The sequence below is a fragment of the Microtus pennsylvanicus genome, chromosome 5, assembly GCF_037038515.1.
Source record: "Microtus pennsylvanicus isolate mMicPen1 chromosome 5, mMicPen1.hap1, whole genome shotgun sequence".
In the NCBI taxonomy this organism is placed as follows: Eukaryota; Metazoa; Chordata; class Mammalia; order Rodentia; family Cricetidae; genus Microtus; species Microtus pennsylvanicus.
This window is the reverse complement of record NC_134583.1, coordinates 8,094,843-8,239,021: the sequence shown is the minus strand read 5'-3', so window position 1 is coordinate 8,239,021 and position 144,179 is coordinate 8,094,843.

The window sequence follows — 144,179 nt, the reverse complement described above, 5'->3', positions numbered from 1 at the left end:
GATTTCTTCTTCTGTCTCCTTCCACTTTGTTTTTGTGACAAGGTTTCTCATTGAATCTGAAGCTCAGCAGTTTGGCAAGGCTAGCTAGTGAATCCAGGAATGGCATGTCTCTGCCTCCCCAGCTGTAGGATTATAAGTACATGCCACCACCCCTGGCTTCCTAAAGAGGTGATAGCAATCCAAGCTCAGGTCCTCACACATTTGCAGTAAGCACTTTACTAAGGGAGACACCTCCCTAGCCCGTGACATAGTCTTAGTGGGCTATGAAACGGTGTGGACTGCTTAGAAAACAGTTTGGCATTTGTTTTGAAGCAGTAACTGTGCGCTTACTCCAGGATTCTGTGTTTTCCCAACAAAAATTAAAGATTTGCCCTCAGATATTCACCTCTGTCTCATGATAAAATACCCCAACAAAGCAACTTAAGGGAGGGAAAGGTTTGTTCCAGAGAATGCAGTCCACCATGGTGGGGAAGATGTGGCAGGAAAGGACTGGTATCAGGAGCAGGTGCTGTCTGATCACATTGCACCCACACTCAGGACACAGGGCAACAGCAGAAAGTAGTGACCGACTATGGTACCTCAAGGCCCATCCATGATGACTCTCTTCCTCCTGCAAAGCCCCAGAGAAAGGTTCCACTACCTTTCCAAATAGCAGAACCAACTGTCAATGAGGTGGTCATACAGATGAAACCACAGGGGACATTTCAAGGTCAGACCACGGACACTGTGTAATGTCATTGTCATCCTGTGAAATACTACTCAGCAATTAAAGTATGAGCTACTGACACGACAACCTGCATGGACCTCAAACTAACCATGCTGAGTTTAAAAAGTCAAAGATTAAATATCATTTGATCGTATTTACATAAAATCTATAATCATGTAAGCTATTGCTAGCGAAAGAAGAAGCCTTGAGAGCTACCTAGAAAAGCAAAGCAGGCTGAAGGGCTGCAGGGAGGATTACAAAAGGCCTGAGGCAGCTTTGGAGAAGGTTTATTGTCTTAATTGTGCTGGTGATCTCTTAGCATGCATTAGCATCAATCTATAACTACCCTAGCTCGGTAGCTTGTTTTCTGTTGCTGTGGCAAACACCATGACGAAAAGAATCTTGGAGAGAAAAAGGGTTATTTCAGCATAGAGTTTCCAGTCCATTGTGCAGAAGGGAAGTTCACAACAGAACTCCAGGCATCAACCTGGAAGCAAGAACCCAGAGGCAGAACCCCCTGCCTGAAGCAAAGCCATGGAGGAATGCTGCTTACTGGCTTTGTTCCTAAGACTTGCTTTTTGCTTTCACATAGAATTTAGGGACATCTGCCCAGGGGTGGCATCATCCACAGTGATCTGGGCCCTCCTGCATCAATAATTAATCAAGAAAATCCCCCAATAGACTTGCCCACATGCCAATCTGCTGGAGTTATGCTCCATCAAGACCAGGTTGGCCTTGAACTCATAGAGATCTGCCTGCCTCTGCTCCCGAGTATTGGGATTAAGGATGTGTGCCACCACTGCCCAACCCTGGTGGAGATACTCTCAGTTGAGTTTTCCTCTTTCCAGATGACCCCTGTGTCAAACTAGGAGAAAAACAAAACAGCACAATAATATTATTAGTTTATGGATAATTTATACATAATAAATAAAAAAGCATCAAAAAGGCTGTTATAAATGCTTTGACTCTGGCAATGTTCTCCCTTTCCTTTTCTCTATCAATTCTTCAAAGTCTTAGGCAATGGGCAACACCAAACAAATGAGGCAAAGTCCAAGTCTGAGAGGGGAGTCACAGGGAGGCAAAGCCAAGTCATATTCCTTTTGAATAGCTTGGGACCTAACTTTCTGTTACTCTCCTTCATCTCCAATCTTTGCTTCAGTAAGGACTCATTGCTATGAAGCTTCCGCTAGCCCCTTGCATCCTGAAGACACTGGTAAGTCTCATAATAAGTATAACCTGACTCAGACATTAGTAACTCAATATAAATTATCCTGCATGGAATAGACAAAGGAGCCAAGTTTCCTGGTCAAATCTCAGTTCCATTGCTTAGTAGCTGCATGACCTTGGATGCCTCAGATGCTCCGAACCTCATTTGTTTGGTCTGTAACACAATCATTACTTTAGCTGCTTTACAAATTAGTTACAAGGATTAAATAAGTTAATGTCTATAAGTTCGGGCATTATTTGACACATAGCACATGGCACATGCTTCTTTGAAATAACTTCAATACTGCTGCCTAAGGACTAGTTTTGCAAAATTAAAGAACCTAATTATTAACAACCCATCAGGGAGCAGTTAAAAACACCTTTCTGGTTCATCTCGTCACCCCGACTCAGTACCCATCACCTTCTCTCTCTGTATCCACGTTCTGGAGTATTCCATAACCCATTATAGACACATGGATGTGTAGCATCACCCTCCCTAAAAGGGCCCACCAGGGATGCCCACTCAATTCTGTGATCTTCACAACCAGCTAGGACTCCAAGCTGGTGCTACCTGCCTCCTCAAGACACAAGAAGACTAGAGAAGACCACAGCAGGAGCAAGAACCTGTACCAGGGCAGCTCCATAGCCCACAGATGAAGTTTTAACCTCTTGGTCAATGGAGACTTTAAATGTTGTAATAGGAGCGGTGGGGCTGCATCCCCAGAACCCTGGCCGCCTGCTAGCTTATGCCCCGAAATAATTACACGGACACTGCATTCTTTTAAACACTGCTTGGCCCATTATATCTAGCCTCTTCTCGGCTAACTCTCACACCTGGACTAGCCCATTTCTAATAATGTGTGTAGCACCCCAAGGTGTGCTTACCGGGAAGATTCTAGCCTACGTCCATCCTGGGTCGGAGCTCATTGCATCTGCCCGGGAGAGGGGAGCATGGCTTCTGCTCCAGAGAGCAGAGCTGTCCAGTCTGAGCTCACTTCCTCTTCCTCCCAGCATTCTGTTCTGCCTACTCCACCCACCTAAGGGATGGCCTATCAAAAATAGGCCAAGGCAGTTTGTTTATTACCAATGACCTTCATCATTTAAAAGGCAGAGAAATTTCAGGATGCATTGAATGGACCCAAACTATCCCCAGGCCTTATTTATTCTTAAAGGGCTTAAACTCCCCCTTGAGAAAGAAACTGCTTGGAAGGACTAGATTAATTCTTCAAAAATCTACTATCCCAGCATCCTAGTTCTTCTTAGTAGCTGTGACAAAACATCATGAACTGGCAGGAAAGGGTGTTTCAGCTGCCAAATTAGTCTATCACGCAGGGAAGCCCAGGCAGGAAACCAAGGCAGGGACCTGGAGGCAGGAAGGGAAGAAGCCATGGAGTAACACTGCTCACAGGCTTGTTTTTCAGGCTCACAATCAGCTTTCTTGTTTATACAGCCTAGGACCACTTGACAAGAGGTGGGCACCACTTACAGTGGGCAGCACCCTCCCATCAATCAAGAGAATGCCCCGTAGACTTGCCTATACATCAGTCTGATGGAGGCATTTTCCCAGAGGAGATTTTCTCTTCCCAGATGAGCCTATCTTCTGTCAAGCTGACAATACAAAATAAAACGAAACAAAACAAGCAAGCAAAAACTAAGCATCAGCATGAGGCTATGATACCTCACAGTCATTTTAGTGCCCTAGCTTAGTGGTGCGTTGTGGCACTTGAAGACAGCAGGCTTGGTTTACAACAGTCAATTTCCACCTGGCTTTTGGAGTTTGAGCTTTCACTCAGCTTCTTCCTCTGTCCTCCATGAGCTTTGGGCAAGACACAAAAGGAGATCTGAAGAAATGTGTTGTCTGATCTCTGCCCTTACAAAGTCCAGTAACCATATTAGGGGTACCGTCTCCTGGCATCCACCTTCTCAAAACTTCCTATTAGAAGACATAAACCATGTTTGTAACATAGAAAACCCATGGACTACGGATTCCAACATGGTAGACTTAATCCTAATCCAAACCAACCCTTGTGATGGTCAGCTGGTATTTCATCCACTTTCCCCATAAGAATAAATAATTGCTTTTTAACTAGAAAGCACACTTGGAAAGCATATTGACCTAGACTGATGACCACTATGGCCTATGTGTAAGTAGGGATAAGGAGAGGCAGAGAGCAGACGGCCTGTAAGAGAAAACAGCTGCTGGTCCCTGAAGCTGCCACATTGTTTCTCTGAGCTCTCTCAGCCTTTGTGCCCATGTGACGACATCAATATCTGTTGGCAAGCATGAGTGCGCCTCTGTTCCTATTAAACAACTTACCATGAAAACTCACAGACCTGTTGTTGATATGTTAATTTACACCATGGCCAGGAACAAAACATGTATAGATGGATCCCTTCTATGACAAATGTCTCGGCTCACAGCAAAGCCCTCTTCTCTGAAGAGATGGCTCAGCACATGACCCATAAATGTAAATGAACCATCCCAGAAACCCTCAGCGCTGAGGGAATGTGGAAAAGGGAATCCTTTTAAAAGTCTTAAAAATGTGGTACTGCTGGCGGGTGCCAGAGGCAGAAGGATGTGTTGTGCTGCAGTCATGGCAACCCTCCTTCATCTCCCCACTTAAATATTCTCAGTTGTGCGGCCACAAAGCAGGGGCCATCTGTGGGAAGCACTTTTCTGTTCGCAGACTTGATGAGCCAGGCCATCAAGCTGGATCGTATTAGCTTCGCCATCTTTCAATAGTCATTGTGTTTTCTCTTTAAGGATTAAGATCGCCCGTATCTTTTCATCTTTGCTACCAACACACATCAACAAAGCTACTATAAAATTGGGTTTTCGTAGCACTGCGAAAGTATCTTTACCTTGCTGGGAGTGATGGCTCAGGCCTAAAATCTAGAATCTCAGCACTTAGGAGGTTGTGATAGGATTGACGTGAGTGCGAGGCCCAGCTGGGCTACTTAATGAGTTCCAGGTCAGCCTTCGCCACAAATTAGGCCCTGTCTCAAAAAAGAAAATACGTTAAAGATCTCCTTTTCTGAACAGACATGTATCTCTCATAGCAAAGCAACATGGCAGACAGAAAAGTTTCAATTAAACTGCAGAGTTAAAACCAAACTGAATAATGAACTAAAACACATCTTTCAGCGTCGTATCTATTAGAGTTGCAACCTCATTCAGCACAGTTCCGACTTGCTATGTTAGCACAGCAAGCACAGATGGGAGCTAATGTGAAATCAGCACAGTGCTCTGAAGGAGTGAAGCCTTTGGCAGACCAGGAATTCTTTAATTCGCAACCATCCTCTGCCGGCAGGAGACAGGAAATAGTCACTCTGAAATTCTGCCTCCATTAGTATTAAATCACTTGTATATTTATGAAATACATAGAATCCCCCTACCCCAGAAATGAGCACAGCGGAAGGAGGACTGTGGAAGACCAAGAATGAGATTAGCCATCCCCAGGGTCAGGTGAGGGCCAGTGCAGGGCACTGCCCAAGTCAGGACCGCAAGGCTGAAGAGGAACAAGCATGGGTGTCCTTTCTGAACAGACAGAATGTTCGGCATGGCTAGGACTACGGGGCAGTGTGGAGAAATAGCTCAACATGATGGACTAGAAGGAAAGGGGTGAGGACCGCAGTGGAGACAACACAAACGCAGTGGCAGCATGGGAAAGGCAGGGAAAACCAGAGGCCGAAGGGCTCTGCGCATCCTTATAAACAAAGAGTGAGCTTAGTCGGCAAACCACTGGAAGAGTTGAACATCTTAGAAAGAGGTGTTGAAAAGTCTTAATTAATCTTGGGGAAAGCAACCTGTAAGGACTGGAGAGATGGCTCAGTGGGTAGTGTCTGATAGCATGAGGATCTGAACTCAGATCTTCAGCACCCATGGGAAAGCTAGGAGTGGTCTGTTACCCCGGTGTCATGGGGAAGCAAAGACAAATGTAGCCCAGACAGCAAGCTCCAGGCTAGAGACGCAAATGCTTACACATAGGGCAAGTTTAACTAACCACACACACACACACACACACACACACACACACACACACACACACACACACAATTATTTTTAAATAAAATAACCTGGAAACAGTAATAGAAAGCCTAAAGAGAGAAAGAGAGCAGGGGGATAATAAAGACAGAGTGAAGAACTAACTGGGCTTTGAACTTAAAAATCGTATCTTCTGATTTTCCTATTGTTACACTGTCTTCCCCCCGACCCCAAACACCTCCAGAGGCACTGATGGTTCTGAAGCTTTAGTGTAAGTGACTCTACAAGGCAAAAAAAAAAGTGTGCAGGACAAGGATTGGAACTATTTCTGTGTATTTAAAGCCTGTAGCACACTGATAGCTCAAACTGAGCTGCCTTGGGTGGCTAATCCAGGTCCCCGGAGATTAGGTACTCCCTGGATGACCGATTCTAGGAAACCTGCAGCTCAATTTTCTGCCCTGCCCTTAAATTTCTCACTTGTTATTTTGGGGTGTTTTGGAAAATTTAATGTAGTTTATGGGGAGATGAGTTCTTATTGTAAAGCCCAACGCTACTCTTGAGTCCTAAATCCTGGCTCAGCCTCTTGCATTCTGGGATTGCAGACAAGCACCACTATGGCTGACTCCTTAAATCTCTCGGCATCACTTTTTTTGTATCAATGAATTAGCTGAGTCACTTTCCTGATATAGATGTCATAGCCCAAATAATCCTATTTAGTTTAGCAAATATTTGCATAGTACTACATGCCAGGCATGGTGTTACAAGCAGGTTACAGTACAGAGAGGCTCTAATGCTTTACCTTGCTCATTCCAGGTGTGTGGACTTGGTATATCCCATAGGACTCCACTATGCAGTCCAACTTTTTTTTTTAAGATTTATTTTTTTTATTTTTTTTTAAAAATATGTATTTATTTATTTATTATGTATACAATGTTCTGTCTGTGTACATGCCTGCAGGCCAGAAGAGGGCACCAGACCTCATTCCAGATGGTTGTGAGCCACCATGTGGTTGCTGGGAATTGAACTCAAGACCTTTGGAAGAGCAGGCAATGCTCTTAACCGCTGAGCCATCTCTCCAGCCCCAAGATTTATTTATTTTTACTTTATGTAACTGGAGATTTCTCTCCCACCTGCCAGTTTCCAAATAACCACTCTGAGGCTTAAGATTAATTACAAACTGTTTGGCCTATTGTCTTAGGCTTATTATTAACTAGCTCTTACAACTTAAATTGACCCATTTTTATTATTCCATATTTACCACAAGACTCATGGGTTGTCATCTCCCATCTTGCTTCTCCAGAGGCTGTTGGCGTCTGCCTTCACTCTGCCTGCTTTCACTTTGTCTGCCTATGTTCACTTTGTCTTTCCTGCCTAGCTATACTCTGCCCTGCCATAGGCCATAGTAGCTTTGTTTATCAACCAATAAAAGCAACACACATTCCCAGCATACAGAAGGGCACTTCACATCACTTTATGTGTACGAAAGCTTTGTCTATACATATGTACTTGTACCATGTGTATGCCTGGTATTGAGGAGGTTGAAGAGGATGTCAGATCCCCTGAAACTGGAATATTTCAGTGTAACATGGAGGGACTGCTTGTTGGGGTTTCTGTCCTGCCAGATACCCCACAGCCAGCAAGCCCCAAAGAAAATCACACAGAGGTCTACATAGGTTATAAACTAATTGGCCCATTAGCTCACTCTTCTTATTAGCTCTTGTAGCTTATATTAATCCATTGTTCTTATCTATGTTAGCCATACAGCATGGTATCTTTCTCAGCCGGGTAGATTACATCCTGCTTCTTTGGTGATCTACGCAGGAGTGGGAGGAATGGGCTTCCTCCTTCCTAGCATTCTCCTGTTCTCATCGCCCCACCTCTACTTCCTGTCTGGTTGACCTGCCTATACTTTATGCCTGGCCAATCAGCGTTTATTCAAAATATGATTGACAAAATACAGACAATTCTCCTACACCATTTCCGGTGTTTCTGAGCAGCCATATGCGTGCTGCAAATCAAATCTGGGTCTTCTACAAGAACAGCAAATGCCGGACGGTGGTGGCACATGCCTTTAATCTCAGCACTCGGGAGGCAGAGGCAGGCAGATCTCTGTGAGTTCCAGACCAGCCTGGTCTACAAGAGCTAGATCCAGGACAGGCTCCAAAACCACAGAGAAACCCTGTCTCAAAAAAACAAAAACAAAACAAAAAGAACAGCAAATGCTCTTAACAACTGAGCCATTTCTCTAGGCCCCTGTTGGACTTTCTCAACACAGGAGATCTCATTCAGCAAACCTGGACAGGCTGTACTCAACATAAGCCTGAGTCTCTTTTCTTGTTTTACATTTTAGAGAGAGCTGTCCTTTACCCTGTAGGGCACTTAGTGTTCTTCATCTTTACCTAACCATGCTGGTAGCAAACTCCCTGCCTCAGTCATCATAACCAAAAATGTCTCCAGACATTGCCAAATGTCCCCTGGGGGGAAAAGTTGCCCGAGATAGAGAACCATGAGAAGGAAGTAAGCTTTATGTCTATAGCAACAGTTTCTGTGGGCTTCCTAGCCATGTGAGCAAGTTGAGGTACAAGGAACTCTCTACTACATAAATGATGCTGCTTGCTCTCCACGCCCTGATAAATGAAGATCTTGGGATGAACAGGATTTCTTGAAAAGGGACACAATACTGATGTCTTGGCCCACACCAGGCCTTGAAGACTTGGGGAATGATGGCTTCATTAGAAGCCAGTCAGTCAGAAATATCTACCTTCCTCTCCTCTTGGCTTGACACCAACACTCAAGGCTCTATTTTCCCTCACTATCATCACAATAAGTGTAGGAAGCCTCCCTCTCAAAGGAGCTGCTGACTTCTGTTACTGCTTCTGTGAGATGGAGGAGGTATCAGGTTTGAGTTATTCTTCTCCACTGGAGATTTTGTGGTGGCCCAGGAGAGTCCAGTGTTTCCAATTACTGGACTCCGAGGCAGAGGTGACGTGATGCTGGTGAAGAGAGAAGGTCCTGAGAATTAACTGCCCTCTTCCTCTGCATGAAAAGATGTGCATACTGAAGCCAGAGCAAGAAATGTGAATTCTTTGCTTCCTCAGAGACTCACAGAGGAACCAAAGCACATGATTTCTGCTCATTTCTCAGACTGGAAAAATATATCAGTGCTTCTGAAATGAATGCAGTTCAGGAGGACCAGCTCAAACAAATCAAACCCACCAGAGACAGACGTGTGAACCAGAACAACACATTTATTCATATTCAGATCAAATAAGCCACCAGGGCCTGGAGTGTCTGTTCAGCCGGCTCTCCATATTGCCTCCTTCTTAACCTCAAATTTCCTAGGAGTCTTTAAATATACAAATTTATTTGACAAGGTTTGATCAAGTGTCATCTGCGTGGCAGGATCTATGCTAGCAAATAAGATGGGAGTAAATAACAATCGTGGCCTGCCAGCCTCTTGGCAGCCATCTGACTCAGCCGCTATCATTACTAAGGTTAAAGAAAGGGCATGCCATCCTTTCCCACCATCTTGATTAAGGTGAGCATGTGGTATAAATCAACCATGGCAGCACCCATAAAACAAGAGGATGCACTGTGCCCCCTGCTTATCACAGTATCTCCCTCTTATTAGACTGGAGGAGGTAACACTGGTCTCCAGGATGATTCATTTTCTTTTCCTTGAATTAAGAAGGTAACAGCAGGTCTCTAGGATATTTTGGATTAGGGTGGGTTTTTGCCTGATGATTTTTGTCCTGAGAATGAAAACTCACAAATGAGGACAAGGTCTATGCAAAATATGTTGGATGATTAAGGTTTATACATTCCTAAAGCTATAATGGTCTATTCAAGTTAACAGAGTGACTTAATGATGTATGTCTAATCACTTACGTCTTTGCTAATTTTGTTAAACTTTCATTATTTGGTGAAACAGAATCATATAAAAACTGGCATTTCACAAAAAGTACACTATAAAAAGATCAGGAAAATAAGATTCCCAATCTCTGTGCCCTGCATTTATGATTTAAACTTTATTCTGATACTAAAGGATCTCTTATTCAAGAATTATAATTTTTAATGTTCAAACTTAACGGGTATAAAATTGTAAAATCCTAATCTTATACAAGATACCAACATATCTATATGAGGGGTCCCTGGCAGTGGTACCAGGATCTTTCCCTGGTGTATGAGCTGTCTCTCTTTGGAGCCCATTCCCTATGGCTGGATGCCATGCTCATCCCTTATGCAGGGGGAAGGGGCTTTGTCCTGCCTTAACTTAATGTGCCAGCTTTGTTGACTCCCCATGGAAAGCCTTACCCTATGGGGGAAGTGGGGGAGTGGGCTGGGAGAGAGACAAGGGGGTGTGGGAGGGAAAACTGTGGTTGGAATGAAAAATGAAATTTTAAAAAACAAAATGAACAAAAGCCGTCATCTTGTTGTAATCTGTTAAGGATAACTAAGATAATCAAGTGAACGATGAGTCGTTCTCAGAACAAATGGATTCATTTACAGAGACAGGCTTTGGCAGAGAGATCAGTTTCTTTCTCCCGTCTTATAGTATCCTGCATGTGTTGTCAAAACCAAGCCTAAGGCAAGTAAAGCAAAATAAAATAAAATAAAAGTTAACTTAAAGCTTGTTTAATGTGAAATAATATTCAAAATCAGGCATATATAACTTGGCTCTGAAATAGTGACTGCTTGAGTAAAAGAGGCTAAATTTATAATAGACTTACATGGTAGGAAGCCCCCTAGCTCAAGTCATTCCCTTTGATGGAGCACCATCACATCAGAGTAAGCTGCAAGACAAGCATGCATGGGAGAGAGCGCCGAATCCTAACCACTAGACCACCAGGGAGCATGCATGGGAAATAAGACCTGCCAGAAGTCTGCTGCTTCTGCCCCTGGCTGTGTAGACCTGAGCACATCTGTCTGTGAAGGCGTAACCAGTTCTAGTCTTGCAGGCCTGACCAAAAAATAGCTTCCTTATCTATAGATAAATTACTCCTCATCTCTCACATGACAGGGGAATGGGTTCTCTTGCCCATTGGAGGATCTGAGAGTCTGTAACCACATCCTCAATGTCTCAAACAACAGAGAGGTAAATAGCAACTACTCTGCCTTCGATGTCTTGCTAACTGACCTATGAAGATGCTGAGACCTGGGAACCTCGTCCATAAGCTACCACCCATCTGGTATGGGATCTGCATGCTATTTCAATTCATCATGCCCTTTACCCTGACATTCAGTTCTTCTCTTAGCAAAAGCTGATTCCAGGGCCCACACCCTAACCACCCATGTTGCCTGACTAAGGGAGGCTGCCAGATACTCTGCCATTAAACTCACAGCTTTGGAAAGATATTCAGAACATCCAAGCTGTGTCTTTGACAGGTAATTTTGTATCTGTAGAGTCAACAAACAATTGTATTAGATGATATTCCAAGTACTCAGGTTCTTCAGGAGGAGATGACTTAGATAAAGGAGACTATGTCTAACCTGGGCTCACCTGTGGTGCTTTGAGAATATAATCTAGTCTCTGCACAGACAGCACCAGCACCAGTATGGTGTGGGATTCCCCTATGTATGTTATGAATATGTTTTATTAGTTATTAAAGAAGCTGTTTCAGCCAATGGCTTAGTAGAGTAAAGCCAGGCAGGAAGTCTGAACAGAGATATAGAGAGAAAGTAGGTGGACTCAATGAGACGCCATGTAGCTACTGAAGGAAAAAGATGTCAGCCACCAGCCAGAATCTTAGCAGTAGGCCACAGCCTCATTGTGACTCAGAGATTAAAAGAAATGCGTTAAGATGTAAGAGTTAGCTAGAAATATGCATAAGCTATTGACCAAACAGTGTATAGTTTCTGTGTCACTATTCAGATTTGGGCAGCTGGGAAATGAATGAGCAGTCTCCAACTAACTATTAAATGGTGCCCATACATTTGTGGCTAACCTGCATGGGAAGCCACACATTTTGGGTCTGGATGCTTGGTATTAGGAGGAAAGTAGCTGAGAGCATGCCTGACACTCAGCATCCACACCTGAGCAAGCAGCTGCATCGGGTCTGCTAGGCACGCACAAACAGGAAAGCATGTCAGAGTCCTGCTGCCATACATAGTTGATGTAGAAAGTCCTTTCTGTATATGTGTTGCTTTTATTGGTTAATGAATGAAGAAACTGCCTTGGCCTGTTGATAGGACAGAGGAGAACTAGGTGGAAAAACTATACTGAATCCTGGGAGAAAGAAGGCAGAGTCAAGAGAAGCCATGAAGCTCCACTAGAGACAGACACTGGAGGGAACCTTGCAGGTAAGCCACAGCCACGTGGTGATACACAGATTAATGGAGATGGGCTAATTTAAAATATAAGAGTTAGCCAAAATATGCTTAAGCTATTGGCCAAACCGTATTACAACTAATACAGTTTCTGTGTGGCTATTTGGGGAGTCTGGGCAGCCAGGAAATGAACAAGCAGCTACCTACAAGACATAGTGACATTTCCAGGCCACATAGCTCACTACATGGCAGATTTAGCTTTTATTCAGGCAAAAAGGGTTCATGTGCTCCATGGTGCTTCCCAGAGTTAAGGTGGTGAGCATGGCTCCTACCCAGAAGTCCCAGAGCTGGTAGTAAAGTTCCCCTGCCTATGGAAAGGCCAAGAGAGGTGGAGCCAGCATCCAGGGCTGCCGCAAACACGCTGCTTATCATTTAAAAATGCTCCTTGTCAGAAAAGGATTTCAGATACACAATAAGACAGATCCAGACATAAAAGACCTCTAAACGAGACACAGTGTGTTTTTAAAATGTGTGTAGGTTCGGGGGAGAGAGAGAAAAGAGAATCGGCAGTAATAATAAAAAGAGTGCAGACAGTCATAGATTAAAGGAGTAAAGAAAATAAGCCATGTAAAGATAGAATACACACAGAGTCTGGATTATGCATATTGTGGGATTTTTTTTGATTTTTTGACTGCAGAGAGACACTTGATTCTGAAGGCTTCTAAGCTAAACCAACATATTTATTTTAATGGTATTATTTTAATGGTATCTTGACTTTCAAACTTTGGAAAGGCAGTTCTGCTTTTGTTTCCACAGAAGATGAGAAGCTGTGGATTCCTTACAGGCTAATATGATTTGATGGAACAAGGCCACTGAAAGGTCTCCATGAACCCTAAAAAAGCAGGAAGCAGTTTGGAGAAAACTATACCCAAATTTCCAAATTAATTGTTTATAAATGTTTGTTTTTGTTTAAAGGGGGTTGGGTATAAATTGTTAATGGTCACAGTCAATCCCTTTTTTTAAAAAAAGATATGTAATATAGAAATATATACTTTGCATTGGTATAGATCTTGGTCCATTGATAGAAATTTAAGGTAAATTTTGTTATATGTATTTCCATTCTTGTTTAAGGTATTATGTTTAGACAGTTCATTTAAAATGTAATATATAATTAAAATTATAGACTAATAGATAGTCATCTATAACTTGTAGTCATGTAGGTTTTCTAGTTATATAGAGATAGATATATAAATAATCAATATTTCAAAGACCTGCAGAATATGGTATTTAAAATATTTTAAGAACTTAGACTTTTCTCAACAGTGAGACTTGTCTGCTTCTGGCAGCACCAATTACTTCAGAGAGGTTGATGGGCATTGAAGAAATCCCTTATGGAATTTGCCTTCAATGTGACAAGACTAGCCTTCTGGGCAAGAAACTGTGTTTGCCTGGACTGCTTGATGGTATTCTGTATAAACTGGACATGCAAGATCCACAGAAAAGTGACTGTTGAACATTTCAAAAGATGAGATGGTCCTTCAGGGTCCCTGCTTTACAGAAGAAGCTGCCAGACATTTCGCAGGATACAGAAGAAAGCTACTGACAAACTGCCAAGATAGGTGAAAAAGCCTTTCAAATTTCCTGCTTCATGGAAAAGTCGGCCAGATACTATGGGCCTGTAGGCTGAAAATGGATGCCCCAATGTTATAGAAGAACTTTGGATGACTGTCCAGGCAGCAAGATGTCTCTGTCAATTCTAAAGTTTTGGAAGTTGCTTACAATGCACTTCCTGTTTTCTTAAGTAATATTATATCCTTCTGGGGTCTTTGAAGAGTTGAACAGATAGTTATAGTTTTTCTTAGTTATGGTAAAAGATAAATTAGATATGAAACTTTAGACTCACAAAGATAGGATAGATGATATTTTCCTTAATTTGCCAAATGTAAATGAACTAAATAGTGTAACTAAAATTCTTTCTTGATACCTATTTTGCTATACGTACTTTTACTATATTAAATTAAACTTTCCTTTTCATTTAGACAGGAAAGGGGAGATGGGCAGAGGTGGAGAGGCACGGCATCCAGACGTGCAGAGGCAGAGAGGCACAGCGTCCAGACGCGGCAGAGAGGCACCGCAATCAGGAAGAGGCTTTAGGGGACCAGCGCAGCAGCTGCAGATGCAAGCGGCAGGGACGGGAGTGCGATAACTAGAGCAGATCACCCTACTACAATTAAATCAAAGAAGTAGGCCTTTTCTTGGCAAAGTCACTGGCAAACGGGGAGCGTGGTCCTGTCATGAAGACCCTTCGGAGGGGTGAGAGGGTTCTTGGCCTGCGGCAGGAACCAGGAAACAGAGCAAGGGCATTTTGGAAGTGGAGCCCTTGGCCAGCAGGGAAACCTGATCCAGTTTTTAAAAGACCCATTAGATAGGATAAATAGGAGGAGATGGGCAGGCACCAAGGCAAGAATTCACCCAATAATCTGAAAAACAACATGAAAACACCAGAACCCAATGATCTTACAACAAAAGTATTTGAACAACCTAACACAGAAGAAGTGGAAAAATTGACTTTATGAAAGCAATAGAGTCCCTTAAACAACATGTGAAAAACGCCCTTATAGAAATGGATGAGAAGTATAACAAAAAGTTTGAAGAAATGAGTAAATACATACATGATACCCTGGGAAACCAAGAAAAAAACGATCAAACAGGTAATGGAAACAATTCAAGAATTGAAAACTGAAATGACGGCAAGGAAGAAAATACGAACTGAGGACGAGATGGATATGGAAAATCTAGGTCAATGAGCAGAGTCTACAGAAACAAGCATAATCAATAGAATACAAGAGATAGAAGAAAGAATCTCAGATTCTGAGGACACCATAGAGAAAATGAACGAACAGATCAAAGAAAACAGCAAAGCCAAAAAATTCTCAACACAAAACATTCAGGAAATATGGGATACAATAAAAAGACCAAACCTAAGAATAATAGGAATAGAAGAAGGAGAAGAGTCACAGCTCAAAGGCCCAGAAAATACTTTTAACAAAATTATGGAAGAAAACTTTCCCAACATAAAGAAAGATATTCCTTTGAATATTCAAGAAGCATACAGAATACCAAACAAACTGGATCAAAGAAAAACATCTCCTCGCCATATAATAATCAAAACACAAAATATACAGGTTAAAGAAAGAATATTAAGAGCTGCAAAGGAAAAAGGGCACGTAACGGATAAAGGTAAACCCATCAGACTTACACCTGACTTTTCTATGGAAACCATGAAAGCCAGAAGGTCCTGGATAGATGTACTGCAGAAGGTAAGAGACCATGGATGCAAACCCAAACTACTATACCCAGGCAAGCTATTGTTCACTATCAATGGAAAAAACAAGACATTCCAGGATAAGAACAAATTTAAACAATACGTAGCCACAAATCCAGCCCTACAGAAAGTAATAGAAGGAAAATTGCAACCCAAGGAACCCAACACTGCCTACAATAACTCAGGCATCTAGTGACCCTTCACCAGCACACCTCAAAGAAGGGAGACACACAATCTCTACTACCAAAAACAATAAGAATAACTGGAGTAAACAACCACTGGTCATTATTATCACTTAATATTAATGGACTCAATTCATCTATAAAAAGGCACAGGCTAAGAGATTGGATACGAAAACAGGATCCAACATTCTGCTGTTTGCAAGAAACACATCTCAACCACAAAGACAGGCACCTACTCAGAGTAAAGCGTTGGGAAAAGGTGTTTCAAGCAAATGGTCCTAAGAAAAATGCAGGTGTGGCCATACTAATTTCTAAAAAAACTGACTTCAAACTAAAATCAATCAGAAGAGATCGAGATGGACACTTTATACTCATAACAGGAACAATTCATCAGGATGACGTCTCAATCATGAATATCTACGCCCCTAATATAAAAGCACCCACTTATGTAAAAGAAATATTAGTAGAACTCAAGGCAGACATCAAACCACACACACTAGTAGTAGGAGACTTCAACACACCTCTCTCCAAGGGACAGGTCAATCAGACAGAAACCTAATAGAGAATTAAGAGAATTATTGGAGGTAATGAAGCAATTGGACTTAACAGACATCTATAGAACATTCCACCCAAATAGGAAAGAATATACCTTCTTCTCTGCAGCTCATGGAACCTTCTCGAAAATTGACCACACACTTGGAAACAAAGGAAACCTCCACAGATAGAAAAAAATATCAGTGTCCACCTGTGTCCTATCTGATCACCACGGATTGAAGTTAGAAGGCAACAACAATGCTACCCACAGAAAGCCGACAAACTCATGAAAACTGAACAGTCAACTACTGAACCACACCTGGATTAAGGAAGAAATAAAGAAAGAAATTAAAGTCTTCCTTGAATTTAATGAAAATAAAGAGACAACATACTCAAACCTATGGGACACAATGAAATCAGTCCTAAGAGGAAAGTTCATAACACTAAGTGCCCACTTAAAGAAAACGGAGAATGCATACATTGGGGACTTAACAACACACGTGAAAGCTCTAGAAAAAAAAGAAGCAGACGAGCCCAGGAGAAGTAGAAGACTGGAAATAATAAAACTGAGGGTGGAAATCAACAAAATAGAAACACAGAAAACAGTCCAAAGAATCAATGAAACAAAAAGCTGGTTCTTGGAGAAAATTCAACAAGATCGACAAACCCCTATCCAAACTAATTAAACGACATAGAGAGAACATGCAAATAAATAAGATCAAAAATGAAAAGGGGGACAAACCCACAGACACAGAGGAAATTCAGAGAATCATTAGATCTTATAACAAAAGACTGTATGCCACAAAACTAGAAAATACAAAAGAAATTGACATTTTTTTAAATAAGTACCATATACCAAAGCTAAACCAAGACCAGGTGAATGATCTAAATAGACGTGTTACTCGCAAAGAATTAGAAACGGTTATCAAAAATCTCCCTTCCAAAAAAAAAGCCCGGGACAAGATGGTTTCAATGCAGAATTCTACCAGAATTTCCAAGAAGAACTAATACCTATACTCCTTAATGTATTTCACAATATAGAAATAGAAGAGTCATTGCCAAATTCCTTTTATGAAGCTACAGTTACCCTGATACCAAAACCACACAAAGACCCAACCAAAAAAGAGAATTACAGGCCTATCTCACTCATGAATATCAACGAAAAAATTCTCAATAAAATACTGGCAAACCAAATCCAAGAACATATTATAAAAATTATCCATTATGATCAAGTAGGCTTCATCCCAGAGTTGCAGGGCTGGTTCAACATACGCAAACGCAAATCTATCAAATATATATATATATATATATATATATATATATATATATATATGATAAAGGTCTTGGAGAGAATAGGGATACAAGGGTTTTACCTAAATATAATAAAAGCTATTTACAGCAAGCTGACAGCTAACATTAAATTGAACGGAGAAAAACTCAAAGCCATCCCACTAAAATCAGGAACACGACAAGGATGTCCACTCTCTCCATACCTCTTCAATATAGTGCTTGAAGTTCTAGCAATAGCAATAATACAACATAAGGAGATCAAGGGGATTCGTATTGGAAAGGAAGAAGTTAAGCTTTCGTTATTTGCAGATGATATGATAGTATACATAAGCGACCCCAAAAATTCTACCAAAGAACTCCTACAGCTGATAAACACCTTTAGTAATGTGGCAGGATACAAGATCAACTCCAAAAAATCAGTTGCCTTCCTATACACCAAGAATAAGGAAGCAGAGAGGGAAATCAGAGAAGCATCACCTTTCACGATAGCCACAAATAGCATAAATATCTTGGGGTAACTCTGACCAAGGAAGTGAAAGATCTATTTGACAAGAACTATAAGGCATTGGAGAAAGAAATTGAAGAGGACACCAGAAAATGGAAGGACCTCCCTTGCTCTTGGATTGCGAGGATTAACATAGTAAAAATGGCAATTCTACCAAAAGCAATCTATAGATTCAATGCAATCCCCATCAAAATTCTTCACAGATGTGGAGAAGACAATAATCAACTTTATATGGAAAAACAAAAAACTCAGGATAGCCAAAACAACCTTATACAATAAAGGATTGTCTGGAGGCATTACCATTCCTGACTTCAAACTCTACTACAGAGCTACAGTATTGAAAACAGCTTGGTATTGGCATAAAAACAGAGAAGTCGACCAATGGAATCCAATAGAAGACCCTGACTTTAACCCACAAACCTATGAACACCTGATTTTTGATAAAGGAGCTAAAAGTATACGATGAAAAAGAGAGAGCATCTTCAACAAATTGTGCTGGCAAAACTGGATGTCAATCTGTAGAAGAATGAAAATAGATCCATATCTATCACCATGCACAAAACTCAAGTCCAAATGGATTAAAGACCTCAATATCAGTCTGAACACACTGAACCTGATAGAAGAGAAAGTGGGAAGTACTCTACAGCACATGGGCACAGGAGACCACTTCCTACGTATAACCCCAGCAGCACAGACACTAAGGGCATCATTGACTAAATGGGACCTCCTGAGACTGAGAAGCTTCTGTAAAGCAAAGGACACTGTCACTAAGACAAAAAGGCAACCCACTTACTGGGAGAAGATCTTCACCAACCCCACAACTGACAAAGGTCTGATCTCCAAAATATATAAAGAACTCAAGAAACTAGACCGTAAAAGGCTAATCAACCCAATTATAAAATGGGGCACTGAGCTGAACAGCGAATTCTCAACAGAAGAACTTCAAATGGCCAAAAGACACTTAAGGTTATGCTCAACTTCCTTAGTGATCAGGGAAATGCAAATCAAGACAACTTTAAGATACCATCTTACACCTGTCAGAATGGCTAAAATAAAAAACACCAATGATAGCCTTTGCTGGAGAGGTTGTGGAGAAAGGGGTATACTCACCCACTGCTGGTGGGAATGCAAACTTGTGCAACCACTCTGGAAAGCAGTGTGGCGGTTTCTCAGGAAATTCGGGATCACCCTACCCCTGGATCCCACAATACCACTCTTGGGAATATACCCAAGACAGGCCCTATCATACCACAAAAGTATATGCTCAACTATGTTCATAGCAGCATTATTTGTAATAGCCAGAACCTGGAAACAACCTAGATGCCCTTCAACGGAAGAATGGATGAAGAAAGTATGGAATATATACATATTAGAGTATTACTTAGCAGTAAAAAACAAGGACTTCTTGAATTTTGCATGCAAACGGATGGAAATAGAAAACACTATCCTGAGTGAGGTAAGCTAGACCCAAAAAGAGGAACATGGGATGTACTCACTCATATTTGGTTTCTAGCCATAAATAAAGGACATTGAGCCTATAATTCATGTTCCTAGAGAAGCTAAATAAGAAGGTAAATCCAAAGACAAACACATAGGCATCCTCCTAAATATTAACCTTCATCAGGCGATGAAAGGAGACCAAGACAGAGACCCACATTGGAGCACCGGACAGAAATCTCAAGGTCCAAATCAGGAGCAGAAGGAGAGGGAGCACGAGCAAGGAACTCAGGACCGCGAGGGGTGCACCCACACACTGAGACAATGAGAATGTTCTATAGGGAACTCACAAAGACCAGCTGGCCTTGGTCTGAAAAAGCATGGGATAAATCTGGACTAGCTGAACATAACGGACAATGAGGAATACTGAGAACTCAAGAATAATCGCAGTGGGTTTTTGATCCTACTGCACGTACTGGCTTTGGGGGAGCCTAGGCAGTTTGGATGCTCACCTTACTAGACCTGGATAGAGGTGGGCGGTCCTTGGGCTTCCCACAGGTCAGGGTACCCTGATTGCTCTTCGAGGAGATGAGGGAGGGGGACTTGATCGGGGGAGGGGGATGGAAATGGGAGGCGGTGGCGGGGAGGAGGCAGAAATCCTTAATAAATAAATAAATTTAAAAAAAAGAAAGGGGAGATGATGTGTGATTCCCCTCTGTATGCTATGAATATGTTTCTTTATCATTGGTTATTAAAGGGGCTGTTTCAGCCAATGGCTTAGTAGAGTAAAGCCAGGTGGGAAATACAAACAGAGATAATAGAGAGAAAGTAGGCAGAGTCAATGAGAGGCCAAGTATCTGCCAAGGGAGAAAGATGCCAACTGCCAGCCTGAATCTTTTTCGTGGGTTACAGCTTCGTGGTGATTCACAGATTAATAGAAATGGGTTAATTTAAGATGTAAGAGTTAGCTAGAAATATGCATGAGCTATTTGTCAAACAGTGCTGTAGTTAATATAGTTTCTGTGTCATTATTTGTCTGGGCAGCTGGGAAATGAACGAGCAGTCTCCATCTATACCAGTACCTATATTCCTCTCTGGCCTTGAAGCCTATAAAGAGGATACAAGCTTTGGAAATGTATCTTTGGAGGTTTTCTTAGAAATTCCAAAAGCCGATGTTTGTTAACTCTCAAATTTGGTTATCTCGTTTTACAAATTATGGCTTGATGGAGGAAGGTCATTGGCTAATAAAGGAACTGCCTTGGCCCATTTTATTGGTTAGGACATAGGTAGGTGGAGTAAACAGAACAGAATGCCGGGAGGAAGAGGAAGTGAGGTCAGACTCGACAGCTCTCCTCTCCGGAGCAGGCGCCTCAGAGAGAGACGCCATGCTCCCAGCTCCCAGGCAGACGCACGCTATGAAGCTCCGACCCAGGATGGACAGAGGCTGGAATCTTCCCGGTAAGCGCACCTAGGGGCGCTACACAGATGATTAGAAATGGGCTAAATTAATATGTGAGAATTAGCCTAGATAGAAATGGGCCAAGCAGTGATTAAATGAATACAGTTTGTGTGTTGTTATTTTGGGGCAAAAGCTAGCCGAGCAGGCGGCTGGGGTGTTGGGGACGCAGCCCGGCCGCCGTTGCTCCCTATTACTACAATGGCTCTAGACAATCAATCGATTTTTAAATAGAATGATGTTAAGTAATATGCTTACTGATGTCTATGTGTAGTAACCTACAGTGTTGCCCATTGACAAAAGAACAAAAGAGTTGGCTTTAGACTTCTTGGCTACTTCAGTCCATGTTATGCATAAATTATGACAGATTTGACACGACTGACTGCTTTTATCCTTCACCTGAGTGTATGGAATGAGAATATATAGATTTTTTTAAAGGTCTGTTAATAGGGTAAATTTTAGAAAAACATTCTGGTTGTTCAGTGTAAAATTTGTAAAATGAATCATCTACTCTTGACCTGGGAGCTGTGGGCTTGGGTAATGACTTAGGGTATTCTAGAGTACTCTAGAGAAGTGCCCCTTGAGGAGAAAGCAAAGCAGTTGCTTTCTCTGGAAGTATTTTTAAATTAAAAATTAAAAGTAATTTCTTTGGGGGGAATATAACTTAGAATTAAATTATCTCTTTATATAATCTAGCAATGTAAAAATATTTACTATTTATAGATAAAATAATTCATGTTAAATATGTATAGTAAGTCATTTTTCAAATATTGAATATAGTCATTTAAATAATAGTCCCAGTTTTTAAAATTTCACCTTACCAAATTGTTTCTAACCAAAACAATTTTTACTTGAGATACTGTGCTTTTGTTCATTAGATAGTAGCTGATATTGTTAAGATTTTAAACAAACATAGAAAGTTCATCACATGTGAAAGCAAGAAATAGCACTTAGATACTTTCTGTTCAAATGCATTTCTTAGATGCTGACTTTAGCTGATGTCTTTTACAAAGCTTCTTGTCCTTGTTCCTTATGCAGGGGCCTGATGTAACAAACAGCTGATTATAAGTTCCGTATCTGTCTACAGAACTCTAGTGCATGGCCCAGGCAGTTGTACAGTTGCATTTAATTCAGGCTAATCGTGATGTAAAAGTTTTTCCTCATGCAACTTTGTCTCTTAATGTTCCCCACAAAGTTATATGGTTACTACATCCTAACTTATGTTCTGAATCTTTGCCAACTGTTTTATGATGGCCCTTTGGAGGGACCCTCTCCTAAGGCATTCTAATTATTTCTCCCTTCATTGCCCTTCTGCCAGCCAATAGTTAGAGAGATCAATGCCCCCGAAACCCCAGAAGCAGTTTAGGTGGCCTCTCAAAGGGGACTAATGGGCATGGGCCATCCAACTCTGGCCTCTTCTTGCCACTTTGGACATTGTTTTGGGGACTCAGAACTAAAACATCTGGCCTGAAGCATCAATTAATCAGCTCAGATGAGACTTAACATCAGTCAGGGCCAGCTCGACTCCTTGACCACTGCGGCACTCCACCGTTAGGAAGGACGAGCTCTGACTGCTGCCAAGGACGGGATGTGTGCCCTCCTCCCTCCAACAGCTCTGCTTCCACACCAACAAATGCTAACTGGCTTGAAATGAGGTCTAAAGCAAAGGAGCCAGACAGAAATCCTCCGGTGGCTGGGCTTCTGGCTGTTCCCCACTCTGGCTCCCTGCCTTGCTCCTGTTTTCCTCCTTATGATGCTCACATCTTTTAAACACTTTCCGTGATGATCTCCACCCTATACCCAAGCAGTATGTCCCACAGTAGCCCTCACCTGACAGCAGGTCCGTTTGTTTCTGCTATATCTGCAAAAGGGCCTTTTAGATGCAATGGAGAGAGAGCGAGAGTGGCTAAAAAGGCCCTGCATGTCCTTTGCCCCTGGCCAGATTCAATTCTTTATCTTAGTTGTCCATTTCCTCCTGTGTTCTTCCTTGGATGTTCTGTAACTCCTTACTACTTCCACCAGTACTTACTACTTCTTTCAGTGAAGCCGTCCTGGCAATGGAACTAGAACCTGAACCAACTCTATGCCCACCTCCTCCCACCAGTCCCCTCCGCTTCTCCCACCTCTGTTCTCCCCTATTCCTCAACCTTCCCAGGAAATCTCCCCGTGTTGCTCTCTCACCAAGTTGTCTGTCTACAACCCTCTAACAATTATTCCCAAGTCTCAGGAACACAGGGCAGCAATCACCTGATCCATTACAGCCAATCAAGTAAAGACTCCCTCCCGACATGACCAGAGGACCCCTCTTCAGCAGATCCTCCCAACAAAGACCCTCAATAGAAACAAACAAGCAAACAAACAAAACAGCTATAACTCCCTTTTCCTGCATTTTTATAACTTCTCGGAGTTAAAAATGAAAGTTTCCTCCTTATGGACTATGAAAGTTGCTTCTGCCCCTACAAGGGACTACATCCCATCTTCTTCTGTAGGCATTGTGACCACTTACAGTCGTCAGCAGTGGATGCCTGGGTATTAAAAGCCCCTCCCCCTCGGTGAAAAAGCACAGTGAAGCCCACGGCGAGACCATGCTTCTCTCTTCCCGCCTCCATTCTTCCGCAGCTGCCTTTTACAAACCTAACAGGGCCCAGTGTATGTGCTGCAGTCCGGCGGGGTGTCAAGAGTCTGTCACATAAACCAGAGGAAGAATTTTCCACAGAAATGAATATGTTACCCAAAAGAGCATCACTGTGCCAGGTCCGCACATCTGCCTGCAGTAGGGAAATTAGAATTGGGGTCATTTTCCCGGATTACATAACAAGCCTTTCTCTTGTTGGCTGTAGACTCAGTTGTTGGTTATGGTTGCTAAATGGCTAATGACGCACCACATTCTGTCGGTTATGGTTGCTGATGACGCACCACATTCTGTTGGTTATGGTTGCTAATGATGCACCACATTCTGTTGGAGCAGTCTTCTTTTGTCCTTCACCAAGAGTAACAGGGAAAACAAGCAAACAAAAAATAGAAAAAAGATTTAAATGAATAAAATTAAAACCCTTTTTCCTCTCAAATCTCCTTCTCAAATATTTTCAAGGGAATGTTATTAAACCTCAGAAAGTCTTATCCTCTATCGAATTTCAACAATCCACTAAGCACCACGCTGTTGCATTGAGAGGCAGTGAGGTAAACACTGATTCAAGGCCGACAAAACTTTCAGGCCCCACGGGGTAGATCTGTTCACCTTGACCAAAGGTCAGAGAGTTTGGGCCTATTCCTGCTCCTTCAAGAAGGTTTGACTCAGGGCCTGGCTGCCTACAGGATGCTTGGCCTAAGGTGTGGTCGTTACATGTCCCGCCTAAACAACAGAATACTTAACTCAGGATATAGCTGCTTGATGTTATCTCATGGTAAAGCAGTCATTTGCCCTCTTCCCCTGTTTTTAGATTAGGTATGTAAGCATATAGAAAACGAAAATGGATTCAGTATTCACTGGGCTGCCCTCCTGACTCTATTCTGTGTATTTTTTTTTTCTTGTATCTCTGTTTTGTCTGCCTGCAATTTCTAATCCACACACCCCTACCCTGGAATGTATGCATGCATCAAGGCTGAACCCCAAAACAAAACCTTGAGAGAGACGTTGTTTTTAAATGTTTCTCCCACAAGAGATAATGCTGTAGTCAATAGAGTCTAAGTGAGAAGACCTGGTTTGAGTTCATATCCCCAGGACAAACACAAAAAACAGCACTTCCTCTTTGCAAGCCCAGAGCTGGGGAGGCAAACCTAGTGGATTTCTAGAGCTCACCAGACAGCGAGCTAGCCCAGCTGATGAGCTCTGAATTCAGAAGAGCGCTGCCTCCAAGACTAAGGCAGACAGCAATCAAGGATAATACCTGGCATCAGCTTCTGGACTCTGCATTGCCACACACAGGTCCAACACACGCCACACACACACCACCCACACATAGATACATACCACACATACACATGCATACACCACAAACATACAAACACACAACACACATACATACACCACCCACACATAGACACATACCACACACATACATACACACACCATACACATACACACATATACACACATACATATACATACCACACATACACACATATACACACCACACACATACATACATATACCATACACGCACATGAATATACATACATGTACCACATACATATATATACCACATATACACACACCACACACATACAAACATACCTCATATACACACATATCCTACACACAAACACACATACTACACAAATATACACCACATCTATATACACCACATAGATAGAAGCTATTGCTGGGACTATACTATAGGAAGTTCACTTTCTGGAGTATTCAGAACCAAGGAAGACACCTTCATGTGAACAAAATGTAGTTAAGTCACAGCAATTTGGAAAAGATGTCACAGTGTGTGTTCTTCTACCTACTGTCATTAGGCTCACTTCTAAACATTGTTTTCTCCCTCCAAGTTCATAGGCTCCTGTCAAGTGGGTCACTTGGAAAGGACGGATATCAGACAAAGTGGGGCCGTGGACTGTTTGTGTGTTGTGCTGTAGTACATGAAGAATTTTTTAATGTTGGGTTGTCACAATTTGTGGGGAGGGTACATCCCACATCCACTTAGCAGAGGTCAGGGATTCTGCTAAATGACCTACAATGAATGCCGAAGACAGCTCCCTAAGCCAAGAGTTATCTGACCCCAAACAGACATCAAGCGGAGAGACAGAGAGGCCCGGTTGTACGCGGGTCACCTATTTTCCTCCTTCAAGCACTCCCTGTCGGCTAATGCACTCGTGCTGATGGTCTGCACAGTTCACTGAACTCAAGGTAGAGGTGTCAGACCCTTTCAAACAAGAGGGATTCTAATTGCCATTGTCTCTCCCCCACCCCCACCCTGGCTCATCCTTTATTCATCACGGGTGGAAGCACAAGAAAGAGCACAGGATGCCTTTGAGCCATCAGCTCACAGAAAGGGCGGAAACAGCGTTGCTATGATCGTGCTGTCTGGGCTGCAGTCCAGTCAAAGTTGAGTATTTTCTGCACGGCATTCTCAGTGCCTTCCTTTGCCAGGCGTCATAGAGTTGAAAAACGAAAATTGTCCCGATGGAATTTGCTTCAACAGATCTCTCCATGGAAAAAGAGTCACGAAGAGCTAGATGATGGAAATTGGCTGCCTGTTAGTAAAGAGAGTAAGAACGTCTGCCAGGAAAGGAAGCCGCAGAGCAGATGAGAAGGACGTGGTACAAGGGTGGCTATGACAAATGAAAGCGTCGAGACATGTGCTAGACCAAGGTGCTGCAGTGACATCTGGAGAGGGACCGTCATCATCCAGAACCGTCCACATTCTATCTCATAAAGCTGAATCCGTTCATCATACCCTCCCGTTGCTCATCATGTATCTATCTTTAGTTTGGCCTATCACCATGCACATGATTGGAATCAGGACAATAGCCTGCTGCCTTCTTCTAGATGAACGAGCAACTTGGTTGCAGCTCTGAGTTCCATCTAGCCAGACAAACGCTCTCGTTGTAGAACGAGTTTGTTGATGAAGAGAGGGACCTATACCATCCTCAGCCAGCCAGTTCGCTACTCTTGCAGTCTGTGGACTGGATACACAGCTGTTTCTAACAGCTTTTCCTCCAGGAAGCTCAGCTTCCAGGCAATTTCCAAATAAACAACAGGCGTCTTTCCTCTTCCGAACTTTCTGCCTGCATGGTGTCTTTCACCAGCCTACTTGTTGATACCTTCAGAGAGGGACAGAGCTGCACTGCCTGGGGCTACTTCCTGAGTAAATCTGAGCCTTGCAGGACTGAGTGTTGGAAGAGCATCCTCTGTGGTTCTGGCCATCCTCCCTGGACCAACCCTGCCTGTACCAATCCTCCCTTCTCACAACCAAATTAGGAACATACTTGTATTCATGGAGACTTCCTACTTGGGCCAAACTCTTTCTTACATTTCTCGTTAGCATTCTTCTCAGGACTAGGTGAACACCTGTGCATGAAGCCCACCTGCTGGTGCCCATCCTCCTAAATTCAGTCCATAGTAACATCCTGGAAGGAAGGCCTCCGGGGAACTATTTGCCCTTTATTTTCCTGGGACTTGGGGGTTTGGATCTCATCTGGAGAGCACTGATTTTGAGAAACAGCCTAGAGGGGTGGAAGCAGACCAAGCCTGGCTAGGTCTTAACTATGTACTTGACTACTGGGGATGTTGGGTAAGAGTGTTGATCTCTTTGGGAGATAGAGATGTCTTAAGCTTCTCTATTGCTCTCCTGAGCTGAGTGAGCTTCAGTGTGCATCTCAGATGTCTACCTCAGGACCAGGGTCTCAGGACAAAGCCGCTGAAACCTTTAACCTTCCTCTCCACCCTATGTGTGACTGAAGCTACCTTCTCTGAGAGGTGCATTTGTCTCTTGCTTTGGCCTTGTTTCTGCCTCCCTTACTCCTTCAGGTTCACCACGAGTTTACAGACCTGATTTACTCTAGACACAGGTGGTTGGTTGAAAGCTAATTAGCGAACGATAACAGAGTAAGGGGGTGAGCCCTAGGGTAGGGTGACTCACGCAAACACATCACAGGGTAACTGTCCACTTTGACAGGGTAGGTGTCACAGGTCCCTGTGTCATACTGAAGGGATTCTAGGTTCCCCTACAGATGTTCTAGGTTCCCCTGCAGTGAACTTTCTTGGCTGAGAGAAGAGTCTGGTTTTGAAATTCAACAAATAGAATTTTTTAAATTCTCAACAAGTAGAATCTTAGTATATATACCCTTTGTGTCAGGCCTTATTCTAGGTGATAACAACATAGGAATGAATTTGGTAAGGTCCCTTCTCCTATAGCACTTTCAGTCTGTGGAGAATTAAGTCAGTGAACAAATAAGAAAATGGTTCCAGAGAATTATTAAACCTTTTGAAGACAGCAAACAAGGAATGAGATACAGAGGGATGCAGTGATTTAAAGGTACTCTAAGTCAGTGTGCTGCTAACATGGCTAGGGAAGGCATTTCCGAGTAGGGGGTATTTCCGGTGAAAATTGGATGTAAGAAGATAGACTTTAAAAGACCCAGCAGAAAGTTTTCTGCAGAGAACACAGTCAATGTAAAGATACCGGGACAAAAGCAGACTGGAGCCTTCCAGAGCAGAAAAATAAGTATGGGTAAAATCTGGAAATCAAAGTAAAGAGGAGTATAAAATGCCATGGACCTGTAGGCAAAGACTAACAATAGTGCTTGGAGCCAAGATGACTCCATGGGTAGGAGAACGCTGGGAAATCAAGGGGGCCTGAGTCAGACCCTGACACATCCAGAAAGGCAGGGCGTGGCCTCATGTGCCTGTTACCCCAATAGTGCCGGGCAAGGCAGACAAAGGAACTTGCTGACCTTGAAGTAGAGCCCAAATAGTGAGCTTCGGGGTTAGTGAAAGACTCCATCTAAAACAAATTTAAAAAACAATCATTTGTGAAAGAAAAAGGAAGGTATGGGGCAATAGAAGACACTTAACATCCTCCTCTGACCTCCACATGTGCATATATGGGCTTATGCATCTGCACGTGCAATATGTGCGCTCATGTGCACACACACACATACATTAAAACAATAATAAAAAAATCACACTTTCCTTCCTGGCCTGACATTTATTCAAAAGCTCAAATCTGATTCAGCTACAGTTGGAAAATCCTCTGAGCAGTCACATCCTGAACAAAATCTGCACAGTGGAGTTCCGAGTCCTGTCTACCTGTTCCATGTTCCCTGTTTGTGGTGCTAATGTGTAGTTTTTATTCCATTACATTCACCCTGAGAAGTTTCTGAAAACGGGAATACTCAGTCAGGGAAATTTGGCCCATTCCTTGCCTGTTTTTTTAATATGGAGAGCGTGGGAGAAAGGACTGTCACACCCCAGTCCCCAGATCCATCGTAAGAAGTATAAGAGCAAAAGTAGGTGCCAATCGATTTATAAAAGGTATCAATCAATTTATTAAAAAGTGCCATGAGCTTCAGAGGGCTGCTTGCTGGAGTCAAGAGATAAACTATATATACCTATTCTGGGTGTTTTATCAACAGAATATTTGTGCTTAGTAATTTGGGTGAAATAAAAACATCTTTTGAGAGATGATAATGTTTCCATGTCCTGTCCGATGACGAAGTTGAAATATAGACATGAAAACAGATTGCCCCTTGCATCCGAAGAAGAACCTGGGCTATCAAAGAAAGGCAACAAAGCTCCGGGGACCGGATATTCATTAAAAATGCAAAATAAATGCAATAAATTGAATGTGATTGTCTTTGGGGCATTTCGCTTATAACCTCATATGTCTTGGAAAATAGTACTGCTAATGCTATAATTATTTTAAGATAGGAAATTATTTAAATTGGCTAATGAATGCAGCCCCTGACACAAGTCTGCATAAATCTGGATTGATTCCTGTGCTCTGCAGCAGGCGACGGGGGCTTGGATGCAGCTTTACTCATTAGCAGCATTAGCTGCATTTCACCCGAGCCCACTCTACGGCATGATGCCCTCCAACACTTGATCATCTAGAGGCCTCAGTATACCTTCCCATGCATTAGCGCAATTATTTCTGTAACTGACATGGGTGGCTGATATCTGTCCCTCCTTCCCACCCCAAGAGTAAGTGTCTTGCCTATAATCACCTGTCCTAAGAGAAATGCCATACTAACATGAACTGAGGTGTCCGGTGACAAGTCCTGCCTCTACCCTCTGACAGCTGTAGACTAAGGGCAGGTCCTGTTCCAAGAGAGGCTCGGAGCTTCCGTTGAATGTGGAACAGTTTGCAGATGAAAGGGGCATATGTAGAAGAGAAAGCTCCACGTGGGAAAGCCTTTGTTTATTCTTCAGTGCCTCCGCTGTTTCCTACTGGTAACTGAGCCTGCCTGGTCTTCCCGCTGTCTTCAGCATCCTCTTCAAAGGGCAGCTGCTTTCACAGAGCAAAGGGAATCCAGGAGCTGCAGGTCTCACTCAGACCCTTTCAGTTTGCAGCTTCCTGCCAGGGTGCTCTTGGCCACCTCTGCGTTCTCTCTAGGAATCTCTGGCTTCTTACCACCGCTGCTTTGCAAGCATCTGCTGGGGAAAGTGGCAAAGGCCGCCTTTTTCTCCATTTCATCATCATTAACCTTATCATGGCTATTTACAAAGCACTTTCTAAAGCCTGATGGTAAACAAACTGTGGATTCTTTTATATCTTCTGAATTGTAGCTCTGGCATCAATCTGAGTTAAAAGGATGGAAATATGGTAGCCAAGGGCAATGCTGAGATAATGTTAATTCCAGGAGCTAGCATGAGATTTCAATCCCGATTTCTGAACAAAGCAAGCCATGGTAAATTCTGATCATCCTGGTCACATCCAGTGAAATCTGGAAGACTAGACCCCCTTTGTTATTTGAGTTCAATTTGGAGAAGCCAAGATTGATGTCAATCCTGGTCACAGAGAGTGGACTGAAAACCAACAGGAAACTGATGCCTGGATTTCTGGAGGGGCTTCATAACTTTTATTTTCCCTGAGCAATGGTTTCTAGCAGCCTCTCCTGCTCTGCGGCTGCTAAGGACCTGCCACTTCTCTGGCACTGTCCCTTAAAGGAGGGAAGATCTGACACTTACTATATCCCTGTGAGGCTTGGACAAGATGCCAGGTATGAAGAGGACGAAAAAAACCCACTCATGCATGCACACACATGTGCACATACACAGGAAGAAAGACGAATGTCTCTATCTGAGCAGCCCATATAAAGGTGACGACTTCTGCTTGGTATTCACGTACAGCCTTGCAAGGCTGACTCTCATTCGTACTATTTAAATAGGGTTTAACTTCTAGCTCTCAGTTTCCATCTCTTTCTATACAGCTGCACAAAGGCCTGCAAAAGGTCAAGCTGACAGAAATCACAGCACGGATGGGTGAAGGGTTCTGAAGTCCCAACCAGAAGCCACAGCCAACGGATGGGTGAAGGGTTCTGAAGTCCCAACCAGAAGCCACAGCACGGATGGGTGAAGGGTTCTGAAGTCCCAACCAGAAGCCACAGCCAATGGATGGGTGCTAAGGGAAGGAGAGTCAGTTTTCTTGTAGATGGTCATACACCTCTACATTAAGTGAACTCAGGAGCTTTGAAGAAGAGCACGGGAAGCCAGGTGGTGGTGATGCACACCTTTAATGCCAGCACTCAGGAGGCAGAGGCAGGCAGATCTCTGAGTTTGATACTAAAAAAGAGATAAAAGATAAAATTAAGGGCCACATTGGAATTTTTGTCCACGTTTGCAAATATCTAAGACATTAGGTTTTAAAAGGCATACTTGACTACCTCAGTTCAATAGAGAAACAATAAATCTATATTATATTTTGAGCAATAGCTATCTTGCACTCTGACTGAACAATGCGCAAGGCTAATGAAGATAGCTAACTTGAGCTCACACTCCTCTGGAAGGTTAGACTGTCTTCGCCAGGAAGCAGGGAAAGTATATCCAGAAGTACAACATGCAGGATGGGGTGGTGGCCTTGAAGCCCCTCAGAAGGCATCCTGTATGCAATAGAGAGCCACTGTGGGGGATTCCAGTGGAGAGGAGAGCAGTGTAATTGGCATCTTAGATGGATTTCCTATTTCACCCTGACAAATGATTCCAAGAATGATAAAAAAAAACAAGGAAAAGTTAAGCTTGGAACCCACTACAGCAACAGTGCATATTAGAATCATCATTGAGATATATTAAACTAGGGATTTCCTCAATTCATTCGACACTTGTAAAAACAAAATTATCCCCACAGCACAGAGATTCTAATATATACTCTGCCAAAGATCACTTACTTGGGAGATAGCATCACAATAGTTCAGACATATATGAAGAAGGCCTGGGATAGGATCATGAAAGCAGGAAAGAAAGACGTGAGAACTAACAAAGAAGCCAATTCATATAACCTCGATCATCCACTCATTCGTCCATTCGCTACGTGATGGGAACTCAGTGATGAAAAGAACTCCTTGCCTTTAGAGACTCTGTTTTCTAAAATTAAGTATAGCAGTGTATGGTGTATACTCATACACATGCATAACCACAGCACCCAGGAGGCTGAGTCAACAGAATCAAGTTGAAAGTCACCCTGAGCTATTACAACAAGACCTTGTCTCAAAAGAAGAGGGAGAGAAAATAAGGGAAGGACTAGAGAGATGGTCCTGCAGTTAAGAGCACTGATTGCTCTCCAGGGGACCTGGTTTCAACTCCCAACACAACACACACAAGGTGGCTCAGAGCTGTAACTCCAGTACTAGGGGATCTAGCACCCTCTTCTGGCCTCAAGTACCAAGCACACAGTGGTGCACAGATGTACATGCAGGTAAAACACCCAGACAAACAAATTTAAATTAAAGAAAGGAAGGAAGGAAATGGTGGGAGAGAGGGAGGGAGAGGGGACAGAGAGGAAGACAGAGGGGGCAGGAGAGGGAACTGTCTGGTGTCTGGTGGAGAATTTCTTCAACTAAACACTAATCTCTATAGCAGCAGGAAAAACGGGAAAGACAAACACTGTGAGCTTGAGCTTTGACACGAATTTGCAGGTTCTGTGACCTGGGAAATCACAAGTGATTTTGTGTAGGCAGAACAAAAATAAGTTTTTGCTGAAGAAACTTATCTTTATCTCTATTTCAAAAGCCATGATCTGTATAAAGTTAATACAAATAAACACCAGAGGCTGAAGACATGGCTCAGGGTTATGTGCTGCTCTTTCAGTGAGACTGTATCTACCCAAGGTAGGTCACAACCGCCTGTTCTGGTTCCAGGCTCCAGAGGGATCTGATGCTTGTGCCTTTGCAAGGCAATGCACTCATGTGCATAAACCTACACATAGACACATAACTAAAAATAATAAAAGCAAATCTAATGGATAAAGAAATAGAAAGGAAGTAAGCACACAGAAAACTGTAGACCAGACCATAAAGAGAAGATACTACAGCAACGTGTCCACATCTCCTCGTTCTGGTAAAAAACCAAGAAGAATGGCAAAAGCCTGAATTTGGGGGTGGGGACCAAATCATGGAGGTATCCCGTACCTGTCTCAGGGGTGTTTTGTTTAGTGACTCATTACTTCTAGAACCAGTATTGTCTAGTCTTGTGGGTATCCGCCTTCAAACTCTCTTTTATATATTTGGGGTACTAGATCATAGTTATCTGTGTGAATCTATTATAAAAGTCACAGCATGCCTTGAATACCAGCTGCAGAGAAATCAAGCTGGACCTCGTCCAGAGGCTTCTCCCCTGGTCAGCTGCTCTCAACATGCTAGACGGTACTGTACGTGATGCTGAAGGAGCAAAGGCGTCACCAATCTTACCCAGGCGTGATCTCTACCGACTATGATACCAAACTGCCCGAGAAGATGGGTCCATTGGTGCAAAAGTAGTACAACTATTACTGAGGTAGCAAACCAAACCATGATGGTATTTGAGGTCCACTCCGCAAGTGGGAATTCATGACTACTCCGTAAACCCAGCCAAAAACCTGTAATTGAGGAAGTCACAGGCCCCAGTGGGAAATCCCGTATTGTTGCTCAGATAAATCAACAAAACAAAACTGCCTTCGAAATACCTAGGTTTATACCCACAGACAAAAATGACACCCAGCTTTAATCTGAGAAGCCTCTCCTTGCAGCAAACAGAGGTCAATGCAGAGACTCATGACTGGAGTGCAAATTCTAATTGGTCTTAAGAATAAAAACCCAGAGCTACATATTAGGGTAAATGATGAAAGATCAGAGAAGCAGAGTAGCCAGCCACTGGTTCTTATCTCTACTGAATGCTGAGACCAAACTGGCGATCCTGTCACTAGGAATCCTCAGACTGAATGTGGCCAGCTCCTGTCTCCTCCTGCCTTACATTCCTCTCTTCACCCAGTTACTTCACTTCCTATCTCCACCTCCATAGTGCTGGATAAAAAGTGTGTGACTCCCAAGTGCTGGAATTAAAGGTGCGAGTCAACACTGCCCGGCTCTGCTTCTCTTTTAGACTGGATCAATGTCGTGTAGCCCAGGGTGGCCTTGAGCTCATAGAGATCTGTCTGCCTCTGTCTCTTGGGTGCTGGGATTAAAGTGTTGTGCCACCACCAGGCTAACTAAGGTTGCTAACTCCATACTCTGATCTTAAGGCAAGCTTGATTTGTTACAGCTCAAACAAAATATCACCACACATGGCTGTATAAGACTCTGACAATAGGTGAGAGTTGAGTGTTCTGGCCTAAGCAAGCTATTTATACTATCCAATGAGGGCTTAGGGAACCTTGCAGAATGAGGAGAGTAAGACTGTAAGACACAGAGGAAAGGGGTTGTGAAATATTGTTCTAAACACAATATAGCCACGGCCATGATGAACTCAAAGCATCTGTATCTACAAAGTCAGGCCCACCCAACAGTGAGCTATGGATGAGGTATGGACTCATGGTGTGGGGGTTATCTTACTACTTACTTCTAACCAATTCTGGGAGAGGGGAGGCCTTGTATCCAGCTGTGTACCACTGGTGAGCCTACCTGTTGTGATTTCAGCCGAACCAACATGACTGGCACGTCCAGGTTCCAGGAAGTGCGGACAAGCTCTCAGGCACCTAGTTGTCTCGGGCCCTTAAAAGGCTCTGCATGACCCACATGCGGCATGGTTGCATCACCTACGTACGACGCAGCTTGTGAAACCTTGTGCGCATGCGTGAGCTCCGTCATCTGCGTATGACGTAGCCACGTCATTTTTCCTGTGTGCACGTGCTAGGCAGCCTCTAAAAGCTAGATGCTCCGTCTTCGTCTTCAGCTTGCTCTCTCTCTCTCTCTCTCTCTCTCTCTCTCTCTCTCTCTCTCTCTCTCTCCCTCTCTCCCCCCTCCCTCTCTCTCTCCCTCCCTCCTTCCCCAGCCCTCCCTCCTCTCTCTGTCTCTGTCTCTGCACACCAACTTAACCAAACCTGTACACGACTCCTCTAATAAACTCCTAAGCGGGTTTGTTGCTTGTTTCCTGCTTCCTTCTACTCAACGCCAGGTAATTTTACCACCAGTCTCTCATAGAGAGCTCCAAACCCCTAGTCACACAGAGGGCACACGGGGCAAAAATAAAATAAAAAGCCATGGATTTGGAAAACAGAGTTTGCGGGAGAAGAGTAAACTGATAGGGTGGAACCAAGAGGGAGTAGGGAGAGCAACCATAGATAGCCCTTCTTGTCCTATCCTCGCTCAAGGTTCTACAAAGCAGTTCTGTGCTCGGGGGAAACTTTTACTCCGTGTCTCCATCACGTGCCAGGGGCCAACAAATAAGTGAGGCCAGAAGTTCCGAACAAATGTCTAAAGCATATGTAAGTACGTGTTTGAACATCTCCGTGTGTGCCATCATTGTTCCTATGACACTTCTCATGTGAAAGACGTGTTTAAAAGCCTTCCCCCTTTAATGCGAAAAGAGAGTTTGTACGTGAAGAGGTAGTCGGTATTTTTCTCATTCCTCTTCCTTGCTCATCACCCATAGCGTTCAGATCTGTGGCTCTACTTTTACTGAGGCAGCACACCGCCACAAGCTAGCCTACGAGAGAGTCCCTCAACCATCTGAGGCAGGTGGCACGGGACAGAGCAATAAAGTCACGTACCAGTATGTTGTGATCCAGCCGCCCTCACTCCCCCTGACCGACAGGGGAACTTCCTTGTGGTCTATAATTGACCAGGATATTTGTGTTCTTTCTGACTGGTGGGTCTCTACAGAAGGAGTAGAGGTATAAAAGGTTGCTGGGCAAAATAAAGGTTGCTGTTCTTCCACCTGAAAAGAAGCCTCCTTGTCTCAATCCTGGCACACACACACCCCCCGCCAGTCTTGGCTATCCAGGCTGTGCTGGCTGCAGCACCAGTATGCTTCTCCTCTGGTTCAGAAGATGAGAGCATCTCCCTTGCCTCCCTTAGCCTGTATTCCTCAATGGTAAGCGCTGCTCCGAAACTCCAAAACAATGCATGCTTCCAGAAAATCCATGCCTGCTGCAATACTGTTACCATTGCTGCTGCTGACCCAGCCCCTACTCAAGCCATAGTGCAGTGTAGTCCCAGTAAGAGCAGCGAAGTTGCGGCCCTGCATGCGGTTGGCCCCAGAGGAGCACCCTATGCTACCTAGTGAATGGCCATTGCAGAGTCTGTAGTCACTCAGTGCCACTCACTCTGCACAGGACATCCTCTGCCCAAGCCCTATCCTGTGTTAGCCTCACAGCTAGCATCTTTGATGCGCCTAGATTTTCTATCCTGGAACAAGTTTGGGGTCTTTCAGGGCCAGGCAGAGTGGTCGCATCCACTTCCCATCTTCTTCGGAAGTTCTTTTCCTGGTTCCAGCCCTTTTATCTGAGAATCCAGTCCTTCCACCATCCAAAACCACGTGAGAGCAATCACTCAGCAAAGGTGGTGCTCATCTGAATGCCGGTCCTTGGGAGGCTGAGATCAAGGATCCAATGTAAGGCTACTTCGGGCTGTAATAACAAGACTTCATCTCAAGAAATGAGAAGGGAGATGGATATGATCATATTCATTGCATACATGTATGGAATTCTCAAAGAACAGAGTAAAGAAAACATGCCCCCCAGAAAAAAAATAAATTTATATTTTAAAAAAGAAAAATGCAATTTGTAAAGGGGCAAAGAGGAAATGCTTCATTGCTGGGTGGTTGCTGCACATTGGTTCCGTGCAGGCTTCACTCAGGGACCTGCTAGCATTCACTTCCCAGCTCCTCCAGCCAGCCCCGATGAACACATTCTTCCTTCCTTCTCTACCTCTTCCAGCTGCCTGTAGAAACCAGCTGCGGGGGACCTCACAGGCTCGCCTGTCTCTATGCAAGCTCCCGTCTCCCGCTTGAACTTCCTCATGTGGTTTCCCAACCCCCTCAACTTAGCCACCTCCACTTCATTCAACCCGTGTCCTTGGTCACCACTGGCCATGTTAGCCGGCCCTGCTTTCCTATTATTCCCGCAATATCCGATGCCCCTACTTGTGACGTGTGTTACTTTGTAACTGTACTTTTCAATGTTGGCTGGGGTTTTTTTTGTTATGGACATATTTGTGCCTTATTTTTAAAGGTACTTAATTCTGGAAGCTTCTGGGGCTTTGGAAGTTCCCAGGGTGACTCTCACATGCAGTCAAGGGTGAGAAACACTGCTCTAGAAGCATGCTGCCTTGTGATTTATTTAATGGTTCTCATCTAAGCCTTGTTTCCACAAATACTCTTAATTTTTTGAGTCCAGATAGTGTTCTGCTTTTTCTGTTTCTGTACCCTCTTCATAACTGTGTTTGCCCATTATAGAATTGATGCTCACTGATGGCTTGAGCGGTGGCTTAGCTGATTTCAAATGATGTTGGATGACCTCCCCCCTCAGATCGAAAGGAAGAAAACCGAAGTTTGTTCCTGGCTCTGTAGCTAGCAAGTCATGACCCTCCCTGCATTTCTGCCTCCTCATTTGTAAAATGAGTGTGATAATTAGGTTTCCAAGGGCCTGCGATCTCAAATAAAAGACTAGAATAAAATCTCATGAGTTATTTTCAATATATCAAAAGGCCACTGCAAATTCTCTAATTGCGTATCAATTTTCATATTATTAGTATATATTATATTATTAATTGTTGGAAGTGGGCAGAAATAGAAGGGAATCTTGGTAGTGAAGAGGTTAAACCATTTCAGATAAGATTCTATGGTTCCACTTGCTCCATGTCTAGAATCTAGTTGTCTTAAGAAGGAGTGGGTCAGAGAAAAGAGTTTGGAGTTAGGCTATCTTCACAACCTGCTAACTGCTACCCTGAGCAAAGTAGGCGCATTCTTTCATGTTTGAAATGGGTATGTTAAGGTATTCAGTTCATAGATTTGTAATAAGGATAAATAAATTGGTACGTGGGAAGCCTTTACCAGGTATGTTACAATTGTTCAGTCAGTGTTATGTTTGTAACATGGAGTGTGATGGTGAGGGAAACACGAGAGCTAACAGCAAGGTGAGAGAGGATAGTTCAAGATGCAAGTGGTATTTCTGTAAGGCCACAGTCAGCCTGTAGAGTGGGGGAGGCTCACCGCCAGCTCATGTTGGGGGAATAGCCTTGCAGCTTCAGAACAAGTGCTGCAGCCTGCCACAGAGTGTGGCTCTCTTCAGGGGCACACAGATACTCCCCAAGGTCACGTTGTTCCATGTCTGTGTGCATCTGGATCATCTAGAAGCCTTGCTGAGATAGATGCCAATTCCCAGGGCCAGCTGCCCGATATTCTGGCTGAGGAGTTCAGGAAGCTACATTTCTGCATTTTTAACAAGCCCACAGAATCACTGCTCTAGGGGAGTTAATCTAGAAGAAAAACGCAAAGCCCAGTAGACAGGCAGATGGTAAGCTGATGGGGACATTTATAATGGTTGTGGGGCCAAGTGTACTGAGGAATGTGTGTTTGTGTGTATGCTTTGTGTGAGAATATGTGTGCATGTGTGTGTGAGAGAGAGAGAGAGAGGGAGACAGACAAACAGAGGCAGAAAGACAGAGAGATCAGATAGTTCAACAGCAAGCAGATATCAGGCAAGACAAGTAGATCGTGAGTGCTTGTGGGGCCATATATATGGCCACACTGTGGAGTGGGAGGCAGGAAATGTGTGTGCCTGGCCTCAGAGGAAGTCAGCCTCCCATCCTACATGTGAGATAGTAAGCCCCCTTGACTTTCAGCGATCCTGGGATGTGGATGATAACACAACAGCTTATATACCCATCTGGACCATTCTGAGCTGAGAGAGCTGCCCCAGTGAGCCCCAGCTTTGGGTTCCTTGCAGGTTGCTTTGTTCCTGCACTAATATTTGTCTCATACTGTAAACCCAAGTGAGTCACTAACCCTTACTGGAACATTCGGGATACTGAGGGTTCTATTGATAAAGGTAGAGGCACTGTTCTAGCACCTACCACAGTGGTATCCGGCATCACAACAGCAAGAAGAGGAACCTCATCCAGTAAGAGGCAGCCACCACTGTCAACAATGCTGGCCTGGACTGCTTTCTCTTGTTTTCAATGTCGATCTGCTCCTGAACCCAACTCTCCTCTGACACGGAATGTCATGACCACAAACGAGACAAATACTGGATGGCTTACTTGATTGTGCTGTGTCTGCCATAAACCTTGTTTGCCTTCCTAAAACTTATATTTCTGCAATTATTATGTATGCAGTAATACTGAGAAAGAACAGAGCTTTTCCCTAGATACTAGACATTAGAGTTTCTATATTCTGCATATCTGCTTCTCAGGCACACTTGGGAAGGAAATGTCCCTGAATTGAAATAGAAAAAGAGTATTATGACTTCTTAACCTAGTCTCAGGCTGAGTCCTTATCTGAAATTGAATCCAACTTAAGAATCTTAAATATCAACAAAGAAAAGGCAGGATAAGTGTTACTAATTCTCCATCTGAAGTCCCATTTCCATTTGCAGCCACATTGAAATGAAGTTATTATCGGTTAATGGCCAGACGGACAGTGCTCTGCATGACGTAAAAGTTGCGGCAGACATGCCAAGGAGGGCAGCTTCTCAAAGCCCTTTTCCTCTCCGGTCTTCACATGCAGCCTCTGTTTTGTACCTTCTTGGTTTGCACATTAGGCAGGGCTGCTAACCGGCTTCCAAGAGCCTGACCTCCCTTGGGTAAGGTGACTTCTCTGGAAAGCCAAGAACAGCTGCAAACACCATGTCTTAACCTTGGACAGCTGAGGAGAGGCTGTCTGTCAGGGGCTGATCTGGGGCTCCTTCCCACTTCTTGCTCTTCCAAACTCAGGCAGGGATGAAGACAATCAGTACCTTGCCATTGGGAAGAAGCCGTTTGGCTCCCCTGTAGCCTTAGGCCTAACACAATGTTCCAATTCAATTTAACCAAAGGCACCTTGCACGAGGCAGAGGGGGTGGTAATGTTGCACCTGGGAACTTTCTCTGATATTAATAAATCTGGCTAGGATTCCCCACTTGGCTACTGATCTTCATAGGGATATAATTTTCTCAGAAAGAGTGGTAAGTTTTAGGATTCAGACAACAAATTCCCTACCTTGAATCTTTATTAAAATTCTCTCACAGTGTTTGAACATTTGCAAAGTTTCTTTGCAGTCTTTTCACGCAACACTGTCTGACTAAAACCCACTCTACATTATAAATAGTCTGAAATAGTTCCCATCACTTCATATTTAGGATTGGAAAAACGTAAGAAGAAAATGGTCCCTGTCCATTTAAGAATGTCACCTATGGCTAGCTACATCAGTAACCATTATTTCTGGGCATTTTGGTGCTACCCTGTGATGAGAGAGAAGAATCCGGTACATTCTGAAGACTTTATCTAGGATGTCACCGCCTTTGCCAATGTAGGGTTGGGATCTACCTTACCACGGAGAGGCATCCTATTGTTTCGCTCTCAGAATCTTGTCTGCACCCTGCCCAGCTCAGATCCCTGGGGATGACTTGCATCTGTGTGTCCTACCACAGAAGGGAGCAGACAGGTTGTCACTGGGGCTTGTGAATCTCTTAAGGAAAGAGTCTGAAGGAAATGAGCAAGATTCTTAAGAGAATTTATCTGGTGAGGAAGCAGCGACGTGAGACGCACTCATACAATCGTTCATGAATGAAACATTTTATAAGGAGAAAAAGATCTTGGTGACTAATTGCAGAAATAAAAACAGAATAAAACTAATTACTTTAGAATAAATTTAATTACCTCAAATTGAAGCTGTATAAGCACATATTGGAAGTTTCTCAGTATTTATTCCAAGCATATTTCATATTCTTTAGAGTCAGAACTGTCCTTTCCAAGTGCGTGTGTGTGCATGTGTGTGTTTATTCTCTTTTCTTCTACATAACAATTCTTTTCGAGCTCCCAAGCTTTCATGTACTTGAAAGTTGATAATTAAGTCATGTATTCTCTTCCTTTTCTTTGCTATAACCAATGCACAGTCTAGTAATTGTAACTTGTACAATGGATTTTAGCCTCAGTCTTGTCAGCCCTCTTCCATCAGAGACCCTTGTCTGAACTAGTCTGGATAGAGGGGATCTTTGCTTGCTGGATGGCTTGCTATGTGAGCATTAACTACTTACCTGTGGGTCACAACTACCTGAATGCCGGGATGAGAAAAACGTGGCAACAGTAAAAGACTTCTGGACTTAATTAGTCAAAAATTAATTCAGAATTAAGGTCATACTGAATCCAACATGTTTCATGCAGCATTTGCTCAGGCTGTGTTTATTGCACGGCTTCCTCACAGCTTTGCTTCTGGACCCACAGCCTGTACACTCCGCACTGCACAGGCCTTGGCATCACACAGTGCCCACGACCACCTCTGGAGCATGTGACTCAGACGCGAGGCTGCCACCTGTTATCAGTGCCACTGCCTTTACTGTGCAGATAAGGTGTTCTGCTCTTGTAGAAAAGTAGCAGCTTAATTATAGAAAACAAAGATGTAATAATTTGTATCCTCCTTTCTCAGAATGGAACTATCAAGTTGGTATATCTTGGATTGTACTGTTTGAATGTTTGATTTTCTAAATTACTGTGTTAGCTGCCATCTTGTGCTTCACCGCTGCCCTCCCCCCAAAAAACACTAAATTAATTTTAGTTTGGGATTAGGACAGAATTTCCATCCATTTCTAAAGTGGCTCTAAACATACTGTGTCGTTTTATACTGCATATTTATGTGGAGCAGTCTTGGCATTAATTATTATAAAACAAAACATTTATCAGCTGAAAAATGCTGAAGAAGCCCTGTGCTTTACAGTCAAGGTGTAATTCTTTATGCTAAAGAAAACAAAGAAATAAGCATGTCCATCTTGTTATCTGAAAGTTTTCTTTAGTCTCTAATAAATAATCAAATTATATCTAAGTCAAAGAACTGTTTTGAAATCAATTTGATTTATTATCAGTAAATGTTTGATTTGTGTACCTGTTCAGCAGCGTCTACAGACTTTGTGGAATAAAAAGAGCCAATAAAAAAAAGAAGAAGAAGAAAGAAAGAAAGAAAGAAAGAAGATTAAGAAGCCTTGAGCTAAACAACCCTGCCTTTTTCTGAGCATAACATATCAGATTAAGTGAATATACTGTATATATGGGTGAGGAGTATTTTGGCTTTTTGTTTGGGGGAGGGTGGCTAGAAGGGGCTGGAATGCTGCTCAGTAGATAAAGTGTTTGTCACGAAGGCATGAATGCCTGAATTCGATCCCCAGACTTGGCGGTACACTCTTAAAATCCCAGGGCTAGGGGAGCAGACGGCAGATTCCTTGGACTGGCCGCCCAGACTCTCTTACTGGGTGAGCTCCAGGCCACTGAGAAATCCTGTCTTAGAAGATGAGGTGAAAAACTCCAGAGTAATGCATCTGACCTCGTTCGTGCGCCCACACAAACACATACTCCTACATACACGAGAGGATATACACAGGCGCACAAACGACTAGGTTACCCTCCTAGGATTATCCTCTCTAAGGCGCATCCTCATAGTTGATTCTAGTAACAGGGGAGAATTGAGTACCACGTATGAACGCAACGATCATTTTAGCACTAAAAATGGTTCAAGTTTATAAACTCACTCCTGCTCTGGGTCTATCTTTCTCACCATTTCAACAACAAAGTACGACTTGGATTGTCTAAGAAATGCATCTCCCATCCTCCTACTGATCTTGCCCAAGTGGCTTGCTTTGTTTTTCTGCCTAGTAGACCCTACTACCACCATAATCAAGGAAGTCATACAACTCAGCCTGTGGGAATCCTCCTTCTGGGTCTTGGGCATGGGCGTGTGTATTCTGGTTCCCATGCGCCACCTGCTGGTCTCTTGTGTCACTGCTTCCAAAGTGTGGATATAGTGCCATGTTGTGGCTGAAGAAAAGGAAGGAGGAACCCTTCATGACAAAGCACAAAAGAGGCCCTAGAGTCTAGTTTGGCCATCGGTCAACTCATTCTTAATGTGCGTTAGTAGTGAAAACGGAGAGATAGGTCTGCCAAATGTGTAGCACTCTTAACCACGCATTTCTAATCCAGAAGCTGATGCTTAAGAAAGAGAAAGCAAGAACAGCTTCTGGAGTCATATCACAATTGATGCACGAATGGAAGGAATGGTCAGAGGAAATAACAATTGAGAGTATTTCTAAGAATATACCAGTCTCTAGAATGAACTAAAGAGAGGGTGGCAGTGGGAGAAGAAGGAAAGATGAGAAAACACACTTTCGCCAAAATCATTACTTAATATAAATTTAATAATTCCTACTTAAAATGTTGGGCTCTCTTTTTTTTTCAATTGTACTAACCTGTCTAGACTTTTACAGAGGAGAAAATAAACTAAAAAAAATTCATTGATTATAAGTTTATTAAGAGTCAAATGAAATGAAATCTCTAAGACATAAGGAAACTATCTAGCGAATCAAGTCAATGGCAACAACTCAGCTCATAGCCATAGTCGGATGAGGTTGCTCAGTGATCTGAGTGGGTTGCTGACCTCATCCACTCAGGTTCCTGGGCTAACCCTCGGCATGAGGGACTCCACACAGAAAGCCTGTGCTTCCTCCTGTATGTCCTTACCTTCATCATTCTTAAGTCCATTTCTTATTTCTAGCTGTGTATTTTTGTCTTAGTTTAAGAAGCATTTATTGCTTGCACAATGTGATAGATTCCAAACATTGTTTTACATAAAGCATCTTCTCTCCCAAAGGTATTTCTCTAGCTCTCTTTTTCTTGAGCCCCGGGTGCCAAGATTTGTACAAGCAAGCCATGTCAAAGACAAATGAATGAATATTTTGTCATTTTCTTCTTCAAAGGTCAAGATACTTGAGGAGACAATCTTTCCCAGCATCTTCCTGCCCAGACCTCTACCAAATCCTCCTGCTGAAACACCGGTCTCAGTAAGGTCTAAGACCATGGCCCTCAGGCAGCAACGCATCAGTACTAGTTTTAAAATTCTAAATAAGAAGTGATGATTTCAGCTTTTTTTCTTAGCACTGAACTGCTGGGTTATTCCAAGGACATTGGTAATTGGAAATTGGTATTTCCTCAGCATCCTAGTTTCTCTGCATTTAAAGTGGGGACACACATCAGTTCGTGGATAGAATTACATAACCGGGTTGTACAAACAATAAGAATGGGTTACCTCTCCTGAGATATGTGCTATTTCATCCTCATGTCAATGACAAGGGCAGATGTGCTCCGGTGAACTAGAGCACTTGTTTGTTGGTTCTTTAGCATCCATCCTTCCAGCATAAGAAAACACTGCGTGGCAAGCAATAAGCAGGATTGTAGGAGCTCAGGGTTAAATAAGCATATGATCCCTACCCTTGCCATTCCATGGGCTAGTCAGGACCAGAAAAAAACAAGCTACAAATTTTTGAAGTTACACAGCAGATGTCTAGAAAGAGTAGTGTATCGTATCCATGGCAACAGCTTTCTGCTCACAACTATGGTCCAAAGAGATCCATCCAAAGTGTGTGTATTCTAGTCTTAGTCTGAAAGAAGCATACAGCCAATCAAGTGAGATCTCCTAGAAGGGAGTGGAAAGTCGTGGGTGGAGGCAGGCATCGGAGAAGTTCTCAAGGTAAAAGATAGCTGAGGGGTGGTCTTTAGCAAAGGAAGAAAAGGAGTCACAGAATTCTGGTAATCTAAAGAGGTCTTAAAAAACAACATGCTCCAAATTGCCAGTAGCTGACTTCTTAGCTATGGGTGGAGTCTAATGGACCTCTCCCTTATCCATGATGATACTCTGACTGATTTGATCCTGTGTGGGTCACCATAGCTTCTGTGGATTCATAAGTGCAATGACCATGTTGTGTCCAGAAGACAGCACTCCACAGCATCTTCCCCATCTTCTGTCTCTTACTAGACTTTGTGCTCCCTGTTCTGGAACATTCTCTGGGCCTTGAGAGGGTTGATGTAGACATACTGTAGTGATATTTTGTTTGTGTTTTAACAAATAAAGCTTGCCTGTAAAAAAAAAAACAGTCCAGCTGGGTGTGGTGATACATGCATTTTTTTTTAAATCCCCGCACTGAGGAGACAAGAGCAAGCAGGTCTCTATGAGTTCAATGTCAACCTGGTCTGCATAGTGAGTTCCAAGCCACTCAGGGATACAAAGTGAGATCCTTCCTCAAAAAAATGAGAAAGAAAGAAAGTGAAAAGAGAAAAGACCGCCCAAAGTTTCCATTTTCAGATGAAGACTCAAGGTTGGTGAGTCCTGACCTGTGAGAAGACTCACATCCTTATTAGTCCTAAGATAGCCCAGCGTGAAGTTCACCACTAAGGGATTCCTCACCGCAAAACCTCAAATCTTCCAGCCTTCCAGGAAACAGAGCCAACTGGTCATACACTCACATACTAAAGTGGCCTTCCATCGTTTCAAAGTTTACCCATGTTCTAACTAGCTTAATTGTCAACTTGACAAAATCGAGAGTCATTGAAGTTGAAAACTTGCCTAGATTGGATTGGCCTGTGGGATTGCCTATGAAGGACTGTCTTGGTTATTAACTGACACAGGGGGGCCCAACTTCCTGTATGTAGGCAGTGCCATTCCCTGGACCAGTTGTCCTCGGTGGTATAAAAAGCTAACTAAGCATAAGCCAGTGAAGGAGCCAGAAAACACGGCTGCAGCGTCCTCTGTGGTTTCTGCTCCAGGTTCTTGCCTTGAGTTCCTTCCCTGACTTCCCTCAATGGACTGTGACCTGGAAATATAAGCCAAAGAGGACTCACCTCCTCATGAAGTGTTTGGCATAGCACCTGGTACCTGTACGTGCTAATCCAAATGGAAAAGGGAGATCATGGCTTGGAGGCCATGGAAATCTGCACTTTAGTTTGTCTCCCCAGGAAGGCCCCAGATCCATGCTAACTCTGCAAGGCAAGTGACTCCTCTGGTTGCTCAGGAAAAGACTGGCAGGAGCAGGAAATAAACCCCAGAAGCCTTCTGAGAGATCTTCCCTCTAGTACAGACTTTATCAGGCCTCTGGTCCCCCCAGAACTTGCTTCCAAGTGTGAAAATTCATTTCTCAACCCTCAGCTGTGGGAGGGGGGAGTTGCAGAGAGAGGAAAGGTCAGGAGTGGAAAGGCAATCGCTCTGGTCTCGGGGTTGACAGCTCCAGATCCCAAGAGGCTTCAACTGCTTTCAGATTTATAGCCCCATAACCTCAGAAAACTGCCTCCTAGCTAAGGCCAGTGTTGCTTTGGGCCCGGGGGGCTCCTGGCTGGAGCTGTGTGAGCTTCGTTATGTCTCTAATGCCATGTTCCCTAAATTTGTGATATTGAAATCATGAGAAAGGTAGAGGAGGGTGATTCATTCCCAAGTGACACTGGCAATGACATTCACCAAAATCAAATTTGTCCCGAGCATGACAACATCCTGGCCAGTACCTTCCTCCGCTCCAAGGCTGGATTTGTTTGGTTTCTACAACAATTTTTCTTTTTAATATCATTATTTTTATTAGTTGGCCTAATGTTTTTATAATGTGCTTACAGTGCAGGCTCCAATCCTGCATGCTCTCTGGGGATGAGGTGGCCCACGCCTGGTAACCCAGGGACTGAGGTTTTTGCAAAAACCTCAGACACCAGGGGAAAAAAAAAGAAACAGTCTCTACTCTCTTCCGTTTTCCAATCCTGACCTGACAAGAAACCCACAAAAACAGATAGGCCCCTGAAATAGTTCAACCCCTTAGAGCAAAGCTCTGACATTAACTAATGACCCCAACTGGCCCTCCTCCTTGCTCCATGCCCATCTCCCAGTTATTAATAGATGCCCCTGGTTGCCTATATCATTATTTCTGTCTGTATGGCTTCAACACCTGCCATCTGCCCTGTCGGAGTATCCCGTCCTTATTTATCTATCTCATGAGTGTGATCCATGAATAAAGATAGCACACCTGTATTGTGGAAGATTAAGCATTTATAAAAATAATGTAGACTTGATGCATTTTCAAATCAACAACATAAATGGGAGAATTATGGTTTGGGAAGATCCATTTTACAAAAAAAAAACCCAACTCCAACGAAAATATCGCATGCATGTATTTGTATTGACTGTCAGGATGATAACTCGACTACCTGCTTTTGATGTATGGGAAGGAAGACTACTGATTTTTCAAAAACGACTATAATGTTTAATTCACCTTCATTATGATGGTTATTTTATTTAATTTTTTTATTGATAAAAGGAGAATAAAGAAAAAAAACAAATTTCCACCTCCTCCCACCAGCCTCCCCTTTCCCTCCCCCTCCTCCCACTCTTCTCCCCCTCCTCCCACTCTTCTCCCCCTCCTCCCACGCCTCTCCCCTTCCCCCCACTCCTCTCCCCGTAACTCTCCAGTCCAAAGAGCAGTCAGGGTTCCCTGCCCTGTGGTAAGTCCTAGGTCCTCCCCCCTCCATCCATATCTAGGAAGGTGAACATCCAGACTGGCTAGGCTCCCACCAAGCCAGCACATTGCGTAGGATCGAAACCGCGTGCCATTGTCCTTGGCGTCTCATCAGCCCTCATTCCGAGAGTTCGCCATGTTCCGAGAGTCCAGTTTTATCCCATGCTTTTTTTGGTAACAGTCCAGCTGGCCTTGGTGAGCTCCCAGTAGATAATCTCCACTGTCTCAGTGGGTGGGTGCACCCCTCGTGGTCCTGACTTCTTTGCTCATGTTCTCACTCCTTCGGCTCCTCATTGGGACCTTGGGAGCTCAGTCCAGTGCTCCAGTGTGGGTCTCTGTCTCTATCTCCATCCATCGCCAGATGCAAGTTCTAGGATGGTATGCAGTATATTCGTCAGTATTGCTCTAGGGTAGGGTCATTTCAGGTTCCCTATCCTCAGCTGCCCAGGGAACTAACTGGGGACTTCAGCTTGGGCACCTGGGAGCCCCTCTAGGGTCAAGTCTCCTGCCCACCCTAAAGTGGGTCCCTTAACTAAGAATTGTGGTTCCGTGCTCCCCTATCCAACCTTCCTTTATCCCGATCCTCCTGTTTCCCCAAGTCCCCCCTCCTTCCCTTCTACCTTTTCTCTCCCCATCTCCCCTAACCCCCATCCCACCCCACCCCCAAGATCCCACTTTTCTCCCCGGCAATTTTGTCTACTTCCCTTATCCAAGAGGATAACTATATGTTTTTCCTTGGGTTCACCTTCTTACTTAGCTTCTTTAGATTCGCCTATTGTAGACTCCGTGAACCCTATTTATGGCTAGAAACCAATTATGAGTGAGTACATCCCATGTTCCTCTTTTTGGGTCTGGGATACCTCACTAAGGATAGTGTTTTCTATTTCCATCCATTTGCATGCAAAATTCGAGAAGTCATTGTTTTTTACCGCAGCGTAGTACTCTAGTGTGTATATATTCCATACTTTCTTCATCCATTCTTCCATTGAAGGGCATCTAGGTTGTTTCCAGGTTCTGGCTATTACAAATAATACTGCTATGAACATAGTTGAACAAATGCTTTTGACATGTGATAGAGCATCTCTTGGGTAAATTCCCAAGAGTGGTATTGCTGGGTCCAGGGGTAGGTTGATCCCGAATTTCCTGAGAAACCGAAACACTGACTTCCACAGTGGTTGCACAAGATTGCATTCCCACCAGCAATGGATGAGGGTACCCCTTCCTCCACAGCCTCTCCAGCAAAGGCTATCCTTGGTGTTTTTGACTTTAGCCAATCTTACAGGTGTAAGATGATATCTCAAAGTTGTTTTGATTTCCATTTCCCTGATCGCTAAGGAGGTTGAGCATGACCTTAAGTGTCTTTTGGCCATTTGAACTTCTTCTGTTGAGAATTCTCTGTTCAGTTCAGCGCCCCATTTTTTAATTGGTTTAGTTAGCATTTTAAAGTCTAGTTTCTTGAGTTCTCTATATATTTTGGAGATCAGACCTTTGTCTGTTGCGGGGTTGGTGAAGATCTTCTCCCAGTCAGTAGGTTGCCTTTGTGTCTTAGTGACAGTGTCCTTTGCTTTACAGAAGCTTCTCAGTTTTAGTAGGTCCCATTTATTCAATGTTGCCCTTAATGTCTGTGCTTCTGGGGTTATACGTAAGAAGCGATCGCCTGTGCCCATCTGTTGTAGGGTATTTCCCACTTTCTCTTCTATCAGATTCAGTGTTTTCGGGCTGATATTGAGGTCTTTAATCCATTTGGACTTGAGTTTTGTGCACGGTGATAGATATGGGTCTATTTTCATTCTTCTACAGATTGACATCCAGTTGTGCCAGCACCATTTGTTGAATATGCTTTCTTTCTTCCATTGTATACTTTTAGCTCCTTTATCGAAAATGAGGTGTTCATAGGTTTGTGGGATAAAGTCCGGGTCTTCTATGCGAATCCATCGGTCGACTTCTCTGTTTTTATGCCAGTACCACCCTGTTTTCATTACTGTAGCTCTGTAATAGAGTTTGAAGTCAGGGATGGTAATGCCTCCAGAAGATCCTTTATTGTATAGGATTGTTTTGGCTATCCTGGGTTTTTTGTTTTTCCATATAAAGTTGATTATTGTCCTCTCCAGATCTGTGAAGAATTTTGATGGGATCTTGATGGGGATTGCATTGAATCCATATATTGCCTTTGGTAGAATTGCCATTTTTACTATGTTGATCCTCCCAATCCAAGAGCAGGGGATGTCCATCGATTTTTTGGTATCCTCTTCAATTTCTTTCTTCAATGCCTTAAAGTTCTTGTCAAATAGATCTTTCACTTCCTTGGTTAGATTTACCCCAAGATATTTTATGCTGTTTGTGGCTATCGTGAATGGAGAAGCTTCTCTGATCTCCCTCTCTGCTTCCATATCCTTTGAGTATAGGAGGGCGACTGATTTTTTGGAGTTGATCTTGTATCCTGCCACATTACTAAAGCTGCTTATCAGCTGTAAAAGTTCTTTGGTGGAGTTTTGGGGGTCGCTTATGTACACTATCATATCATCTGCGAATAACGAAAGTTTAAGTTCTTCCCTTCCAATTCGAATCCCCTTGATCCCATTATGCTGTCTTATTGCTATTGCTAGAACTTCCAGCACTATATTGAAGAGGTATGGTGAAAGTGGGCAGCCTTGTCGTGTTCCTGAGTTAAGCGGGATGGCTTTGAGTTTCTCTCCGTTTAATTTGATGTTAGCTGTCGGCTTGCTGTATATGGCTTTTATTATATTTAGGTAGGACCCTTGTATCCCTAATCTCTCCAAGACTTTTAACATAAATGGATGTTGAATTTTGTCAAATGCTTTTTCAGCATCTAATGAAATGATCATACGGTTTTTTTCTTTCAGTTTATTTATATGATGGATTACATTGATAGATTTTCGTATGTTGAACCAGCCCTGCATCTCAGGAATGAAGCCTACTTGGTAATAATGGATAATTTTTCGGATGTGTTCTTGGATTCGGTTTGCCAGTATTTTGTTGATGATTTTTGCATCGATGTTCATGAGTGAGATCGGCCTGTAATTCTCTTTCCTGGTTGAGTCTTTGTGTGGTTTTGGTATCAGAGTAACTGTAGCTACATAAAAGGAATTTGGTAATGACCCTTCTGTTTCTATATTGTGGAATACATTGAGGAGTATAGGTATTAGGTCTTCTTGGAAGTTCTGGTAGAATTCCGCATTGAAACCATCTGGCCCTGGGCTTTTTTTGGTAGGGAGGTATTTGATAACAGCTTCTAGTTCTTCGCGACTGACAGGTCTGTTTAGATTGTTCACCTGGTCCTGATTTAATTTTGGTAAATCATATTTATCTAAAAAAGCGTCCATTTCTTTTACATTTTCCAGTTTAGTGGCATACAAGCTTTTGTAGTAAGATCTAATGACTCTCTGAATTTCCTCTGTGTTTGTGCTTATGTCCCCCTTTTCATTTCTGATCTTATTAATTTGCAAATATTCTCTCTGCCGATTGACTAGTTTGGATAGGGGTTTGTCAATCTTGTTGATTTTCTCCAGGAACCAGCTTCTTGATTCATTGATTCTTTGGATTGTTTTCTGTGTTTCTATTTCGTTGATTTCAGCCCTCAGTTTGATTATTTCCAGTCTTCTACTCCTCCTAGGTGAGTCTGCTTCTTTTTTTTCTAGAGCTTTCAGGTGGGCTGTTAAGTCTCCAATATGTGCTTTCTCTGTTTTCTTTAAGTGGGCACTTAGTGCTATGAACTTTCCTCTTAGGACTGCTTTCATAGTGTCCCATAAGTTCGAGTATGTTGTTTCCTTATTTTCATTGAATTCAAGGAAGACTTTAATTTCTTTCTTTATTTCTTCCTTAGTCCAGGTATGGTTCAGTAGTTGACTGTTCAGTTTCCATGAGTTTGTAGGCTTTCTGGGGGTAGCATTGTTGTTGAATTCTAACTTTAATCCATGGTGGTCTGATAAGACACAGGTGGTTAGTAATATTTTTTTGTAGCTGTGTAAGTTAGCTTTGTTACCAAGTATGTGGTCAATTTTCGAGAAGGTTCCATGAGCTGCAGAGAAAAAGGTATATTCTTTCCTCTTTGGGTGGAATATTCTATAGATGTCTGTTAAGTCCATTTGCTTCATTACCTCCATCAATTCTCTAATTTCTCTGTTTGGTTTCTGTCTGATTGACCTGTCCATTGGTGAGAGAGGAGTGTTGAAGTCTCCTACTATTAGTGTGTGCGGTTTGATGGCTGCCTTGAATTTTAGCAATGTTTCTTTTACATATATGGGTGCTTTTATATTAGGGGCATAGATATTCAGGATTGAGACTTCTTCCTGATTAATTTTTCCTGTTATGAGTATAAAATGTCCCTCTCCATCTCTTCTGATTGATTTAAGTTTGAAGTCAACTTTGTTAGAAATTAGTATGGCCACACCTGCTTGTTTCTTAGGTCCATTTGCTTGATAAGCCTTTTCCCAGCCCTTTACTCTGAGTAGGTGCCTGTCTTTGTGGCTGAGGTGTGTTTCTTGTAGACAGCAGAATGTTGGATCCTGTTTTCGTATCCAGTCTCTTAGCCTGTGCCTTTTTATAGGTGAGTTGAGCCCATTGACATTAAGTGATATTAATGACCAGTGGTTGTTAACTCCGGTCATTTTTTTAGTAGTAGGGTTTGTGTGTTTCCCTTCTTTGAGTTGCGCTGGTGAATGGTCTCTAGATGTCTGAGTTATTGAGGTCTTTGTTGGACTCCTTGGTTAGTGATTTTCCTTCTGTTATTTTCTGTAAGGCTGGATTTGTGGCTACGTATTGCTTAAATTTGTTTTTATCCTGGAAAATTTTGTTTTCTCCATTTATGGTGAACGAAAGCTTGGCTAGATATAGTAGTCTGGGCCTGCATCCATGGTCTCTTAGTTTTTGCAGTACATCTATCCAGGACCTTCTGGCTTTCATGGTTTCCATAGAGAAGTCAGGTGTAAGTCTGATAGGTTTACCTTTATAAGTAAGTTGGCCTTTTTCCTTTGCGGCTCTTAATATTCTTTCTTTATTCTGTATATTTTGTGTTTTGATTATTATATGGCGAGGGGATGTTTTTTTTTGATCCAGCCTATTTGGGGTTCTGTATGCCTCTTGAACCTTCATAGGTACATCCTTCTTCAGGTTGGGAAAGTTTTCTTCTATAATTTTGTTAAGTATATTTTCTGGACCGTTGAGCTGCACTTCTTCTCCTTCTTCTACTCCAATTATTCTTAGGTTTGGTCTTTTTATTGTGTCCCATATTTCCTGAATGTTTTGTGATGAGAGTTTGTTGGACTTGCTGTTTTCTTTGATCAGTGCGTTTATTTTCTCAATGTTATCCTCAGACTCTGAGATTCTTTCTTCTATCTCTTGTATTCTGCTGGTTATGCTTGTTTCTGTAGTCTCTATTCGTTTACCTAGATTTTCCATGTCCAGCTGGCCCTCTGTTTGTGTTTTCTTCTTTGCCTCCATTTCATTTTTCAAATCATGAACTGTTTCCATTATCTGCTTGATTGTTTTTCCTTGCTTTCCTAGGGTATCATTCACTGATTTACTCAATTCCTCGAACTTTCTGTTATACTTCTCCTCCATTTCTATAAGGGCGTTTTTTATATGCTGTTTAAGGGTGTCAATCCCTGTCATGAAGTCAGTTTTTTCTCCTTCTTCTTGATTAAGGTGTTCATGTCCTCCTGTTGTGAGGTCGCTGGCTTCTGGTGGTTTTGTGTTGTTTTTCAGATTGTTGGGTGAATTCTTGCATTGGCGTCTCCCCATCTCTTCCTCCCAATATTCTCCTATGGATCTTCTTTTACAGGATCAGGTCTTCTTGCCAACTGATGTACCTTCCCAGTGATGTCACTCCCCCGTGATGTTTCTCCTGGAGTCCAGTTCGGATCTCCTTGCTGCTTGGTTAGCTCGCAAACAAAGGGCCCACCCTGCTTGCTGCAGGCAGGTTATGGAGACAAAGGAGCTACCACCTTCCCCTTTGCACTCACGTTCGGGTTCAGTCCCAGCGCCCAGGCAGGCTGAGCACGGAGGCGCTCTGCCCCAAGAAGGGAGGGATGGAGGGAGACAGGGGGTAGGGGGATCTGGATGTAAGCTGGATGGGATAGGAAGAGAGGAGGTACCGGGCAGTGTAGCCCTGTAGGTTGATCAGGAAGTGTAGGCGGGCTGTTCCCGGGTGCCGCAGCACTCACTCACCACAATGATGTCTCACTAGGTGTCCTGATCGAAACTCCTTGCTGCTTGGTTCGCTTGCAGACAAAGGGCCCACCCTGCTTGCTGCAGGCGGGCTCTGGGGACAAAGAAGCCCCCGAGCTCCCCTTTACCCTACGCTTGGGTTAGGACCCAGCGCCCAAGCAGGCAGAGCAGGGAGGCGCTCTGCCACCAAGGAAGGGAGGGGGGAGAGAAACAGGGGGTGGGGGGATCTGGATGTAAGCTGGATGGGATAGGAATAGAGAGGAGGTACCAGGCAGTGTAGCCCTGTAGGTTGATCAGGAAGTGTAGGCAGGCTGTTCCCGGGTGCCACAGCACTCACTCACCACAATGATGTCTCACTAGGTGCCCTGATCGCAACTCCGCAACTCCGTGCTGCTTGGTTTGCTCGCAGACAAAGGGCCCACCCTGCTTGCTGCAGGCGGGCTCTGGGGACAAAGAAGCCCCCGAGCTCCCCTTTGCCCTACACTTTGGGTTAGGACCCAGCGCCCAAGCAGGATGGTTATTTTTTTAAGAGAAATTTGATCATTTTCAATCAACCAAGCCATCTAGCAGTAAGTGATATGTGCTTTTATTTTTTGTTATTTTGCATGTGACAAAAGGTAGCCGTGCAGCGGAGGCTACATCTCCATGGGGCTTTAGTGATGGACACCGTGCCTCTCCTCACGCATCCTGGCCTGCATCGTCCATGCCTCACTCTGAGGCTATCATCTGCAGAAGCTCTCAGAGCTGCCATTAGGAACCTGAGAAAGATGAGCCTCTTCCCCTCACCACAGTGTGCTCATGAGGAGGCCAGAGGAGCGTGCCATCCCCTACTGACCTTCGCCTTAGTCCCTTAAATCCAGGTCCGGTTCAGATCCGAATGGGGACACTGGGGTTTTTCAGTGAGGCTGGAGGTCAGAAAGCCCCAGCAACCCTGTTGTCTCTGTCTCCCTCCTCCTCAGCAACGTTGGGAGTACAGACATGTGCAGCCACATCCTGCTTCATTCTAGACACTTTTGAGGCAGACTTTTATTTTCCCCAAGGGCAAGGCCTCAAATTTCTTAATTACATTTTTTTTCACTGCTGGTTTGGGTTTTTGTTCTATTTATCAAGACCTTTCGAAACTCTGTTCCTTTTATCTAGCCTATTAGCTATCCTGACCAGCTTTGTGCCAACAGAAGATTTGATCATCAGGTCTTTTATGTCTTGATCTAAGACCCTGATAAAACAGAGTCAGGGATGCGGTCTTGTATTTTCCCGTTTTAGTAAAAAAATAAAACAAATGTTTTATTTGTCTGTCGGTGTGTTCCTTTCATTGTATGCAATGTTCCCAATAAGGAAGATCTGCGCTGAGCCAATCAATAACTGTCACCGTGACTGAACCTGGTGATGGTAACAGTAAACCACAGTCCCAGTCCAACCTGGGCCAACCAAGCCGCACAGCCGTGCAAGGCAGAGCCACACAGCACACGGCTGCATCCACCTCTGCACAAAGGATCCAGCAGCAAGTGGGAGGAGCCTGAGGCAGAGTGATGGACAGGAACCTGGCTGAGGGAAGGGGAAGCCGACAAATGAAAGCAGACAGGGAAGAGTCTGGGGTCAAGGTTCCCAGATCAGACTCCGGGACTGTGAGGCTAATGTGCAAACAGCATGTAGCAGCTGCTGACAGCATGCATCCAAGGCAGCATGACTGCAAGACAAACACTTCCGTCACACACAGAGCTGTGGCCTTTGCCGTTTGCTGTGCCTACTCAACCCACTTCTTCACAGCCCTTTGCCAGGGATGTGTGGGGATAATTTTCTTCTTATGGGGCCTTTCTCCTATGCTGCAACTAAGCAAGCGGCCTGTGTTACCCTAGTCTTCCTGCGCCGCTTCCCAGATGCTGCATCACTCCTGACTCCTACTTCTCTCTGCATTACAGGATGAAGAGTCCACCTAGGGGGGAACCAGTAGCACACTCGTGCATAGAGTGTCCTGGGTGCTGGAGTCTAGAGTGAAACAATATTTAGATTTCTGTGCTGCAGTCTTACCCACTAAACCGATAGTATGAGGATTTCAGTATTTTTGTTAAGGCTAAATGAAGTAGTGCATAGCACAAAGGTAGAGACAAACCACCAATCGAATCAGAATCTGAAGACACAGGTTGGGTTATTCCAACTCTCTGGTTTCCTTGGTTTGTGGACCCAGGTAGGATTCAGAGTTGGCAGTTCTTGGTGTTTGGCCAATTACTCTCTTCCCTGGAATGTGTGGACCCTTTGCAAGGCTCCCACATTTATAGTGATTCATTCAGCAAGCATTTGTTGACTAGGAAGCTCTACCAGGCCTAGCTTGGGTCTCATTCATACAGTATGACTAAGGCAAGATCCCGACGTACAAGTAGTTTGTGGTCTAGTACCCATCGCCATACTAAGAAACAACCCCAGACCCAGTACATCAACAGAGAGAGAGAGAGAGAGAGAGAGAGAGAGAGAGAGAGAGAGAGCAGCAGCAGGAGTAAAAGCCTTTTCAGACTCTTGCTACATGCAATGCACTCTAATGTTTTCTCTTCTTTTTAAATTTGTTAATTGGCTTCACCAACCACTAATAGGATGTCGAACTGCAGTCTTAAAATTCCACTCCCGAGCTGGACAGTTGTGCCAAGTTCTATTACCGATGTTTATTAGACTGCTATGGGAATGCCAAACGAGAAGCTCCAGGGCTTGCCTTAAAAGTTTGAAGCTTCCAGGACAATCAGATCTGCAACAGGGAACTTAATGTTCCTGGAAGGGACACGGCATGGGTACGTACAAAGAGAAACGAAAATGAGGGTGTTTAGGGAACTCTGTGACCTTTATGGGTGGGCATAACACCAGAGAACTTGGTAAAAAGTAGGAGTATGAGGTTTTAAAAATAAATAGGGATTTTATTTATAAGTAAAATTATGAAAGCAATTTCTGAATATCATGGGAAAGAGTTTTATTGCCAAGTAAGAAATGAAAGGGCTGGAGAGATGGCTCAGTGGTTAAGAGCACTGCCTGCTCTTCCAAAAGTCCTGAGTTCAATTCCCAGCAACCACATGGTGGCTCATCTGTAATGAGATCTGGTGCCCTCTGGAGGAAGAGACCTGGTCATTCACCTTTATCAACGTGGACTAAGAAACCCAATATGGAGAAGTTCAACAGAACCACTATATATGGACTGCTCATGCATGCTTCAGCATTGCCAGGACATAAATTTCAAATTAATTTCAAATTTAAAGAAATTAAAGATAAGATTTCATGAAAAGAAGAAACTGGTTGTGCTTTATGTATTTGCTACCCCCCCCCGTGTGTGTGTGTGTGTGTGTGTGTGTGTGTGTGTATGCCAAAGGCTGTTGCCAGGCATCTTTCCCTATCACCCTTGTGTTTTGAGACAGGTTCTCTCACCGAACCTGGAGTTCACTGATTGGCTACACAGCCTGGCCAGAAAGTTCTAGGGATCTGCTTTCCCTCCTACTACCACACAGTGGTGGAGTTACACATACAAGTTGCTACACCCAGTTTTTACTTGGCTCTTTGAGATTCAAACTCAGGTCCTCGTGCTAATACCACAAGCCCTTACAGACTGAGCCATCTCTCCAGCCCTCATGGGATATGCCTTTCTAAGGCCAAGTAATATAAATATCCATACCTAGCTTTAAAAAGTAAAATTGTCTTGACTATAGCTGACCATTTGGCCGTGGGTAGATAGTGGGTTTGGTAAACACTGGCTAGATAGAGGTATTTTCAGCAAGGTGCTGAAACACCCAAAGGTGATTTCAGCGGGGTCATGTCTATATCATCAACAGTGCGTTCAGCAGGCCAGCAAACCATAAAAAGAGTTTGGGCTTAAGGAAGGTAAGGAAACCCAAGTAAGACTTAAAGCAGAAGATACTGAAAAGTCATTTGGAACATCAACAGCACAATACAGCAGCAGGTGGAAAGAAGCCTTGAAGAAGGTCACCTAGAGAAGCACCCAAGGTCACAGGCTCACGAGTGCGGGTGGTAGCCCAGAAGAAAGCAGGGCCCATGAGAGTGAACAGATGGATTAGTAAATGCTGGAGAATCAATGTGAGCCAGAGGCAGATGAGACATAAGGAACAAGAGAGGTGCAATCCCAGGATGGTGCCTCGGATTCTTAATTTGTACATCAGGGAGGACTGTGAAGCCCCCCCCCCCACCAGTGAGCAGATCTGGCATAATTTGAGAGATAACAAGATAATCTAGTCAGCACAAAGACACATCACCCATCTTAGACTGTTTTCCTATGCAGTGTGGCCAGAGATACACACCCAGGAATTACACAGCTACTCTCTTTCCTAGACACCTGAGAAAACATCAAATTCCCATAGTTAACCATAAAAACAAAACAAGGGCAAAGCATAATGAAATATTTGTCACCTTGGCCTCCAGAAACACCGTCTCTCTAGTTATAGAAGAACCTATGTGTGTAAGCAATGACCCATCGGTTTTTAATCTTCAAGTGGAAAATATGTATCTCTAAAAAAAATAATCCAAATCCTAATCCCTAGTACCTACCGAAAGACCTTTAGAAATATGATCTTTTAGCCCACTGGTGGTAGCACAAGCTTTTAATCCTAGCACTTGGGAGGCAGAGGCAGGGGGATCTCTGTGAGTTTGAGGCCAGCCTGGTTTACAAGAGCTAGTTCCATGGCAGGTACCAAAAGCTACAGATAAACCCTATCTCAAAAAACCAAAATTAAATAGAAAGAAAGAAAGAAAGTAAGAAAGAAAGAAAGAAAGAAAGAAAGAAAGAAAGAAAGAAAATTGTTTAGGTGTGTAATTAAAGCTAAAGCTAAGAGAGATATCTTGGATTTAGGAACAACCTTAAATCCATGACTGGTGTCCTCATAAGAGAAGGAAGAGGAAAATTCAAGACGCACAGAGCCCCATACTCATGGGGTCCATGAGCAGATGGAGATAGAGATCAGCTATGCAGGGGTGAGGAAGGGGCAGCAGGTGGTCAGGGCAGCTGCTGATTCATTCTGGAAGGAACCAACCCTACAAGCACTTAATTTTAAACCCGTTGCCCCCAGAATTGTGATAGCACAAATTTAAGTCGTTTAATGTCACCGTCTTATGGCAACTGTTTTACAGCCTTAGAAATTTGTAATAGTATCTCATTTTTCTAGGCTGTTTCTATGCCATTGCGTAAAGGAAGCCTCTGTTCTCTGGGAGGTCGCCTCTTCTCTCCAGGCCTTTTCCCCTAGAAGAGACATGACTTCAACTCAGTCTTGTTTTTTCAACATTTTATTTAACCTTTCAGTAGCAGCACATTTTCTTCCCAGCTCAGATTTTGTTCTAAGCTCAGGATAATACCTAAGTAGCAGGTCTTTACTGTGATGGACCAAATGCTGCAAGTCCCAGTTGTAACAAGGACTAGAAAACACATTTTTGCAGGCATTTAGTAAGATGCTCCTTTGTCACACTTCATCAGGAGGCTCTAGAGACAGGTAAGGTATATATGATCAGTCCTAAACTTGAACTCACATAGATCATGGAAGCTGCCACCCCAATTCTCTATTTGTTGGCGAGTTCTCCTGGGAAAATAAACCTGCCCGAAAGCCTTTCTTAGTCCAGAGTATTATTGCATTCCAGGGAAATAACTCTTAGATCTCAGAATCATCTGGAAAGAAAATAGCTTCTTAAGAAGAGGTTGGCCAGTCCTGCCTGCCCTGCACTGCAACCCCAGCATTCCAAAGATGGAGGGAAGCAAAAGGGTCTCAAGCCTGAATTACTGAGACCGTGTTTCAAATGAATAAATAAATGATAGGTAGCTGAATACATCAGAGATTTTGCCTATGCCTGTAGATCAAGGAATCTGTCGCGATATTGAGAAGCCAATGGTCTCTTCCACTTGTAGACCTAACCCTACACAACGGAGTCTGTAGTGTAACATTTAAATTAACAATGTTGCCAGTGGTGAAACGAAAAGCTCTCTTCTTTCTCGGTCATAGAAAAGATGATGAATGAAAGGATTTGACCCCGAAGTCTATATGGCCTTAGCTAGTCACTTGACCTCTGCTTGGCATTCAGGGGGGGATGGTGAAGAGACACATGGGAATTAATTCATCATGACTGAGGGACTTTTAAGTCCTGTGGAGATGATAAGCATTTCTGTGAGGCCCGCGGGAATCTGACACGAAGCAAGGAGCCAAACTCCAAGCTGGGGCTTCTACCCAGTGAAGAATGGTCTCACGGTGGAACGCGAAAGGACTGCTAATATTGCTTACCGCATCAAGAGATGAGAAGCCGTTAAAATGTGGATCCAGTTCTAAACCCCGTGTGAGCCCAGATGCTCTCTAAGTGGCTACGCTTCAGCAAACGCCTGCACATTTAAACAAAAGCAAAAGATTGAGGCGAACTGGAACTGGAGAAGAAGCAGGTGCAGAAAACAAATGCTGTGGGCATATGTGTGAGCACAAACAGTTCATTGTGCCACGCATGTCATATGACTGGCATTTGCAGACACACTCATATTACTGTAAAATAAAACCTCTTGAACCCACCCGTTCTTAACATTATGCTCATAGGAAAAGAAACCCTTTATCAAACCACTAGTCCGTAGATGTGGAAACCCTCCAGGAAGAACCCACTTACATTTGTTTTCTGTCCTTCAGTGACTGGACCCCTGGCTTTACAGTAGCCTGGGGCAGCACGGATCCCTACAGCTACAAGTTAAACATGGTGTTAATTCAGCCCTTTAAAAAGTAATTCAAATTAAGCTATTGAGGTGGGGTTGTAATGTGTTCTACAAGAGTGAAAAGCTGTCTTACCAGTAACAACAACAACAGTAAACAATTTAACAATTTTTCCCAATTTAAACAACTCCTGGCTTCAGTAATTACAGGGGGGAAATGGCTTTGAAGATTGAAAACACATCCACACCAAAGCTCTCCACAGCCAGACCAAACTTAGGTTTCTTTAGCCTGTCTGAGTAGCACTTGAGAGCTTCTGGTGCAGACAGCCTAGGATGAGAACAGAATTTCCTCAGCTGGCGTCTTCTCCCAAAGGCTCGTGATCCACGAGGAAGCAGCAGTGACCACCGAGCTTCGGGGCTGCCTGATAAGCTTAGGCATGAGAAGAGAACAAAAGGGAAAAAATGCCTCCTTCCCTAGCATTTCCTTTTTCAGTGAGAAGACGTGTCTGTTCTTTGTAGTGCCTCTCTTAATGGTTAATTCTTATTCAATCAAATAACCAACAATGGCCAAAGGGATATTTGGGGTTTCCTGGGCTAGAAATGTTTCTGTATTAATCCAAACTATTGAGTTCTCGTGGTTCATGGAGGAGTCACAGCTGCCTTCCCATCACTTGCTCTCTCACTTCTAGACCATTGAATACATGTTGCGAACATAGTGCCCGAAGTCCCAGTGAGCCTGTTTGCAAGCACATTTTTTTTATTTCAATCATAATGGCAGCCAATGGCTGTGCTGTCATCCCAGTACTTGGGAGGCAGAAGCAGGGGCAGAGGGATTAGGAAGTCAGGATGACCGTGGCTACATCCTGAGTTCAAAGCCAACCTAGGCTCTCTGAGAGCCTACCTATCTCAAAAGCACAAACAAATTAAAATAAAACAATATAATGCTGGAAGGAACACAGAGCCTATTGGGAGATGGAAATTATCACTGTTTTTACCCAGCTGTGGACCCTGTGTGTGACACCAACCCACCAAAGCAAGCTTTGTCAACTGGAGTAAGAGTGCGAAATAAACTTAGAGGCAACTTGCCTCATATATTTGTGTTTATATTCACATAGCAGAGCCCCTCTCAGCCGTGGGCCCAGAAGCTTTTCTGTAGAGGGGAGCAGTTAATACAGACTCAGAACTTGTTAAAGTGTTGACACTAAGTGACTGTCACCCCCTCCCAGACCTGGGGAACATTGTAGAAGAGGATGGAGAAAGAATTGAGAGCTGGGAGGTAGGGAGAAGCGCTAACAAATGTGGTCTCCTAGTTACTTCCATTGCAATTATAAACACACCACAACTGTGGATACTTCTCGAGATCCACACAAATTGAACCTTTCCATATTGTATCAAAGATGTGTGGGAGGCTGATGGAGCCCCACTGCAGGGAGTGGAGGAAGCCTATTGTTGACATGGAAACCACCAAGTCAAGGACCTCAATACCTCAGCCTAGTGGGAGTGGTGAATCCTCCCTGGTAAGGCAAAGCTTTCTTTGGGGGGTTCCAGTGCAAACAATGGACCAATGTGTACAAAAACTGGTAGCTGAAGCTTTCTCCTCCCAGATATTTGGATTCTGAGAATGCTGGCCTACAAGGACCTCCTTGAAGGGCTAATATCTCCCCCTGTGCTGTACACAATAGACATGCTGAGTTTCTGGATTGTGCAGTTCCATCAGTGTGTGCAGATCCAACCTGACCTCTGCATTTCTGTACATGTGTCTGTGTGCCTGTCCTTTCCTCATTCCCTGGCCACTCCTAGCCAGGACCTCAGGACCAAGCTGTGAGTGTTGAAGAACCCAGTCCCTCCCTGAGGAGCTACTGGCTGTGAAGGGTTGCCGGGGTGAGTGGGTCATTTTCTTCAGTGGTACAGCCGTTAGTAAGCTGCCCATGTTCCAGCAAATAAGTCCTTATGTGTGCTCGTATAAGCGACCCTAATTTTAGAAATAGAAGTGAGACTATGATGGTAACTAGTTAAAAAGGAAGAGGTGGTCAGGCATGGGGGTGAAAAGAGAGGGCAACGAAGGAGTGAATGTGATTATGGGATATTGTATAAGTGTGTGAACTTGTCAAAATGGTGCTAAATACAAAAAAACAATAATTTAAAATTAAAACCCCGATGGGAGTCAGCCAAGGTAGCCTGTGGGTATAGGGAGGGGCTCTGCTATAAGTATTTGGTATCTTTACAACCTTATTGGGCACAGTTTTTAGGATTCTTTTTACTACAAAAGGGGGAGGGGCAAACATGGTGAGTCTCTCTGAGAAAGTTGCCCTGTTCCATCCTTTTCCAACCCTTTTAAACTTCTGAAAAGGCATGAGAATTTGGAGCATGAGACTCTCCTGAAAGGTTAGAATAATTAAGGAAAATTGTTAACAGAAAGAACATAAGGTTCTTAAATTCTGAACCGAATATAAATGTCCTCTTTTACAAAAGAAAAATAGCTCAAAGGTTAGGTCATCCATGAGGGCCATCTCTCAAAGTCCTCAGTCCTAGCTCTGTTCCCGTGTCCTCACGTTCACAAGGTCACCTTCTCTGGCTTCTCCTCCCAGAGCACTCCACTGTCTACCCACAAGATCTAATTCCTCTGAAGCAGACTATTTCCCAGCTCTGAGGATTCAGTCTAAGAGCCAGGTGCTTCTAGGATAAAAGCCCACACAGTGTGAAGTGGTACCGTGTGTCTCGGAGGTGCCTGTGGGCCTTTCCCCTGAACCCTGCAGCAGAATGAAGAACAGCTGAGTGAGATACACACTGCTAGTGGAGAGCTCCTATAGTAACAGACTTTTTTGGGGGGGGGTATTTCTTTTTATTATTGGCCAGGGTTCCCAGACAACCCCACCCCCTGCAAATATTATAAGACATTGCCATTCTTTTGGGCTACCTTCCAGAACTTGATAAGTCCTCACATAAATGAGTCATAAATTAAGAATAGCAGCACATACGTACATAGTTTCTACATGGCGACTAAAATTTTTATTGCACATTAGCAAAAAATGCATAAAGATGTACTGAGATTTATTGTGGCAGGGTTTCTGTGTAGTGCTTTGCATGATGCTGTTGAATGCTGCTTCGTTCGTTCACCTCTTTGAGTTGACTTCAATTTAAAGTCATTCATATACAAATAAGCAATGTTATGGAAAAGTAGAGAATTGAAGAATTATTTCATAAAGGTGACAGAATAAGGAGTTTATATGTTCCTGTGTTCAGAGCAGAAGGTGAACGAGGTCTCTTCACCTTAGGCATTGGTGCTTTCTTGAAAAATTTACTGATACCTAAGTACAATAATAGAGAAGAGACAGGACAGTTCTTTTTAAAATTTATTTCTAAATATCATTTGGCTCAGGTCTTTGTTAAGTATTTACCTGGTTTCCTGTCACCCAGCATCAAATATTTCCACCTACCATTATTATGAAAGGTAGAATTTACCTAGTAACAGACTTTTAAGGTGTTCTTTGGCTGCAGCTAAAACGTTTTGGAGAAAAGAAAAAGAATCAAGGTGCTTTCAGAAGTGTCCCAGGCTGCCATCCTTCCTTCTTGAACCATGACTTTAAGCTGAGCATGCTCAGTAATATACATCTCTGACTGAATATGCCTACCCCCAAAGCGCTTGCCCATACGAGCATGTTTAGACTTCTTAGACAAAGTCCCCGTGCTTTCTTTGTTGGAGGAACACATTCCTGTAGATGCCACTCTCAGGCATGTTCTTCTTACCTACCACAGTAAATAAATCCTGCCTCTTATTTCTTGGCAAGGCTTATTTGGCCCTCATACTCATCAGGATGTGAAGCCAATGCATTCAGTTATAGCAGCACCATCATGAGGGTTCACTGAGCTCATCCTTCAAAAGTAAACTGAAGATAAATGTCTGCCCGTTCTGTTCATCCTTCGCACTCTGAAATTCTAACACTCTAAGTCAGGGGTACTCAACCTTCCTCATACTGTGGCCCTCATGTTCTGGTGACCCCAACCATAAAATTATTTTCATTGCTACTTCATACCTGTAATTTTGCTATTGTCATGAGCTGTAAATATTTGTGTTTTCTGATGGTCTTAGGTAACCCCCTGTGAAGGGATTGTTCATCCCCTACCCCAAAAGGGGTCACTACCCACAGGTTGAGAACCACTGTTCTAAACCAATCATGAAGAGGAATATTTTCCAAGCTCAGTCCTAACGTACCATGAAAATAGACCCATGATACCACCCAAATATCAGCATTTCCCAGCGAGGGCCCGGCACCGTAGTGTAGCAGAAACCAGAAGCCTCGAACCAGACCAATGACTGCAATGAAAATTCACAGGTAAAGATACGTGGACAAAGGGGTTTACTGCGTGACTCACTGCGTCACACTGCAACTTCCATGATGAAATTTCTCCTCCCCTCCTCCGCTTAAATTTTGTTTTATTTATTGGGGGGGGGGGGTTGCAAGGGCAAAGAGTGGATAAGATGGGACAAGAAATGAGTGGAATGATGAGAAAAATGCAAAGTATAACTAAAAAGAAAGTAAGCAAAGATTGATTACAAAGCTCTAGTAACGGAAAGACTAATGCACATGTACTGTTTGGCAAATTAGACAATCAGTTCTGTAACTAGAATCAGGTATAGATAGGGTGTAATCAATACCACTAGGAGAACTGAAAATAATTGGGAAATATTTCTAATTATTTTAATAAAATCATAATAATTTAAAACATAAGTATTCTAAATTAATATTTTAAAGGCTTTTAAATTAGGGTATAGGCCTCATGTGAATTAAAGGTTGGTTTCTGGTCTCACCACTATTTCAAGACACTGAAATTAAATACTGAATTTTGTAGATATATCTTATGTTTATGCAGGAGGACACACACAGAGAGAAGAATTGTTTTCTTTTATGAATTTGGGTGCTCTTGTATTTGACACATAAATGTTTAGAATTGCAATGTCCTCTTGGTGGACATATAATGTTCCTTTGGTATTTCCTATAATGGTCTATTATTTGTGTTTTAATAAATAAAGCTTACTGAGGTCAGTGCAAAGCAGCCACACTAGCCAGCTATGCAGGCCAGGCAGTGCTTGCACATACCTTTAATCCCAGCAGCCACACTAGCTAGCTGCAGAGGCTGGGCAGTAGTGTTGCATTCCTTTAATACTAGTGCTAAAGAAAAATATAAGACAGGAGGAGACAGGTCTTACATTTTAGTCTCATTCTGAGGATTAATGGAGGCAGGATCGCCATATTGGTTTGAGGTAGAAGTAGTAGCCAGTGACTGGCTGCTTTGCTTTTCTGATCTTCAGGTAGAACCCCAGTATCTATCTCTGGGTTTATATTATTTGTGCTATGATTTCCTTTGGTAATATATAGGGTGCTTCCCTATCTCTTCAGAATTGTCTTGTCTGCTTGCTTCTTGGGTCTATTATTTTTTCTATTCTTTTAGCCTAAGGTGATGTCTATTCTTTTTTTTCCTTTATTTATTTATTTATTTATTAAGGATTTCTGCCTCCTCCCCTCAACCGCCTCCCATTTCCCTCCCCCTCCCCCGATCAAGTCACCCTCCCTCATCTGCTCAAAGAGCAATCAGGGTTCCCTGACCTGTGGGAAGCCAAGGACCGCCAACCTCTATCCAGGTCTCCTAAGGTGAGCATCCAAACTGCCTAGGCTCCCCCAAAGCCAGTACGTGCAGTAGGATCAAAAACCCACTGCGATTGTTCCTGAGTTCTCAGTATTCCTCATTGTCCTCTATGTTCAGCTAGTCCGGATTTATCCCATGCTTTTTCAGACCCAGGCCAGCTGGCCTTGGTGAGTTCCCGATAGAACATCCCCATTGTCTCAGTGTGTGGGTGCACCCCTCGCGGTCCTGAGGTCCTTGCTCGTGCTCCGTCTCCTTCTCCGTCTCCGTCTCCTTCTGCTCCTGATTTGGACCTTGAGATTTCTGTTCCGTGCTCCTCTGTCTCTGTCTCCTTTCATCGCCTGATGAAGGTTAATATTCATGAGGATGACTATGTGTTTGTCTTTGGGTTCACCTTCTTACTTAGCTTCTCTAGGAACATGCATTATCCTTTGCTCATTGTCCTTTATTTATGGCTAGAAACCAAATATGAGTGAGTACATCCCATGTTCCTCTTTTTGGGTCTGGCTTACCTCACTCAGGATAGTGTTTTCTATTTCCATCCATTTGCATGCAAATTCAAGAAGTCCTTGTTTTTTACTGCTGAGTAATACTCTAATATGTATATATTCCATACTTTCTTCATCCATTCTTCCGTTGAAGGGCATCTAGGTTGTTTCCAGGTTCTGGCTATTACAAACAATGCTGCCATGAACATAGTTGAGCATATACTTTTGTTGTATGATAGGGCCTCTCTTGGGTATATTCCCAAGAGTGGTATTGCTGGATCCAGGAGTAGGTTGATCCCGAATTTCCTGAGAAACCGAAACACTGCTTTCCAGAGTGGTTGCACAAGTTTGCATTCCCACCAGCAATGGGTGAGTGTACCCCTTTCTCCACAACCTCTCCAGCAAAGGCTATCATTGGTGTTTTTTATTTTAGCCATTCTGACAGGTGTAAGATGGTATCTTAAAGTTGTCTTGATTTGCATTTCCCTGATCGCTAGGGAAGTTGAGCATGACCTTAAGTGTCTTTTGGCCATTTGAAGTTCTTCTGTTGAGAATTCTCTGTTCAGCTCAGTGCCCCATTTTATAATTGGATTGATTAGCCTTTTATGGTCTAGTTTCTTGATTTCTTTATATATTTTGGAGATCAGACCTTTGTCAGTTGCGGGGTTGGTGAAAATCTTCTCCCAGTAAGTGGGTTGCCTTTTTGTCTTAGTGACAGTGTCCTTTGCTTTACAGAAGCTTCTCAGCCTCAGGAGGTCCCATTTATTCAATGATGCCCTTAGTGTCTGTGCTGCTGGGGTTATACGTAGGAAGTGGTCTCCTGTGCCCATGTGCTGTAGAGTACTTCCCACTTCCTCTTCTATCCGGTTCAGTGTGTTCGGACTGATATTGAGGTCTTTATTCTTAATGGTAATATATGTTTCTTTGATGCCGCAGAAAGTTGGATTCTATTTTCTAATCCAATCCATTAGCCCATGTCTTTTTATTGGAGAATTAAGACCATTAATATTGAAAGTTACCAATGAGCAGTGATTACTGATTTCTGTTATTTTATTGTTATGATACAAGTTCCTCCCATGTTTGATTTACTGGTATGGGATTATTTACTACTTGTGTTTTCCTAGGTGTAGTTTATCTCTCCAGACAGACGTTTTCCTTCTTTTGCATCTGTATAGCTGCATCTATAGATAGATACTGCTGAAATGTGGTTTTTTATCATGAATGTTTCTCTTTTTCTGTCTATTGTGATTATTGTTTTGTAGGGTGTAATAGTTTAGGCTGGCATCTGTGGGCTCTTATAGTTTGTAGAAATCTGTCTAGGCCCTCTGGCTTTTAGAGTCTCCATTGAGAAGACAAGTATTATTCAAATGGACCTGCCTTTATATGTTACTTGGTCTTTTTCCCTTAGAGATTTTTCTGTCACCTAAAGATTTCCCTTATATTTATATATGAATAATATATTTAGTTATACTTAGGTGTGTTTTTTTCTCTGACTCTGGGTTCAGACTCAGGGAGCTCAGTGATTGGTCAGTTTTCTGCTGCAGTTGTTCCCTTTACCCTACAATGTCCCTTACGTCCCTGATCTCTCCATTCCTGATTCTTTCATCATGAAGAGGTGTTGGATTTTTTCAAATATTTTTCAATATCTAATAAGTTGATTATGTTTTTTTCTTTTAGTTTGTTTGTATGGTGGATAACATTGATTGATTTTCATATATTGAACCAACCCGGCATCTCTGGGATGAAGACTACTTGATCATGGCAGATGAGCTTTTTTTTCTTCATTGTTTGTTTGCTAAAGTTTTTTTTGTTTTTTTTTTATTTTTTTATTTATTTATTAAAGATTTCTGTCTCTTCCCCGCCACCGCCTCCCATTTCCTTCCCCCTCCCCCAATGAAGTCCCCATCCCTCATCAGCCCAAAGAGCAATCAGGGTTCCCTGCCCTGTGGGAAGTCCAAGGACCACCCACCTCCATCCAAGTCTAGTAAGGTGAGCATCCAAACTGCCTAGGCTCCCACAAAGCCAGTACGTGCAGTAGGGTCAAAAACCCATTGCCAACAAGGGACCCTATCTCAAAAAGAGAAAAGAAAAAAGGTAAAAAGAAGGGTGGAAGTAAGTAAGGGGGAGAAAGGGAGGGAGGGGAAGGAGAGAAAGAGAGAAGGAAGGAGAGAGATGGAGGGGTAGAGTAGGATCATGCTACATTATCTTTCTGCTTTGTCTATTAATAAAAACAACTTTACAAAATCACGGACACACTGAAAGATCAAGAGTTCAAACTAAAGATTGGGAGGAAGAGCTATCAGGGAGATAATTTTTTAAATATCCTTTTTTGAAGTCAGTAGTGGTGTGTGCTTTTAATCCCAGCACTTCGGAGGCAGAAGCAGGTGGATCTCTATGGGTTCAAAGTCAACCTGGTCCAGGACACCAGAACTACACAGAGAAAACATGTCTCAAAAAAGTCCATATTTTAAACACTGGGAATATGTGTAATCTTTGTTCTGTGATTTGTTGCAACTTCTTATTATAAATAAAACTCACTTTCACACCTGCAAAAAAAAAAAACCCATTGCCATTGCTCTTGAGTTCTCAGTAGTCCTCATTGTCCGCTATGTTCAGCAAGTCCGGTTTTATCCCTGGCTTTTTCAGATCCAGGCCAGCTGGCCTTGGTGAGTTTCGGATAGAACATCCCCATTGTCTCAGAGTGTGGGTGCACCCCTTGTGGTCCTGAGTTCCTTGCTCGTGCTCTCTCTCCTTCTGCTCCTGATTTAGACCTTGAGATTTCTGTCTAGTACTCCAATGTGGGTCTCTGTCTCTGTCTCCTTCCATCACCTGATGAAGGTAAATATTCAGGAGGATGCCTATATGTTTTTCTTTGGGTTCTCCTTATTTAGCTTCTCTAGTATCACTAATTGTAGGCTCAATGTCCTTTGTTTATAGCTAGAAACCAAATATGAGTGAGTACATCCCATGTTCCTCTTTTTGGGTCTGGCTTACCTCACTCAGGATAGTGTTTTCTATTTCCATCCATTTGCATGCAAAATTCAAGAAGTCCTTGTTTTTTACTACCGAGTAGTACTCTAATATGTATATATTCCATACTTTCTTCATCCATTCTTCCATTGAAGGGCATCTAGGTTGTTTCCAGGTTCTGGCTATTACAAACAATGCTGCCATGAACATAGTTGAGCATATACTTTTGTTGTATGATAAGGCCTCTCTTGGGTATATTCCCAAGAGTGGTATTGCTGGATCCAGGGGTAGGTTGATCCCGAATTTCCTGAGAAACCGAAACACTGCTTTCCAAAGTGGTTGCACAAGTTTGCATTCCCACCAGCAATGGATGTACCCCTTTCTCCACAACCTCTCCAGCAAAGGCTATCATTGGTGTTTTTTATTTTAGCCATTCTGACAGGTGTAAGATGGTATCTTAAAGTTGTCTTGATTTGTATTTCCCTGATCGCTAAAGAAGTTGAGCATGACCTTAAGTGTCTTTTGGCCATTTGAACTTCCTCTATTGAGAATTCTCTGTTCAGCTCAGTGCCCCATTTTATAATTGGGTTGATTAGCCTTTTACGGTCTAGTTTCTTGAGTTCTTTGTATATTTGGAGATCAGGCCTTTGTCAGTTGCGGGGTTGGTGAAGATCTTCTCCCAGTCAGTGGGTTGCCTTTGTGTCTTAGCGACAGTGTCCTTTGCTTTACAGAAGCTTCTCAGTCTCAGGAGGTCCCATTTATTCAATGAGCTCCTTAATGTCTGTGCTACTGGGGTTATAAGTAGGAAGTGATCTGTGCCCATGTGTTGTAGAGTACTTCCCACTTTCTCTTCTATCAGTGTGTTCGGACTGATATTGAGGTCTTTAATCCATTTGGACTTGAGTTTTGTGCAAGGTGATAGATATGGATCTATTTTCATTCTTCTACAGGTTGACATCCAGTTTTGCCAGCACAATTTGTTGAAGATGCTCTCTTTTTTCCATTGTATACTTTTAGCTCCTTTATCGAAAATCAGGTGTTCATAGGTTTGTGGGTTAATGTCAGGGTCTTCTATTCGATTCCATTGGTCGACTTCTCTGTTTTTATGCCAATACCAAGCTGTTTTCAATACTGTAGCTCTGTAATAGCGTTTGAAGTCAGGGATGGTAATGCCTCCAGACGATGCTTTGTTGTATAAGATTGTTTTGGCTATCCTGGGTTTTTTGTTTTTCCATATAAAGTTGATTATTGTCTTCTCCAGATCTGAGAAGAATTTTGATGGGATTTTGATGGGGATTGCATTGAATCTATAGATTGCCTTTGGTAGAATTGCCATTTTTACTATGTTGATCCTCCCAATCCAAGAGCAAGGGAGATCCTTCTATTTTCTGGTGTTCTCTTCAATTTCTTTCTCCAAAGACTTAAAGTTCTTGTCAAATAGATCTTTCACTTCTTTGGTCAGAGTTACCCCAAGATATTTTGTGCTATTTGTGGCTATCGTGAAAGGTGATTCTTCTCTGATTTCTCTCTCTGTTTCCTTAACTTTAGTGTATAGGAAGGCCACTGATTTTTTGGAGTTGATCTTGTATCCTGCCACATTACTAAAGATGTTTATCAGCTGTAGGAATTCTTTAATAGAGTTTTTGGGGTCGCTTATGTACACTATCATATCATCTGCAAATAACGAAAGCTTAACTTCTTCCTTTCCAATACGAATCCCCTTGATCCCCTTATGTTGTCTTATTGCTATTGCTAGAACTTCAAGCACTATATTGAAGAGGTATGGAGAGAGTGGACATCCTTGTCGTGTTCCTGATTTTAGTGGGATGGCTTTGAGTTTTTCTCCGTTTAATTTAATATTAGCTGTCGGCTTGCTGTAAATAGCTTTTATTATATTTAGGTAGGACCCTTGTATCCCTAATCTCTCCAAGACTTTTATCATAAAGGGGTGTTGAATTTTGTCGAATGCTTTTTCAGCATCTAATGAAATGATCATATGGTTTTTTCTTTCAGTTTATTTATATGGTGGATTACATTGATAGATTTGCGTATGTTGAACCAGCCCTGCATCTCTGGGATGAAGCCTACTTGATCATAATGGATAATTTTTCGGATGTGTTCTTGGATTCGGTTTGCCAGTATTTTATTGAGAATTTTTGCGTCGATATTCATGAGTGAGATAGGCCTGTAATTCTCTTTTTTGGTTGGGTCTTTGTGTGGTTTTGGTATCAGGGTAACTGTAGCTTCATAAAAGGAATTTGGCAATGACTCTTCTGTTTCTATATTGTGAAATACATTAAGGAGTATAGGTATTAGCTCTTCTTGGAAGTTCTGATAGAATTCTGCATTGAAACCATCTGGTCCTGGGCTTTTTTTGGAAGGGAGATTTTTGATAACAGTTTCTAGTTCTTCCCGACTAACAGGTCTATTTAGATCGCTCACCTGGTCTTGGTTTAGCTTTGCTATATGGTATTTATCTAAAAAAATGTCCATTTCTTTTGCATTTTCCAGTTTTGTGGCATACAGCCTTTTGTACTAAAATCTAATGATTCTCTGAATTTCCTCTGTGTCTGTGGTTATGTCCCCCTTTTCATTTCTGATCTTATTTATTTGCATGTCCTCTCTCTGTTGTTTAATTAGTTTGGATAGGGGTTTGTCGATCTTGTTGAATTTTCTCCAAGAACCAGCTTTTTGTTTCATTGATTCTTTGGACTGTTTTCTGTGTTTCTATTTTGTTGATTTCCGCCCTCAGTTTGATTATTTCCAGTCTTCTACTCCTCCTGGGCCCATCTGCTTCTTTTTTTTCCTAAAGCTTTCAGGTGTGCTATTAAGTCCCCGATGTATGCTTTCTCTGTTTTCTTTAAGTGGGCACTTAGTGCTATGAACTTTCCTCTTAGCACTGCTTTCATTGTGTCCCATAGGTTTGAGTATGTTGTCTCTCTATTTTCATTAAATTCAAGGAAGACTTTAATTTCTTTCTTAATTTCTTCCTTGACCCAGGTGTGGTTCAGTAGTTGACTGTTCAGTTTCCATGAGTTTGTTGGCTTTCGGGGGTAGCATTGTTGTTGCCTTCTAACTTTAATCCATGGTGATCTGATAAGACACAGGTGGACACTGATATTTTTTTGTATCTGTGGAGGTTTCCTTTGTTTCCGAGTATTTGGTCAATTTTCGAGAAGGTTCCATAAGCTGCAGAGAAGAAGGTATATTCTTTCCTATTTGGGTGGAGTGATCTATAGATGTCTGTTAAGTCTATTTGCTTCATTACCTCCATTAATTCTCTTAATTCTCTATTGGGTTTCTGTCTGATTGGCCTGTCCATTGCTAAGAGAGGTGTATTGAAGTCTCCTACTACTAGTGTGTGTGGTTTGATGTCTGCCTTGAGTTTTAGTAATATTTCTTTTACATACGTGGGTGCTTTTATATTAGGGCGTGTATATTCAGGATTGAGACGTCATCCTGATGAATTGTTCCTGTTATGAGTATAAAGTGTCCATCTTGATCTCTTCTGATTGATTTTAGTTTGAAGTCAGTTTTTTTAGAAATTAGTATGGCCACACCTGCTTTTTTCTTAGGACCATTTGCTTGAAACACCTTTTCCCAACCCTTTACTCTGAGTAGGTGCCTGTCTTTGTGGTTGAAATGTGTTTCTTGCAAACAGCAGAATGTTGGATCCTGTTTTCGTATCCAATCTCTTAGCCTGTGCCTTTTTATAGGTGAATTGAGTCCATTAATATTAAGTGATATTAATGACCAGTGGTTTTTTACTCCAGTTATTCTCATTGTTTTTGGTAGTAGAGATTTTGTGTCTCCCTTCTTTGAGATGTGCTGGTGAATAGGTCGCTAGATGCCTGAGTTATTGTAGGCAGTGTTGGCAGTGTTGGATTCCTTGGGTTGCAATTTTCCTTCTATTACTTTCTGTAGGGCTGGATTTGTGGCTACGTATTGTTAAATTTGTTCTTATCCTGGAATGTCTTGTTTTCTCCATTGATAGTGAACGATAGCTTGGCTGGGTATAGTAGTTTGGGTTTGCATCCATGGTCTCTTAGCTTCTGCAGTACCTCTATCCAGGACCTTCTGGCTTTCATGGTTTCCATAGAGAAGTCAGGTGTAAGTCTGATCGGTTTACCTTTATAAGTTACTTGGCCTTTTTCCTTTGCAGCTCTTAATATTTTTTCTTTAACCTGTATATTTTGTGTTTTGATTATTATATGGCGAGGAGATGTTTTTCTTTGATCCAGTCTGTTTGGTGTTCTGTATGCTTCTTGAATATTCAAAGGAATATCTTTCTTTATGTTGGGAAAGTTTTCTTCCATAATTTTGTTAAAAATATTTTCTGGGCCTTTGAGCTGTGACTCTTCTCCTTCTTCTATTCCTATTATTCTTAGGTTTGGTCTTTTTATTGTGTCCCATATTTCCTCAATGTTTTGTGATGAGAATTTGTTGGTTTTGCTGTTTTCTTTGATCAGTGCGTTTATTTTCTCTATGGTGTCTTCAGAATCTGAGATTCTTTCTTCTATCTCTTGTATTCTATTGATTATGCTTGTTTCTGTAGGCTCTGCTCGTTGACCTAGATTTTCCATATCCAGCTGGTCCTCAGTTTGTGTTTCCTTCCTTGCTTCCATTTCAGTTTTCAATTCTTGAACTGTTTCCATTACCTGTTTGATCATTTTTTCTTGGTTTCCCAGGGTATCATGTGCGGCGGACTTCTTTGCCGGTGACGGAAGAACGACCACCACACCAGGATTCCACTCAGATCACGCTTTACTGGAGTGCCCTTGATTGATGGGGGGCAAGAAACGAGGGGGCAGGAAAACGAGGGACAGGGAGCAAAGGGGCAGGGAGCACAGGGGAGAGGCAGCAGGAAGCAAAGGGGAGGGAGAGCAGGAAGCAAAGGGGGAGCAGGAAGCGAAGGGGAGAGAGAGCAGGAAGCGAAGGGGAGCAGGAAGTGAAGGGAAGCAGGAAGCGAAGGGAAGGGGGTGCACTTAGGCAGCCGCTTAAATAGGGAATTGGCACACGGGTCGCCCTGTGATTGGCTGCCACCAACAGCTGACACCAGACCGCATCGGGATAGGCCCAAGAATCCACATCCACCGCGCATGCGGGAAGCGGGGACACGCAGCTCTCAGTGAATAGCCAAATATGGAGTTGTTTGTAACAAACAAGACAGGGTGTCGGCGCCATCTTGTAATGGCGATCCTGTCCGGCTCACTACAGTTCCCCCTTATTGTTTGTAAGCAATGAGCGCAGGACTAACTCATCCAATCTGACCCCCACCTCATGATGTGTTGGTCGATCGAGGATGGAAGATATTTTCCATGGACACACCTTCCCCTGTGCAATGGGTATTCGAGGAACCCCGGGGGTGCAAAGGCTGTGTCGCAGGAACCTACAACCACACACCTTCCCAAGTGCAATGGATCGACAGATCCCATGGGGTGCAAAGGCTGTGCAGAAGGAGCCTACATCCGCACACCTACCCAAGTGCAATGGATCAACAGATCCCATGGGGTGCAAAGGCTGTGCAGGATGGAAGCTCTAAGCGTCTCTTAGTGCTAACAACCATATCTGGGGGAAGGAGCCACACTCCAGAGTAGCTAATGCCTGAGAGATTATAACTTTATCCCAATATAGCCTTATCCCTATTGGTCTGGGCTAGAAGGCAGCAAACCAACCACAGGCACAACACACGGCCACCCAGGCAGCTTGCCAAAAAACATGCCCACGCAACTGAAAGCACAGGGACCCTTTCTCTGTAAAGTTACGTGCTTCTCCTATAAGGTAAAAATCTGGGGAGAACTGTGGCATCATGCCGAACAGGCATCGCCTTTGGGAAGGCTGACAGGATTCCCCTTCAGTGCTCCGCCTTCCACTGGATCCACGTCATCAGGGATGTCTGCAGGAACTTTCTCCAGAGACTCAGCCTCATCCTTAGGAACTTCCTTGATCATGCGTGTCAGCCGGCTCGGAACCCAAAGCGGAGCCTCTTGGCCCTGTGGAAAAACACATACAGCTCCCCTGGATCTTGCCAACACAAGATCCGGTCCATACCATTTGTTATCCAATACATCTTTCCACTTCACATATTCCTTTTGTTCCATAGGGCCTGCTGCATGCTTTTCAGCTGCTGCAGTACCCGACTCATTCAGGTTTAAAAAGTTAAGTGTGAAGAGAGCAAGGGAGATTCTTTCCCTGGGGGAAGCGGATTCAGCTATTCCCCCTTTTTGTTTTTGTAGAATTTCTTTAATATTTCTGTTGGCTCTTTCCACAATACCTTGTCCTTGTGGATTGTATGGAAGACCCGTAATGTGGGTCACTTGGAGCTGTGCACAAAAGGCACGAAATCCATGGGAGGTATATGCCGGGCCATTGTCTGTCTTCAGGCGTAGGGGTTTTCCCCAGGCGGCCCAGGCCTCCAGGCAATGTGTTTTTACATGAGTTACCTTTTCTCCCGCTAGGGGCGTGGCATGAATAATGCCCGAAAAGGTATCCACTGATACATGTAAATATTTTAATTTGCCAAAATCAGGCACATGGGTAACATCCATTTGCCACAACGCGTTAGGTTGCAGCCCTCTAGGGTTGACCCCAACATTAGGGGGGTATAAAAAGGTCACACATGAAGAACAGGCTTTAACTATTTCTCTGGCTATCTGTCTGGAAATATGAAATTTTTTTCTAAGGGTATTGGCAGGCACATGCCAAAGCTTATGAAAATCTCGTGCTAATTCTACAGGGTCCGAGACGACCAAAGCCATGGACCGGGTAAGGCAGTCAGCCAAATCATTGGCCTCAGACATGGGTCCTGGAAGCAAAGTATGAGCCCGAATATGTCCAATGAAAAAAGGATTATCTCTTTGTAAAATGCATGCTTGAATTTGACACAAAATATTGGAAACTGTACTTGAATTTCTAACAAAGGCAGCCACCTCCAATGAGGCAACAGCATTCACCACATATTTAGAATCTGAAAATAAATTGAAGGGTTCTGAAAATCTTTTAAAAACTTCCAGCACAGTCATACATTCCGTGACTTGTGGGGAATCAGGTCGAAAATCAAGCAAAATGGGATCCCTACCTTGAATTACTATGGCACCTTTGCCAGTTTTGGAGCCATCAGTAAAAACAGTCAAGGCCATATTAATGGGCTTTTTAAAGGTAACCTTAGGAAAATACACTAAGTTCCTTTCCACAAAATTTAATAGAGGATGTCTTGGATAATGATTATCAATAAGGTTAGGAAAAGTGCAAACCAAAACAGCCCATTCATTTACTGTAGCTGCCAATGTCTCCACCTGTCCCTTGGTATAGGGAATAATCAATTTATCTGGCATGGTAGCAAAAGATGTTAAACAATGTTTTATCCCCAATACCGCTTGAGAAGCAACCAACTCGGGATAATATTGAATGGTTTTGGTACCTGAAGAATTACCATGGATCCACCACAAGGAGCCATCTTGCCATAGCACTCCAGTAGGGTAATGTGTGGTTTTTTAGATGCATAAGAATATGGGCAAATCAGGATCGACTCGGCACAATTGTGCCTTAGTCATTGCTTTCTCCACCTGTTTTAAAGCCTTTTCAGCCAAGGGAGTCAAAGTTCTGTTTGAATTAACATTTGGATCACCTTCCAAAATAGAAAACAAGGGCAACAACTTTGCCCGGGGGATGTTTAAATACCCCCTAATCCAATTAATATCCCCCAATAATTGTTGAAAATCATTAAGTGTCCTCAAATGATGGGTGCGAATGGAAATCTTTTGAGGGGTCACCGTCAAAGGGGATATAACTGCCCCCAGAAATTTTATAGCAGTAGTCTGTTGGATCTTATCGGGTGCCAAGACCAGGCCCCAACGGCGTAGGGCTGAGGCCGTTTCCTGGAATGCGGCTAGGAGCATTTCCTGCGAAGAGGCAGTCAACAGGACATCATCCATGTAATGAATTATTCTCATTTTTGGGAATTGTTGTCTAACGGGTAGGAGGGCCTGAGCTACATACAGCTGGCATATTGTCGCGCTATTGGCCATCCCCTGTGGGAGCATTTTCCATTGATAACGAGTATCGGGTTGTTCATGGTTAACGGATGGCAAGGTGAATGCGAATCGCTCCCTATCATCTGGATGCAAAGGAATGGAAAAAAAGCAATCCTTGATGTCCAAGGCCATGACCGGCCAGTTACGTGGCAAGGCAGAGAGTAAGGGCAGTCCCCTCTGGACTGCGCCCATAACTTGCATCTGAGCATTAACTGCACGCAAGTCATGTAATAATCTCCATTTTCCTGAGCTCTTTTTAATAACAAAGATAGGGGTGTTCCATGGTGAGACAGAAGGCTCCACATGCCCGAGCCTTAATTGTTCTAAAACCAGGTTATTTGCAGCTTCCAATTTTTCTTGAGAAAGGGGCCACTGGGGAACCCATACCGGCTTATCAGACTCCCAGGGTATGGGCACAAGATTGTTATTGGAAGCCGATTCTTCAGTGGCCCCTAGGAAAAACCCAGGCCCCTTCGATCCTGTTTTTTTATAGACTCTATAGGCCTGTGACAACCCTGAAGATTTTTTCCTAGGCCCTTAGACGGAACAAAACCTTGTCTTTTCATCATACTTTTACTAGCCTCTGAATAATCATTAGTTAGCTTAAGTTTCAATTGATGTTGAATGTCACGGCCCCACAAATTAATGGGGACTTCAACCACGAAGGGTTGAACCGTGCCTTGTTGGTCCTCCATTTTCCAGACCAGCTCTTTGGCACTCATGTATGGGGTGCGTGCGTAGCCCAGCCCTTGTAAGGATTGAGATGACTGTTGCAATGGCCAGCGCTTAGGCCAGGCTTGCAGCTGGATGATACTCCGGTCTGCCCCAGTATCCACCAATCCGGAGAATATCTTTCCCTCTATCATTAAATCCAGCATGGGCCTCTGATCTAGTTCCATAGATAGACAGGCAAGGTCTACTCCAGTGGAGCCCAACCCCTTGTCATTCCTTTCCTTAAGATGTGCAGGAAAGGTCTCATGCTTAGATGGTAGTATAAGCAGTTGGGCAATCCTGTCTCCTGGCGCAATAGAAATCACGCCACAGGAAGAATGACACAGGATCTTAATCACTCCAGTATAATCGGAATCAATGACTCCTGGATAGACAATCAAGCCTTTCATAGTGGATGAGGATCGTCCCAAGACAATCCCCACTGTTCCTTTTTCTAATGGGCCATACATGTCAGATTCAACCACCTGAATTCCCATCTCCTGGGTTAACACCAGTCCGGTGGAGGCACGGAGGTCCAACCCTGCTGAGCCTGAGGTTGCTCGGCGGATACAGTCGGGTTGGGACTGATGGTCTGCTGTAGTGCCCCATAAATTTTCGGGCCCTGGGGACGGGGGCCCCCCAACCCGTTTTTTGACTCCTGGCCACCGAGCTGTATAATGGGCTGCCCATTGATGTCCTTAAAGGACCGGCATTCACTGGACCAATGCTTTCCGTTCTTACATCTTGGGCAAAGGCCAGGTTGTCTCACCTTAGGAGTCTGAGCCGGAGAAGACAGCCCTTTCAGTAATGGGCATTGTCTCCTAAAATGCCCTTGTTGTCCACATTTGAAACATCCTCCTCCTTTTCTTGTCTTTGCAGCCTGAGTAGCAGATAAAACAGCGGCCGCTAGGCCTGCATTGGTAAGGGGCCCTCCAACCTCTCGGCAGGCTTTTAGCCAGGCCTCAATTCCCTTCTCTTTAACAGGAGTAATGGCCCCCTGACATTCCTTAGTACTCTGTTCAAAAACAATCTGCTGTACCAACGGCATCACCTGATCCACATCCCCAACAATCTTTCCAGCCATATCAAGCATCCTAGCCACAAAATCAGAGAAGGGTTCATTTGGCCCCTGAATAATCTTTGTTAGGTGGCCTTTGACTTCTCCTTTATTATTCAAAGACTTCCATGCCCTATAGCAGATATCATTAATCTGTTGGTATACCTCCTGAGGATATTCTAGCTGGTTGGCAGCCCATTGCCCTTGCCCCAAAAGCATATCCGCTGTCCATTGGGGATTATTATTCTGGGCATTCACTCTAGCTTGGACATGAGCTTTATCCGTAACAATGGATTTAAAATCCAAAAATTGTCCCATACTTAGGCAAGCCTTAGCAGTCTCAAACCAATCTGTAGGAGTCATGGCCATGGTGGCGATTCTACGCAGCAAGGCTATGGTATAATTAGCTGTAACTCCATAGGTTCGAACTGCTTCCACTAAATCCTTTAACTGTTTATAAGATACAGGCTCATAATGTCTCTCATTAGTTTGCGGGTCTTCAAAAACTGGAAATGCAGATGCTAGACGTGCCCATGTATCTCTTTTAATAAAATGGCATCCCCCTCTCCCTTGTGAATAGGATGGAGGCACAGGGGATGGGCGTGGTTCCCGTGGCGCCAATGGGCCCACACCCACCCCCGCTGACTCATTATGTGCAGGGGGCCGCCTCCACCCATATCCTTCCTCCTCATAGTCGTCGGAGGTTTCCTCCAGATCCTCCTCCTCCTGAGGGTCTAACTCCTCCTCAGACCGATCCAGGCCCGCAAATTCCTCGAGCGCTGGATAGAGGGGACCTCCCCTCTTCTCATTAGCCTCTCTTTTAGAGAGGATTGTATCAGGATCCTTTTCTTTTACTTTTTTTCTTTCAGGCCTTTCCAAGTTTCCTCCCTTTGAATCTGAAAAACCGTTCTTGTGTTTAATCCGGGCCTTTCGCCCCTCTCTCGGAACGTCCACGTTGTTTCCCGCTCTGAGGTTGCGGCCTGATTTACGGCAGTGAAACCAGAGAAAGCAGGCTAGTACTAACACCACAAACGCCACGAACACGAGACCAAACATCCAAGAACCCACTCCCGCAAACAGCATACTTGGGGAGACTGAAATCAGCATACTGGGAGAAACTTACCGACGTCGCCACTCCGCGTGTGGAGTTCAAAATCCTCTTCGGCCCTTCGCCTGGCGACCGAAGTTCCCGGGTTTCCGGCACCAGTTGCGGCGGACTTCTTTGCCGGTGACGGAAGAACGACCACCACACCAGGATTCCACTCAGATCACGCTTTACTGGAGTGCCCTTGATTGATGGGGGGCAAGAAACGAGGGGGCAGGAAAACGAGGGACAGGGAGCAAAGGGGCAGGGAGCACAGGGGAGAGGCAGCAGGAAGCAAAGGGGAGGGAGAGCAGGAAGCAAAGGGGGAGCAGGAAGCGAAGGGGAGAGAGAGCAGGAAGCGAAGGGGAGCAGGAAGTGAAGGGAAGCAGGAAGCGAAGGGAAGGGGGTGCACTTAGGCAGCCGCTTAAATAGGGAATTGGCACACGGGTCGCCCTGTGATTGGCTGCCACCAACAGCTGACACCAGACCGCATCGGGATAGGCCCAAGAATCCACATCCACCGCGCATGCGGGAAGCGGGGACACGCAGCTCTCAGTGAATAGCCAAATATGGAGTTGTTTGTAACAAACAAGACAGGGTGTCGGCGCCATCTTGTAATGGCGATCCTGTCCGGCTCACTACAATCATGTACGTATTTACTCATTTCTTCAAACTTTTTGTTATACTTCTCATCCATTTCTATAAGGGTGTTTTTCACATGTTGTTTAAGGGACTCTATTGCTTTCATAAAGTCAATTTTTTCCACTTCTTCTGTGTTAGGGTCTTTAAGTCCTTCTGTTGTGAGATCATTGGGTTCTGATGTTTTCATGTTGTTTTTCAGATTATTGGGTGAATTCTTGCCTTGGTGCCTGCCCATCTCCTCCTATAGATGCTATCTAATGGGTCTTTTAAAAACTGGATAATGTTTCCCTGCTGGCCAGGGGCTCCTCTTAGAAAATGCCCTTGCTATGTTTCCTGGCTCCTGCCGGGGGCCAAGATCCCTCTCACCCCTCAGAAGGGTCTTCAGGGACAGGACCCAGATCCTCCTTTGCCAGGGACCTCACCAACCAAAGTCCTACCTCTTTGATTTAATTGTAGTGGGGTGATCTGGGGTGATCTGCTCTCGGTGTTGCATGCCGGTCCCTGTCGCCTGCGTCTGCTGCCGCGCCAATCCCCGCGGCTTGTGGCCTGTGTCATCTGCCACTGCGCTGGTCCCCGTCGGTCCCCAGATCACCGTCCTAGACAACAGCCTTCTGTCCAACCAGGAAAGGAGTCTAGTAGCCGGAAGTCGGAAGTGGAGCCCTACTCTGCAGGACCAGGAATGGAGTCTAGTAGCCGAAAGCGGAGCCAGAAGCGAAAGAGCCCAGATAAGATTTTTGATGAATTCATGGATTCAGTTTGCAAGCATTTTATTGAGTATTTTTCCATCTATGTTCATAAAGGAAATTGGTATGTAATTTTCTTTCTTTGTTGAATCTTTGTGTGGTTTGGATGTCAGGGTGACTGTGTACTCATAAAAAGAACTTGGCAATGCTCCTTCAGTTTCTAGTTTGTAGAATATTTGAGGAATATCAGTATTAACCCTACTTTGAAAGCCTGGTAGAATTCTGCCTAAAACATCCTGGCCCTGGACTTTTTTGGTTGGGAGACTTTTAATGACTGCTTCTAATTCTTTATGGGGTTATAGATCTATTTAAATTATTTATCTGATCTTGACTTACCTTTGGCAAGTTTTATTAATTGAGAACATTATCCATTTCTTTTATATTTTCTAATTTTGTCAAGTGTAGGTTTTTAGATTTTTTTGATTTCCTCTGTGTCTGTTAAGTTCTGCTTTTCAGTTCTAATTTTGTTATTTTGAATATGCTCTTTGTGTTTTTTAGTTAGTTTGGATAAGGGTTTATCTAGCTTGTTGATTTTCTTGAAGAACCAACTCTTTCTTTCATTGATTCTTTGTATTATTCTATGTTTTTATTTTATTGATCTCAGCCCTAAGTTTGATTGTTTACTGCTGTCTATTCCTCTTGTTTGTTTCCTTTTGTTCTAGACCTTTTACTGTTAAGTTGCTAGTTTGAGATTTTTTTCTTTCCTCTTAGCACCCCTTTCATTGTGTCCCATAAGTTTGGGGATGTTGTGCATTCATTTCCATTGAATTCTAAGAAATCTTTAATTTATTTCTGCTTTTACCCGGCAGTCTTTTAGTGGAGCAATTGTTCAGTTTCCATGAGTTTGTGGTCTTTCTTTTGTTTGTGATATCTAGCTCTAATCTGTGACAGTCTGATAGGATGTGGGGGGGGGGTGTTTTAATTTTCTTTTATCTCCTGAGACCTGCTGTGTGACCCAATATGTGGTCAGTTTTAGAGAATGTTCTATGAGATGCTGAGAAGAAAGTGTAACCTTTTGTATTCGGGTGAAATGTTCTGTAGATGTCTGTTAGGTTCATTTGGTTACTAAAGTCTCTTAGCTCCAGCATTTCTCTGTTTAGTTTTTGTTTGGACAACATGTCCATTGGTGAGAGTGGGGGGATTTCAGTCTCCCACTATCAGTGTGTGAGGGTCAATATGTGATTTAAGCTGTAGCAGTGTTTCATTTACAAATATGGGTACCCTTGTGTTGGGGCACTGATGTTAGGAATTGAGAGATTATCTTGGTGGGTTTTTCCTTTGATAAGTATGAACTATCCTTCCCCCATCTCTTTTGATTAATTTTGGTTTGAAATCTATCTTGTTAGATATTAGAATGGCTGCACCAGCTTGTTGTTTTGGTCTATTTGCTTGGAAAATCTTTTTCCAACCCTTTACTCTGAGGTAATGTCTGTCTTTGGTCTTGGGGTGTGCTTCATGTAACAGAAGGTTGAATCCAATTTTTGCATTTGTTCTATAAGTTCATGCTTTTCATTAGGAAATTGAGTTCACTGATTATTAAGAAATATCAGTGGTCAATCATTGTGAATTCCTGTTATTTTTTGTTGCTACCATTGTTGGTTGTGTGTATGTCCCTACATTTGATTTTTCTGGTGTGAAATTACTTGTTTTCTGTTCTTTATAAATGTAAGTAACCTCCTTGGGTTGGAATTTTCCTTCTAATACCCCCTGTAGAGCTGGATTTGTGTATAGAGACTGTTTAAATTTGACTTTGTCATAAAATATCTCCATCAATGGTCATTGAAAATTTTGCAGGATATAGTAGTCTGGGCTGTCATCTGTGATCTGTTAGAGTCTGCAGGATGTCTGTCAAAACCCTTTTTGGCTTTTAGAGTTTCCATTGAGAAATCAGTGTGATTCTGATAGGTCTGCTTTTATACGTTACTTCACCATTCCCCCTAACAGTTTTTAATATTTTTTCTTTGTTTTGTATGTTTCGTATTTTCATTATTATGTGGCTAAGCAACTTTCTTTTTCTGTTCCAACTATCTGGTGTTCTGTATGTTTCTTGTACCTTTATAGGCATGCCCCTTTTTTGTCTTTATTTTTGTTTGTTTTGGATTTTGCTTTATTTTGTTTTGGAGTTTAATGAGACAGGGTATCTCTGTGTATCTCTAGCTGTCCTGGAACTCACTCTGGCCTCGAGCTCACAGAGATCCACCTGCCTCTGCCTCCCAAGTGCTGGGATTAAAGGCATGCACCAACATTTCCTCACTATGTCTATAAAATGTAAAATGTAAGGTTTTTTCTGTAAAAATTTAAAATCTGAACAGAATGAAATATGTTTTCTAAGATAGATACATTCCTGGAAAATTTATATACCAAAGAAAGCAGGATTTGTCCTTTCTGACTTATATTAAAGTGTAGTCCACCTTTTAGTTCTCATCATTATAAGCAGTTTGGGGTTTTGCTCCCCTTTTGAATCAGGGTCTCACTCTACAGCCCAGGCTGGCTTCAATCTCTTAATCCTCCTGTCTTCTCCTCCTTCCCTGGAGGTGAGCCTACCCACAGTCAGCTACAGACAGACTCTTCACTTTCTACATGCCTTGCACAACATGTGGCTTTTGAAACTCCTGTGACTGTCCTGGCAGTTCTTTGCAGAGAGAACTACCCCAAGTGAGACTGGGTCCAGTCACTGAGGCAGCAGTGAAGCCCCCGAGGGAGTGAGAGCCACTTACCAGTGGGGACAGCTCCCCATTTCTCCCTCCTAGATAATCTTTGTCACTAATCATGTTCTGAAACATGTGTGAGCCTCGCCACACTTATCCCATCTTATAGCTTTCTATACACCTTTCTCTCCTCCTCACTATGGTTTCCCAGAGGACCAGACCACAAACTAATTTATGTACCCAGAAGCTAGATATGTTCAGCCAATGTTTGTTGCATGAGCCATAATTATCCAAATCTAGTTCTTTAGACTGATGTCTCTAGTGGTTTTTTTTTCTTGTTTTTAAGTTTACTATAGATGGCTGATGCCTCAGATCAGTCTCTATTAACAGAATGTCTTTTCCTATAGAAAAAGTACTGAATAATAAGTGTCATAGGTCTAAATACATTCTTCTCGCATCAAATATACACTAGAAAACCATATTGTTAAGTCATTCTTCACTGCTTTGTACAAAAGGCTCCTGATCTGCCTCTTCTTTGGGCGATGTCTTTGTTTAGAGCTCTGTTTAGCCAGTTATGGTTCTACGTTCAGCATGAAATACACCTTATGAGTGTAAATGATGCCTCACATGCTAAGGTGCATGGATTGATGGAGTGGTCTTATGAACCAAAAATAAGAATTTTTTTCCAAACAGTACATCATAAATGGCACTAATGGAACCAAAAGCAAATCAAAGGCATTCACTTATAAATTTATAAATCTTCTGTCTGCATTTTAATTATAGTGTCATTTTAATTGCACTGTAATTGCATTTTAATTGCATGTATTTGTATATATCAAAGAATAATCAGAGCTCTGCAGTGCTATGGTAAATTAATTTATGCATATAGGACTTTAAAATTTATGCACTGAAAATGATCACATGGTTTTCACCATGTCAGGCACTTTAATATTGTCTTTGATTAGAAGAATATCTACCTAGGATGATGCCCTTCCAACTCCCTTCCGTGACTAAGAAAACAGGGCAGAGCTGGAGCCTGAGCACAGGGACTGATTTGGTATTCATGGGACTCCTAGTTTGGAATGCTCTTTAAATATTAAAAATTGCAGAATGTATGTTTTCTAGCTTAGCCTCAGGAAATTTCTGGTCTCTTTACGTGGGTGGGAAGGACAGAGGATGAGTCACTGAATTAGGGTGAGAGAACCAATGAATTTTTAAAAATATTCCTGGCACAGGTTATCACGGCAAAGTATACGCATGGTGTAGGGCCATTTATTCAACAAGCACTTATTGAAAGCATACTGGTGTCTGGCACCTCTGAGATATGATCACAACCCTTTCCATAGCTCATTTACTAAAAAGATAGCTGAGTTTTCTGGCCCTTATATTTGTCTCTTTGGCCAATTATAGATTGGACTGGGTCTTTGCTTCTTCAAAAAAAAGCTCCCCTCAAATACCCATATTTCAGGCTTACTGGAAGGCTTATTGCTAAAAACTTGCATTTTTTATCTTTTTGGAAAAGAAAAAAGTAAGAAGCTGAATTAGTTTAAGAAAGGACTTGCCTTGAGATCATAGTGGTGAGTGCATTTGCAAGCGAGGGACCTGATCAATTGAATTTCTGTCCTATCCTGTCTCATGCCTTGCATGAGTTGTTGCATGAATTGTGCCTGCCCTTTTGCATGCTCCTCTTTTCATAAATGAGACATTTGCTCTGTCCAGCAAAAGCATCTTTAATTGAATGAGTACTTCCCTATTTTTTGTCTTTATAGCATTTCTTCCACTTTGTATCATTTAGTGTTCAGTCGCAGACTGCCGGTTCCTAGAATCAAAGTCTGGTGTGGGAGGTCCTTCTATCTATGTGTTGCTTTGATTGGTTAATGAATAAAGAAACTGCCTTGGCCTGTTGGTAGGGCAGAACAGAGCTAGGAGGGGAAAACTAAACGAAATGCTCTCAAAAGAAGGCAGAAAGAGACGCCTTGGATCCACAGTCGGAGGTAGACATACTGAATCTTTGCTGGTAAACCACTGCCACGTGGCCATATACAGATTAATAGAAATGGGTTAAATTAATATAAAAGTTATCCTATAAGAAGTTAGAGCTAATGGGCCAAGCAGTGATTTAATTAATATAGTTTTTGTGTAAGTATTTTGGTTCTGGGTGGCTGGGACAAATAAACAGGCCCTCCTCCTACAAGAGTCCTATTTAATTTATTTATTTTTTTCCTATTTAATTTATTTTATACTTACCTGAAGAGCACAAATGATGGCCTTTGCATCAGATAGAACCGAGTCTGACTTTGAAGGGTGAATGTTGTGAATGATGTATGTATCAAAGGATTCCAAGGAGCCTCTGTTGGGCTCATCGGGTGCTTTTATTATTTTTTTTATCTTTTCTTCTTTTATTTTTTTCATGAAAACCCTTGTCAGTCAATATTCTCTGGCTTTAATCTGGGTCATGTGCATCTCCTGGCCTAGTGATTTTATGAGATATGTTTCATAGAAGACAAAGTTTTCACCTGGTTTGCAGCCAGGTGTTGTTGCAAGGCATGGGTCATATTATACAGAAATAAAACAGAGGATAAGTGTTGTTTTGCTTTGTCTTTAAGGTTGTGTGTGTGTGTGTGTGTGTGTGTGTGTGTGTGTGTGTAGTGTTTTCTTGCCTATGTGACATGAATTGAATATCTGCAGTGCCTAAAGAGGCTAGAAAAGGGTGTTGGATCCCCAGGCACTAGAATTTCCATGTGAGTTGCCATGTGAGTGTTGGGGACCAAACCTGGGTCCTCTGCAAGAGCAAACAGTACTTTTACCCATTTCTCCACACCCCCTGGATATTGCTGTTCTTGATTTTTGACAGTGTATCATTGTACAGTCCTGGCTCATCTAGGACTCTTCAGATTAGAGTTACCTTAAACACAAAGAGATCCTCTTGCTTCTGACTCCAGAGTGTTGGAATTCAAGGCATGTATTACCTCACCTGACTGATTAATGTTTTTAATTGCACCTTGGACAGAAGAAAATCCAAAAATGAATGTTTTTCCACTTAAACTAGGTTAAGCTTGTAACACAAGTCTTTTGTTAGGGATAGATGTGGAGACACATGCTTCCAATCCCAACACTACAGAGGCTGAAGCAAGAGAATTAGGAGTTTCAGTCTAGCAGGAGCTATGTAGTCTGACTGTGGTGGTTTGAATCAGAATGACCTCCATAGGCTCATGTATGTGAGTGTTCAGTTATCAGGAAGTGGCACCACTTGAGAAGGATTAGGAGGTGTGGCCTTGTTAAAGTAGGTGTGCCTTGTTGAAGGAAGTGTGCCACTGGGGGTGGGCTTTGAGGTTTCAAAGGCCCAAGGCAAGCCCTGTGTCTCTCTTTCTTCCTGCTGCCTGCCAACCTGGATGTAGAACTCTCAGCTACTTCTCCAGCACCATGTCTGCCTGCATGCTACCATGCACCCCACCATGATGATAGTGGACTAAACCTCTGAAACTGTAAGCAAGCCCCAATCAAATGCTTTCTTTTATAAGAGATGCCATGGTCAAAGTGTTTCTTCACAGCAATAGAACACTGACTAAGACACAATCTGAAAGAAAAATAAAAGAATCTCTCTGTCCCTTGCAAACACCTTGTCAATTAGGAGGGCTATAGGTTGCTGCCAATCACATTTTGGACTAAGCTTTCTTCAGACCTTATCAAGGTATGATCTCATCCCTTATTGCAGCCTCATACAGAATGCTATAAGTTAATCTGGCGTTTATTTTGCCAATAAGAAAAGTTTTCTGAACCTTAAATAACCAAAAATTAACTCAGAATTAAACACAACAAATCTGAGGTCTTTTGGTAGTTCTAACACACATTGTTTTGTGCAACTTTATTTTAGTCTTGAATATGAACACACAACATACCCTCTGCGCTAAGCATGCTTTCATAGGAGGTTATGGCAACAGTCTCCAAAATATCTTGGTTCAGATTCAAGATTATATATTCCAGTGCTTACTGTACATACACAGTTTTCTCCTCTTACAGAAACATAATAGTTAATTATAGAAAACAAAGGAATATTTCTATTTTTATTCTTTTAGCACGTCAGGATCAAATGAGTATAACTTTGGAATGCAATGTGTTTGAGTATTTGTTTAAAAAAATGCAGTTTGAATTGCAGAGTTAACTTTCATAGAAATTCATTAGTTCTTTCCTTATCATGGGTACCACCTATCCTGTCTTTGGTCTTTCCTGTCTTGAGTGGTTAAATACGACACTTTCTAAAGAACCTCACATGAGCTCATTGTCTTCCTAGAACTGTCACTTGGGCAGAGGATATCTGTTTGTCTCCTCCAGCTATAGATACAGTCTTTTTGGTCCTGAGCTCTCTTATGTAGACCTCTTTAGATCTTAAATAATGTGGAAATGGACTTGATGTCTCTGGTCCTGCCCTCTCCATCCTTGTTCTCCTAGCATTTTTTCATTATTTGCATATCACAAATAATGGCTTGCCTTGGAATTAAAACAAACAAACAAATATTATTTGACTAAATGTCAGGGTTTTCTTGCAAAGGGGGAAGGGACTGTATGCTACAGAAAACACTGCATTAGAATTTTACTGAGCAAAGGGGCTCAGAGGAATATGAAGGATCTTCAGCCATTGTCTCAGCTTGTGAGAATCTTAGTTGGCAAGAACAGGTGCCACTCCAGAAAACAAACAGCAACACAGTGCTACAGTTGGATTTGGTTTGAGGTTGTACCATAAAGTTTCACGTGCCAAAAGTTAGTCCTGTATATTGGGATGGTAGAACTTTGAAGAGTTGTGACCCAATAGAAGGTAGTTTGGTTATAGCAGCTGTGCCTGTGGATAGGATTAATGCTGGTATTACAAATCTACTCTATTCCCACTAGAGTAGATTGTTATATGTAGCCCTGGCACATCTCTTAATCTCTTTTGTTTCTTGCCTCACCTCGTGACTCTTCTCTCCAATACCCAGGACTGAGATGATGCCAACACTATTCTTTTGAATCTCCATAAATATGACCTGGTCTCTTTGTATACAAAGTACTGCATAAAGGATTTTGTCATAGCAACAAACATGGACCAAGACAGTGAGGCAGTACCAATTCTAGGATACCAACCAGACATCAGCCGAACTGAGGGGAGCATCTTCATTAAGCATTTTTGCTGATAGTCTTCCTTGACATGCCTCATTTCATACCATTAATCCTACATTTTGCTTAGCCTTATCAAGCTTATTTATTTGATAAACATTATTATACAAAGAAAAACTCATCTGAGTATATTGAGTGGTGGTTAGAGCATTTGTCTAAGAAAACAGAGTTCAATTTTTTTCAAACCCTGAGAAATTGTAAAAGCATTTAATTTGTGTTTTCAAAACTTTTAGGATAAGAAATAATTGGTTTTGAAAATTCATGCTCACAATTAAATGAGGATAATATTAAAAGAATTCATTTGGAAGGGTTTCTCTTCTCCTTTGCACCTCAGGCATCCTTAGAGACAACCACCATTACCACCTTGCACTGCCAGGCTTTTGATGAGTATGCTGTGCATTCATTCTTTTTCCTCCCCTTCTCTTCTTCATTTGCTAGATCAGTAATTCACACACTTCATCAAATGAAGACCATCAGAAGAACTTAGAAATACAGTCTGCCTAGCCCTTTCTCTACAGATTCAGACTCGAGGGTATGGGTGAGTTGTAAGAATCTATTTGTGGTTAGGTAATTCTGAAGTAGGTGGTATTGGCCTCTACTTTGAGATATCTCATGGCATTAATGGCTAATCTAGCAAGATTAGAGGAATTTATCATAATGACATGCCTTCTCCATAGTCTTTGACCTTTACTGGGGAGATCTTCCCTTTGGTTTCCATGGTGATGGGAAGCCATCCACATTCAATTAGACTAAGTATGTGGATTTCTTCCTTTGCCTTTTGCTTAAGGCCCTGCTGCGGAACTGCAGGTCATTAGCTAAGCCAAGGAAACGCCACTGACTTTCTCCCTGTCCTGCACTCCTCCTTCCCCACCCCTCTACTTTCTTTCTTGTATGATTAGAACTAATACCATAACAGTCACAAAATTCTAGACTTTGGGAAAGTGAAAGTAACTTATCCATTGTTTAAGGTCAATCCATACATAGGGAAACTAAGGCCCAAAGAGATGAAGAAACTGACCTGAGTCACAAAACGAATCAGTGGTGGGCTTAATTTTACATCCAGACTCTTTTCTTATTTTTCTGCCACCTAAAGATTTCAGGGCACCTGAAAATTACTCATGTTTTGCTGCCCAGTCCATGGCCCACTTTGAAATATCTTTTTGTTCTCCTGGCCTGTCTGTCTCATGCCCCATGGGTCATTACTGCCCTGTTTGATTGTGTTGCTTAGTGTAGTGACTGTCTGAATCATTCCTGAGTTCTTGAACACAGCAATATCTTATCTTCTTGGACCCCAGATTATCAAATATAAACCAATTTTGAACCGGAGGGGTTGTGGTTTCCTTTAAATCTGTGGGAGAAGGAACTGGCGGCTCTCACTCTCGGCATCCTGAAACAAAGGCCCAAGGAATGGTCCACTCATTGCTTTTCTGGGGCTGGGGGAGGGAGAGGTCACACAAAGGTTGCTCCGTTTGCAAGCTCATCCTATCTTCCCCATACTATTGACAAGGCATGGAATGGTTTATAGATTTCTGCCTCACTTTAAGGACTATTTGCTGATGTTTTCAGACACTTATCCAATCTCAAGAAACTCAAGGGAACTCATTTCAACTGTGAATTATATATTATCCATATTTGGGACAGAATAGGCCATTTTAATGGAAAGTTCCCATCAATCAGGCCATGGGAAAGGGAAGGCTTTGATTGGATATTGTGTTTGAAATCATTTATGTTGATTTAAAATATCTAAACTTCTGAGAACTTAGTATTTAACCCGAATACAATTCTTACCCTCCCCCTTCTATTTTCCTATATTTTCAGCTTCTGCTGAAATATTAGCTTATTGTACCATGCATTTGATAAGGTCTCCAGGGTTTAGCCAGGAGAAATATCAAAATGTCCTTAGAGAGCTCATGTGTCTGATGAGAACACGGATTGTAGGGAAAGAGGGCTCAATTCCCTAGTAATCACAAGAATTCAGAAAAGAAATAAGTCCTTCCAAAAGATGCATTTACTCGACTAGCGATGTCCCCACAGTTTAAGCATTAAAACGCTATGTTTAGTAAAGAGCTACGTGTAACGAGAGCAGACAGCATTCACAAGGCTCTAGACACAGCCAGCTTGTACTTATGTCGTTAGAGCTATTGGGGAATCACTGTCCTGTCACTACCGATTTGGCCGCCTTCTTTGAGTCACGAGCTCACAGTAAAACAGAGGACAGACCGCACACGAGCACCCTGGGATCCTTCTGTTTACTGTAATGGGTAGCTGGCGAATCGGCTTCCCTCTCACTGTGGAGCAGGAGCGATGCTCTTGTGTGAGTGTGTTCTTGTGTTACTGCATTACTTTTGGAATTCCGCCTTACCAGGAAACGGTTGTCATAGACTGTAGTGTCTGGTCAAAAGTGAGACCCCAGCCCTCTAACACCCCTCTATCCGAGGAATCTGGGATGATTGGAAGTGTCACCCCAGTCCCTGGTATCCATCCTAAGCCTCCTCCCCCTGGGAGTTGTCTTGGTCTGGACTCCACCTCCAGGAAGCCTGCCAAGTACTGACCCCTTCCCAGGGTCAAGACCACTTCCCACAGACTATTTAGGCTCCTGCTGGTTTCAGGTGTTGTGTGTCCCTCCCTGCCTCGGTCTCTCCCTTGGCCTCATCATGCTGTCCTGGCCACCCACGAGGGCTGCATTTATTAAATGTGGGCATCTTTGATTTGGTCTAATCTGGTCTGATTGGAATTATTCGCGTTGGCAGAGAGTTTCGTCTTTAGATTATACCTAACATGTAGCACCGGCATTAACGTTGTAGAGACAGCATATTGAGGGCTGTTCTCAGGAGAAACCCTTGCTGCACACTGCTGCTCTCTCTATCCTATACATTCATGCTTACCACGCCTAATCTTTCTCCTTGTAAGCGAATTGCAAGGACGATGGTCATTCTTTTAACATGGTTTTCATATACGTTTTTCCTGCTGAAGCCCAGTCTAAATAGATGGTTGCCTCCATTCCTGTGTTCTCATCTTATACATTTGAGCTGCTCTTGTTCCTATTTATTTTGTTCATTTTTAAAAAGCTAATGATTTTGTTTTCAAAAAGGCATTTTCTGACTCTCAACCAGGAGAACAGCTAGCTACCCAAGCTATCTTATTTAGCTTGGGTCTCTTTAATCCACTACTGGAAATAAATTATCCCTAGGAATTTCAATATTATCTTATAATCTAATAAACTACTAATAATCACTAATGGCCTTTTTAGGTTTTAAGCAGTTTCTGGTTTTGATGAGAATTATGCACCATCTATAAGGATGGGGTTAATGGTTCCCAGAAGGGACACATCACCAGCCAGATTGTTAAAAACTCATGCATGATTTGGTCTTCTGATTATAAGCAAGAAGCATTACATTTACATTCTAAAGATTTTTTTGAAAAATTACACTCATTATATTTTCATTGTTGTGACTACAGTGGTTTTAAATCTGAATATTTATTTATTTACTCATCCCTTATATTATTTCCCATGAATTTACTTTCCAAATTGTCTTCTTCCTGAATCAATGCAGAATGAATATATTTTATTGATAGTTTCCCATATAAAACTATTATCTGGAAAACTCAGATGATGAAACTGGTTAGCTAGGTAAGGTGTTATTCACGCATTTGTTGTGGCTACTTATATCATTTGTGGAATAATTGCTTAATTCCTTGTGAAAAACACAAGAATCCATGCTCGTTTCTGCATCGTAAATGTGCTCAATTTGATGAGGACAACAGATGCAAATGCAAGCCTGTTTTCTCTGTTGCTACAAATTCTGGCACCTCTGAGGAGAAAGAGGAAGAGAAAAGAAGTTAGTGAAGACCAGGGCTTGAGATCCTGCCTAGAAACTAGAAGGAACTGGGGGTGGGAGGGAATTAGCATAAGGAAAAAGAGGGGCCAGAGGGGTGAGAAGCAGAAGAACCAAACAGGACTGGAAGTTCAAGTTCCTTGAATTCAGGCCCTAAATCTCACCTGACATGTCAGGTGGGCCGCAAAATGGTTTCCTTAGGAAAAGGGCAATTGTTTTTTTTTTTTTATTGATAAAAGGAGAATAAAGAAAAGAAAGAAAAAAAAAACAAATTTCCACCTCCTCCCAGCCTCCCATTTCCCTCCCCCTCCTCCCATTCTTCTCCCCCTCCTCCCACCCCTCTCCCTTTCCCCCCACTTTTCTCCCCCTCCCTCTCCAGTCCAAAGAGCAGTCAGGGTTCCCTGCCCTGTGGTAAGTCCTAGGTCCTCCCCCCTCCGTCCATATCTAGGAAGGTGAACATCCAAACTGGCTAGGCTCCCACCAAGCCAGTACATTGCGTTGTATCAAAACCGCGTGCCATTGTCCTTGGCGTCTCTTCAGCCCTCATTGTTCGTCATGTTCAGAGAGTCCAGTTTTATCCCATGCTTTTTTTGGTAACAGTCCAGCTGGCCTTGGTGAGCTCCCAGTAGATCAGCTCCACTGTCTCAGTGGGTGGGTGCACCCCTCGCGGTCCCGACTTCTTTGCTCATGTTCTCCCTCCTTCTGCTCCTCCTTGGGACCTTGGGAGCTCTATCCAGTGTTCCAGTGTGGGTCTCTGTCTCTATCTCCATCCATCACCAGATGCAAGTTCTAGGATGATATGCATGATATTCGTCAGTATTGCTCTAGGATAGGGTCAATTCAGGTTCCCTATCCTCAGCTGCCCAAGGAACTAACTGGGGGCCTCAGCTTGGGCACCTGGGAGCCCCTCTAGGGTCAATTCTCCTGCCCACCCTAAAGTGGGTCCTTTAACTAAGAAATGGGGTTCCGTGCTCCCCTATCCAACCTTCCTTTATCCCGATCCTCCTGTTTCCCCAAGTCCCCCCTCCTTTCCTTCTACCTTTTCTCTCCCCATCTCCCCTTACCCCCATTCCACCCCACCCCCAACATCCCACTTTTCTCCCCGGGAATTTTGTCTACTTCCATTATCCAAGAGAATAACTATATGTTTTTCCTTGGGTTCACCTTCTTACTTAGCTTCTTTAGATTCGCCTATTGTAGACTCCGTGAACCCTATTTATGGCTAGAAACCAATTATGAGTGAGTACATCCCATGTTCCTCTTTTTGGGTCTGGGATACCTCACTCAGGATAGTGTTTTCTATTTCCATCCATTTGCATGCAAAATTCGAGAAGTCATTGTTTTTTACCGCAGCGTAGTACTCTAGTGTGTATATATTCCATAATTTCTTCATCCATTCTTCCATTGAAGGGCATCTAGGTTGTTTCCAGGTTCTGGCTATTACAAATAATACTGCTATGAACATAGTTGAACAAATGCTTTTGACATATGATAGAGCATCTCTTGGGTAAATTCCCAAGAGTGGTATTGCTGGGTCGAGGGGTAGGTTGATCCCGAATTTCCTGAGAAACCGAAACACTGACTTCCACAGTGGTTGCACAAGATTGCATTCCCACCAGCAATGGATGAGTGTACCCCTTCCTCCACAGCCTCTCCAGCAAAGGCTATCCTTGGTGTTTTTGACTTTAGCCATTCTGACAGGTGTAAGATGATATCTCAAAGTTGTTTTGATTTGCATTTCCCTGATTGACAAGGAGATTGAGCACGACCTTAAGTGTCTTTTGGCCATTTGAACTTCTTCTGTTGAGAATTCTCTGTTCAGTTCAGTGCCCCATTTTTTAATTGGGTTAATTAGCCTTTTAAAGTCTAGTTTCTTGAGTTCTCTATATATTTTGGAGATCAGACCTTTGTCTGTTGTGGGGTTGGTGAAGATCCTCTCCCAGTCAGTAGGTTGCCTTTGTGTCTTAGTGACAGTGTCCTTTGCTTTACAGAAGCTTCTCAGTTTTAGTAGGTCCCATTTATTCAATGTTGCCCTTAATGTCTGTGCTTCTGGGGTTATACCTAAGAAGCGATCACCTGTGCCCATCTGTTGTAGGGTATTTCCCACTTTCTCTTCTATCAGATTCAGTGTTTTCGGGCTGATATTGAGGTCTTTAATCCATTTGGACTTGAGTTTTGTGCACGGTGATAGATATGGGTCTATTTTCATTCTTCTACAGGTTGACATCCAGTTGTGCCAGCACCATTTGTTGAAGATGCTTTCTTTCTTCCATTGTATACTTTTAGCTCCTTTATCGAAAATGAGGTGTTCATAGGTTTGTGGGATTAAATCCGGGTCTTCTATACGATTCCATTGGTCGACTTCTCTGTTTTTATGCCAGTACCACCCTGTTTTCATTATTGTAGCTCTGTAATAGAGTTTGAAGTCAGGGATGGTAATGCCTCCAGACAATCCTTTATTGTATAGGATTGTTTTGGCTATCCTGGGTTTTTTGTTTTTCCATATAAAGTTGATTATTGTCCTCTCCAGATCTGTGAAGAATTTTGATGGGATCTTGATGGGGATTGCATTGAATCTATAAATTGCCTTTGGTAGAATTGCCATTTTTACTATGTTGATCCTCCCAATCCAAGAGCAAGGGATGTCCATCCATTTTTTGGTATCCTCCTCAATTTCTTTCTTCAATGCCTTAAAGTTCTTGTCAAATAGATCTTTCACTTCCTTGGTTAGATTTACCCCAAGATATGTTATGCTGTTTGTGGCTATCGTGAATGGAGAAGGTTCTCTGATTTCCCTCTCTGCTTCCATATCCTTTGTGTATAAGAGGGCGACTGATTTTTTGGAGTTGATCTTGTATCCTGCCACATTACTAAAGCTGCTTATCAGCTGTAAAAGTTCTTTGGTGGAGTTTTGGGGGTCGCTTATGTACACTATCATATCATCTGCGAATAACGAAAGTTTAACTTCTTCCTTTCCAATTCTAATCCCCTTGATCCCATTATGTTGTCTTATTGCTATTGCTAGAACTTCCAGCACTATATTGAAGAGGTATGGCGAAAGTGGACAGCCTTGTCATGTTCCTGAGTTAAGCGGGATGGCTTTGAGTTTCTCTCCGTTTAATTTGATGTTAGCTGTCGGTTTGCTGTATATAGCTTTTATTATATTTAGGTATGACCCTTGTATCCCTAATCTCTCCAAGACTTTTAACATAAATGGATGTTGAATTTTGTCAAATGCTTTTTCAGCATCTAATGAAATGATCATATGGTTTTTTTCTTTCAGTTTATTTATATGCTGGATTACATTGATAGATTTTCGTATGTTGAACCAGCCCTGCATCTCAGGAATGAAGCCTACTTGATCATAATGTATAATTTTTCTAATGTGTTCTTGGATTCGGTTTGCCAGTATTTTGTTGAGGATTTTTGCGTCGATATTCATGAGTGAGATCGGCCTGTAATTCTCTTTCCTGGTTGAGTCTTTGTGTGGTTTTGGTATCAGAGTAACTGTAGCTTCATAAAAGGAATTTGGTAATGACCCTTCTGTTTCTATATTGTGGAATACATTGAGGAGTATAGGAATTAGGTCTTCTTGGAAGTTCTGGTAGAATTCCGCATTGAACCCATCTGGCCCTGGGCTTTTTTTGGTAGGGAGGTTTTTGATAACAGCTTCTAATTCTTCGCGACTTACAGGTCTGTTTAGATTGTTCACCTGGTCCTGGTTTAATTTTGGTAAGGTATTTATCTAAAAAAGTGTCCATTTCTTTTACATTTTCCAGTTTAGTGGCATACAGGCTTTTGTAGTAAGATCTAATGACTCTCTGAATTTCCTCTGTGTTTGTGGTTATGTCCCCCTTTTCATTCCTGATCTTATCAATTTGCGTGTTCTCTCTCTGCCGTTTGATTAGTTTGGATAGGGGTTTATCAATCTGGTTGATTTTCTCCAGGAACCAGCTTTTTGTTTCATTGATTCTTTGTATTGTTTTCTGTGTTTCTATTTTGTTGATTTCAGCCCTCAGTTTGATTATTTCCAATCTTCTACTCCTCCTATGTGAGTCTGCTTCTTTTTTTTCTAGAGCTTTCAGGTGGGCTGTTAAGTCTTCAATATGTGCTTTCTCTGTTTTCTTTAAGTGGGCACTTAGTGCGATGAACTTTCCTCTTAGGACTGATTTCATAGTGTCCCATAAGTTTGAGTATGTTGTTTCTTTATTTTCATTGAATTCAAGGAAGACTTTAATTTCTTTCTTTATTTCTTCCTTAATCCAGGTATGGTTCAGTAGTTGACTGTTCAGTTTCCATGAGTTTGTAGGCTTTCTGGGGGTAGCATTGTTGTTGAATTCTAACTTTAATCCATGGTGATCTGATAAGACGCAGGTGGTTACTAATATTTTTTTGTTACTGTGTAAGTTAGCTCTGCTACCGAGTATGTGGTCAATTTTCGAGAAGGTTCCATGAGCTGCAGAGAAGAAGGTATATTCTTTCCTGTTCGGGTGGAATAATCTATAGATGTCTGTTAAGTCCATTTGCTTCATTACCTCCATTAATTCTCTAATTTCTCTGTTAGGTTTCTGTTTGATTGACCTGTCCATTGGTGAGAGAGGAGTGTTGAAGTCTCCTACTATTAGTGTGTGTGGTTTGATGGCTGCCTTGAGTTTTAGTAATGTTTCTTTTACATACGTGGGTGCTTTTATATTAGGGGCGTAGATATTCAGAATTGAGACTTCATCCTGATGAATTGTTCCTGTTATGAGTATAAAATGTCCCTCTCCATCTCTTCTGATTGATTTAAGTTTGAAGTCAACTTTGTTAGAAATTAGTATGGCCACACCTGCTTGTTTCTTAGGTCCATTTGCTTGATAGGCCTTTTCCCAGCCCTTTACTCTGAGTAGGTGCCTGTCTTTGTGGTTGAGGTGTGTTTCTTGTAGACAGCAGAATGTTGGATCCTGTTTTCGTATCCAATCCCTTAGTCTGTGCCTTTTTATAGGTGAGTTGAGCCCATTGACATTAAGTGATATTAATGACCAGTGGCTGTTAACTCTGGTCACTTTTTTAGTAGTAGGGTTTGTGTGTTTCCCTTCTTTGAGATGCGCTGGTGAAAGGTCTCTAGATGACTGAGTTATTGTGGGCATTGTTAGACTCCTTGGTTAGTGATTTTCCTTCTATAATTTTCTGTAAGGCTGGATTTGTGGTTACGTATTGTTTAAATTTGTTTTTATCCTGGAAAATTTTGTTTTCTCCATTTATAGTGAACGAAAGCTTGGCTGGATATAGTAGTCTGGGCTTGCATCCATGATCTCTTAGTTTTTGCAGTACATCTATCCAGGACCTTCTGGCTTTCATGGTTTCCATAGAGAAGTCAGGTGTAAGTCTGATAGGTTTACCTTTATAAGTAAGTTGGCCTTTTTCCTTTGCGGCTCTTAATATTCTTTCTTTATTCTGTATATTTTGTGTTTTGATTATTATATGGCGAGGGGATGTTTTCTTTTGATCCAGCCTATTTGGTGTTCTGTATGCTTCTTGAACCTTCATAGGTACCTCTTTCTTCAGGTTGGGAAAGTTTTCTTCTATAATTTTATTAAGTATATTTTCTGTACCGTTTAGCTGCACTTCTTCTCCTTCTTCTACTCCAATTATTCTTAGGTTTGGTCTTTTTATTGTGTCCCAAATTTCCTGAATGTTTTGTGATGAGAATTTGTTGGTTTTGCTGTTTTCTTTGATCAGTGTGTTTATTTTCTCTATGGTATCTTCAGTGTCTGATATTCTCTCTTCTATCTCTTGTAATCTGTTGTTAGTACCTGTCTCTGTCATTCCTGTTTGTTTACCCAGATTTTCCATCTCCATTCTTCCCTCGGTTTGTGCTTTCTTCATTGCTTCCATTTATTTCTTCATGTCTTGAACCGCTTCCCTAACCTGTTTGATTGCTTTTTCTTGTTTCTCTTGGTTTTCTTGCGTGTCTTTGAGCGATTTATTCATTTCCTCTACCTTTTTGTTTGTCATCTCTAATTGTTTATGGCAGTTTTTCACCTCCTGTTTAAGGTCCTCTATTATTTTCTTATAGTTAACTTTTGAGTCGATTTCTTCTATTTCTTCAGGAGTAGGGTGTACAATTCTTCTTATTTCGGGATCCCTGGTTTCTGGTGGTGTCATGTTGCCTTTCAGGTTGTTGGAGGAATTCTTGTATTGGCGCCTTCCCATCTCTTCCTTCAAATGGAGCCAGGAGAGGCCTGGTCTCTTGGTCCAGTCTTTGCTGTGATTGACTCTCTGGGTATATCTCTTCAGTGTAGAAGTAGGAACCGTTCCCAACCCGATGGGATTACTCAGCAACTAAACAGGGCCGCCAGTAGCCCAATGATCCAGGGCCAACAGGATGAATGGAGCAAGGGGGGGTGGTAACCAGGAGCTCGCAGGAAGCCTGGCGCCAGAGCTGAAGGTGCCCGGCTCCCTTACAGGGGACCCTGAGGCCTGCCCTGTAGGCAGGCACTCACCACTCTGGGTGGGTCACCTTAGTTTAGGAGCTTAAAACTGTACTTGAGCACTGGTCCTAGCATACAGCAGGGCAGGGTTGGGGAGGGGTGCTGGGGGGGCTGGGTCGTGCAAAAGAAAGGCAGCCCTGCAGAAGGAGCTGGGGGAGGGGTTTGTGCTCTCTTCCGGGACAGTCTGCCCCTGGATAGCACACACTCACCCGTCCTGATGGGATTCCTCAGCAACCGTCCTGATGGGATTCCTCAGCAACTCGAAAAGGGCAATTGTTGATCCTCACTAATGGGTCAGATTTTCGATTGCTTCCTCATTTCCTTTTGCTGGGCATCTCAGGGAGCGAAAGGACATTGACAACCATCTCTCCACCTCTGTAGCAGGTGCCTGATGCAGTGTGAGGTGCTGGGATTGGGCCACACTTCACAACAGTCCATTCTAATTGAGGAAATGAACTCCACAAGGGTGGTCATTTTCTCCAGGATCTTGAATTCAAATATGCTTGGATTCAGTTGCTGAAATTTGAATCCAAATGTGCTTGACCCAAAGCCCAGGATTTCTAGAATGGTCGTGCTTCCTCAGTGTGAGAAGAAAGCAGGCAGGGCAGGTGGAGTGTCAGGTGTCCGTGGGAATCTGGGACAAGTTATGCTCAACACCTGCTCTAGGCCAGGTCTGTCCACAAATTCCACAATGAAGTCGGGGTAACACTAAAGAGAGCTCCCCAACTAGGGATCTCCATGGCACAGGAAGGACCAAGTGCAAGGAAAGGAATGAGCAGGTCTCATTCTTAGCTTACCATCTTATGTGTAGTAATTATTCACGTAAAAGGAACTACTCTGAGTCTTGGGCTTACCGAGCAGCAGCGATGACCAAGTCCCAGGAGGACACGGGAAGCTTTAATTGGATAGGACTTTAAAAACTTGCTTCATTGGCATCTTGTGCTGCCTCTCCTGGGAGCAAATCTTTCTGGGGTTGGAGTTTTATGTACTTATTTTAATTTTCTTACTGGTGTATATAGTAAGTTAAGTGGATACCCCCTTGTCTGTTTACCCCTACCTTCTGTTTTTTCACCTCTTCTGCTACCATAACCATGTCTGTCTCCCTAGGCAATTCTATTTCTACTTTCATTTAATACATACACACACACACACACACACACACATAAATACAGCTATACATTCACACACATATTTATACATACATATAAACATACATACATAATATGTATACACATACACATGTATACATATATACATATATGTATACAGGCATATATACATATATATGATTATATGTGACTATATGAAATCTAGGAGCCACAAATAAGAAAAAAACACACGATACAATGTTTGTCTTTCAAGGACTGAATTCACTTGCTTGAAACGATAACCATCAGTTGATATACTTCCCTTTCCTTTATTGGCTGGAAAAATTTCATTGTGGTATTTTTGTTTTGTTTTGTTTTTGTTTGTGTTTGTTTTGGGTTTTTTGAGACAGGGTTTCTCCATAGCTCTGGAGCCTGTCCTGGACCTAGCTCTTGTAGACCAAGCTGATCTCAAACTCACAGAAATTCACCTGCCTCTGCCTCCCAAGTGCTGGGATTAAACGCGTGCAGCATCATCCCATGGTTTTATTTTTATTTGGTTTGGTTTTGTTGGGTTTTTTTGTTTTGTTTTCTTTTTTTTTGTTGTTTGTTTGTTTGTTTTTGTCTCACAGGTGGTCTAGTTCCCACGAAGTATCCTTTGGCCACTATGATCGTATTAGATGTGGTTTAAAGAGAGGAAACGTCCCAGAATCCTCAGGCCAGCAGAAGATGTTCACAGGTGCAGCCTTCTTCTCTATCTGTCAGAGTAAGATAAACCTCCACCATGGGCTGCCCCTAGCTTCTCACAACTTGTGATGTATATGTTCTTGCTTCTGTAGTTGAGAATTAACTTAACCACTACCAAGAATTCTCAGTGGGCAGCATTGCTTGGACTATTTCAAACTTAAATTCAGGGAAACAAAACTCAAAAGATGTTTGCCTCCAAAACCTGGTAATTTTATGGTTAAATTCCTTTAAGAAAAATGAGCCATAAGCCATGTTCCTAAGTATACTATCGAAGGGTTTTCAACCATACTTTCATGATGTGCTTAAATATATTTAAGTTGTCAAGTATATGCTTTAAGCTGTGTTTTTCTCTAACGATTCCCAAATCTTCATGCAATTCCTTTAACTTATGATAAAGACCTCATTATCTGATGCGGTAGAAAGATAAAAGTGTGCCTCATGAGTTAAGACAAATTTTTTCTGAGCTTTAATTCCAGTTAATTTCCCAAACTTCACAACGCACCTAATGTTCTGTCTGCCACACGAAGCAGAGAAATTGCAGATGTTCTCTGAACGGTTATTTAAACGTAAGGAGTTTCAACTCATCTCTGCGAGAGACCATAGCATCCTGCCTTCCAGTGGGTCCTGAATCTGAGTGAGAAAAGAAAGCCTCACTCAGAAACACTGACAGTAGAAACTGCACATATCTTGATTGGCTGAAAAAGAGAGAAAGAAGAGAAGAGATGGTGTCTGTTTAGCTCTCGGGTGTTTGTGAGATGTGACTGGTAAAATCCAGCCAGCCTCCAGTTCCATCACCAGAGACTGTCTACTGTGAATAATTTTTTGATTAGGGGTCAAAAACAGAGCAACATTTACCTCAGGGGACAAAGGAAAAGCAGTCCCTGGAATTATCTATGTGGTAAAATGTCAGCTACCATGACTTTGAAAATAATAGGCATTTTCTGTTATGCCACTTTCAAAATTAATTTTCTTCTTTGCCCCAAACAAGAATTACAAAAACCTTTTATATTAGATTTGCAAACACCAGTAAGTTACTCACCCTCATTTTTTCTTTATCAGTTTGCCCTTTTGATAGATGCCACACACACACACAGTAAAATGAATAAATTCAGCATATTTTCCTGTTCACCGAGCATAAATTATTACTAACTGTGGTGAGAGGCTTTTTGAAAAGCTGTTTAATTTTATGGAGGGACTTCTTTTCTCTATAAAAGATTCTGTTTTAAATCAAAGTGGATATATTCTTATCTTTGTGACCTCAGGAAGCTAAGCTATGATGACACATTACCATTCTGAGAGGGCAATGAGAGGCCCAAGCTGAATACAATCTCGTAATGTGTTCCTGTGCTTGGCTCAGGTTCTCAGTCTTTGAAACACTAAGAGAATTACCTTAGCATTAGAGTGTGATCTGACTCCATTGCTTGTTATCTGATGACTGTGTTGCATCTGTCTGGGGCAGGAGGCCTTGCAGGATTCCCTTCTAAAAGGACACACACTCACACACTCACACACACACACACACACACACACACGCACATGCACACACACGCACACACATGCACACACGACAGCCCCGTGAGTGCCAGTCTGATGCCCTGTAGCTTTCAGCTCTCCTGACTCAAATGAAGACAAAGACACTCAGCTTCTCACAGCTGAGAGGGATAAGGAATTTGATGAAGCATCAGTTTAAAGTAGGAGTTGTGGAATCCACATCTATCAAATGATCAGAACTGTTACTCAAGGACAAGCAGCATGGAAATGTATAAATGTCATTCCTGCATTAGCACATTTACTCTGTCCTCGTTCCTCTGACATTTGTCTTCTGCCTAGTCTTGTCATCACAGTAAACAGAGTACTGAACCACGAAGTTGGCATTTAGCATTAAGACGCTACTGTGGACCATTTATTAATCTGCTATTTTCTTGGAGAATTCTCCACTCTTCCATTTCATTTATTTAGCTTTTTGGAGCTGTGCAATCATTTGGGAATCCATGACTTCTGAAAATTGAACATTTTAATTACCTAGCCCTGGACTGGGACTTCTAACATCTTGGTCCTTGTCACTGAAGAGCAGGAACAAAACATTTTGAACATCAGACGGCATCGAACCCTCCTGGCTCCTGGCACAGCTGACTCATAGCCTAGGCACTCGGGTTCAGCAGGAAGCCGCCGTGCTCGGCACAAACTGAATCACTTGCCCAGGCAGCACGTGAATGAGGCTGAGCGGTGACACCAACTGCTTGACAAGCCGTGGTGGCTGTTCTCTGAGCAAAGCCAAAAGGATGTGAAAATTATTCATCCTCATATGTTAGGTCTTAAAATAGTCTGCACTGTTGAGACGGTTTTAAGAAAATGTACAAGCAATTTTCTTAGCCTATCTGGGTGAAAGTTCAAATCACCAAAACCCTTTCCCATAGGAACGCAATGTATAAAACTGGGCAGTATATAGAGAGGAGCCGAGGAGGCTGCAATGTATAAAACTGGGCAGTATATAGAGAGGAGCCGAGGAGGCTGCAATGTATAAAACTGGGCAGTATAGAGAGAGGAGCCGATGAGGCTGCAATGTATAAAACTGGGCAGTATAGAGAGAGGAGCCGATGAGGCTGCAATGTATAAAACTGGGCAGTATAGAGAGAGGAGCCGAGGAGGCTGCAATGTATAAAACTGGGCAGTATAGAGAGGAGCCGATGAGGCTGCAATGTATAAAACTGGGCAGTATAGAGAGAGGAGCCGATGAGACTGCAATGTATAAAACTGGGCAGTATAGAGAGAGGAGCCGAGGAGGCTGCAATGTATAAAACTGGGCAGTATAGAGAGGAGCCGATGAGGCTGCAATGTATAAAACTGGGCAGTATAGAGAGAGGAGCCGATGAGGCTGCAATGTATAAAACTGGGCAGTATATAGAGAGGAGCCGAGGAGGCTGCAATGTATAAAACTGGGCAGTATAGAGAGGAGCCGATGAGGCTGCAATGTATAAAACTGGGCAGTATAGAGAGGAGCCGAGGAGGCTGCAATGTATAAAACTGGGCAGTATAGAGAGAGGAGCCGAGGAGGCTGCAATGTATAAAACTGGGCAGTATAGAGAGAGGAGCCGAGGAGGCTGCAGGCTAAGTCCGCACATGAATTAAAGTTCTAAAGAATTTTAAAATTAAGTATTATTTAGGATAAAATGTCAGAATTCTTAAGCTCAGGAGGTCTAATTTTACTGATTTTCTTTTCCTTATGCCAAGCCAAAATTTAAAAAAGAAAAGCAGATGACTTAAAGGGTATGGTAGCATATATATGGTTTCTGATTTCTGAGATAATATTATCTCATAGCGATCTAAAGATTATGTTCAAAATCAAAATGACTCATCCCAGTTTCATAATTACAAGATGCTTAAAAGAATAAACCTTATAGGACAAACGTTTCTGGTTGTCTCTAACCAAAAAGTCATTCATAAAGTTTGACTTACTTACAAAGCAACCAAACTTTTCAGAACATTGACTTAATTTTAGTAAAATTTACAAAGGGGCTAACTTTTAAATTTCAAAAATTGGATGTTTAATGCTTAATTTCATCACACTTTTAAGAGAATCCAGGACTCATTCAAATTTCCGCTTAACTCATTTTGATGAAATCAAGTTACAGCTCTAGCTAAGCAGGGTAGCACGTATATAGCTAAACTTGTGCACCACATAATAAAACTATTTATAAGCACTAATAATGGTTTCAAACATTTCTCACATGGCTTTAAAAAAAATGAACCTGGAGGCTTCAATCCAACTTCTCTGCCTTTCCTGCTAGCAATAGTCTCTACAATCATATGACTTTTGCCCTTGAAATACCTCCTGTAGACGCTATCGATGCTTTTCTATAGTCTTTATGGTATATGACAGCATTAGGGTGCTTGGTGACAAGCAACGGAAACCAGTTCTGAGTATTTAAAAGGACACAGGCACACACAGGATGGACATTGTGATGGAGCAGGGGTAGGTGTTTCTGGAAGGTGAGAACCAGGAGCACCGTGTTTGCTTGGGAAGACTGCACCTGGCTCGGGTCAGGAGAGCTGGGGCAAAGACTTTGTCTGTAGGTGTGCTCAGGTGGGAAGAAGAAACACTCTGACCTCGTGGTTTCCTGGACTCCTGGAATTATCATTCCTATAGGAATACACGTGGAAGGACAGGCCAGCCACCTAAAAGGTAGCATCGAGGTCCTAAGAGACAGGAAAAGATCCTAGGTAGCAAATGACTATGAAGAAGTATTTTCCCTCCACCAACACTGCGTCTTTTCAACGTCATTCAATTCCAATCAATAAATAGTTACCAATAAATAAAAGTACAAGGCATAGTGGTAAGTACAGGGCATGCTGGGAGACAGAAGCATCTACAGTTTTCTGCCAGGCATGTAGTAATTCATGTCCCAGCTTTGGTTTCTAAGATTATTTGCGGCCTTCAGTAGACCCGTGAACCATACACAACCTTTGACCGTCTTTCTATTTCTCAAGTTCACCCTCTTCCAGTGTGCTCGTGTGCATATCTGCTTCCCTGACTCTACCTGTGTCTAGCCTTACTTTTAATCACATACAGACAATGCTAATGGTCTAAGACGTTAGGTAAAAAGAGACCGGAGGGATTTTATTGACGCGCTGGGGGTGTTTGAAATTTGGTATGTGGTAATGCTTGTGAAATCCTCTCAATGTACTAAAATCCAGTACATTCTGTATTGAAAACGGTTGAATTTTATGATAAAACTATACCTTAATTAAGATTTTGTTTTTTAAACATGCTCGACCCAGAGCTATGCAGAGAATAAGAGATTGTGGAGTGCTCAGTCTAAGTGAGGTATTTATGTCACATTCCTCCCTACCTGCCCCCACCTGAGCTGACTGAGTAGGCTGCTGGGGAAGGGAGAGTTAGCAGATTTCATGATCTGGCCCCTGAGAGGCTACCCATACTCCAGTAGATGGTCCTACTGGCAGGAACATACAGGCAGCACTAAGTGGGCTCCATGGCTTTTGTTATTTTGTTTTCTTTTCTTTTGGTTCATGCATGCGTGCATGTGTGTGTGTGTGTGTGTGTGTGTGTGTGTGCATGTGTGTGTGTGCATGTGTGTGTGTGTGCGCGCGCACGCGCGTGCGTGTGTTTAAGAGTACATGAAGTGGCCGGGCGGTGGTGGCGCACGCCTTTAATCCCAGCACTCGGGAGGCAGAGGCAGGCGGATCTCTGTGAGTTCGAGACCAGCCTGGTCTACAAGAGCTAGTTCCAGGACAGGCTCCAAAACCACAGAGAAACCCTGTCTCAAAAAACCAAAAAAAAAAAAAAAAAAGAGTACATGAAGTGGAAAGGAAAAGCAGTGTAGGAGGATAGGGAGATATTAGAGAGGGGGAATGGGGTTAGATTTGATCAAAACACATATGCATGTGTGAATATTAAAGAAGACACCCCAAAAGGCTGAAGGACGTTAGGTAATAGATAAGGTAGTGCTCCATTGGTTAGAAAAGTCACTCAGAGGTGAGGGACCAAACCCAGAGTGTTAGGATGATGGAGTGTTTGGCTAGCCGCATTCTCAAATGACGCTGAGGTTGAAGAACACCTCACACGATTGTGGAGCATCTGGCGTCATTCTGCTTCAGCAAGCTCTGGGCTCTGGGGATGCTATCAAAGAATAGATAAAAGCTAGTCCTTACGCTGATTCTGGGCATCTTACACTCTCAGGGCTTCTGTAGCGGTGGTTGCAGACCAACAAGTATAGGCTGTTTCCTTCAGGGAGGGGTGCTGCCTTGTGTCTTACCCTGCTCTGGCTCGTCTCTAAAATTTCCCTTGAAGAGAATCTGGGAAATGGAACCCTTCCCATATCATCCCGAGTTTTCCCTGCCCTGATATGTTTTATAAGAGAAGAAATGACAAAACACCTTGCTTCAAGAGACCACACCACACTCGCATTTATGATTCTCTTTTTCCAATGCTTCAGGGCCCAGCACGATTCCATTCATAGGGTTACTCATCTCAGCAGAGATGTTTGTGCTAGAACATTCGCCACATCTTCAGTCCTTATCACATTAAGTCCTAACGATTCTGCCTGGGATTTGAGATCCCTACTAGGCTCGATCTCTGGGTTCCATCTCAGTACTTAACACTGAACATCACCTTCTTTACCTCTACAGAGTTTTCCTTGTCCCTCATCGACCATGTACTGTCTTCGTTGTTAAACTGTCCCCTGTCCATTTTATTTCTCTTTTCTTTCACTTGCCCTAAAGATCCTTTTTTATTATTTCCATCCTTCAGCATTCTTCTACTTCTTCAAACCTGATAATGATTGCAATCTGTGCCGCACACTTTGAACCTGATTACTCTATATTATTCTCTTTTTAAAGCTCTCTCTCGCTCAGTCTGATGAGGGTCTGGTGTCCGGATGTCCTGATCTACAAAGGTGGAAGGCACTGAGTTCTTTTGAATCTCTCATAGTGTTTAGTTGGTATGAACCTTAAAGTACCCTGCTATTTATTGACGCTAGCATCCCCCAAATTGTACTGAGCTGTGAGCTGCAGTTTGCGTGAAGAAAATATTTATTGTCCCCTCTGCCATGTTTCAGCAGAGAACAGAACTCTTGTTTTTCTTCACAAATGGAGGCACCCTCCCTGACACCCACCATGCCTTTGGGTGAATAAATAACTAATGCAAACGATCAAGATGAGCAATGTTCTTGTCAAGTTATAAAGAATAGGTTTGTATTCATCAAAAGGAAGTAGATATATGCCTCCTCTCTCCGCTTCTCTCCCTCCCTCCGTCTCCGTCTCCCTCGCCCCCCCCCCACACTCACACTTCTTCCTATATTGGAAGGATCTTCCTACATACATGGGAGTGACATGGGAGACAGGCATTTTTACTTCTTATCCTTGATTTTCTACCTATAGCTATGGAGTTATGGGGAAGGGATGCTATTTTTCCGTTTTCCCCTTCATTGCAATATTTATTAGCAGATTAACTTCTATGTTCTGTACCATACTCCCCTTTCCCATTAGTCTATCTGTCTTCAATTTAGATGAGGAGATATGAAGGAATGTTCTCTAGTCTACCTCTTCTCAGGAGGACTAAACACTATGTAGGGAATGTTTAGGAGACTTTTTAGTCTATTAATAAAGTCAATTTTTGTGTTCTTGTTCCGATGTCTCTTTATGCATAATTATTTTACTAATTATGACAATGAGAGGAAAAGCAGTAAATAAAAATTTGGGGCTCAGTCCTAGTTTTCTTTCTATTGCTGTGATAAAGACCATGACCGAAAGCAACTTGAGGAGCAGAGGGTTTATTTCATCCTGCATTTTATAGTCTCTCATTAGAGGAAGCCAGTCGGTGGAAGAGCTCAAGCAAGGTAGGAACCTGAAGTCAGTAACAAGCAGGCAATGTGGAGAAACGTTGCTTCTAGGCTCATAGCCAGCTACCTTTCTTATCCCTCTCAGGACTTCTTGCCCAGATGTAGCACCACCCACAACGGGATGGTCCCTCCAACATTAATCATCAATCAAGAAAATGCCCAACATAGACCTCCAGACAGGCCAGATGGATACATTCTCTTAACTGAGGTTCCTTTTCCCCAGATGACCCTATCTTATGTCAAGTTGATAAAAAGAAAAAAATACTAACCAGCACAGACCCCAAACACTGCCTAAGTCTCAAACTGAACTGACCAGATGGTTGTGTAATTTTAGTCAAGTGCTATACTTTTCAGAAGGAATGGGAGCATCAGTGTGTGCACACGTAGGAGGACAGCATGGCACTGCCAAGCAGCGGTGGGGTGAGAGGCTCAAGTAAGACATCAAACTGCCAGATACTGTGTCTGTGCCACCTCCAGGGAGGGGCTGAGAGCCCTGAAAAATTGTGGAAGACCTGTAAGATTCTTGGGTTTGTGAGGAGCTGAGTTAGTCAGTTAGCTGCGAATACTGTGGCAAACCTCAAATGCTATTGGGCATCTTCATATTGAGGCCAAAGTCCTCGTTCCAGCTTCCTCTGTTCCTGACTTTTCCCAGAAACCAATAAGACTTCATCCTTAGTCAGGGTCCTATTGCTGTGAAGAGACACCATGACCAAAGCAATTCTTAAAGGAAAGCATTTAATTGGGGTTTGCTTACAGTTTTGGAGGTTCAGTTCATTATCCTGATGGGGAGAACATGGCAGTACGTAGACAGATATGTTAGCTGAGAGTTCATCCAGATCCAATGGCAGCAGGAGGAGCAAGAGTCAGTGGGTCTACCTTGGGTTTCTGAAGCCTCAGAGCCCACCCCCAGTGACACACTTCTTCCAAGAAGATCACACCTCTTAATTTCTCTCAAGAAGTGTTGTTCCCTAATGGCCAAGCATTCAAATATGTGAGCCTATGGGGGCCATTCCTATTCAAACCACCACAACATCTTAGCAACATAGAGAACAAAGGAAATTGACCCTAAATTAATTGCCCTCTTTCCCCCTTTCTGGTGGTAATGACTAGGTTTGCTTTGGATCCCTTTGAGATCTTCCTGGGCACCGTGCTCACCCTCAACCGAGGTGATTCTACCTGCCTTGTGTATTTCTGAATCAGATTGTCACATTCTCTGGAAAATTGGGATTATGTTTTTGTTTTAGTGTCCTGAGCAAAGATATTAAGTGGGGGAGAATTTACAACATCAAATGTATTTATCTAGAAACACAATATGGTCCGTTTATTTGGTTTCTTCTTTATCTTTAGTAATCTATTTTCAGCCAGGTATGGTGATACATTCTTTTGATTCCAGTCCTTGGGAGGCAGAGAAGGCTGGGTCAGGCATATCAGTGTGAGTTTGAGGGCAGCCTAGTCTACATAATTAATTCCAGGCTGGCAAGGGCTATACAGTGAGATCCTGCCTCAAAGCAAGCGAACCAAAAGAACAAATTAAGTAACTTTCCAAATTTCCATACAACTTCTGTTGCATTTGTGTTTTCAATTGCATTTCTCATTGTTACTGGGACAGAATAACTTTCGGTGTTATGATATTGACAGACCAAGCAGCGTAACTTAATTGGTATATTCTGATGATTGTCAAATGTTATGCATTTTAATGAATGTCCACATAATAGCCACATAATACACAAACAATGACGTCGGCCAATCAATCATTTTCCTGCATTATCGAGTTGACCGGGACTTCTAGCACAGTGCTAACCATTGGCAAGAGTAGAAGATCTTGTTCTTACCCACAATCTTTCCCTTTCAGGTATGGCTCTTACTTCATGTTGTTTACTCTTCACATGTTGAAGAAATACTTAATATTCATTTCTTTTTTAATTTATTTATTTATTAAAGATTTCTGCCTTCTCCCCGCCACCACCTCCCATTTCTCTCCCCCTCCCCCAATAAAGTCCCCCTCCCTCATCAGCCCGAAGAGCAATCAGGGTTCCCTGCCCTGTGGAAAGTCCAAGGACCACCCACCTCTATCCAGGTCTAGTTAGGTGAGCATCCAAACTGCCTAGGCTCCCACAAAGCCAGTATGTGCAGTAGGATCAAAACCCAGTGCCATTGTTCTTAAGTTCTCAGTAGTCCTCATTGTCCGCTATGTTCAGCGAGTCTGGTTTTATCCCATGCTTTTTCAGACCCAAGCCAGCTGGCCTTGGTAAGTTCAGAATGGAACATCCCCATTGTCTCAGTGTGTGGGTGCACCCCTCAAAGTCCTGAGTTCCTTGCTCGTGCTCTCTCTCCTTCTGCTCCTGATTTGGACCTTGAGATTTCAGTCCGGTGCTCCAAAGTGAGTCTCTGTCTCTGTCTCCTTTCATCGCCTGATGAAGGTTAATATCCAGGAGGATGACTATATGTTTTTCTTTGGGTTCACCTTCTTATTTAGCTTCTCTAGGATCACGAATTATAGGCTCAATGTCCTTTATTTATGGCTAGAAACCAATTGTGAGTGAGTACATCCCATGTTTTAATATTCATTTCTATCTCAAAGTAACCCACATTATCCTATTCATACACTTATTACACTTTTGATTTCAAAGTTATATTAGCCTCAAAAATATTCAAAAGTTCCCCTGTTTACATGTTGGATACCTGCAAATCCTAATTTGATCTCTTTTCATGGGGGAAATGTCTTCTTCTAAACATTATAATAATGCTTTTAATTATTATTATTTTTTAATTGCTCTCCTAAGCTATCCTATCCTTTAATTTTAACCCCTTCCTATCAGTGTAGGTGAGCCACGTTTAGTTATTTCATAACTGGATTTTAAAAAACCCTCAACCAATATTACAACTAAACTGATATATTTATGCTTGTTGTATTAAAATATTTCCTTTTGTTGCCAACCCATGCTTTTGAAGTTTCTGTTAAACAAGCTTTGGGTAAAGTTCCTCTTTTATCCTTTTCCAACTCAATCATGTTTTATTCCTCAGATTGTTTTGAAAGCATCAGCTACAGTTACTTTTAATGATTGCATTTAAGTTTTAAATCATATTAGACTTAGTTTTATGTATGTTCAACTTAATAATTTATAAAATCAATATTTCTTTATTCTTCCTAAACAAACAGCTACAAACATTTTAACTCTTATTTTTCCTTCAATCTTACATGCCATTTTTACCCACTGTTTAATCTCTACCTTGACTTTTTTGCTGTTGTTTTTGTTTTTTAATTGTTTTTATTGAGCTATACATTTTTCTCTTCTTCTCTCCCTTCCTCTCCCCTCCCCTTCAACCCTCTCCCATGCTCCCCATGCTCCCAATTTATTCAAGAGATCTTGTCTTTTTCTACTTCCCATGTACGTTAGATCTATGTATGTCTCTCTTATGGTCCTCCTTGTTGTCTAGGTTCCCTGGGATTGTGAATTGTAGGCTGAGGTTTTTTTTGTTTTGTTTTTTGGTTTTTGTGGGTTTTTGCTTTATGTCCAAAAGCCACTAATGAGTGAGTACATATGATATCTGTCTTTCTGGGTCTGGGTTACCTTACTCAAAATGATGTTTTCTAGCTCCATCCATTTGCCTGCAAAATTCAAGATGTCGTTATTTTTTCTGTTGTGTAGTACTCCATTGTGTAAATGTACCACATTTTCCTCATCCATTCTTCGGTTGAGGGGCATTTAGATTGTTTCCAGGTTCTGGTTATGACAAACAATGCTTCTGTGAACAGAGTAGGGCACATGTCCTTGTGGCACGATTGAGCATCCTTTGGATATATACCCAAAAGTGGTATTACTGGATCTTGAGGAAGGTTGTTTCCTAATTTTCTGAGAAATTGCCACACTGACATACAAAGGGGCTGTACCGGCTTGCATTCCCACCAGCAATGCAGAAGTGTTCCCTTTTCCTACAACCTCTCTAGCATAGGTTGTCATCAGTGTTTTTGATCTTGACCATTCTTACAGGTGTAAGATGGAATCTCAGAGTTGTTTTGATTTACATTTCTCTGATGACTAAGGATGTTGAGCGTTTCCTTAAGTGTCTTTCAGCCATTTTAGATTCCTCTGTTGAAAGTTCTCTGTTTAGGTCTGTACTCCATTTTTTACTGGATTATTTGTTCTTTTGAGGGACAATTTCTTGAGTTCTTTGTATATTTTGGAGATCAGTCCTCTGTCTGACGTAGGGTTGGTGAAGATCTTTACCCATTCTGTAGGCTGTTGTTTTGTCTTGTTGACCATGTCCTTTGTTTACAGAAGCTTCTCAGTTTCTGGAGGTCTCATTTATTAATTGTTTCTCTCAGTGTCTGTGCTGCTGGGGTTACGTTTAGTAAATGGTTTCCTGTGCCACTGCATTCAAGTGTACTTTCCACTTTCTCTTCCATGAGGTTCAGTGTGGTTGGCTTTATGTTGATATCTTTGATCCATTTGGACTTGAGTTTTGTGCATGCAATAGTTATGGATCTATTTTCATTCTCCTACATGTTGATATCCAGTTATTCAGCACCATTTGTTAAATATGCTTTCTTTTTTCCATTTTATTTTTTTTTGCTTCTTTGTCAAAAATCAATTGTCTATAGGTGTGTGGATTAATATCTGGGTCTTCAATTCAGTTCCATTGGTCCTTGATTTTTAAGCCATACCCTCAATTTATCTTAATTAGTCTTATTGTTTTGTATGATTAATGTTTATAAATAGTCCTACTTTATGAAACACTTGGGTCACCATTGCTACTCACGCAGGTTTAATTTTCTTCTTCATGGAGCATACACTGTTGGTGCTGTAGGGAGCACTATGGAAGGGAGTCTCCATCATTGTTTCTATTTTATTTTATGTATATGGACATTTTGCCTGCAGGTATGTCTGTGCACCTGTGACAAGAGAAGCCAGAATAGAGCACTGGATCCCTGGGATGATTAAGAGTTACAGACAGTTGCAAGCTGCTATGTGGATGCTGGGACTCAAACCTGGGTCGCCAGGAAAAGCAACCAGTGCTCTTAGCCACTGAGCCATCTCTCCAGCCCTCTTTCTTAATTTTGTAAAGATCATCTTTATTGTGTCCTCATTCTTGAGTAATAGTTCAGTCTGGTAATTCTAGGTTCCATGCATTTTCTTTCAGTATTTTATATTATCAGACAAGCTTCTGGTTTCCATTGTTCACATTGAACTCTCAGCTCTCTGTCTAATATTCTCTTCATTTGGTTTCTTATATAATCTTATTTTCTCTGTTGTTTAAGGTTTTGTTATAATATGTCTGCTTGCAGTTATTTGCACTGTATTTATTCAATCTTGTGTTCATGTGCTTCCAAATCATGTCCTTGCAGTGATACCAGAAATTCCCATCAGCTCTAAGTATTGCTTCTTCATTATTCTCTCTCTTTTTCTTCCAGAATTCTTATTAGATTCATGTTGGATCTTCTTATTACAGCCTCATATTTTTAAATTTCTCTGTAATATTTTCCACTTGAAATGTCTTATCTCAGTCATGTAGCTAACTCTATGTGATTTGCCTTCTGCTTCTCAGGAATCATCTCTTGTAAATGATGTTTAGTATTTCATTCACCGCTGCCAAAAATCTTAGGGTGATAGAAGTACTAGTTCCAGTATAATTTATATGAGCATGAATCTCTGTGTATATAGACTATGTGAGTTCTGGGAAGGTAATTCTCTCTTCCACCTGTAGCCTATGTTTAGTGAGTCATTAGCCAACACAGCTATACTAGAAACTCAAACTAAATTGCACTAAGTATTCTCCTAAGCCATGCAGGCTCCTCCCACCTGTAGGAGCACACAGTAAGGATTTCTTTTTTTTTTTCAAGACAGGGTTTCTCTGTGGTTTTGGAGCCTGTCCTGAAACTAGCTCTTGTAGACCAAGCTGGTCTTGAACTCACAGAGATCCGCCTGCCTCTGCCTCCCAAGTGCTGGGATTAAAGGCATGCGCCACCACCACCCAGCTCACAGTAAGAACTTGAGTTGATACATTTGTAAACATGTCTGGTCTCATCATGGATCTCATTCTTTACTGGTTTGATGTTTTATTTACATTTTTGCCATTCTTTTAAAGAATGGTCTCTTCAAGGGCAATAAGTTCTCTTAACCACTGAACCATCTCTCCAGCCTCAGAGTGTTCAGTTTTTAACAAATTTATATCGTTATTTATTAATATACGTGCATGTAAATGCACAGACAGGAGGCAGAAGAAGAGGCTAAAACACCCGGAGCTGGAATTACAGGCAGTTAATTGTGAACAGCTGTGTGGGTGCTCGCTACTGAACGCAGGTCCTCTAAATGTCAGTAAATGTTCTTACCCCCTGAGTCATCCCTCCAACTCGTCATTGTATTTTGAAATGTTCTTATTTTATCATTTACCACGAGGCTTTCTATTATCTGTAACTCTTAGGAGTTTATTCTGCTTATCATTCCAGGTGGCTCTCATGAAACATTATTTCCTCTTGTGTTTTACAGTCTGGCACTGCGAACTTATCTTCAGGAAGATTTGGTCTATGGAACTATTCTGCTACAGATGTAAAGGTATACTCTTCCAAAGTAGTTTTCAGATTGTTCCAGCTTAATATGTAAAAGATAACTTCAGCTGATAGCAATTTTTATTGAATTTATTGGCTAGAGGGGTCCCAAACCATGTGGAGATTATAATAGCAACCTTTAGGTCCCAGGTTCTTTGAGATTTCTTTCTTTCCATCTTTTCTTTACACACAGGCCAAAAATCTCCCTTTGTGATCCCCTTCTGTTGGCACATAGAATATTTTTTAATTTGTTTTTCCATCAAATGTATAAAGTTTTAAAGCCCAGGCTTTATAAGAGAGTCTTCTTTCAAACTCTTTGTCTATGCAGGACCAGTCAGTATGTCCTCTTCTTTACAGACAGTAGTGCTGCTTGCCCCAACCTCCAGGGAAGGCTTACAGCAGCTAAGCTCTATACTTCTTTGATTTAAAGTTTTCTTGTTACCACTGGGACCTAAATGTGTCCATTTCTATTAACATAGCTAAGCACTTCTAAGACATTTTATTGCATTTTATCTCACATACAGAGAATTTCAGATTGTTTCCTTTGCCAGAATGGTTGTTACCAGAACTTCTCAATTTTATTTCTTACATACAACTCTCTTTATACATTAATATTATAATTTTAGTAAATTATATCATCATAATAAATTTAATTGAAGTAAAATTATTTAGACACACACACCTGACTCATTGTAGGAACACAACTCAAATGACAACAGCAGATGCTTATGTCACACTAAAGTATGTCCTACTAGCCAAGTGTGTGTTGTAAGCTGTACACATCAGATTTCACAGAAATAATAGAGAACATTGCAAATCCAACATGGAGGTTAAATAGAAATAATAAGAAGAGTATCTGTGAGAGCTTTTAGGAAGTAGAATATAAAATATTGCGAAATGGCTCTAGAGAAACGTCTTAGCCCCAGGCTCTGAGAGTACTAAGTCCTTCTGAGGAATCTGTTCTCCATCTTCAGAACATAATGGGGGCGAAACACCAAAGTGTAACTGGGAAGTGAAGGAGCACATGCAGTTCTACATGTCGCTTTGGGGGATGCCAACATCCATGCCACTACTGCAGTATCTGTGATGGCTCCTGACACAAGCTCAAGTTACTACAGAAGGATGAGAATCCTAACATTTATGACTGTAAGATCTTAGCTGCTTAGAGGTTATGGAAGATATTCTTGAGTGGAATATTCATCCCACTCTTTTGGCTATGTTGCTTTCTTTGGTGAGCATTTCTGCCACTTGTTGGACCCCAACCAATTACACCCTTTTCAAAGGGGTCTGACTCAGCAATTGTAATGTGGGGTAAGGGAAAATCTTCCTACAATTTGGTGCCACACTCCTGCCAATAGGGCTCCCTCCCTCTACTTGCCATTTCTGCTTTCTTTAGAGTTCTTCTTACCCCTTCATTATGGTCTAAGCATGAAGTATCCCCTACCAGCTCATATGTCCAAAGATATGGTCCTCATCTGGTGGTGCTATTATGGGAGATGATGGAGCTTTAGGAGGTAGAATTGGCCTGAGGGAAGTGAATTACCAAGGGTTATAGCCAGGAACCACCTTTAGCCTAATTTCTCACTCTGTTGTTTGATCTGCCAAGATGTGAAAAAGCGGCTGCTCACCCCTGCTGCCACAGCCTTGAATCTTCTGCTGCCATGCCTTCTCCTCATGAGGGCCTTTAACTGCAGACTATGAGCCAAAATACTTCTTTCTGGTTGTGGTGGTTTGAAAAAAAAAATGGCCCCCAAAGGGAGGGGCACTGTTGGGAGGTGTGGCTTTGCTGGAGTAGGTAATGCCTTCTTGGAAGAAATACTTCTTCCAACTGTGGGCATGGGCTTTGAGGTCTCATATATGCTCAAGCCATACCCAGTGTCTCAGACCACTTCCTGTTGTCTGCAAGTCAGATGTAAGGACTCTCAACTCAAGCACCGTGTCTGCCTACACTCTGCCATGTCCCACCTTGATGATAACTATAAGTAAGCTGCCACCTCAATTAAATGTTTTCCTTTATAAGAATTGTGGTGCTTCCATGGTGAGATTTCTTTTTTTCTTTTATATTTTAGTTTATTTTAATGGGGGGATGAGGTTGCAAGGGCAGAGGCAGATACCAAAGGGACAGGGAGATGAATGGGATCGGGATGCATGGTGTATCACAAAGAATCAATAAAAGGATGGGTAAAAAGAAAAAAAAAGAATTGTTGTGGTCATGGTGTCTCTTCACAGAAGTCTTTAATTTACCTTTTGTGAGTTATTTGATCACCAATATGAGAAAAATGCTTAATACACCCTGGTATTATTCCATTCATAGTTAATGATTTGTTTTATATATGTGCATGTGAACATCTCTCTCTCTCTGTGTGTGTGTGTGTGTGTGTGTGTGTGTGTGTGTGTGTGTGTGTGTGTGCATGTGTGTGGGTATGTAAGCATATGCTCATGTGGAGACCAAAGGACCACTGCAGGTGTTTTTCCACAGGCACTGTCTACCTTGCTTTATAAGCACAGGGACCTTCTCTGGGACCTAAGACTTGTCTATTGAGCTAGGCTAGCTAGTCAACAAGCCCCAAGGTTCTGCTTGTCTCTGCCTCCTCGACTCTTGAATTGTAAGCACATACCACCATATCTACACATTTTCATCTGAGGTCAGGGAATCAAACTCAGGTCTTCATGCTTGCAAGGTAAGCAATTCGTTACTAAGTTAGCTCCACAACCTCTGACAGCTAATAACTCTGTATAGTAAGTGTCCTCTAGTCTATTAACTGTACTAGTTTCATTACTAACCTAGGCACTGATTTACAGGGTGAAACTTGAAGATAACTGCCCTAGACCACAAAATTATTCCACAGTTTCCAGTTGAATAAATGACTCTAATGCTATATAAATATCTGTCCTGGGAATGCTACACCAAAGTAACGGTTCTTTTAGGGCAATTCTGGCATGCGATTACATAGTGTGTACTTTCATGGCTGAAGATGTAATTATTCCACATATGCTGATGATCTCCTGGTCATAAAGCCCACAAATGCTGATCTCATTGGATAAAGAGCAAAATGACTTTAATTCAAAGCAAGATGAATCTCCTGTGGAATTATGAGGTAATATTCAGAACTATAGTTTATAGTGGTTTGAAATGGTTAATAATTATTCAGTTACAGAATTCCATTTTAGTTATGAAGTGAGTACAAAGGTCAGAAAGTGGAAAGATATTTTAAGCACAAGATTTCGCATAATATATATTATACCCATATTATAGTGAGATAAATATTGCTCACAGAAATCCAAACTCAATTTGCTTACTTAATGAAGATAGAAACAGTCACTTCAAGTCATATATCAGTGCTGGAGTCAATGCTGCTTCACTGAACACGTTTCCTCTACAGGATTGGTCTGTTGAGATGAAGAGGGCAGCAGTAGCTGGATGCTGGAACTAATCGTCTTCAAACTGATACCCCACACACCACACTACACACATACACACACACACACACACACACACACACACACACCTTGGTTTTGTGAGACAGGGTTTCTCTGTGGAACCTGGCTGTTCTGGAACTTGCTCTGTAGATCAGGCTGGGGCTTTGAACTCACTTGCCTCTGCCTCCTAAGTGCTGGGATTAAAGGAGTGTGCCACCACCTGGTACTTTTTCCTTTAAAGTGGACTGTAATTTTATGGACCTAAATTTTCACAGTGACTTCCGTGGATCCTTCAACCCTAAAAGAGAGTCAACTTTTAAAATTATCTTGCTACTGAGTCTTGAATGATTTGATATATTTGAAAGAACATTCTTATCAACAGACTCATCAAACACAAAAATAACAAAGATATTCCTATCTTTAAGATATTTTTATGTGAATGTTTTTCTTAGGCTTGACATTATTCTGCGTGAAAAAAAATGACTGAAAAATGAAGTAAAGCCTGAGACAGACCCACAGCTGGCCACTTAGAGGACTGGGCACCCCTGTGCGTCTGTGAGGCCAAACCCTGCTTCCTCCAGTCTTCTAGGTGTATAAATCTGGGCCAAAAACTAAAATGATTCCTGAGCCCAGCTTTTAAATCTGAATTTTCTCAGTGCTTTGCTGATGAATCCTTGCAGATCTTAGGCTTTGGGTTTTCCAGGGGGCACATACAAAGAACCCACTCTGTCTGTCAGTCCACAAAATCTCTGCCCTCTTTCTCTACAATATTGACCTTCTTCTGTACAACACAAACTCAGAAAAGAAGAAGAACACAGTCATGCTTTCCCTCAGATATGGATCCCAGTCTATGGTGTGCACATGCATATTTATGCGAACCGCTGTGCATATGGATAAACAATCTAACATTGAGGAAGGAGACAAGGAGAGGGTATAGCGGGTGATGAGGAAGGATGGAACGCAGGCAAAAAAAGACCCATGAGTCATGAAAGAGGAGCTAATGCCCATTGTTTTCTAGATTCAGCTCTGTCACGGTTATTTTTTTCTTTGTTTCTTTTGTGGTGGATGAATGGTTAAAATGAAACAGGTAGTGTAGTGCCTAGTTTTATGTCAACTTAACACAAGTCAGAGAGGAGAGAAGTTCAACTGAGAAAATACCTCCATAAGACTGAGCTGTAGGCAAGCCTGTCAGGAATCTTATTAATTAGTGATTGATGTAAGAGAGAGAGAGCCCAGTCCATTCCTGCATCAGCAGGCCTGGGTTCTGTAAGTAGTCTGAGCAAATCATGAGGAGGAATCCAGTAAGAAGCACCCCTTTACAGCCTCTGCATCAGTTCCTGCCTCCAGGTTCCTGTCTGGTTTGAGTTCCTCTCTTGCATTCCCTCAGTGGACTATGACTGAGGACATGGAATCCAAATAAACCTCTTCCTCTCCAAGTTGCTTTGGTCATAGTGTTTCATCACAGCAATAGTAATCCTAACTGAGACAGATGGTAAAAGTGTAAAACCCTAAGTAAAGTTTCATCATTTCAGAATGTCTGCCAGATATAGTTCCCTGAGATGTACAGAATTTGGGACTGGGCAACTCTTTGAGTAGCTTCTTTGAACTAGCTGTGTGTTGTTTTTTTTTTTAATGTGTTATTAGAACAATAATTTTGGTAGAATTTTATAATTTTATACCCATATATTTAATGGGAAACTATGGGTAAAAATATGCAGCTTAAATCTTCATAATGAAAACCTAAGTTTTAGTTGTGTCCTTGTGAAAATGTTCCAGAAATTTTTGATTGTATCTTATCTGGAAAGGCAAAGATACATAATAATGTGCTTCAATTTGTTAAAAAAAAATCTAGTAATGAAACAAAACTTAATGATCTTGTGTTGGTCATTCCTGCCTGTCAGAATGTTCTAGTGAATCTAATTTCTCTTGGTTACACTGAACCTGTAAGCATCAAATATTAAGTATGTATTAATCTCCCAAGACATTAAAAGATAGTTTCTGATTCAATAGGTCCATGATATAGACTCCAAATCTGCACTGTTTAACAAAGTCATACATGAACACTATATGCAGGTCCTTAGGAAAACATATGAGCAAAAATGATAGTCAATGTCTAGATCTCTAGAACTACCATAACAGCACTCCATGCCAGACAGCCTAAATAACAAAGATATGCCTCGTGTTGCCTGATACTCGAAGTCAAAAATCAAGGTATTGGTGAGTAGGTTTGCTCAGAAGCTGGAAAGGAAACTGTCCCAGGCTCTCTCCTAAGTACTGACAACTCTTGGCACTCATTGCCTTATGTTACCTGATTTTTGCCTTTGCCTGTGTCTTCACATTGAGTTCTCCTGTAGGTAATACGTAGATCAAAATCTCCCATTTATAAAGATATATATATATTCAAATCAGATTATAGACAACCTGCTTTAGTATGACTTTATCCTAACTTAACTCATAAGAACTATAATGACCCAGTTGCCAAAGAAGCTTCTAGTTTGATGAACTAGAAATTAGGTCTTTAACATATGATAGGCCTTTTAACATATGAAGTTTTGAAGGAAAAAAAATTAATATGTAATGAGTGGTTGGATAATGTCAGCCCCAGGAGAAGTTGTGTTCCAGGCCTCTGGGGACTGTTGGTGAGATTCCCACCAGACAGAGAACTTTGGAGTAGAAAGGCTTGGACATCCCTAGCAACCAACTGTCTAATTACTGTGTTTTTGAAATCAAAGTGCTTTTAAGAACATAAATAATGGAAAGGACAAGCTGTGAAGAGAGGACAAAGGGTTTTCTGAACCAGACCCCCAGATTAACAGTATTTCTAGAAAGTCATGAAGATTAACAAAAGGCTCTTGGAGACAAAATTGCCACCAGGATGAGGGGGCCCAGGAAGGATAAACCATCTTAATAAAGTCCTAAGGTGTTTGAAGTGGCTGGTGGGCCAATGAGATTTAAGTTCTGTCTAATTCTTTGTAACCAAATCTAACTAATGCATTAAAAAATAGAATAAAAAAGAAAAATTTGAGAAAGTAGTCTTTCCACCTTAATTTAGGCAACAAGGAATCAACACGTTTTTGGAAGAGGGCAGAATTCTGCTAAGCTCATGGTCTGATATACTAACTGAAGGATATGGGCAAACCACTTCATTTCTCTGAGTTTTACTGTCCTTACTTAAAATAAAATGCATCCTTTACAGGGTAACTTAATTGATTAAAAGAGGTAATGGGTGGAAAAGTACCCCTCAATTCTAAGAGATGGTTCTATATATTCCTGAGTACAGTGAACAAATCCTGTCCCTTTTTAAATCTGTAAAATCCAGCCCAGCAGTTAGTTGTTGAATGAGTTGTTTTATTTTGCCTTTTGAACGAATTCATACAGCTGGCCCCTCTGTGCCCACCCAGGTCTCACATAGCTCAGACTCTCTATGCATTAGCAGGAAACAAGTGAACTTCTGATCCCCCTGCCTCCATCGCCTGGGTTTTATAATTACAGGCGTGCACCCCTCCTCCTGATTTACGCGGTGCTAAATATTGAATCCAAGGATCCAAGCGTTCTATCCAACTGAGCTACATCCCCAGCAGGATGACTTCTTGAGGCCTTGAAAATAAGACTCCAGGGAGGAAGATGATGTAGCACAAATTAGAATTAGTCTTAATAATAAAAACATGGATTCAGATAGTGGGTAAATGGTGAAAGATCAGAGAAGTAACAGAGCCAGCCACTATAGAGACACTACCTCTACCGAATCCTCAGACCGAATGCACTAACTGAATGCCTTCTACAAAACCTCAGACTGAGACCTGAGCTCCTGTCTCTCCCCACCCCCCACCCCGCCTTTTATTCCTCTCTCCACCCAGCCATATCACTTCCTTTCTCTACCTCCCTAGTGCTGGGATTAAAGGTGTGAGCCACTACCACTTGGCTGTTTCTCTTTTAGACAAATTCAGTCTCGCACAGCCCAGAGTGACCTTGAACTCACAGAGATCCAGCTTCCTGTCTCCTGAGTGCTGGGATTAAAGGTGTGTGCCACCACTGCCTGACCTCTATAGCTAACTAGTATGACTAGTTCCACACTCTGATCTTCAGGCACTTGTTAAGTTTAAGGCTACCCTAGGCTACCCAAGATTCCGTCAGTCTAAAAGAGAAACAGAGCCAAGTGGTGGCGGCTCACACCTTTGAGCCCATTGCTGGGGAGGTTGAGACAGGAGTGATATGGCTGGGTAGAGAGAGGAACATAAGGCTGCAGGAGACAGGGGCTCAGGTCTCAGTCTGAGGTTTCGTAGAGATAGCATTCAGTCTGAGGACTTGTTGAGACAGAATACCTCATTCGGTCTGAGGATTTTGTAGAGTTAAGATTAGTGGCTGGCTGCTCTGCTTCTCTGATTTTTCAGCTTTTACTCCCTAATATATGATTCCGGTTTTTATTATTAAGACCAATTAGAATTCACGCTATATCGTGGTTCAGTGGGTAGAATGTTTGCTGCTAAAGCATGAGGGCCTCAGTTTCCCCCTAAAATGTGTGAATGGTGGTTTGCATCTGTAAATCTATAACCCTAGTGCTGGAGCTGGAGACAGCAGATGCCTGGAGCCCACCCCCCTTCACACAGACACACACACACACACACGTATGTACACATGCACAAACAAGCAAAATTCTACTTCCATTTATCCTAACTTGCTACAACTCGACAATCCCAGAATCATGAATTCTGAAGGTAGCATCCCCACAGTTCCAAAGCCGCCACCTTTCTGTGGATATTGCTTGCACTCTACACGCTGAGAAGATCACATCCCTGGCAAAAACCTATACCAGTTCCCTTACATCAGCACCACACTATCTGGGGACGTCTCTTTTAGTACTGACTGCACATCTGGTCCACTCCTCCAGGAACGAGCAAATGAACTCAGAAACAAATCCAAATCAGCCATCAAGAACCTTCAGCAGTGATTATTCTGCAGTCTGTGGCCATATGGGAGAACTTTGTACATGTCGTTATGGCTGAGTGTTATGAGTGCATATTGGAATCTCTGACCTGGGGCTCCTCTCTCCACCTGATGACTCACTCTTTTTCTTAGTACCAACTGCATTGTCCCTTGTATATTGATTAATATGGCCACATAAAATAAAATCTTTTTAATACCCAGCCAATGGTTGGGAGCCAATTTCAATACAAACAGGAGAAACCAGATTGGCCTAGTTGTTAAACTGTGTGTGTGTGTGTGTGTGTGTGTGTGTGTGTGTGTGTGTGTGTGTGTGTGTGTTACGTTTCACAGGGGTGCTCTAAACAATGAAAGCTGGCCTTTAAAGTGCAGATGATGTTCAACAAGAAGGATCCGGGGCATGGGTCTTTAAGGAAACGTAACAACAGCACTTTCTCCTAACAAGTGTAGGAAGTAGCTCATTAGAGTCTGAAGGGGTGGACTTTATAGCTTTAAATAAGCCTTAGTTAGTGGCCCCTAAAGAGCGTAAGTGATCATCATTTTCTGTCTGCTCAAAAAGGTTTGCAGTTATTCCTGCTGGGAAATTTACCTATCTGCATCTTCTGTCTGTTTTTGAATTTTATGCCTTTGCTCTTGCCATATTATCGTGATTAATCGACAGGTGCGAAGGTTCAAAAGTCAATAAACTCAACATCTGTTATTATTTATTGTTTAGCTGGCCCCAGTGTACTGCCTGGCTTCCAGAGGCTCAAGAAAGCCCAGTCCATCCCCACAATGTCTTAGAGAACTGGTCGTGCTAGGAAAACAAAGGCAAACCCCTAAAGTACCGAGGACACAAACGCAACCAAGATTCACCTCCGTCTATGGCATCCATTGTTTTAAAGAGTTACAAAGGTACGCGTTGTTCCTTCCTAATTTAGATTTCCGTGTCTGTGTTCATATGTGAATCCACACTGCATTTGCGCTCTCATCTGAAAGGAGAACTCACACTTTGTTTATTCCACGTGGTGTAAAACTATTCTACCTGGGCATTACTCGGGAAATAGGCGGGCTCACAGGGAAATGAAGGATAAAAGTAATCTCAGTTCGAAAGGCTAAGAAACGTATAAGTTCGGGGCACTGGCTATATCCTGGAACCCCATGTGTTTTACTTTAATGAGGTCTAAGTCCTTTTGTCTGAATGAACAAAACATTTCTTCACCAGGTAGATTAAGCAACCATGGAGTCTGGGCCACAGATCTCAAGAGAACATAGCTACATGATGTCCAGTTTGCTATTAGGCCTCTAGGCAAGGTGAATGCTACCCAGTTTACCAAATTTGGGAAACTTTGCTGCATAAATGAGTTACCAAATGTATAGTATAATCTCAAATCAATGTACCTTAACAAGAGTGACTGGCTTTGTAAGCAATAAGTAATGCCTGCTGCCATCCAATGACAACACAATGGTAGCAGATTGTATGGTAACCATCTTACGTTTCACACAGAATTAAATAAAGATAGAGACAGAGCAGCGGGTTTCACCCAAGGCTACTAAAATAAAGTCTGTATTAGCACTAAGATATGAAACTCCTCTCTTGGGAAACTACCTCTTTCTAGACCACATTTCCATCTGTAAACTGTCAAATTATTCAAAAATGCTGTTGTACAAATACGCAATTCTTTCTTGAAGCTCCAGGAGAGATGTTTGCATAATCCAAAAATGGAATCCCTCTCGAAAGACTCAATAAAAAGCCAGAGGTGTAAGGATGCTCTAAGCTAAGATTGATTGTGTGTTCTAAAGGTACCAGCTGAGTCAAGGATGCAACTCTCCAGCCTGCCGCTGCATCTATGGACCCTGATGAGAGGCAAACACAGGACCACATGTTCTGCATGACAAGTGAGACAGCAACAGTTGGACAGATGTTCTTTTCCTTCTCGTTTGCATAGACACAGGGCAGCAAGAAAAGATGAAGTCACCTCCTAAGTAGCTAGCGATATGGATGACCCAAAATGCATGCCAAATTTTACACTCTACACCTGACAGGAAGCACTAGTATTTAAGCTTTGAAAACAGGCATGTTAAAGATAACCTAAACGCTGTGTGATATGGTGTTTTTGTGTGTTGCTACACATTTCCCATCCCTGAAGTAAATCACAGTGCTTTGAGCAGTCTCAGCGATTACATAGTTTGATTTGGAGAAGAGGTCTGGTTTCTTTATACATGTTAGATTTGGGAGTATTTCAGCACTTGCAATAGCAATATTTGTATGTCAGTAAGATCTAGATTTCAGCACCAAGGGATGATTTGGTACATGGAACATCTGGTGTGCTTGTGGGAGATGCCTAGATATAAATCCTTAGTGTCTGTGTTCCCTCTGGTTAAATTTGGTTTCGGGTTTATGTACCTGCCATTCAGATGGCTAAAGAAAAGTTAACACATATTTTAAAGGTGTCTTTTAGTAAAAATAATATCAAAAGAAAAAGAAGATAAATTTGCTTGCCATTTTGAAAGCATGAACAGCCAGACTCAGCTCCAGTAATTCTCAAATTCAAGCCAGGTATGCAGAGTTTTAGCAAGTGACTTACCCAGCACAAATAAAACCAAACCCCTGAAACTGTAGCATGCTGGGAATCCCCAAAATGTATATAAAACCAGGACTCAGTTGTCTTAGATTAGGAAGCAACACAGCTCCATTTATCCTCTCTTGTAACATGGTTGACTTCCAGGAGAGAAAACTGTGCTATGTGTGTAGTTTCAAGGCGTCTGTTGTGGTACTGACACCTCTAGACACCTTGAAGGAAGCTACAAACAAGATACATTAAACTATCCTTCTATGAGGAATATTGTAATTGGATTTTATAAAGTCTTCTCTGGTTTTATCAATGCTCATAACAGAGAAGTATTCTGAAGCCAGCATATGAGCAAAGAAGGGGGGAAAGGTCTTGTTCTCATATATATAGTAATTGGAGCGGTGGGGCTGCGTCCCCAGCACCCCGGCTGCCTGGCTAGCTTATACCTCGAAATAACAACACACAAATTGTATTCTTTTAAACACTGCTTGGCCCATTATATCTATCCTCTTCTCGGCTAACTCTTGCACCTGGACTAGCCCATTTCTAATAATCTGTGTAGCCCACGAGGTGGCTTACCAGGGAGAGTCTAGCCTACGTCCATCCTGGGTCGGAGCTTCATTGCGTGTGTGTGTCTGCCTCAGAGAGCAGAGCTATGGCGTCTGCCCGGGAGAGGGGAGCATGGCGTCTCTGAGCTCACTTCCTCTTCCTCCCAGCATTCTGTTCTGTTTACTCCTCCCACCTATGTTTTAACCTATGAGGCCAAGCAGTTTCTTTATTACTTAACCAATGACCTTCCTCCATCACATATAAGATGTTCTAAATAGATAAAACTCCTGAGTTGGAAACATACTTATAGAACAATAAGCTTAAAAAGGGGAGAATAACAACAAGGAAAGTATATCCAACAAAATTCAAGAAAACATTAACATTTCTGTAACAAACCATAAAGGGAAGGTGTACATCTTTCCAGGCTGGATATGTATGTATTCTCTACTAAGAGTAAGCCCTTATGAATGCTGACAATACAGGTAGCTCTTTTGGACCAAAACAGACCAAAACAAAAATTTTGGATAGACATAAGCAATTATAGACTTATGGATGTAATTGTTTATGTGTAGATATAGTTATGTCTGCAAACAAGGGACCCCAAGACCACAGCAGTGCTATGTTTAGAAGGCTCCAAATAACTTTTACCAATCACAACCACCATATCAATTCTCTGCTTTCCGTGTTCAGGGTCTCCTCTTCAGTAATGTCCAATGTTGTGGTACAGAGATGAATCTGCAGTTAAGCACATGGTATGCTAATCCAGAGGATTCAAGTCCAGTTCTCAGCACCCCACGTCCACTTCAGATGGCTCACAATTACCTCTAATCCCTTCAGCTCCAGCAGATCCACATCTCTGACCTTCAGGAGACCCTGCACTGGCATGCATATACCCACATATGGATGTGCATTATGAAAACCTAAAAAGATCTTTTTAGAAAAAAAGAAAAATTACAGTGAGTGTGTGTACCCTTCCTTACTGTGCTGCAGTGTTCTCCTGACAGAGCAGACGGTCCAGCAACAATATATTACACTCCAGGTTTCCTATGCATGGGTTTTATTCAGTTGCACTAGTCCTCATTTCCTCAAGTTTTTATTGCTTGTTTGTTAGTTGGTTGGTTGACTCCTTTAGCTTTGTTTATATTGTGAATGAGTATTAGATTTTGTTGAATTATTTTTTGGAATAGCTTGATGTGTTCATATGCTTTCTTTTCTTTAATTTGTTTGGTATAGTATATTATTTAAATTTTGATTAACCCTCTTTCGCTTTTAAAAACATGAATAAGTGTACAAATTTTTATTCAATGAGTCAAATAAGTAGAAAGAGCTATGTTAGCATGTTTGGACACAGGAAGAGACAGGAAACACTAACACTGTGTTTTGTTTGTTTTCAAGACAGGGTTTCTCTGTGTAACAGTGCTGGCTGGCCTAGAACTCCCTCTGAAGATCAGGCTGGCCTGGAACTCCCTCTGCAGATCAAGCTGGCCTCTAATTCACAGAGATCTGCCTGCCACTGCCTCCCTGGGTGCTGGAACTAAATGTGTGTGCCACCACTGCCCAGCTTCAATACTGTTACTTTAATGAGATCAACACATAAAAGCATTTGGAGATACAAGACAAAAAAGAATATTGCTAGATCTTATTATAAAGATGATTTTAAAGACTGATAAGATTACCCAGTGGGTAAGAGTGCTTGGTTCCAAGGCTAAGGACCTGAGTTTGATACCCAAGATCCACAAGGGAGACCCTCTGATCTACTAGACTCACGTACACGACATTCGTGACGTACACATGGTTGTACTCGCACATACAACAGAATAAGTAAATCAACCTCTTTTAATTTTTAAAGAACATTAATATTTCCTAGAACATTGAAGCTTCAGGATTCCTATACGATTACCTTTTCATATAAAATCCCCAACGTCCTACACTAGAATATCAAAAGTATAAAGTTGTATTTTTATTTCAAAACTGCAGAAAACAGGGCTGTGTTTTCAGTGGAAATGACCCACTTTGACGGTGTCATGTCACTAATAACTGAGCACCACTACTTCTAAGACTTTAAAAGCTCATTGCATTTACCAGTAAGGAGCATAAATAGGATTATATTTGGGGGTTGCTCCACAAAATGGATATAGTGGAGCCCCAACCTGATCTTGTTTCCAAGATTCAAGTCCCTTCAACTGAACTAATTTGTAATGAAACCTTGATGGTAGAGTTGAAGGTTGCTAATGTTCTAGGCAAAATTTACATTTACTTTTTTCAGTGGATACTCTCCAGTGGAAGTTGATTGCCAAGGCAGAATTTCCAGGCACTGGGCAGACAATGTTTAGCTCAGATCAGCAAGGCTGGTTGGCAGCATTTTGGGGGGTCTCTCCTCAAACATATCATGCCATTGATTGCCTCTTTCAAACATGCCTGAAGTTTTTTTCAGATGATTGGATACCTAATTGTTGCTGTTGTGGAAGAGATGGGCCATAGCAAGCTTATCCTGCTAAACCGAATCTCTCGATGACTCAGTCTACAGATGAGCAAAGCGAGGCAGGGAGGGACAGATGGGCAATGATTACCGCAGCTCCCGACATCTGTCTGAAGCATCGCCCTTGCTCGCTGTTTTACAGGGCCCTTGCTCATACACTGCATGTCACTGTCACCATCCCAGGCTCCTCACAGCTTTGCAATGCTGTGGAGTCTAGCAAGTGGCAATTCATGCCTCAAAATTATGACGGTGTTCAGCATCTCATTTTTTTTTACTTCTCTCTACTGTTGTCCTGGATTTATACAAGTAATATAGCCTAACAGACAAGGCAGGAGGCTGTGGATTTATATTGTGAGAACACAAATTTGCAATTAAATAGAAAATTTTTACGAGCAGTCTCAAACGGAGGCCAAAGAACACCGCAGACAGCCTCTTCCTCGCTTGAGGTACCCGGGGGAGACAGCAGGGGCAAAACCCAAAGCCAAGGGAGCCATGCTCATGCTGAGAGGAAAGGAGGAGGATCCAAACAGGTGGAAGCTGTGACCGATGCCCTCATCTTTTGTCACGAGCTCAGCCTCCAGGAAGCTGGGCTGAGAGGGAGGTGGCTCTCATCCATCCGAAAGGGATTCTTTCCCTTTTGTGGCTTACTCATCATATGTTCAGTTCTTACCCCGTGTTTGCTTTCTCCACAGCATTCTCACCGGTCCACGCTCAGTTCAGCCATTCGATCAAGAGACTGACGAGCAAGTATATGCTTCGCAGTTCACCAATTTCTATGTGTCTTCGTTGGGGGTGGGGGGAGTGTCTTTGGTTTTTTACAAGTGAGAAGCTGAAAGGCAGGGCACTCCAGGGCTTTGCTCGAGGCCCACGGCTAGTGTGGACGTGAACAGAAACTTAAACACTTTGAGCAGAACCAGACTGCTAGTGGGAACTTCGAAGGGCAGCCGGCCTGTGTCCTAAACACCGGCAAGTGTCAACTGAAGACCCACAAGAACAAATGGCCAGTTGAGGAGATGGAAGTGTGGCTCTGACTCAGCCAGGAAGAAGGAATAGCCAGGCTACTGAAAGAATAGTACTGCAAAGAAATAAGGCTTTCTTAAGACACATGTCCCCGTAAATCTATAACACGGGGACAGGAGAGCATCTCAGGACAGATACAGGTGTAATCCAAATCCAGACCCAGCCCATTAAGAATCCTTCATTACTTTCCCACCACACAACCTGTCAGCCTTTCTCTGAACCACTCCCATGCTCAACACAGAAGCCAGCGGACTCTTTCCTGGGTCTCAGGTCTCAGGGTCACACACTCGATGTTGGGACAAGATGAGAAATAGAAATAAGGAGATTAAATGACAATCCATAGCATGAAGAAGCGGACTCTAGATTCTTTTCCTAACTCCAGCTTAAAATATCAACAACAACAATAGCAATAAAAAAAAAAATACAACTAAGCAGCCAGACTTTAGTCCCAGTCCCCAGGCAGGAAATGCAAGGCTCGTTCTCAATAGTTAAAATTAAAAAAAAAAAAAACAAGCAAATGAACACCAAAAAATAAAAACACCCTCCAGCCTTAACAGAAACAAATAAAACAGAAATGTTTTCAATATTGATGGGTGTGGCAGTGGGCACGCCCCGTGAGGCTCCACCCCTCCCCCCACCGCACTCCGAGATTTCAATCTCCTTTTAATGTCTCTTTATGAATCTAAGCAGACAGCTGAGGGTGACAGACACTTGAGGGATGCTTCCAATATGAGAGCCACGAGAGCAGGCACAGACGCAGAAAATGAGTCATAGCTCAGAAATCTAAGCAAAATTCCCTCATTTTTTTCCTTTGCTGCTGTTGCTGCAATAATGTACACATTGGGAAATAAAGAGAACGAAATGAGGGAGCCAAGTGTATGAAGAGGTGGACAACACAGGCAGCAAGGCAGGGAAGCCAGGGGATCCAGAGCTTGTGTGCCTCACAGGGGCTCGACCAAGACAGAGCAGGGAGGCCATTATAAATGATGTCGTTTTCTCATAACAAGGTTCCCCAGAACTGATGGCTCAGTGGGTAGAAAGAGCTTGCCATACACGCTGGATGACTAGTGTGCAGTCTCTGAGACCCACAATGGGGAGAACTGAGTTATCAATCTGACCTCCACACACACTGTGGATCACATGTGGCCCCCACACACATACACACAGACACACATACACACACATGCACACACATACATATACATACACATACACACGCACATAAACACCACACACATATACACACACATACACACCACACACATACACACCACACACATATACACACATGCACACACGTATACACACAGATACACAAACATACACATATATACACCACACAATACACACATACACACAAATAACTAAAAAAGTCTCTAATTCCCTAAAACTAAAGCATGTGGGTCTCTAAATTGATGTGATCAATGACAATAAATGACAAGGCCAATACTACAGAACTGCTGGGACTCAGCATCCGTCCCCTCAAAGTACGGGCAGGTTTAGAAGTCAGCTGTCTAACCAGCCCTGAACACCCATCCTTTTCTACAGTGAGTCAAAGAAACCAAAAGCCCTCTGGCTAAGGCAGGTCAGAGAAGCTGTTCCCCGCCTCCCCGAAAGAAAACTGTAAAGCCCAGGAACATTGCTTTCACCTTTATCTCCTGTTTCTTGAAGGCTATCACGCAGAAAAGGCCATGGCCCTGAACCAGAGGAGAAGATGCTGCCCAAAGGAGCCAAGATGCATCTGGGCAGGCAGACCTTGCTGGGTACTTCCTCTGTCAACTCTGTTCTTTCCGGTTGCATTTCTGTATTGCTAGCCATTCTTCATCAAGCCTAACCTACTGTGTTTTTCTCTTACCTTGCCTTTTGTAATAGGAGTGATGGCCACCATCTCTACAATGACTGAAGAAAAATTTCACACCTTTCAACCCATACAATGTTTTCTGAAAACAACAGAAACAAAGAGAAGCAAAATTAAGCTTCTAGAGAAGAAGAAATAATAAATCACTTGTGAAGACTTGTGAATAAGAATGTCATCGGTCTTCGCCTCGGTGGAAGAAACCACAGCGGTGACTACAGAGCTGTGAGGGGAAGTCTGTTCAAAGTGAAATCATGTACCCAAACTATCAAAAAAATGTGAGCGTAAAAAAAAGAACATTTTCAGGCATCTGAATCTTAAAAATTATATTTTCTTCACCCTGCTTAATAGGAGGCTGCTAAAAGCTCCAACATATGCAAAATAAATGATAAAAATCAACACACGTGCAAACCAGCAGGTCAGAACCAAAGAACAAGTAGCGTTCCAAAGCAGAGCCATCCAGAGGAGTCACAGAAGAACAGGCTCCAGCAAGGACATTGTGGAAAGTGACCACGGCTTTGATTTGTCTATGAATGTGGAAAGTTCTGGTACATATGAGTGACAGAGACTTGAAGCATTAGAGAAAACGACACTTAGAAGAGAAACAAATGTCAGCTCCAAGACAGCTGGACAACATGAGACATGATGTGGAGTGCTATTGTTCACTAAACAACATACCTAAAGTAACATAACAAATAATTATAATAAGTAGCATAATAAGTAATTAATAAGCATCAATAACTTGATTGAAAAAATAGGTCTGACTATTTAGGTGCTGTGACCATGAAGTAAGGGTGTTAACACAATGACTTCATTTATGGAGACAAGACGTTAAGAGACGATGTCAACAAGTCAAACGTGGGTCAGACACAGTCATTCAAATTCTGACTGTAAATACCGGAAGCAGCAGCTGGATGTGACAGCGGTCAGGGTTTAGAGTTCAGACTGATAAGGCACATGGAAACAGTTTTCCTCTTAAGCCTTCATGTGCGTACTTCATCTGAATTTGAATGTTAATTTTTAAGTGATGAAATTATGACTTTAGCTGTAGAACAAGGAGAATTCAAGCTGGGACACTTTTGTTAGCTTTCACGATGCTCGAAATGCAGGCTCCTGGGGGGGCGGGGGGGTCACCAACAGTCTTACCCACATATGGACCCTGAATGATAAAATGTCAACCGGCAAGTCAAGATTTGCCCACCCGTGCAAGTGTGGCGTGATAGTGATCAACTGCTTTCTGACTGGCCTGAAGGCTCACCCCACAGGAGTAGTTTATGTCTAATTAGATAAAGCCAGTTAAGATCTCACAGCCAGGGAAGCCCCTGGGATGGGACGGGAATCTAGTACTGTTACTTTGCTAAATGATAACATCACATCAAACTGCTTCCTAAATATTCATATTTTACCCACAGCCTTGGTCAAAGAAGCTCCTTTTGTGGTGTGTGACTGACTCCTAGACGGTTAAAGTGATGAGAATAAGTGACCACTGAGCGTTCAGTCCTAAATAGGGCATCTCTGCTACCCACTCAAAGGCGCAAAGAACATTGAAGAAAGAGTGTGCGAGCCGGAGGATGGGGAAGGGCCATGGAAAATGTTATCTTCTGGGCTTGACATAACTGTTAGACCCACAAAGTCACAGTGGCAGTTGCTACCGACCTGCACAGGACTGGGGCCATCAGCCTTCCGTTATAGATGGAACAGGAACTCGCAGGGCTTCGCCTTGACCTGAGCAGCTATAGGTTACTGGGAAAGTCATATTTCCAACGGTGTACTTTGCAGAGCAGAGGAAGCCCCGAGGGAATGGAGTCCTGATTGGACGTGGGCTGTTGACATGGGTCCAACTGTGTCAAGGCAAAGTCTCCCTCAGATGAGGCTCGGAGGCAAAAATTTCATCTGATCCAACTATAAAAGTTGACGGTAAGCAGAAATGTCTGCTGTAACTTTCTCCCCAGAGCCAGCCTGATTCTTGTTCATCTGTATGTAGTGACCCTGCTCAACTGTATATGATAAAGACTGGGCTTCTGGAGTGCCGACCCTTCTCCATCAGCGAGCCTAGGCACACAACTCCAGCTTCTCTGTTTCTTTTTTTTTTGGGGGGGGGGGTTTGAGACAGGGTTTCTCTGTGGCTTTGGAGCCTGTCCTGGAACTCGCTCTGTAGACCAGGCTGGTCTCGAACTCACAGAGATCCGCCTGCCTCTGCCTCCCAAGTGCTGGGATTAAAGGCATGTGCCTCGCCTTTCTTCATTCCCCCTCAACCCCCCTTAGGTAGAGCCTCTGAGCCATGCAGGACACAGCAGTGTAGACGCTGGTAAGTTGCCTTGGCTTAAGTAAATGACACCGCCCTATCTGTGTACATACAGGTACCACTAATAAACACAGCAGAGGAGAAAAGATATGAAAGAGGGGGACTCGTGAATTCAAGACAGTTTGGCAGGAGAAGGGATGAAAAGAGGCTAATATGTGTGTAAAGGGAATGAACCAATTAAAAATTAACAAGTATTCCTGGTGTTCTCTCCCTTCTCTTCAAAAAGATGTTATCCAGCTCATCAGCATGCTAGGTGGCTAGGTGCATGAGGGTCTCGGAGTCCCTAAACAGGTGCTGAGCCAAGTGGAAGCCAAACTCCTTCAACTTGATTTCAGTGACAGCATCTTAGACCTCCAAGGCTGCAACATTCAAGCTGCCTGAGAGCTCCCCTCCTTTGTGTCTGATGCTGAGAGCAGCCTCTGGAACGCCGTGTGCTGCTGGCTGCAACCCACACAGAACCACTTGTTCTAACCTCTAATGGTGGTTCCTCTTAAGGAAAGTCCCCTGTTGTTTTTCTTTTGGTTGGTCTTTTCCCCTTTCCTAGACATTACAAAATGCCAAGGACCAAACCTTCAACATTTGTCTGATCTATGGTCCCCCAAACACCAACACTAGCCCAAGTACCCAGCTAGCACTCGGTAAATATGATTTTACCAGCTATTCCAACCCAGATGGTTAATTATATAAAGAAGCAGAAATGGACAAGTTAGAGAGGGAAAACAAAGCAAAGAAAATTCTCCAGGTCCTCCAAAGCGCTTCTGATATTCTCTCCATCTCAACCCCTTCACAACCCCCATGCTTACTAAAAATACAGAAATCTGATTTCTCTTCGAAACCAAACTTTAGAAAAACATATTTTTCAAGAGAATTTTTTTTTCCTCCAACAAAGCTTGGCTGCCTGTGTAGGCTGCAAATTTACAGCTGACAGTTCTCTGCCAGAAGTTTCTCTGGCTGTTTACAGCTGTGAAATTTAATCTTTAGGTTACCATACCTCTCCCCTATGTTCTCAGTCTCATTGCAGAGGACTGTGCGCCTGACAAGGTAACTCAGCGCGGTGATGAAATAACAGGAATATTTATTTAGATTCACAGACCACCTTTCACCTAAGGGCCCCTTTGCAATTTCAAACACAGCTGAGACACTTCCAAACTGTGTGGCTCTCCAACTTTGATTTAGAAGCTAAAAACGGACTCAGTCTGCTGTGTGTAATTCCTTGGCAAAAATCATAGCCTTCTTCATAAATGGAAACAGTGAATCCTGATGCCTCAACAAAAAAATCTTCCCTCGCCTCCCTAAACCTTTATTTTTACTGGGAAATAAACTATCAGCATTTCCTAGGCCCCACCCTACATTTTATTATTTTTGAGTTTTGAATGTTCTTTTTTCTTTTCTCCCTTCCTTCCTTTGTTTTCTTAAAGAAAGGCTTTCTACTTTATAGGGTTCGTGGAAACATCTTTGAAACAGAATATGTTGGCAATTCTGTGTCATCCACGGTTTTAGATAAGAAGAAATCTGTGCCCCCAATGACACAATTGTTTTTAGGCACTTGTTCTTTTATTTCCCCCTTAATAATTGCTAGACTGTAAGTATTCAAAGACAAAACATTGAGTGTGCATGTTCTCTTTGTTTGTCGTTCTTCCTCAGAGCAAAGTTGTCTTTCGAGAGAAGGTATGTATCTGTCAGAAACTGATTTGCCTCTGAATTGCTCCCATGAGTTAAAATGTATTGAAGATGTTAAGAATCTGATGTCTATATTTGGTAAGGGTACAGATTTGCTCAAATCCTGTCTTTACTTTGCCACTCTCATTACCACAAAGCAAAGAAACAGAGTCACCGGGAAGAAAAGCACTACCCCAGCACGCTTGTCTCTGTCCAACTTAGCAGGAGAGAAACGTTTCCTGAGGTTTTACATAATTTCAGCCCTATTTCTGGTCAACGTGACAATTCTTTTAGGAAGCTTGACTTTCAGTCATTTGTTAAATTTAAATTAGAATCTGCTATGTGTCAGATATTGTGCTAGGCGCTGAAGACTTATGAATATAAATTGTGTTGCTCTGCCTAGGAAACTTGTACCCCAGAAGGGTTGGCATTCAGAGGAACAGACCTGGGTAACCTGCACAGGAAAACCGTGGAGGTGGCCAAGACCTTGCACAAAGCAGGAACGACTCTACACGCCCCTGGTGGGGGGCAGGGAGGGAAGGAGAAGGCTCACTACAGACCACCACAGGCATAACCAAGCACAGGTGACTCTGAACGCACCTGCCCTTCTCCCAGGTGTGCAACCTGCCATCTTGTTGCCACACTGCTGTCATAGGAGCATCTAAGTGTCACATGAGCCTCCTCTAGGGGGCGCTCTGGCTTCCGGGGAACAAGCTTCCCATTTGTTCTTGGCTTGAACCCATAGGCCCGCTTATTTTCTCTTCTTATTTTAACATTAGTTAGATTATACTTTGAGAGGTTGTTTTTCTCCTTTTATGTTTTTCCTTCCCTTAGTTCAAGCTAAGTAGTGGCCTTGATACTCCAGGACCTCATGAAGACGTGGATCAAAATCCCAAACCAGAAATTACTGGTTAGGTCACATGACCTCCCCACTCACCCTGAAAAACATGGTTAAGCCCTTAAGAGTGTATTGGGGAAAATACGGAGGACAATATGAGAAGCAATACACCATGGACTATCCTTTGCTCCCTCCCAATTCTTTCCAGACTAGGAGACCCTGAGCTAGAAGAAGAAGGAAGGAAAGACATTTAAAATGGCCTCATGTTTCCTTACGGTCTTTAGAGTTGATAGAAAACCCCAAGAAAAAGGGTTGGGTGGAGCTTACAGTAGGCAGACGGAGCCACAGACAGCATCTCATGGGCGGAGCTTACACTTGGCAGATAGCCACAGGCAGCACCTCCAGCATCTCATGGCAAGACTGAGAAGAGAAATGGCCAGAGGAGCAGCCTCTCCAGTAATCTATATACACAAATCACCAAGGACTGGATTGTGCCCAAAGGTCATCTCACTGCCCACAGGAAGTAGAGTCTAACAGATGAAATCACATTACTCTCAGACTATAAGAAGAGGGTCTTGGATATGAAATTAGGCTGACTTATTCAGGATAAGAGCCTGTGAATTTCTAACCACCTGAGTGATGCCCACTGACTCCGTCTAGCCTCACAGTCTTCCTGAGTACTCCTGTCTATGCCCAAGTCTTTATACTCTGTTTAGACCACATCTAGGTCTCAGATTCTGCTCTACTCCTCTGTAATTCAGAGTGGTATTCCAAGGTGCTTTCTATATATCTCACTTCAAACTTTGCACTCTAAACTGACTTCCATCTCTCTTTTCCATCCTGCTCTGCCAAGCCAATTCTCTCTCTCTCACATACACACACCCATTCACTCATGTGATTACAGCGTCAGAGCACACCTGAACTAGAAACCTCTAGAGAGGCAGACTAGAGGTAAGGGCAGGAACACACTTCAGATGGAGCAATGGAATCATAAGCAAGGTGAAAATGGCCCCACCTGCTCCAAATCTAAGACACGCTTTTCCACCTAGACCGATCCGGCCTCAGGAGTCTGAGCCAAAGACAATATTTTCTTAGCAGCCTCAAGCATATCTGTCAGCCATACCTTTACCGTCTGTCTGCTGGGTCACTGTCTGCTGGGTCACTGTCTGTCTGCTGGGTCACTGTCTGTCTGCTGGGTCACTGTCTGTCTGCTGGGTCACTGTCTGTCTGCTGGGTCACTGTCTGTCTGTCTGCTGGGTCACTGTCTGTCTGCTGGGTCACTGTCTGTCTGCTGGGTCACTGTCTGTCTGTCTGCTGGGTCACTGTCTGTCTGCTAGGTTACTGTCTGTCTGCTGGGTCACTGTCTGTCTGCTGGGTCACTGTCTGTCTGCTGGGTCACTGTGACTGCTCCTCACCAGCACTTATGCTATCATAATCTTATTTTTTTCCCTGTCCAGGGCACTCCAGCTCCCAGATTCCTTTGGCTTCCTAATAGAAAACAATCCATTTTCTTCCATAAGGGATCAAACATGACCTCTAACTTCTCCACCCCACAGTATCACCCATACCCACACAACATACCCTCCACCCCTGCCACACACACGTAAAAGTCTTACCACCCACCTGTGGGTCAAGAATGACTATTACTTAGTAATGGATCAGGAATTTTAAAAGCCTATGATTGAATTCTGACTGATATAGCTGAGCAGAAATAATCAAGAAGGGGTTAAGATCAGGGGAGGAAATCTCTTATTGTTTCCTTCTAGAATGTTCTTACAGAACCAAGAAACAAACTCATGAAAACTTATCACTTAGGATCAAGAACAAGACAAAGAAATGGGGGGTGGCTCAGTGAGTGGAACGAATGCATGAGAGCGTGAACCAGGATGCTCAGCACCTATATAACAAGCTGGCCCACACCTCCAATCCCAGCACTGGGGAGGCAGAGGCAACAGGATCCTGGGGCTTGCTGGGCAGCTTGTCTAGCCAATCAGTAAGCTCCACACCAGTAGAGATCTGGTCTCAACACTAAGGTGGAGAGTGAAAGAGGAAAAAAGAATGATGTCAGCTGTTAGCCTCTGTGAATTGCATGCACGCTTGTGCGTGGGAACGCGCCCACACACACACAACACACACACACACATACACACACACGGGGGGGAGGGCAATGAAGTGTTTGGCTTTGCAAGGCTTACTGAACAGTCTTCCACAGAACCTTGGCTCCTTCGACTTATAATACTAACATTCTTGGGATTTCTGTGAGTACAGATAATAGCTGGAGTGGGAGGGGCTTCCTAAAGAACTGCACAGTTCTGTGTACAGGGCTGTACAAAATGTAAATATTTGCTGGTTTTCTTCCAAATCAATATTCACTCACTGCTATGATTCAAAAGTCTTTAGACTGCCGCTCATGAAAGGTCTTTCTTGCAAAGCAGTGAACGCCACACACCCCCGGCAAGTTCAACATTTTTAATAAAAGGATGCTGGAAGGGTACCTTCCACTGAGAACATGGGGATCCATGTGAATTCAGAGGCACTGGACCACAGTTCTTATCACCAGAACAGTACTAGTGTTTCTTGGCTAATTTTTTAATATTCTGTCTTTTTAATATTTGCATGATTCCCCTTGGAGAAGTCATTCCAAAAAAAATAAAAATAAAAAACCCAGACATTTAATAAACATTCGAAGCTAGGAACTAGCTGATTTCAAAACTTCTTGTCCATTAAGTCATTATTATAAGTTAGAGTGAATAAAATGTTTCATGGAGCCTTCTCTATCCACTGCAAGCCTTCATTAAATACATTACTGCTGTTATGGTCCCTTCAGTATGGAAATAAGTCTACCATTATCCCCAGAAGCTGCTCTGGTTCCCTCTGTGGCCTTCTGGTTGCCTGGCACTGGTAGGAAGATGTTGGAGTCGGTTTTCCAAAGCTCATGGGTCTTTACAAAGCTGCTGGTGGGTGCATGGCTAATATGCTCTGAGGCACAAAGCCTTGTTTGCATATCCCTCAACTGTGGTCTTATGGCACATTAAGTTTGTACAATGATCCATGTATTCTGAGAAAGTAAGGAGGACGAGAATATCCATGACAGGGAGTTCTTCTGCGAGCACATAGACTCTGGGAAATAGTTAAAAACAAAAGTTAGCAGTTTTCTCACTTGCAGAGCCTTTAATAATTGAAAATCATTTGCGATTCTCTAGAAGAGCACCAGCATGCAATTTGCTCTAAGCAGAACACGGTACAAACACTCATGTTCTACAGAAACGTGACTTAGGAGAAGCTGTTTGGTTTCATGTAGCCAAGTAACCAATGACAACAGCTTCAGTGGTTTCCAGAACAGCACATTTCTCATTGAAAGTTCCAAGCAAGGGAACCTCCTCCCAATAAACAATATCATTACAAGGAGCATGAAACAGAATCATCTGCAAATGATTATGATTTTACAGCAGCCTGGGAATCCATAATTCAATCCTGGCAATCATGTTCCCCTTCTTGATGATGGCTATCAGAATTGCTAGAAGAGACTGTCATATTTTATACAGCAGAATGACAAATTCTTGTCAAAGGCAAGTGTCTATGTTGCCCATATTTTCCCTTGTAATTATAAAAGGAATTGCAAAAGCAGCAAGCTTATTACATAAAATGTTGCAGCAAGAGTGGCCACGGTGACTACGAATTGGAGTCATCCATGAGAAGACTCTGTTTGCTCATAGAAGAACTGCCTGTCGTGGATGCTCCTGTTGTTCTTACTTTCTCAGAGACACGGATCATTGTACAGCATTGTAACTGTGTTGTCAAAGCATACAGGATGCTGATGGACCCCTTCTATTTTCTCTTTGCTTGGCTACTACACATGTCACTCAACTCTCATGAGGCTTGGGTTACCAGTGGCTCTACAGGGATTCTCCCATGAGAAATGCCTCATGTGGCAAGAGTCACTTCATCAATAGGATGTCGTGGTGCCCATCCACCCCAGTGCAACTCAAAATCAGGGACACACTGATGTGAACTACAAAAGACTGATCTCATTTCTCCAGGCTAAGACCTGAAGAAGATACAGTATAGTGCATGTCCCAGTGCCCAGGTGGGATGGACCACACGCTTGCTTTCCCCTGGTCCTACATCTGTGCTCTGTCCTTTTTGAGACTACCCCAAAAATCTCAAGTTATATTCAAGTACCCATCAGAGGCTTTCTTCCAAACAACTCGCTCTAAATCGTGTAGCTTAGAACTTCAGACTTTCTAGGACATTGCTTATCTTATTTACAACATTAGGTAGTTTACAATGGCCAGACTCTTCCCCACCTCAGGAAACTCTACATCATGGCAGAAGCATGCTGGTCCTCCCTCAGTACTTCAGCGTGGTTCTAAAAACATGCACCTTAGCAGCTGGAAGAAAAATGTAGATTATAAACATGTAAATCAAAATGTACATTTTCAAAATCTACCGGGTCAGACTCTCCAGAGGTAAAACTTAAAAAAAAGAATTTATGGTAAGATTCCCAAGACCCCCAGATACATGCTAAAGTTGAAGAATATATCAAGAGACTATGAGCTAACTCGCCATTCCCTGCCCTGTGGTCACTTGGACATATTCTGAATGCCAGCTAGCTTGGCTTCTGTAACTTCTACCTCTAGGGAAAAAAAAAATGATGCTCAAACTTCTGATTAGAGCATCCAATTTGATCTGTAGGAAGGAAAATAAAAGATGACACCCAAGTAGATTATTGTCTTAGCTAATGACAAATTACTTCAAAATGTAAATTTGTTTTGTTTTTTTAAACTTGAAAAATATGATTTCAGATGTTGGGGAAGTTATGTTTAATCATCTAAAATCAATCATTTCCAAGTATTTGGGACCTATGGGAAAATCTAAAATGGTTTTCAAGGCACTATAGAGAGAAGATTTACAGTTGTCATAAACATCTAAATTGCCATATTTACTCATCAGAAAACTTTGACTGCTGTTTCAGGGTTATTCATCTAAAAAGTCTCCGATCTCTGAATGCACAATGAAAACAACCTCTAAATGCCGTGTTTTCCTCATTCTTCCGACGAGCATGTGACAGCCACAGCTGAGTGGAAGTACATCAGCCAGCAAGACAATCAAAATGAACCACAGGTATTGGTTAGGGGCAGTGGATCAAACAGAGATCCATCAGCAAACCTGCTGTGGACAAGGGAACCGTGAGGAGACAAGAGCCTGGGGGTGGGGACAGCTTCCAGGGACTGACATTTACAAAACAGTGGTTGGTTCAAACCTAGACTGCTTGACCAAGTTTTCTCCTCGCTGTTGTTTGTGTGGATTTTTTGTTTATTCATTTGTTTGTTTTGTCCTGGAGGAGTCTTTTTTATCTTGATTCTATAAGAAGCCAGGGTAGTTCCCACTTCCTCATTAACTGATGTCTCCTTAAAAAATAATAATAATAATAATTTTTATTGAAAAAATATTTCTCATACAATACATTCTGATCAGGAGTCCCCTTTACCAACTCCACAGTCTTTCTTTTTCTCTCTCTCTTTTGAAAACAAACAGGAAAACAAAGAAACAAACAAAAACATGATAAACAGTCTCTGTATAGCTGACATTTCTTAATGAACATCTCAGCAGGGATCCCAAAGGAACCACCCACCCAGAAAGGCTGTCCTATACCAGAACTTACGGGGATGCTCAGTTAACAGAAAATCAAAGTGAAGCAAGTGCCTTTGCAAATGCCAGGCATCCACAAGGCTGTCTGGCAGAGGGGAGCAGCTGCTTCAACATTGATTTCTCCTGGAAAGTCGGACACGAAGAACTACATGTTGGTAACTCTAAAGACAGAACTCATGGAGAACTGCACCTGGGATTCCAAATGTGGATTATTGAGAGATGATACAGCAACCATAACGCATTTCAAATGACATATTTGATTCAAGGAAAGACCATTTGACAAATAGTCTCCAAAACATGTAGCTTCTAGATTTACAGTGACTCCAATGTGTCATTTTAAAAAGAACTCTAAGTTCTCTGAGCACTGTGCTTTAAGAGTGTCTCATCTGGGGCAAAACGTTACAAACAAAAGTTTTTAGAAATAACCTGCAGCTTTTACTGGCCCTTTTACAACACTGATAAATTTATTAGAACACCAAAACTTTTTCTTAGACAGGGTTTTTTTCTGTGTAACAGCCCTGGCTATCTTGGAATGCACTCTGTACACCAGGCTGGCCTCGAACTCACAGAAATCCTCCTGCCTCTGCCTCCCAAGTGCTGGGATTAAAGGTGTGCACCACCACTGGCTGGCATAGAATATCAAATCTTTTGAAAAGTATGAACTTAGCAGACACTAGCTTCTACCAAAAGGAAAGCTAAGAGAGTCAGTTCCTGTCCTGGAGCTTCCCTGCTTTGCTTTAACAACCTATCTATTGCTTCTACCAATATATTTAAAAAGTACCTTGATTTATGTGATTCTTTGCTTGGTTTCTGTAAAAATATCCTCAAACTGTTACCATGTTGCAACATGGAATAGGAGGTGGCCTAAATCTATGTTCCCAGGATCTGGTCACACATATTTTGACTCTAGAATAAACTATTTCTTTTTAAATTTTAATTTAAACTTCTTTATATAATATATTCTGATTATATTGTTTCCCCTCCCCCGGCTCCTCCCAGATCCTCCCCATCTCCCTACGCGTCCAACTTCACATTTTCTTTCTCCCCCCCCAAAAAAAATAGGAAAAGCAAAATAAATAAATATAAAAATCAAAACAAACAACAAGAAAATTGATAAGATAAAAAATATCAAAGCCAAAAAAATTCACACGCACACACAAAATAAAAATAAAAACTATGGGGATATAGTTCAGGGGTAGAGCTTTTAACTGTTGAATAAAGTATCTCGTATCCTGTTTGAGGTGAAGCTGTATTTTTATATTGTCATTATAATACATCTTGGGATATATTGCAGTTACCTGGGGCCACACCCACAAATCCTTGCCTTGAACTTACGTTTTACAATCAACTCACCTTCAGACAGAACAGAAAGAAACCTGTCAGTGTGCAGGTCGGCATGCTGCCAGTTTCAGGAAAAGAGGGAGAGACATGGGACTTCAAACTTATAAACACATTTCTTTAAGAGACATGAAGAAGAGTGTTCGAATGGTTTGATGGGGTCCAGAGGCACACAATTTGTCGAATAATCTTGCATAGTTCTATGAAGAACTAGCCTGGGAAAATCTATGCCATTTTTCTACACAAGGTTCATCAACATGC